This window comes from Ascaphus truei, chromosome 1, assembly GCF_040206685.1.
Source record: "Ascaphus truei isolate aAscTru1 chromosome 1, aAscTru1.hap1, whole genome shotgun sequence".
Lineage (NCBI taxonomy): Eukaryota > Metazoa > Chordata > Amphibia > Anura > Ascaphidae > Ascaphus > Ascaphus truei.
The window spans coordinates 536,668,890-536,808,270 of NC_134483.1; the positions used below are offsets into that span (position 1 = coordinate 536,668,890).

At 47.4% G+C, this 139,381-nt stretch overlaps 1 protein-coding gene across 2 annotated transcripts; it reads right to left on the reverse strand.

Moving 5' to 3' along the window:
- Positions 1-10,036: 10,036 nt before the first annotated feature.
- On the reverse strand, positions 10,037-115,822 carry HSPA12B (heat shock protein family A (Hsp70) member 12B). Of its 2 annotated transcripts, XM_075572834.1 has the most exons (13): positions 115,435-115,822; positions 84,054-84,099; positions 54,266-54,366; positions 53,092-53,216; positions 46,474-46,660; positions 45,712-45,816; positions 44,283-44,399; positions 41,594-41,765; positions 40,425-40,511; positions 29,735-29,839; positions 27,318-27,576; positions 24,949-25,052; positions 10,037-12,228 (listed from the first exon to the last, which is right to left on the reverse strand). In XM_075572834.1, exons 2-13 carry the CDS (start codon positions 84,094-84,096, stop codon positions 11,588-11,590), a joined length of 2,046 nt encoding a protein of 681 aa, XP_075428949.1. In that variant the 5' UTR covers positions 84,097-84,099; positions 115,435-115,822; the 3' UTR covers positions 10,037-11,587. The 2 variants fall into 2 exon arrangements, with proteins under 2 accessions (XP_075428949.1, XP_075428957.1); XM_075572842.1 differs by lacking the exon at positions 84,054-84,099.
- Between the last annotated feature and the right edge of the window lie 23,559 nt (positions 115,823-139,381).

Genomic DNA, 139,381 nt, shown 5'->3' on the forward strand with positions numbered 1-139,381 from the left:
CGCCGTCTGTCCGGGACTGTTAGAACACGGTCTTTTAGGGTAGGTTAAATGATGAGACGTCACGTACTGTTCCTTTAAACAGGCTATACCTGGTTTATTCAATCCCAGGCACTGGGACTGCTACAGTGTAAACAGAAAACAAAGCCAAACAAAAAGCTGCTCGTCTGAGCGATAACTTAAAAGTTAGATGTCCCTGACTCAGAGTTGGAAGTGGCTTGTCCACTTCCACCAACAAAATAAGTACCTTTGCAGTCTTTAGACAAACTAACAGAATGAATGAAGCGATTTGGGAAAGAGGCTTTCTCACCCCTCTGCAGTTCAGCAGCCTTCCAGGCTCTTGGGCGGGGCCCAGAGGAAACAGGAAACAGGTCTTATATACCTGAACTCTAATCAGCATGACAGGTGACAGAAAACAGGCAGCAGACAAACTGTGGAATGGAGTGCCTGTACTACGAGGCTGCCCTGTTCAGCTTAGACAGGACAGAAACTGTTCAGTATCCTGGGAGCCCTGTATATGGAGTTTATTACCAACCCCTGGTTTCTGTCACAGCTTCCACAATAATGAAAAAAAATTACATGGATCAGCAAAAACATCAGTGTACTGTAAGTATAAGAAAATCTTCATTTTATTGGAGAAGAACACCGCACAATACAACGTTTCTGAGCTATAATGCCTCTCATCAGGTAGCCGTAGCTAGTTTTGCTGGTCTGTGTAAGGAGATGTTCAGTAAGTAAGGTAGTTACTCCTGCCCCCACTCCCAATTGTCTTCCTCCTAACCTAGCACACTAGTTCAACCGTTTACCTCCAGAAATGCTGAACATTACCAGAGAAAATCATATTCTACAGCCCATTTCCTCCCTTATAAAGTAATACTCTTTTCCCACAATGCCTCTCTATTCCATGCCAAGCAATTTTTATCCTCGCTCTCCTCCAACCCCAACTTCTTTTTATTCACTTCTAGATCTCTTTTTCGCCAGCCCACACCAACTCATCTCCATGCCTTCACTGCCCAAGATTTCGCAATTAATTTAGAAAAACAAAATGATTGCGATTCAGCATAAAGTTATATTGGCCTCATCCAACGACCGAGGAATGACCGGTCTTCTCTCCTCGTTACTATAACATGCCCACTTGGCCCCATTTATTTGGATCTTCTTGACTACTTCTCGACAATAATTCCTACCTTAACCTACATCTTCAGCTTCTTTCCCGGCAGTGGTATATCCCCTCATCCTTGAAGCATTTCTCTGTTACACCTCTTTTGTAACACCTCTATCTCCCTTCTCCCATGTGCCTCCAAATTATTTGACCCGCTCATATATAACCCCATTTTAGTGTTTTTGCTTGCTAATTTCCTTGATATACTGTAGTGTGGATTCCTTCCTAATGAGATAATTTGCAAGTCAATGATTGGCTTTACAATGGCTTTACAATGTGTTGTTAGTCTCTGCTAATGCCTGACTTAGACAAGTAAAGGTTTACAACCGGGATAGCACTGCAATTGGTGCACTCCAGTGTTTTCAAATTAGAGACCTCCTACGCGTTTTCACCCTTGTGACAAAGCACCGATATCTGCGAAATGCGTAGGAGGTCTATGTGTGACTTGTTTCTGTTTCAATACATTTTAACCTTTTTTGCTGAACCTGGTCTCTTCAAGTTTCCACTGAAGCGCTATCCTGGTGGGAAACCTGTACCTGTCTGATTACCTTCAAGGCATGCATCAGGAAACTGCTGGCTGGAGACGCTCAGCTACACGACTGAGTCACAGAAGCATGGATACACAGGACACTGCTACATTACCAGTTAGAAAATGTCTCTGTTTATGTATTTGTATGTTATTCCTCCCTTAGGTGTCTGTTGCCCTAGCAACAAGACGTCATTACGTTTTTAGGTCGTGACGTCACGTGCGTCGTGACGTCACACCACGTGACGCCGTCAGTCACTGTGGGCAGACATCTTGGGGTTGTCTACAGGACTCTCCACTCTCTCATTCCTCTTGTGGGCCGTCACTGGGCCGAATGACATCATCGCGTTGTGACGTCACGTGCGTCATGACGCGGCGCCGCGCGGTGACGTCAGACGTCGGGGGCGTGCACAATTAGGCTGTGAGATTGGATGCAGCCCTGCACTTTTGGTTTTGACTGGGGAATGTAACTATTTTGACCTTTGGGGGTATATATAGATGTGCTAATGTTTATCACTTTTGAGGTGTTTGGTCTGAGGAAGGGACTGTATGTCCTGAAACGTTACCACTGTTAGCTCCAATGCATTAATGCATTTGGAAATCATTTGATTCCACTATATTTTGTGTGCCTCTTCCTTTCTCCTACCTTGCCAGGACTCGTGGTCTGAGCAGGCAGTCTGACACAGTTATATTTATGTACTAGAAGAGGTTAAAGACGGACCCTATGATACCTGATCGTTATTGGCACAGATATATATGCTCAGCGCCCAGCATCCATAATAGAACCTCAAACTACAAGATGATGTTTGAACTGACCCGTTAGCACGGATTTATTTATTCAGCTGTAGTGCCCGGGTTAAGCAGAGTTAGGATGTCTCCTCCTGTGTCATTGTTGCATTTTTTATGATGAAATGACTGGGAATGAATACCTTCTGTCACTCAGTTACCACACACTATAAAATGCATGTCTTTCAAGAAATCTGATATTATCCTAATCACGCTGAACAGTGTCCCTGGGGCGCACATTTGCTGCAGTGGCATGTCCTCATGCATTTATACATTAGAGACAATTAGGTGTAAAGCGTGTGCTCTTACCATTGAGTGTCTCTTAGCGTTTAGTGGGGGGTTATTCAATAAACTGCAATAATCCCAACCGGGGTACTATCACACATAACGAATAACACCCAATATATCCAAGTACTTGGTGAGAAATTTGTGGAGTTTTTACGTGTATGATTTTATTGCTGTCGCGCCAACTGTTTACATGGCGCTTTATAAAATTACAGGAACAATAAAGTAGAAACAATGAGGATAAGAGCAGTAATTAAATGTTAAAGAATGCACCTTTGATGGTAGGGGGTAGCCAGCCTCCCATAATAAAGGTGAAGCCCGGCTGGCCGCCCCTAATACCATTTGAATTTGGCCGCCTCTGTGGACTTATGTGGCCGGTACCTTTGTGTGGTGTAAACCCTTCCAGAAAAGAGCATAATCACTGTGTGATCTGGAAGGGGGAAATCTGTATGTAGTGTTGGGGAACAGGGACCAGGAAATGTATATCTTGTAAAGCACTTTATTCCCTGTAATTGTATTCCCCCAGCTAGCCAGACTGTAATGTATTTGTGCTTAAGCATTTCTATGGAGGCGGACTCAGTGATTCACTTAGCCGAGTTGCCTGCATAGAAATTCCAGATCCAGACAAAGGCTGGGAGTGGCAAAGGTGTTAGGACAAATGGTGAGCGGTGGAAGGGCTGTGTATCAGGTATGGGGATGGGCTCTCGACAGGGATAGCCTTTGTTCCCCACAGACACTGAGACGCCTACCAAGTGGGAGGTATAGCACTGGCCAGGGGAAGCCGTTTTCGGATCGGAGCCCCGTAGGCGCGGTTTCCATTGGCCAGTTTGAATTTCTCCGCTCGCCAGCAGCTCTGTCATCACGGGGCCTAAGCACGCCCCCTCCTTTGATTGGTGCAGCAGGGCGAGCCCCCGGCTGGGGATTGGCTGCATCATCTCGATCCGTACTCTGATTAGTCGGCGGCTCCTTCTCCATAGAAAAAATAGGCACGAGGCCCATGTAAGGAGCGCTGCCGATCAGAGGACCAAGAACATCTTGTGAGTTTGACAGTGATTCAACCAGCGGGATTTTCAAAGCTGGTATTGTGTGAACAGCACTATGAGGAACCAGGACGGGAAGCGGACAGGGTAAGCCTTCCTGAAGCAGGCCCCTGCACCTACCCGAGGCTAGAGTCTTCCCCTTAGCCCACCAGTTGGTGAGCGTATACCGCGATTGCGTACTTTGTTGTGTCTGCTTTCTTGCCAGAATAAACCCTGTTTATTCAACAACTGTGTCCCGTCTGGTGATAGTGATCCCAGTATTAAAAGTACTGGTCTCCCAGTATTAAAAGTACTGGTCTCCCAGTATTAAAAGTACTGGTCTCCCAGTACAGCACCGACTCCAAAATGTATTGAAGTTATTATTACTACAGTATGTCACATGTATTACTGCTGTAAAGTGCTATGTACATGGATGGCACTATACAAATAAAGATATACACACACAGTGTGTATGTATATGTATATATATATATATATATACTAGCTGAGAGACCCGGCGTTGCCCGGGATGTAATGTTCCCGTTCCTCTCTCTCTCCTCCCCCCTCTCTCTGTTTGTCCCCCATTCACATCAATCCAGTCCCCCCCCCTCCCTCCTTTACAGCTTCATGTAGCATGTGTGCGTCAGTCACTGTGCGTTTGCGCGCGCGTCAGTGAGTCTGAGGCAGAAACACAAACACACACAGACTGACTGACGCACACACAGTCAGTGTGTGCGTGTGTGTGTGCCTCAGTCAGTGTGTGCGTGCGTGCGTCAGTCAGGGTTTGTGTGCGCGTCAGTCAGTGTGTGCATGCGGTGCGGCAGTCAGTCAGTGTGTGTGTGCGCGTGCGGCAGTCAGTGTGTGTGTGTGCACGCGGCAGTCAGTGTGTGTAGGGGGGTGTGCGCGCGTCTGTCGGTGTGTGTGTGTCAGTCGTGTGTGTGTGTCAGTCGGTGTGTGTGTGTGTCAGTCGGTGTGTGTGTGTGTCAGTCGGTGTGTGTATGTGTGTCAGTCGGTGTGTGTGTGTCAGTCGGTGTGTGTGTGTCAGTCGGTGTGTGTGTGTGTCAGTCGGTGTGTGTGTGTCAGTCAGTGTGTGTGTCAGTCAGTGTGTGTGTGTGCGCGCGTCAGTTAGTGTGTGTGCGCGCGTCACTTAGTGTGTGTGTGTGAGCCAGTGTGTGTGTGTGAGCCAGTGTGTGTCTGTGAGTCAGTGTGTGTGCGCGCATCAGTTAGTGTGCGTGTGTGTGTGCGTCAGTCAGCGTGTGTGTGTCAGTAAGTTGTGTGTGTCAGTCAGTGTGTGGGAGGTGATGTGAGTGGAGCACCGGGGAGGGGAGCACCAGGGAGGGGAGTCAGGGGAGGGGAGGTGAGTCAGGGGAGGGGAGGTGGGTCAGCGCCAGGGAGGTGAATGAGCGGCGGGGAGGGAGGTGAGTGTGATGGGGGTGTTAGGAGGTGTGTGTGTGTATACCCGGCGTTGGCCGGAGGCAGGGAGGGGGGGCGTGAAAGGCAGGGGAGTGAGCGCCGGGGAGGGGAGGTGAGTCAGCGCCGGAGAGGGAGGTGAGTGTGATGGGGGGGGAGGAGAGGTGTGTGTATACCCGGCGTTGCCCGGAGGCAGGGGGGGGGCGTCAAGGCAGGGGGGGGGCGTCAAAGGCAGGGGGGGGAGCGTCAAAGGCAGGGGGGGAGGCGTCAAAGGGAGGGGGGGGCGTCAAAGGGAGGGGGGGGGGCGTCAAAGGGAGAGGGGGAGGGTGGCGTCAAAGGCAGGGGGCGTCAAAGGCAGGGGGGGGGCGCGTCAAAGGCAGGGGGGGGGCGCGTCAAAGGCATGGATTCCTCCCCCTGCATTTCCTGACCTAGCAGCATTAAGTCCCTGCCGCCCTCCTCCTGCTCCTCGGGGATGTTGAGCCGTAGAGCATGCTCTGTGAGGTGGGGGGGGGAGATGTGGGGGGGAGAAGTGGGGGGGTGGGGGGGGAGAAGTGGGGGGGTGGGGGGGGAGAAGTGGGGGGTGGGGGGGGAGAAGTGGGGGGGTGGGGAAGTGGGGGAGCGACACACGCGACACCTACCTGTACTTCCGGGCGCCGCCATCTTCTCACTGGGCGCCGCGAGGGAGGAAGGGGGGTCCTTCCGGGCACCGCCATCTGTTCCAGTTGGAGCGGCGGCGGGGAGGGAGAGAGGTGAGTTGTAGCGGCGAGGGGGAGAGAGACCTGGCGTTGGCCGTGAGTAAAATTTCCCGCTCCCTTCTCTCTCCCTCTTTCTCCGTGTTCCCCAGAGGGGAGGGGACGAACAGTAGACAGGAGGGGGGGGGGGACGGACAGTGGACAGGATGGGGGGACAGTGGACAGGAGGGACGGGGGGGGGACAGTGGACAGGAGGGACGGACAGTGGACAGGAGGGACGGACAGTGGACAGGAGGGACGGACAGTGGACAGGAGGGGGGGGGCATGGACAGGAGGGGGCAAGTGACAGGAGGGGGGGCAGGTGGACAGGAGAGGGGGGGAGGTGGACAGGAGGGGGGAGGTGGACAGGAGGGGGGGGAAGTGGACAGGGGGGGGAAGTGGACAGCAGGGGGGGGCGGTGGACAGGAGGGGGCAGTGGACAGGAGGGAGGCAGTGGACAGGAAGGGGGGCAGTGGACAGGAGGGGGGCAGTGGACAGGAGGGGGGGCAGTGGACAGGAGAGGGGGGGGGAGGTGGACAGGAGGGGAGGGGGGAGGTGGACAGGAAGGGGGCGGTGGACAGGAGGGGGGCGGTGGACAGGAGGGGGGCGGTGGACAGGAAGGGGGGGCGGTGGACAGGAAGGGGGGGCGGTGGACAGGAGGGGGGGCGGTGGACAGGAGGGGGGGGCGGTGGACAGGAGGGGGGGCGGTGGACAGGAGAGGGGGGCAGTGGACAGGAGAGGGGGGCAGTGGACAGGAGGGGGGGGCAGTGGACAGGAGGGGGGGGGCGGTGGACAGGAGGGGGGGGGGCGGTGGACAGGAGGGGGGGGCGGTGGACAGGAGGGGGGGGGGGCGGTGGACAGGAGGGGGGGGGGCAGTGACACACACACACACACACACACACACACACTCAGTTGATGCGCCCTTTCTCACTTCCGTTTGGCGCCGGAGGTGGGGGAGCGACACCTACCTGTACTTCCGGCCGCCGCCATCTTCTGACTCGGCGCCGCGAGGGAGGAAGGGGGTCCGCCATCTTACGCGCCGCGTGGCAGCCTGTTCCCCCGCCGGGGGGGGAGAGGTGATTTGGAGCGGGGAGGGGGGAGAGGTGATTTGGAGCGGGGAGGGAGGAGAGGTGATTTGGAGCGGGGAGGGGGGGAGAGGTGATGCCGCTGGGGAGAGGTGAATTTGAGCGCCGCTGGGGAGGGGGGAGAGGTGATGCCGCTGGGGAGGGGGAGAGGTGAGTTTGAGCGCCGCTGGGGAGGGGGGAGAGGTGATGCCGCTGGGGAGGGGAGAGGTGATTTGGAGCGGGGAGGGGTGATGCCGCTGGGGAGGGGGGAGAGGTGATTTGGAGCGGGGAGGGGGGAGAGGTGATGCCGCTGGGGAGGGGGAGAGGTGAGTTTGAGCGCCGCTGGGGAGGGGGGAGAGGTGATGCCGCTGGGGAGGGGGAGAGGTGATGCCGCTGGGGAGGGGGAGAGGTGATTTGGAGCGGGGAGAGGTGATTTGGAGCGGGGAGGGGGGAGAGGTGATTTGGAGCGGGGAGGGGTGATTTGGAGCGGGGAGGGGTGATTTGGAGCGGGGAGAGGTGATTTGGAGGGGAGAGGTGATGCCGCTGGGGAGGGGGAGAGGTGATGCCGCTGGGGGAGGGGGGAGAGGTGATGCCGCTGGGGAGGGGGGAGAGGTGATGCCGCTGGGGAGGGGGGAGAGGTGATGCGCTGGGGAGGGGGAGAGGTGATTTGGAGCGGGGAGGGGGAGAGGTGATGCCGCTGGGGAGGGGGGATAGGTGATTTGGAGCGGGGAGGGGGAGAGGTGATTTGGAGCGGGGAGGGGGAGAGGTGTGTGTGTGTGTGTGTGTGTGTGTGTGTGTGTGTGTATGTGTGTGTGTGTGTGTGTGTGTGTGTGTGTGTGTCGAGCCGAGGGGGAAGAGAGTGGCAGTTGGGTGACGTCACACACAGCAATCTGATTGGCCAGAGGCTGAGGACCAATCAGATTCACCGCAGATAGCACTAACCTCACTAACCATTCGATTTTATATATTAAGATATATGATATATATATATATATATATATATATATATATATATTATATAAGCTCTGCGGGGGCTGGAACTCCTTTCCCTAATATTTACTTTTATGTATGAAGCGCTTATTCGATTACATTATGTCCCGTTTGTTACTGCTGTAAGGCGCTATCTGCATGGATGGCGCTATATAAAGATATACATATGTAACACCCCTATCCCGAGCGGCTACATAGAGATAGGGTGTACATGAATAACTGTGTCTTTGGTGTTTCCTTGACAGGGTTTAGACCTGCTCAGTTGAGTGTTAGCTCAGTGGGTTACCTCTTATCTCAGGGTCTTCTCTCCGTGGGTCCAGGCCTTGGCTGTAGAGGGGTGGATAAGTGCAGGAAAAATAGAAAATGGCACCAGGAGCTTTTAAATAGTGGTGGTGTTTATTATGCACAATTCCTTAGAGTCCATACACAGATGTTAGTGTATCAACATACAGCAGCAGCATCAGGACAGGTTTTAGTGAACATAAGTGAACAGGGCATTCCGCCCTAGTAACCTTCACCTTCAGACAGGAGTTCCATGCAGGCAATAAAGAACTGGGACCTCACGCCTTTCATTGAACGTGGAGTATGGAGTCACCACCTCCCATGCAAGAGTAGCCTCTCTTGGTCCCTAGCTCAAGGACCCTGCATTTCAGGAAACTCATCCCTGTCTGTTACAATAAGGCAGGAGGGTTTCCCATTTCTCCTAACCTGCCTGGCCTGTCCAGCTGAAGCTGCTTGGGGTGCATTCCCTGGGGTCCCTCTATTATAGAAAGATCTCCTAGGCAGGGATCTCCTCTGGGGTCCCTCTCCCCCTCGAACAATATATTGGACGCTTCAAGACTGGGTTTCCCCCACAGGGGTCTCAACACCCCCCTGGGTAGGCCTAAGACTTACCCTCCTTGGGTAAGACAGGACTGAACATAATTTAGATAGATCACATATTTATACAGGAGGAGGAGTCAGCTATTCTGCCCCAGTAACTGAGCAGATTTAGATGTAGCAAGGCCCTCATCCTGTCGTGATTCCAGCATCTTCCAGACCCTAGCATGTGCTGGAAGCTGCAACATAATTGACACACAGGGTAAACTCTTTCACATGTACAACCCTGTGACTGATTAACCCTGGCACTGCCTGCTGTTACCAGGACTAACATGCAAGGCCAGAAAAATATTGTAGGGTGCTACACATACATATGTAACATGATATGCCCATAAGTACCTCTCTTTCCCCCACAGTGTACCTGTGATGTAAGTCCCTGGTAAGTTCAGGGCCTTCATGGGTTAATCTATGAGCCATTGATCCCCCTTGCCGCCCACTTGTAAGTGATGGAAGTAAGGTGGTGATTCATGGTCTGTGTAAGTCTATCAGTGATGGGTACAGTCCATGAGCCCGCCCCTTCCTGAAGCTAACCAGTGGGTGTTGCAAAGTTAGAGCAGTCTTGCTCTGCCTTCAAGTTGAGAGCATGGGCTGTCAGCCTCTCCCATTGCGTTGATGAGCTGGCCCACCATCAAGACTCAAGTCCCCATACTATCGGGGCAAGCACCATCCTGAAGTCCTGGGACGTGGACTTCAACAACTATGCTGTGTGAAGAGCTGATGCAGCAGGTCCAATAAATCTACTTGTTCATTATACCTCTGCCTGGGTGTCAGTTCCTGGGAAGGAGGGGGTAGGGAGTGCTGTGGTGGGAGCTGACATCCTGCATCCCAGGAGCCCATCACAGCTGGAGGCGCTGAACCAAGGAGCAAGAACCCAGAGACCACCCAATAGCCTGTCCTGTTGCCCCTTACCATCGCGACTTACTCAGCTCTCCTGAACCAGCAGGTATGCCTCAGCACCACACTCAGAAAGTAATTCAGTCCTTCTCCAGAGGGGGGAACATGGGTTACACATACATGATATCAGTGGTGGTCAAGATGTACAGTAAATAAAAAAGTAAGCTGTATTGAGTTTAAACTCACTCTTCCTTATTTTTACTTCCATACACTTTCATGTGCTTCAATGATTTTCAATTTGTCTGCTAAAATGTTAAATAGGTACTTCTTAAAAATGCAGTGCTTATAATAAAAATAATAATAATAATATGAGTTTATTATGATCAAGTTATACATTGTACTTAGTAAATATTATTAATACCATATCATGAACACAATATAGAGCAGAAATGTGGTTAAAAATACAAAAATAAAATTAAGGCCACAATTTTTTCTAAAAATATTTTTAACATGTAGGAGACGAAACACTGGCATCAATAAGACGTGGACGATTTCAGTGGATTGATTAAAATAAGAGCAACAATAGAATAGGAAGCACTAGGAAAGCAGTATTGTTAAGTGGGCATCGATATCATGGAAACTCATATCCTGAACAGCAATCGCTTAAAGATTTTAGACAGTACAGAGCACAGTATTAGTGCTTTATACAGAGGTTCTCAAATCCAGTACTCAAAACCCCCCTCACCCCCTCCAACACGTCAGGTTTTAAGGATATCCCAGCTTCAGCACGGGTGGCTCAATCACTGGCTCGGTCGAAGACTGAGCCACTGATTGAGCCACCTGTGCTGAAGCTGTGACTGATTGAGCCACTGTGCTGAAGCAGGGATGGTCTTAAAACCTGACCGGTTCGGGGGTCTTGAGGACTAAAGTTGAGCACCCCTGGCTTTATAACTCGAAATATAATCATTGGAAACGTCTTCCAGCTTCTGTCCAGTGATATTTATCTGTCTTCCGTAGTCCAATAAGTCATACATTTACCATGCTAACTTCTTTCCAATGGAAAGGACTGGGAAGGGCCTGGCACCGTTACCCGTTTTCACGAAGCTCGACCAAACAACGTTTAAAAAAAAGAGTAAAGAGTAAAGAATGATCTCATCTTTTCAGTTTCTTCAACTTTCACGGCAAAGAAAAACTTCCCGGAGAGGAACCTAATCCCGCTTTTTATAATGCCAGTGGAATTAAGCTGTCAACTCCTTTTTTGATTTCCAACGCAGGAGGATTGAAATATTTTAACCGTTGCCATAGTTTCCACTTTACATAATCACACAGCACTTCTCCCACTTCTGCAACAGTTACTGCAATTGGGGCGTTCTTAACTAACGGTGAAACGTCACAGATGCTGCCTGAAGGGTGCGAGTGGTCATGATATGACCTCACTTGATAAGACTCCTTGTTACCGGCTTTTTATACCGGCCAACAGGAGTAGTAACTACTGGGAATTCATTGCTAACAAGATTGCTCATTTTATTCTTATATATAGATGTGACCTATGCCACAGTACGCAATATCGCCACTGCACGTGGCTCAATCTGTGAGACTTGCCAATAACAACGGTGCCCAGTACATTCTGCATACGCCGGATTACACAATGTGCTTGGACTCATTAATGGCCACACATTATAAAGAGTGACACACTGCGAGTGCTCATTTGCATGTCATTACCCAGAATCCCTGGCTGCAGTGGAAGCATTGTATGCCAAGAGATGATGGGGAGAAGCAGAGATTTGCAGACCTGTCGGAGACGTGAATGTTTTCACACGTGGGATATTTATTTGCTATATGCTTAAGGAATTGTACCCTGCAGCCAACACACGCGTTGTCCATGTGGGATGGAAAGTTTGTACTCAGTTGGAAAGGAAATCTATGGCAGCTCTGACGGTCTTGGAGGTTTTAACGTCCATTGCAGTCACTTTGATTTCTGTATCCCCGAACTGCATGCTGGCTTTGATCTCCCGGCGACCCATCTTTGTGCTGCACTCATTTACGTCGGGCAATTCCAGGTTGATGGCTCCACACTTTCTGACTCCAGGATCAGTAATGTATACCACGTCATCGGTAGAAGAGCAATAGATGTTGATAATGATTTTGCGTTGCCCAAGTCGAGCAGGGCAGTAGCTACGCTGAACGATGTCTCCAAGAGCCACCGACTGGTCCACCGAGACAAACTTGTCAAAGATATCTGTGCACCAGTTCTTTCCCTCTTTAACAAGGAGTTTTTCTTTCGGATGCTTCCCTTCGACAAACTTGTTGAGCACACCAACTCCGTAGGTCAGAGGGGAGCGCCTCACTCTCACTATGGTGGGATCCAGGCCGAAGAGGACTGCGCCTTTGAGTATGGTGAGGCCAACGTCTTGAGGGATGATGACCCTGCAGGTCTCACTGAAAGCTGACTGGACAGCATTCTGAAGCATGGGAGACTCGGCAAAGCCGCCGACTAAAAACAGGTACTTGATACCTTTCACCTCTGGTTTTCTTATGAGATCATCTAGAAGAGAAAAGGTGAACAGATGTGAAGGTTACATAGTGCACTTCTCTTCTCTAAGCAGGAGAAATCTAACCATTCAGTAGCTTACAATTTTTTCCTAGTCTCCATGGTTGTGATTTGGATTAAAATAACTAATAGGATGCGATGGACCAAACATAGTATAGTGGTTAAAGGCCCCTGAAGTCTGAGATCATGCTCCACTGTAAGATACAGTAATACTGGATATCGGCAAACACCTGTCCTCCTACAGCTATTAAATTAAATCCAAGCTCACTACTTGCTCTTGCTGGGTCTGTTATATTGATTGTCTGTTTGTTTCTTCCAGTAACAACAGCCAACAGGAGAGTTAGCCCTTAAAAAAGGTAATTGCATCTTCACTATGTTTATTTTTTTGGTTTATGATAGTCTCACAAATACCTCAAGACAGGAGGAGACTAGCAGAAATCTGAGAAAGTGAAACATGTTATGTCGATTCAGATATTAGATGTTATATCTGGGACGGGCAAACCAGAATCGGAATCCTCATACAAGGGAATAGAAAAGCCCAGATCTGGCCTCCAGTTTGCGAGTCTCTGTATTTCTGTTAGGTGGAGGGCAGAGAGAGGAAGCAGGTGTTATTAATGGCAAGCTCTGACACTGTTTCTTGGTTCTTCATCCAGCTTTAGGATGCTAGAAGTGTGTAGTCATACCCAGCATTATGTAATATTGTAGCAGGATAATTGTCTGTGGAGAGACTTGAACATGCATTTCTAAAGTAAGCTGTTAAATGCTACATTGTACTGCATTGTATTTAGCTGCAAAATTAAAGATTGTACTTATGGCCATGTTTTCTAAGTGGTGATAATCCATATAGCAATTTATGGTCTATTTAACTGAAACATAAACATAAAACCACTTTGTTGACATGGCCCTTAATCTACTGGAGAAACTTAAGCCCAGCCTCCTTCCAACTGCTGTAATTACATACTCTGTTGATTCATCGAACATCCTACCATCTAAAATGTTATTCAATCTGGATCCCTCACCATAATAGGCTATCAATTGGCAAATGCCATCATTTTTTATGGATGTCTGGGGGACCTGTCTGAGCTCTATAAATCCTGCAGAATTTGCTAGCCTTGTACACTCCCTGCTGGGGGTTTCAATAACTTTTTAATGTCCCCAAGTCAACTGCTCTCACAGACTACATGTTTTGTCCCCGCAGTGAATATATCCATTACGTCTCCCACGGGGAGTTACTGTATGTCAGAGTTATGAATCATTTTGTGATCTTCAACCAAGGAAAATTCAGTGTGTCAACCCCTTCTTTGATGAAGTGTTTTAATAAAGTTATGTAATACACATTACCGCAGAATACAATTAGTTTAAAAAAACCTCATTACAGGAGGGGCCTCGATCCTTGTCCCTTTCCTTATCCGCACCTCAACCCTAAATAAATCTCTGACACTAATCATGGAGGTAAAGGACCCCCAGGGCCTGCCATCGTCTTCCCCACCGTATAACCCCCCAAATTCATGCTGCATTAAGCCAAGGTGCAATCTGATCAAGCCCAACATTGTTAGCTGTGACAAACGATATATCCTTTGCATGCCACTGAAATAAATCATACCCCACCAGATCTGGGAAGGTGGGCAGGAATTTTCCAGCTTCTGGAACAGTTAAGTGCTACCTTCACCTGATCCTCTTTTAGTCCCCTGAGCTACAGTAGAAGTATCCTATGTGTATGATATAGGGAAAGGCCTTAAGATAGGGACGCTTTCCACTATAGCAATAGAGAGAGAGATATGCTGTAGGACATTGCCTGAATGCCAGTGCAGCTTGATAGCAGAAAGCAGAGTTGGACTCCATAGTAGAGACTGCTCCCAACGGATCATCCGGCTGGGGGTCCCTCCCCAGAGGAGTCAGATGGTGGAATCATCCACGCAAGAAGCAGCGCGCCGTGCAGCAGGACCACATTGCGGAGCCGCTGATTGTCAGATGGTGGTTTGCACCATGGCTGATTATCCTGGTCTGGACTATGACCAGGGAGGTATTATAAGTGCACCACCGGGCCCCAACACAGGGAAGCGCTATCCTTCACACACACTATTGCTTGTGGACACTCAGGCGTTAAGTGCCCAGGCACATTGATACTGAAAGGACAAAGGGGGATGCAATGAGTTACATGTGGGGTGATGCAATGAGACATATGTAAAGGAGTTATATTCTTTGCTTAGTAAATACTGTTCTTATTCAACTGTGTGTATTTACTGTGTATGTCGGTTCCGGTGAGGGAACACTCCCACCACTCTGGGATCCCTCATCGGTGGAGGCGCTGCACCGTGTATAAGTATACCCCAGGCTCCCAGTGGCGGAGGTTCAGGCCTCCTGTTAGCCACACAGGTGACCGCAGCACGCGTAGTACCCCGGGGGTCCAAGGGCTACATTTGTATATAGTTATCATATCCCCTCTTAGCCGCCTCTTTTCTAATGTAAATAAATCTAATTTAGCTAGCCTCTCCTCATAAGTTAGATTGTCCATCCCCTTTGTTAATTTGGTGGCTCTTCTCTGCACTCTCTCTAGTTCCATAATGTCTTTTCTAAGGAGTGCTGCCCGAAACTGCACTCCATATTCAAGTTAAAGTTTCTTAAATTACAAGTCGATAAGTTCGCCATAGTTCGCGGCAGCTATAGAGGTCCCGTGCTTTCCCCCAGGGGAATACCCTTGAAACAATGGGGCCCACCATTTCCCACTGTGATCATCTGCACCCGACACACATACAGAGTCCCCCAATTTTTTCCGGAGCTTTCTGCATAGGCCCCTGTGTCTCCACATTATTAGTGGCAGCTTTTGCCTCTCCGCATTTTATTTATCTCTCTGATGAACGCAAAAATAACCAACTGTAGGCGTATATCTCAGCTTATCTAAAGTCTTGGGGCCAGTAATGTGCTTCTGGCTACTTCCAGCACTATGTTAAAATAATACGGTGTTTAAACATATTATTGGGAAACATATTGTGCTTTGCAATTGAGACACTTTTTGGAATGCAATTTGACAAACGTAATTGGTCCTTTCTAAGCCGGTCTCCAAATCCAGCAATGGAATCCCCCCCCCCCCCCCCCCTCGTAAATCTGCAGCTTTAAGGTCCTAAATCAATGTGATTTGAATAGAAAATCACTGGGTTTAATCAGTAAGATCAGTTATACTACACATCAATTTGACCAGCTCTAAATCAGGCTCACAGAAAATCACTCAGAGCACAAATCGTTGTTGTTTTACGCACTAAATTACTCGCTGGGATACATTCAAACTCACCCAGCGGTATATTTTTTTTACCCCTTCCAGAGTTTCTTAATAGATTTTTCAGGAGCCACAAAAAAAGCCATATTATCCCACCTTATACAGGCATACCCCGCATTAACGTACGCAATGGGACCGGAGCATGTATGTAAAGCACTACCTTTTTTCTACTTATCGATGCATGTTCTGTACTGCAATTGTCATATACGTGCATAACTGATGTAAATAACGCATTTGTAACAGGCTCTATAGTCTCCCCGCTTGCGCACAGCTTCGGTACAGGTAGGGAGCCGGTATTGCTGTTCAGGACGTGCTGACAGGCGCATGCGCGAGCTGGCGTTTGCCTATTGGGCGATATGTCATTACTCGCGAGAGTACTTAAAGTGAGTGTCCTTAAACCGGGGTATGCCTGTATATGTTTTTCTTCAGTCGTTGTAACGCGTAATTAAGGATGCCATGTCATTGTATGGGGTATGATTCAGAAACACAATGGGGTCAATGTAGCAAGAGAAATATTTTTAGGGTTAATGCCAAGAGTTGTGTCACAATAGAGGTGGGTGAATGTGTACAAATGTGCATATATATAATATTTGTGGATGAATATTCGCATGCAAAGATGTTGTTGAAATATTAGAGCGAATATATGCAATTCTGTCGCCGGCCACCACGAGAGAGACATCTGTGAACAAAATAAACGGGCACCCTGAGATACCTGGGAAATATGATAACCGGATATGCTAATGAATCATATGAGCACATTTGCCAGGTATCTTAGGGGCGCCCATTTTCTGTACATAGGTCCATGTGTTGTTTGAAGGTGATATATATATATATCACTTTGGACTCTAACTAAGAACCATCTCTCTCCCATCCCTCACCTCCCCTTCTATCCCTCTCCCATCCCTCACCTCCCCCTCTATCCCTCTCCCATCCCTCACCTCCCCCTCTATCCCTCTCCCATCCCTCACCTCCCCCTCTATCCCTCTCCCATCCCTCACCTCCCCCTCTATCCCTCTCCCATCCCTCACCTCCCCCTCTATCCCTGTCCCATCCCTCACCTCCCCCTCTATCCCTCTCCCATCCCTCACCTCGCCCTCTATCACTCTCCCATCCCTCACCTCCCCCTCTATCACTCTCCCATCCCTCACCTCCTCTATCCCTGTCCCATCCCCCACCTTCCCCTCTATCCCTCTCCCATCCCTCACCTCCCCATTTATCCCTCTCCCATCCCTCACCTCCCCCTCTATCACTCTCCCATCCCTCACCACCCCCTCTATCCCTCTCCCATCCCTCACCTCCCCCTCTATCCCTCTCCCATCCCTCACCTCCCCCTCTATCACTCTCCCATCCCTCACCTCCCCCTCTATCCCTCTCCCATCCCTCACCTCCCCCTCTATCCCTCTCCCATCCCTCACCTCCCCCTCTATCCCTCTCCCATCCCTCACCTCCCCCTCTATCCCTCTCCCATCCCTCACCTCCCCCTCTATCCCTCTCCCATCCCTCACCTCCCCCTCTATTCCTCTCCCATCCCTCACCTCCCCCTCTATCTCTCTCCATCCCTCACCTCCCCCTCTATCCCTCTCCCATCCCTCACCTCCCCCTCTATCCCTCTCCCATCCCTCACCTCCCCCTCTATCCCTCTCAAATCCCTCACCTCCCCCTCTATTCCTCTCACCTCCCCCTCTATCCCTCTCCCATCCCTCACCTCCCCCTCTATAACTCTCCCAACACTCACCTCCCCCTCTATCCCTCTCCCATCCCTCACCTCCCCCTCAATCCCTCTCCCATCCCTCACCTCCCCCTCTATCCCTCTCCCATCCCTCACCTCCCCCTCTATCCCTCTCCAATCCCTCACCTCCCCCTCTATCCCTCACCTCCCCCTCTATCCCTCTCCCATCTCTCACCTCACCCTCGATCACTCTCCCATCCCTCACCTCCCCCTCTATCCCTCTCCCATCCCTCACCTCCCCCTCTATCCCTCTCCCATTCCTCACCTCCCCCTCTATCCCTCTCCGATCCCTCACCTCCCCCTCTATCCCTCTCCCATCCCTCACCTCCCCCTCTATCCCTCTCCCATCCCTCACCTCCCCCTCTATCCCTCTCCCATCCCTCACCTCCCCCTCTATCCCTCTCCCATCCCTCACCTCCCCCTCTATCCCTCTCCCATCCCTCACCTCCCCCTCTATCACTCTCCCATCCCTCACCTCCCCCTCTATCCCTCTCCCATCCCTCACCTCCCCCTCTATCCCTCTCCCATCCCTCACCTCCCCCTCTATCCCTCTCCCATCCCTCCCCTCCCCCTCTATCCCTCTCCCATCCCTCACCTCCCCCTCTATCCCTCTCCCATCCCTCCCCTCCCCCTCTATCCCTCTCCCATCCCTCACCTCCCCCTCTATCCCTCTCCCATCCCTCACCTCCCCCTCTATCCCTCTCCCATCCCTCACCTCCCCCTCTATCCCTCTCCCATCCCTCACCTCCCCCTCTATCCCTCTCCCATCCCTCACCTCCCCCTCTATCACTCTCCCATCCCTCCCTCCCCCTCTATCCCTCTCCCATCCCTCACCTCCCCCTCTATCACTCTCCCGTCCCTCCCCCTCTATCCCTCTCCCATCCCTCACCTCCCCCTCTATCACTCTCCCATCCCTCACCTCCCCCTCTATCACTCTCCCATCCCTCCCCCTCTTATCCCTCTCCCATCCCTCACCTCCCCCTCTATCCCTCTCCCATCCCTCACCTCCCCCTCTATCCCTCTCCCATCCCTCACCTCCCCCTCTATCCCTCTCCCATCCCTCACCTCCCCCTCTATCACTCTCCCATCCCTCACCTCCCCCTCTATCCCTCTCCCATCCCTCACCTCCCCCTCTATCTCTCTCCCATCCCTCACCTCCCCCTCTATCACTCTCCCATCCCTCACCTCCCCCTCTATCCCTCTCCCATCCCTCACCTCCCCCTCTATCCCTCTCCCATCCCTCACCTCCCCCTCTATCCCTGTCCCATCCCTCACCTCCCCCTCTATCCCTCTCCCATCCCTCACCTCGCCCTCTATCACTCTCCCATCCCTCACCTCCCCCTCTATCACTCTCCCATCCCTCACCTCCTCTATCCCTGTCCCATCCCCCACCTTCCCCTCTATCCCTCTCCCATCCCTCACCTCCCCATTTATCCCTCTCCCATCCCTCACCTCCCCCTCTATCACTCTCCCATCCCTCACCACCCCCTCTATCCCTCTCCCATCCCTCACCTCCCCCTCTATCCCTCTCCCATCCCTCACCTCCCCCTCTATCACTCTCCCATCCCTCACCTCCCCCTCTATCCCTCTCCCATCCCTCACCTCCCCCTCTATCCCTCTCCCATCCCTCACCTCCCCCTCTATCCCTCTCCCATCCCTCACCTCCCCCTCTATCCCTCTCCCATCCCTCACCTCCCCCTCTATCCCTCTCCCATCCCTCACCTCCCCCTCTATTCCTCTCCCATCCCTCACCTCCCCCTCTATCTCTCTCCCATCCCTCACCTCCCCCTCTATCCCTCTCCCATCCCTCACCTCCCCCTCTATCCCTCTCCCATCCCTCACCTCCCCCTCTATCCCTCTCAAATCCCTCACCTCCCCCTCTATTCCTCTCACCTCCCCCTCTATCCCTCTCCCATCCTTCACCTCCCCCTCTATAACTCTCCCAACACTCACCTCCCCCTCTATCCCTCTCCCATCCCTCACCTCCCCCTCAATCCCTCTCCCATCCCTCACCTCCCACTCTATCCCTCTCCCATCCCTCACCTCCCCCTCTATCCCTCTCCAATCCCTCACCTCCCCCTCTATCCCTCACCTCCCCCTCTATCCCTCTCCCATCTCTCACCTCACCCTCGATCACTCTCCCATCCCTCACCTCCCCCTCTATCCCTCTCCCATCCCTCACCTCCCCCTCTATCCCTCTCCCATTCCTCACCTCCCCCTCTATCCCTCTCCGATCCCTCACCTCCCCCTCTATCCCTCTCCCATCCCTCACCTCCCCCTCTATCCCTCTCCCATCCCTCACCTCCCCCTCTATCACTCTCCCATCCCTCCCTCCCCCTCTATCCCTCTCCCATCCCTCACCTCCCCCTCTATCACTCACCCGTCCCTCCCCCTCTATCCCTCTCCCATCCCTCACCTCCCCCTCTATCACTCTCCCATCCCTCACCTCCCCCTCTATCACTCTCCCATCCCTCCCCCTCTATCCCTCTCCCATCCCTCACCTCCCCCTCTATCCCTCTCCCATCCCTCACCTCCCCCTCTATCCCTCTCCCATCCCTCACCTCCCCCTCTATCCCTCTCCCATCCCTCACCTCCCCCTCTATCACTCTCCCATCCCTCACCTCCCCCTCTATCCCTCTCCCATCCCTCACCTCCCCCTCTATCTCTCTCCCATCCCTCACCTCCCCCTCTATCCCTCTCCCATCCCTCACCTCCCCCTCTATCACTCTCCCATCCCTCACCTCCCCCTCTATCACTCTCCCGTCCCTCCCCCTCCTATCCCTCTCCCATCCCTCACCTCCCCCTCTATCCCTCCCATCCCTCAACCTCTCTATCCCTCTCCCATCCCTCCCCCTCTATCACCCTCCCGTCCCTCCCCCTCTATCACTCTCCCGTCCCTCCCCTCCCCCTCTATCACTCTCCCATCCCTCACCTCCTCCTCTATCACTCTCCCGTCCCTCCCCCTCTATCCCTCTCCCATCCCTCACCCTCTCTATCCCTCTCCCATCCCTCCCACTCTATCACCCTCCCATCCCTCACCCTCTCTATCCCTCTCCCGTCCCTCCCCCTCTATCACCCTCCCATCCCTCACCCTCTCTATCCCTCTCCTGTCCCTCCCCCTCTATCACCCTCCCGTTCCTCCCCCTCTATTACTCTCCCGTCCCTCCCCTCCCCTTCTATCACTCTCCCGTCCCTCCCCCTCTACCACTCTCCTTTTTGCTCCCTCTCTACCAAAACCTATATTTCAAAGTCAGGAACGTCTGGGTGATTCGAATGTGCAAAATCCTTCATTTTTTTGCACTTTAGAATAAATCTTTGCGGCAAATTCAAATCTCAGCGAATAATTTGCCCATCTGTAGCACTAAGACTCCGGGCTTCATTTCCCTTTGTGTATCTGCTTACAATGTGGCCTTATTTATGGATGAAGTTTGTGGTGAAGTTACGTGACATACTGTTACGTGACATGCTGTTACGTGACATGCTGTTACGTGACATGCTGTTACGTGACATGCTATTACGTGACATGCTGTTACGTGACATGCTGTTACGTGACATATTGTTACATGACATACTGTTACATGACATATTGTTACATGCCATACTGTTACATGACATATTGTTACATGACAGACTGTTACACGGAAATGGACCAAACTGAATGCTTTAGGCATTTTCATTCTTTTGTTTTACCTAAAAAGAATCCTTCACCAAGTATTGTTATACTCGACACAGCTCCCGTACAAGCACAGAGGGGTTGTGTCAAAATAAACTTTTACTTGTATCCTTACATACACCCCACTGATCTTATTCAAGTTAATTTACACCACTGATCCATTGGAAACATTTCACACCAGTAGCGATTTGGCTGAAGGCGCTGAAACAATATTTAATACAAAATAAGGATTTCTGCCTTTTGGCCGACAATGTTTACCCACACAGCTAATAGCCAGACTCAGAAACACTCTGTCACACTGAATTAGTGATGAAGATTTCCTGTAACAAGCTGTTATCAAAGAGCCCCCATCAGCATACCAATAAACAGAGCTTCATGCGATCACTCGGAATGTAGAATATCCTGCGGGAACGCAGAATATTAAAGGGTTTCCATAGGATTAAATGGCAGTGATAACGCAGAATATCAGAAAATACCTCACTATAACGCCCCAGCCAGAGCAGTGACCTCTGCTACGTCTGGAAGGTTATTTTAATTATTCAGACAATCTGGTTGTAGAGGGGATTAATATCATTCTACTCCACCGTCCTAACAAAACCGGCCCAAATAACTGCTTGTCAGGGGTTCTCAACTCCAGTCCCCCAAGATCCCCCCCAACAGGCTGGGTTTTCAGGATATCCCTGCTTCAGCACAGGTGGTGCTGTCAAAGACTGAGCCACTGATTGAGCATGCTGTGCTTCAGCAGGGATATCCTTAACACCTGACCTGTTAGGGGGTTTTGAGGACAGGAGTTCAGAACCTCTGGCTTGTGTAAAAACACTTCATTCTTTTAAAATCTGTTTTTGATGTGTAACCCCCCTCCTAAAGGTTACTAACATGGCTGTTGTAAGCTTGGCTCCACCCAGGGTTGCTATGGAGATCCAGGGGTATTTAAGGGTGAGGGACTAGTCTAGAAAATTAGGTTCCAGGAGGACACGAGGAGAGGAGCCTCGGGGAGAGTGGATAAGTAATGTTTATAAAGAAATAGACCCCCCTGTTTATTATGCTGTAGATAGGGACAGTGCCCGTTACGTTAGGATCCCTGAAAGAAAGAATAGAATCCAGAATACAGTAAGTAATAAAGAAGAATACGGCATGCCACAGAGGGCCTCAGGAAAGATGGCTCCCGGGTGCCGGCGGATCATCTCTATCCACCGATCGGCACTAATATTCCTCATTGGTCTGTATAGAAGTGGCAGTTCCCAAACAGGCAAAGGGTATTGGGTCAAGTAAAGGCCCACCAGAATAATACCGAGGATGGTTCTGAAGTAACAGGGGGGGCAGGGTCCCACACTTACTCTGCAACTAAGTCCAAGTACCTTCATTGAAGGGTTAAGAGTCAGCGCTGATGGAAAAACTGTATTCATGTCTGTCTGTTATACAATACAGTACAACGTCATTAATAAGTGTATGAGCGGTCCCTGTCCATGGGAACCCGAATAAATGACAGTTGTACTACAAATGTTCCCGGCGCCCATTATTCTACAACCTTGCTACCTCATTATCCAGCCCCTGTGTCACGGTAACCCATGCGGAGTAGCCATATAATGCACCCCAATGTAATCTCCCTATGAGCCGGCAGGGAGGGTTGCAGATGACCATGTCTCGCTCCCTGGAATATATGAATGGGCTTGCGAGGCTCCAGTAAGGGAAGTGAATGCACAATTCTAGAGGAATGGAAAGCAGACAGAAGCTATTTGGTGCATATACAGTAGTATTTAGGCGAAGATCGGTGCGTTTTGCCTTTTGTACTGAATATTACTGAAGACTAATTATTATAGAGTGGATCACTCCATTTTGAAAAGGATGTAACTTGCCTTTAAAATGCTGCTGAAGTATACAGGGCAATATTTACTGAGCGACGCCACACCATAAGTGAATGAAAATGAACAGGCCTCTTACAATGCCGGCAGGCGTTTTATGGTGTAGCTGCGCTTAGTAAATATGGGCCTTAGCATCTGGGCCATACAGAAATTCAGACTTCAGAGAAGTCATCTTCACAGTATATGGGACAGTGATCTATACATCATGTTCAGGCACCAAAAACATAAATTGTAAGCTCCTCGGGGCAGGGGCTGTGTCTGTAACATTGCTATGCGCTGCGTACCGCACGTTATACTGTAATAGTGACGCGCTGTGAGTCCCACTGGGAGAAAAGTGCTATATGAAATAAAGTTATTATCATCATCAAACATACCATTAGCATAGGCTTAATGTCCCGTTACTGTATCTCTCAATAGAAGAAGTGAAGATCATCAGGAAGCGCAATGTCATGTAAAAAAACAGAAGAAAATTCCCTGATGGTGCAGTATTGTGATTGATATGTGATAAATATCAAGGTGCAGTGTGCTGGATACTCACAAGTGTAGAGTGAGCAATGTTCCCATAAAGGTTTCTTTATGTGTGTCAGCCCGTTGGACCGTCAGACAGGTAAGTGGAATGATAAGTGCTGGAGACCTTAAGTGAATAATAAAACGGACATAGTGCAGACTGTACAAAATATCTTTAAAAGTAAGTATATGTGTAATACACTCACATGGTTTTAAAAGGTAACAAGCGTTTAGATCACACAGGTTGGATCTCAGCAATGAATGAGCTGTTCTCTGTCCCCCCTCTGCCTCGGCAGGCGTGCGTGTCACCGGTGCGTCTCACCCTAACCGGAAACCGGAAGTGACGTCATCTGCTCCGGGGGACGCCGATCCTGTGGGAGTTTTTCTCATCAGCCTCACTCTACGCGTTTCTCCGTATTGCGGTTTCTCCTGAAGAAACCGCAATACGGAGAAACGCGTAGAGTGAGGCTGATGAGAAAAACTCCCACAGGATCGGCGTCCCCCGGAGCAGATGACGTCACTTCCGGTTTCCGGTTAGGGTGAGACGCACCGGTGACACGCACGCCTGCCGAGGCAGAGGGGGGACAGAGAACAGCTCATTCATTGCTGAGATCCAACCTGTGTGATCTAAACGCTTGTTACCTTTTAAAACCATGTGAGTGTATTACACATATACTTACTTTTAAAGATATTTTGTACAGTCTGCACTATGTCCGTTTTATTATTCACTTAAGGTCTCCAGCACTTATCATTCCACTTACCTGTCTGACGGTCCAACGGGCTGACACACATAAAGAAACCTTTATGGGAACATTGCTCACTCTACACTTGTGAGTATCCAGCACACTGCACCTTGATATTTATCACATATCAATCACAATACTGCACCATCAGGGAATTTTCTTCTGTTTTTTTACATGACATTGCGCTTCCTGATGATCTTCACTTCTTCACTGTCCACGGGATCGAGAGAACGACCCCACACTGGGTTAAGCAGCATTAATTCATGTTTGTATAAGTATCACATTTTTTCACATCTGTGTTTATAATTTTGGAGCGCCACTTTTTGATATATTTGCCTGCCACTTGTATCTCTCAATAACCTGATGCTAAGCCTGTCCTGGCGTCACTCCTATCCAGACAGCTAAATAGGTGGTTTAACTCCAGTTTAAGAGTACAGGAGAGGGAAATAATACCAGAAACATAAGGCTGCTCATTAAATCCCACAGAACGGTGGGAAAAAGGTGTATTTCAGTGTCTAAAGAGGAGCCCCAACTAATGTAACATTCAGCCCCTGTGTTGACAATAACACACTTTTTGTGGCTATGCGATGTTATGATAACGCCTCACTTGCCTATCATTTGCTTGTCATCACTAATGGCTGTTATAGTTAATGCCAATGCCCTTTATGGGACAACACACGGTATAATGTTGTGCTAATTGTACTTTGAAGATACGGGGTTAGGCTTAACGTGGCGTTAAATTGGGATCTTTGTGGATCTGGGCCACAGATTCGCAGCACACATTGCCCTCAGTGACTGCAGCGCCCTGTTGCCGTACTCTGTGCTACTTTCATCCGGAGCAGAGTCAAATACAAAATATAATTATGAAGGGTAATGACCATGAACACGCTAAGGGGTAAATAATAAAGCGCTTCCTTGGTCAGTACCTATGTGCTGGACTATCTGCTGGATTGTTGGTTGAAACAGTTCATTCATGGCCTCAGAAGACATCCTCAGCATGCCCTGGGACGACCACTTCACAAAGTTGACGCTGCAAAAAACAAACGGAGATAGAGAAAAAGGACGAAAACACGGTGAGTTCTTTTATTCTATTTGAGTATTTGCACCAACTGTACCTAACCTGCACTTAAACTGCACATTCACCTGCGCGCTTAAACCATGGAAATTATTATTTGGTCTCCAGTTGTCTTCACTTGCGTCGAGTTCCCAGGTATCTATGTCCCACAGTTTTTATTTCCAGTCAAGTTATACGTTTAATTATTTAGCAGCATACACTTGCTTGTTAAACACGTTCTTTTGGTATTTTATAGGTATTCTTGATATATTTTAACGTCGCTTTCCTATTCCGTTTGTTTAACCAGAATGCACATGTTGATTTAATGAACCAGGCCCCATTTTAATAACCCCCTTCTAATATTCATATCCTTCTGGAACTGTAGTTGACAGACAATTGACATGTTCCTCTTGGCACTCATTCCTTCTCCCTGCAACATACCCGCCCCCTCCCCACTGCCATAGAAACATGAAATGACCACCAGGCCTCGCCTAATGTAGCCAATTTCCCAACCTGCCTACAAAGCCTGTAGTCCCATTTCATGCTTCTGAATGGGACCCCCCCACAGAGGTTATTCTCTTAGAGGCACTGTGGCGTGATCGAAGACAATAAGGCTGAGGCCCCACTGCTCGCGCCTTGTAAGCTGGCGGCGCGTGCAGAGCGTTATACCGCGATCTGCAGGCGGCGTTCAGAGGTGCGGGGGGGGGGGGCGTGGCCAATCCGGGCTGTGTGGGCGCAGCCATGATGAGGAGGCGGGGCCATGACGCCGGCCAAACTAAAAAAAAAACATGCCCCACATACACACAAACACCGCAGACGTCCCCCCCACCTCTCACTCTCCCCCCCCCCCTCGCTCCCGCTCACCCACCTCTCAGATTGGCTCCCTGCCACACCACATGACGCGTCGCAGCTCGGGATCACAAACTGGTTTTAGCCCCTGCCGGCTGACGCATCACAGTGCGCAGTGAGCCTGGGAGCGAGGAGGGACTGGGACAGCCAGGGAGCAGGTAAGGGGCTGGTGAGAGGCGCACACACAGCCGCACGCCGCCGGCTGCGCTGGGGACATAGCCTAAGGCTTACTACAGCTGTATAGAGTTTCCTTGTGCCCATGTCAAGTCCTATATTGTATTTTCCTCTAACACATTTTTGTGAGAGGCTGTTCTATGCACCCATAACCTTTTCAGTGACAACAATGTCTCATGTCTTCAATTACCAGCCCTCTTAGGAGTATTGTATTAGCTCTAAAAAGGTGCTTATTTCCTGTATCTTGCCTTTGAAATATTTGGAAGTCTCTGTTCTAATCCCCCCTTCCCTACTTTCTTCTAGAGCGGGGGTGCGCGATCTTCCCCTGCTGTGCCCCCTTGCCTGCTTCCCTCCCTCTCTTACCTTGTCTCCGGATCTCGGCGTCAAATGACACCGCGTTGCCGAAGACAAGGTAAGTGAAGTTGCAGAGGCTTCACGCGATCCCCCGGCATTCATTTAAATGCCTTGGGGGAAGAGCGCGGGGCCGCTACAACCGCCGCGCTCCCCTGAAAAATCTTGCGCCCCCCAGTTTGCGCACTAGTTCTAGAATATAGATGTTCTTGTCCTACAGTCCTTTCTGTTGAGCTTTATGGTGCAAACCATAAACCATTTTTGTAGGTCTCCTTTTTCAAAGCCTCCATTTTGTTTGTCCTTCTGAATATAGGTGTGCTAAACATGGTACTTTGGGTGGCGTCTTGCCCATGATCTAAAAAGGAGCTTTAACACTTTCTTTTTACTGTGGATTCCCTTCCTCAGCACTCTCCTGACTTCTCACTGCCATGTACAGGTAAGAATATCCATGAGTGTATCAGCAGGTCTTGCACAGATTCATAAACCTGTCACTCCACTGTCGCACATCATACAGTGGTTAAGCTGCAGAAAAGGATTCTGGGAAGTGACATGCATATGAGCACCCAGTTAGCATGGTCACTTTTAACTTCCTATCAACTTTATGATATGAAATCCCTGAGCATTTGCCTGCTGCATTGCACCGCTTATGAAATTAAGCCAAAGGCAAGGTTTTCGTGAACTCCCTGCAAGACCGCTGTTTCGTCCTTATTGGAATCATCGGTTTGAGCTTAGTCACGGATTCTGCATGTGAAGCGACAGTAGTAGCTGTTGCAAACCAGGCCATTGTGAATTGTTTTGTTGTGTGTTGAGCATGTTACATGATAACCCCCTGCTGACTAAATGGTCCAATACCCTGAGTGTTATTACCTGCTTTTTCTTAGAGCCGTCTCCACACTTTGCCCCTTGTGTCTTCTATAGAAGTCGATGAAGGAGAACGGCAAGGAGATGTTCAGATGGTTTGACCTCTGTGGGGCGGCTGTTCTCTTTCTGGCCTCAAAGGCAATCGTCAGATCAACCCAGGCTGCCGGGCGCTTCACTTTGAATGTCCGGATGAAGTCTTCTCCAAAAATCTTGCACAGCATCTTCTCAAAGGCGAGGTCCACTCCCACAGCTCCGTAGGGACCACCTTCCATAAGACAAGGGGGCTAGTCAGATACCAGACAAATTGCAGCGTTGCTTCAATGCTATCATTTCTTTTTCTTTTTTTATATATAACATGAAATATTTAATTAAGCCAAATCAATATCTGATACACTGACAGATAAACATCTATATCTGATATAAGGTCAGAGTATAAATACAAAGTACCCAAGAGAAATTCATCAGAAGAAATTACACAATCAGTGTCAGTTAGAGGTCCCCTTATCTGTACTTTATAAAAGACTTTGGTGCCTGAAACTTGATTTTAATAATAATTGAAAGGTTATCACAACTTGGAATAAACTTCCATCTTAATCAGGAAAATCCCATTGGTTGTGATTAATGGGAATGGCATACAGTACAGTACTACGCATTATGAATTGTTTTGTTTTGCTGCCTGGTGGATCAGCCTTTCATATTGTGATTCCTTGCTGGCCTCCTGAGCAGAGAAGAGATTAAGGGGCTTGCTCTAGCTGTAGCATCCGATCCGGACGTTTTCAGCCACAAATCCCTATTGACGTCAGTGGTGAAGTCGGGACGAGAACTGCTCTTTCGACCGCTTCGGCTGGTGTAGAATAAGCGCCTAAAACTGTGTAGGTGTATGATAGTCTGATGTGGGTTAGAACAGAGAGTAAGGAGACAGTCATTCATTTTTAGCCAGGTTTTTAGGGGGAGTCGAGCATGGCTCCTTCTCTTCCCACCCTTAGGTCAAAAATAAAAAATGTTTTCTGACGAGTCATTTCTATAGCTCGTACCCAACACTATGGCAGCCAACTTGGATAGTTATACTAACCATAACCAACCATTATGGTCAGACACGGCTAGCCACTTAATTTACACATCCAAAGCAACCAACCACACCGCATTCCACTCAAAGGGCGCTATCCTGATTGGCTGCTTCGGAGTATATTGAATGACACGCTTGGATTTTTAAACTCTCTATGGCAGGGATTATTTCTCGGTTGTATGCTTGCATGTTTTGTACATTTTTTTAATGTTATCATTTCCTGCTTTCTCAGGTCTATTTATTTATACACCGCTTTTCTCCCAATGTGATTTAATGTTACAAAAAAAAAGAGAACACATTTAAAAGCTAAAAATAAAATAAATAAAAAGCCGAGCACAATATAAAAATGTATTTAAAAAAAATGCATACTGTACCTACTGTTTCTTCTATGGAATAGAAGTCAGTATAGAGTCCTGCGGGTATCATGCCAGCTTGTGCTAGGTTTAAATACTGAAAGATGCAGTGCACTGTATACAGTAACTGACAATACCCCTGACCCTTGAAGAATCAAAGGGCATATTAACCTGGCCCAGCATGGAAGAATTTACAGCTCACAAACGACTCACTATAGCAGGGGAGGCCAACTCTGGTCGTCAAGGGCCACCAACAGGTCAGGCTTTCAGGCTATCCCTGCTTCAGCACAGGTGGTTCAATCAGTGGCTCGTCGACTGAGCCACCTGTGCTGAAGCAGGGATATCCTGAAAACCTGACCTGTTGATGGCCCTTGAGGACCGGAGTTGGCCACCCCTGCCCTAGAGCCCGTATTCAATGTGCTGTGAAGCCACGTCCTCATCGCCATTCAAATAAATCAGACGAAGGGCCGTATTAACTAAGGAGTGCTATTCCATTAGACACCTTACAGCCCCATTCAAGTGAATGGGAATTGAGGGCCAGATTCACCAAGCAGTGCTACTCCATACGTCCCCTTCCGCGCAGGAAGACACCTTACAGCTTATTCGTTCAAATAGGCAGTAAAATGCCATTTTTACCGAGCCGTGCTGCCAGGTGCCCTACGCAGTAACCCCGGCTCAGCAGATATCGCCTTACCTGTACATTTTCTCCAGCTAAGGCGAGTGGCCCCCCAGCATGCGGAATAAGGGTCCGAGACTTCAAAAACTTGCTCCCCTTCGGCACGAAACCTCAGTGTTTGTAAAAGAGTTCCAGCAAAAACGAATGCGCAACACCCAGACTTACACAGGCGCGTTTATCTTGGTGAGTCTGAGCATTGCAATGGTTGTTGTTCGCTACCGAAGTTGTATTTGCAGAATTGTACGAGGATGTGCTGGCGTAATGTGCGTGAAGATAACAATCTAACACTAAGAGAAAGATGAAGGGAACCCAATGACTGATGACCTACCTGATGCTTTGTAGAGCTCCTTGAGGGTACCCTGCGCCTGTTCGATCTGATGAACCGTTAGATCCACTGTCCCACCGCCACAGTCTGCTACAATGTAACGATCCCCTGAAACACATAGAGAACATCTGTCCAGCAGAGACCGCAACCAGCTACCTCCTACAGGCATCGTATCATGTCTCTTCCGCTGTGTGATTGGCTAGACGTAGACTGTTTTTATAATAGGATCCTGGATATATAGCTGCAAATTTGGACCTTCGGGAATAATAGAAGTAAAGCAGGGCACGTATAGCTGACAACAATGGTATATATATGAGCGACATAAGGGTATTGTGATCAGCCATGGGCAGCATTGGAAAACTAAAGAGGGTTTTGCGTACAGTACATTGTCTGGTGCTCAGTATAGAGCCTATATGAACATACTGCCAGCATATGTTGACCAACAAGATTTGTGTTGGATTTAAAAGTTATTGAGATACAGTATTCATACGCAGTGAGATATTGTTAATTACTGATATACACCTTTGAGAACCCGAAATAAGTGTATGCAGAGGAAGCATAACACGATGTATGCGAATGGTCTACATACAAACCCTACTATGTATATTTGTATGTACAGATGCAGTCTTTTCCATGCTGCAGTGGGCATGGGACGGAGCACAGTGTTCAAAGCGTGACCCTCCGTGGGACAGTCCATAGCAGGCTGTAATGGCCCATCGGGATTAACACAGCGGGGGTCCCTGAGTCTGAATCACCTGTCTGTAAGGGACGCGCAGTAAGAGTGAGACTGAATCAGTCACTCTCCCTGCCCACCTTTTACTGGCGACCGCGGGCTTTCATTTTAATAACACAGTATTGATGCAGGGAGTTTCAGGTGCTGAACTGCATTAAATTCAGCCTCGGGAACCCCCAGCTTCCCGACTTACAGGCCCCGGTATCCCCATCATGTTTAATTTCTCCCGCGTCATGGCCCTTGTGACCGGGACATTTAAACAACGCAGGAGGATACCAGCACCCCATAATGGGGCCTGTAACTCGGGAAGCAGGGGGTCCCCAGGGCTGAAATGAATGCGGTTCAGCTCCGGAGACCTCCTGCATCAATACTGTGTTATTAAAATAAATGCCGCGTGATCGCCTGTTAGCGACGCGCAGGGAGAGTGACTCAGCCTATTCTTACTGCGCGTCTCTTACAGACAGGCGCAGCCCGGTAGGATTCACACAGCGCGAGTCCCACTCAGACGCAGGGACCCCCGCTGTGTTAATCCCGATGGGCCATTAGTCTCCTTACTCGCACTCCGCAGGCACAGGTGACAAAAAAATGGAGCCGCTGCAAATTTCGTCAGGAGAGTGCGACCGACCATAGGGGTACATCGGTATATACAACGTATGTATGTACTGTATATATCTTTATTTATATAGTGCCCACAGCTGTACTTGGCGCTTTACAAGAGAGACAATACGGTACAGGGAATAAGTACACAATAAGTGCAACAAATAAGATGAGACAATAGGAAAGGAAATCCCTGCCCCGGAGAGCTTACAATCTAAGTGGTATGTTGGTATAGTTACAGAGACAGCAGGTGAGGGAATAGGTGCAGTAGATAGCAGTCGTTAGTAGGAGTGACTGTGGGTGTGGAACAGGAGTCACGAGTCCAGGCTAATGGAATACTTTGCTGTATAGAATGGTAGCCTATCAACATATCACTTCAATATAAGAGACGTTGCGAGGGTTTATTATCCACACGCAAGCCCATTTTTCATACAGTAAGTGAAATAGCAAGTTACCATTTAGACCACTAACGTCAGTTTTAATGTCTGCGAATGGCTATATTATTGTCACATCAATGAGTAATTCTAAGTGCAGATCAGGAACTTCTTGTCCACTAGTCTTTTTTTTCTGAGTGACTCCAGTAAATTAATTGTCAGAAATAATAAAATAATAAAAAAAAAAAAACAGAAATAATCTGCCCATGTTATAGTCCGCTTGTAATTTCCTTCCTTGGCAGATTTTCAATCTTTTTAGAAATATACTGCACCCACTACTGTATGTCACAATAGCATCCTAGACAGGATAGTAAATCCCCCATTGTCACTATAATTAACCCTTTGATTTATGCTTGGGGTATCTCCTTTTACTGTAGTGTGGATGGATGGCTTTATGGGGTGTCCCAACATCTCCCACCAGGACATGGGCTCTTTATTCTGTGCAGTGTAGGGGTAGCTCAGAGTTCTTGTTCCTAGTCTTGCCGGTTTTGTAGGTCTTCTGTTCGGAGGGTTGCACGATTTCTAGTTATCTTGCAATGTATCACTGATAAACAGGTTGGGGGAGGCTCAGAGGTTGTGTGTTGTTCATTCCCAAAGGATGAGCTGCATGAGCTCTCGAAAACACAGTATCCTGTTTCCACCCAGTCTGAAGGAAGACGGACACAGGTGGAAAAACTTCAACAATGACCTCAGAAGCTTTAATGCACGAGGGTGTCTTAAAGAATATTTACTGCATTGCATCTCCAGTTCTTCCTTTTGTCTCCATCCAAATATAATATTGGCAACCTCTGTCAGAACTAGATTGTCTGTGCAGACAAATTTAAGGAGGACAACAGAGTTTAATGAATGTGTTTGTGATGATAGAAAAATATATTGTATTAACATATCATGTCAATGTATATGCAATATCCTACATGTATATTTTTATTGAGATTTTTCAGATATAAATGGGGAGGGGTACAGAAGGAAAACAAAAGGTGGGGGGGGGGGGACAGTCACATTACATCACATACAACATTTTATAAACCACGTGTCCTATTCTCCTCACTCCCAAATCCACCTTTCTATTACAATCATATCCTTATCCCACTGTCAGGACCACGCGTCCGGTCCCTACGTTCCCCCGCACCTCCTTACCATGGCGGTCCGCGCGGCCGCATCCTCTGTCGGCCCCCCTCCTGGCGGCGTGTCGTCCCCGCCTCCCGGGGGCGCGCGGCGGGTCCCGTCCGTGCGCGCACCTCAGCGCGTCACACTCCCGTCGCGCGCACGTGTCTTAAAGAGACAAACACCTACAAGAATGCCTGGACTAATCTCAGGGTGGCTTCACCTGAGTTTCACCCTGCCTCAGCCTATCACAGGTCTACCTATATCTGGGCCCCTCCTCCCTGTTCTGCCTGATTGGTTCCCTTCGGTATATATGCTTCAGTCACCCTCTGGTCGTTGCTGTGCATAGACCTTTCTATGCACCGCGCTCACTTGCAGCCTGAGTACCTGTCTACGTTTATTCCGAATACCTATTGTGACCCGGCTTGTACCTGACCTGTCTCTTCTTGTTCCCCCTGAACCTTGGCTTGGCTAAGGGACTTCTACGCTCTCTACTCCACGAACTCGGCGTACGGACATCTACTACTCTACGCTCTCCAATGCTCGACTATGGCTTACGGATCTCGACCATTCTACGCTCTCCAATCCCGGACCATAGGCAAGCACCCGCTACCCTCTCCACTCTCCTGTCCTGACCCGGCTACCAGGGCCGCCAACAGGGGGGACAAAGGATACTGGCGTCCCAGGCCCCGTGAGTCAGGGGGGCCCGGGCCCCCTGCTCAGCCGGGCGCCAGTTAATTACATAAAAAAATAAAAATAAATGGTGGTGATTCTCCTGGTCCCCGCGCATGCGCAGGGCAAGCGGGGTGTCCTGCCTGCTGCCTGTGGGCCTGCTCCCCACGTGGGATGGAGGGGGAAGCGCCAAGACAGGCCCCGCGCACGCAACCCAGCCCACCCCCACTCCCCACGTGGGATGGTGTGGGAAGCGCCAAGACAGGCCCCGCGCGTGCAACCAGCCCCCCCCCACTCCCCACATGGGACGTGGGGGAAGCGCCAAGACAGGCCCCGCGCACGCAACCCAGCCCACCCCCACTCCCCACGTGGGACGGTGTGGGAAGCGCCAAGACAGGCCCCGCGCACGCAACCCAGCCCACCCCCACTCCCCACGTGGGACGGTGTGGGAAGTGCCAAGACAGGCCCCGCGCGCGCAACCAGCCCCCCCCCCCACTCCCCACATGGGACGTGGGGGAAGCGCCAAGACAGGCCCCGCGCGTGCGCAACCCAGCCTCCCCGCTGCCCAAGTGGGACGGAGGGGGAATCGCCGCACACGCAAGCCAGCCTCCCCCCCGCTCCCAACTTGATACGGAGGGGGAAGCGCCAACTCAGCTTCCCCCTCGCACGCCTCCTGCCCGAGTCCGCTTCGCGCCGCCCACCTCCCGCGCCCCTGGCAGCTGCCGGTGATATCGGGGGCAATAGGAGGAAGAGTCTGGCGGCAAGGAAGCAGCACCCACCGGTCAAGGTAAGTAACCCACCCACCCACTGTCAGCTACCCCGTCACTCACTTACTCACCCACCTAGTCAGTCACTCACCCAGTCACTCACCCACCCAGTCAGTCACTCACCCACCTAGTCAGTCACTCACCCATTCACTCACCCACCCAGTCACTCACCCACCCAGTCACTCAGCCACTCAGTCACTCACCCAGTCACTCACCCAGTCACTCACCCACCCACCCAGTCACTCACCCACCCACCCAGTCACTCACCCACCCACGCAGTCACTCACTCACCCACCCAGTCACTCACCCAGTCACTCACCCACCCAGTCACTCACTCACCCACCCAGTCACTCACCCAGTCACTCCCCCATTCACTTACACACCCACACAGTCACTCACCCAGTCACTCAACCAGTGACTCACCCAGTCACTCACACAGTCACTCACACAGTCACTCACCCACCCAGTCACTCACTCACCCACCCAGTCACTCGCTCACCCACCCAGTCACTCACTCACTCACCCACCCAGTCACGCACTCACCCACCCAGTCACGCACTCACCCACCCAGGCACTCCAGTACTTTGGGGGTTCCTCTTGGGAGGTGTTATTGTGGGGCGAGGCCTTGCATGGCTGGGGTATGTTGAGGGTGTATCATTTGTCTTAGTAAATACTGTTATCAAATACCTGTGTGTGAATACTGTGTACATTGGTTCCGGTGAGGGGCTCCTCCCACCAGGGCCGCCAACAGCGGGGGAGAAAGGGCACTGGCGTCCCGGCTTTCCCTTTTGGCAGCGCCGGTAGTAGGCTGGGCTATGCTTCCGGAACACCGGCATGAGAGGGAGACCCGGCGCGCATGGGAGCAGCATGCAGGAGACAGGTGCAGCGGGGCCGGCGGCAACTGCTGTGCCCAACCGCTACATTAACATCTTACTGGTATGAACTGAATAGGCAGACCCCTCCCTTAATTGTTAGTCAAGTGAGTGTGTTTAACTATATAAGGCAGGCTCTCTTGGCTGTGAAACATTTTAAAGTGTAATATTGAAAGTGTCTGGAGTTAATTTTGGAGATGAAATTGGAGGTGAAGATTAGAGGAAGATCTGGACTCTGCACAACCACAACAACCACAACAACTCTGTAGCTGTGAGAACTTGACTTTGTAAACGCTGTGATTCTTTGTACTCTTCCTATCCTCCAATACCTGGGAAGTCTCTCCTCCTGCATCTCACTATGCCCTCCTTATTGCTTTGTCTGTTTACTGTTTCCACACTCCTTTGTGAACGTCTTTGTTCTCTACAACTTCCCCACTCCCCACTGCACCATTATTAATACACCTATCTCCCAACGACTTCTTTACCCCTCAATAAAAAACACCCACACAAATCCTCTATTCACACCCTCTATCTACTCCATCCTGCTACTGGGGATCTCCCCAAAGCCTGAACCCAGACAAATGGTGTTAACCTTCTGATTTAATACTGACTAACCTTAAAACTCACCCCACAAGTTAAGCAACAGCCTGCTCTCATGGTTACTGTCCCACACTCAGTCACTCCTACCACCCATTGTGGCCAAACACTGCAATCTACAGCACCCTCACCTGCTGTCTCTGTAACTCTCCCATCATACCACTTAGATTGTAAGCTCTTCGGGCAGGGATTTCCTTTCCTATTGTCTGATTTTGCTGCGCTTAATGTATTTTAATTCCCTGTACTGTATTCTTTGTGAAGCGCTGAGTACACTTTTGGCGCTATATAAATAAATACATACTATACAATATCTCACCTCTGGTTTGTCAGGTCAGGTCAGGTGTCAGATAATGCAACAGAAGTTGTGTTATTAAATAACTAGTACAGTATGTGCATGTGCTAAGACAACACCCATATATCCAACTATTGAACTCAAAGATGCATCATAAAAGCAGTGTCTGCAGTCAGCCAATTGCTCTAGAGAACTTGCTTTGTCTGTTTAATATGTTGTCCTTGGACAATGACCTGGCAGATGTACAGTTCGCACCTAATCATACTCAGCAGAAAGAGACCATCTCCTAGCTACAATAACATTTTTAATGCACCCATCTGTCTTATTACAGAAATTGAAGTTGAGATCATGTTCTTGTAACTGGCTTATGGCTGCTTTGGGTAGGAGATATTAGTTTAACCTTCCAATGCGGCAATGTTATGTGCATTTAATAGACTCGACACTAGGTGGCACCACCGGGCTAATGTAGCATTGAAGTGGCCATATTGGTGTAACATTGAACTGGTTTCCCTACAAGTTATCTCTTGTGTTTTAATGGGGCAGCCCCTCTCATGAACCAATGGGAGGGGCCTGTTTAATTTGGGAGACTGTTTTCTTTTACAAAATAGCTTTGGTCCCACAATGGAGGGGTTTGATTTCCTACCTCATCTGTGTGATATCACTGTGTGTTAAGCAGTACCTTGCATCTTGATTTGACCTCTAGACACGGAGGAGGTTGAATAGTGATGGAGGAACACTTAACTGACAACATATACCCACTGTTCCCAAACTGGAGTGGCCACAAGGGGAACCCAAAGAGAAATGAAGGACACACAGGCAGAACATAGAGAGAGATCAGGGAGGATTACAGATAAAATATCACTTGTTTTCCCGCATAAAAATCCCAATAAATATATATATGTAGCACCCTTGCTAAAACCAGACCCTTTAATAAGCATGCAGGCTATGGCAGCACTCTGGGAGTGCCGAGGGTTAAACTCCTAATGCCCGGGCCATGGTGCCTTCGTCCGTGCGAAGGTGTGCGGAGGCTGTGGGAAACCGTGTGCTTTCCCTGGCCATTATGGACGGGCCATGGGGGGCGTTCCTAGGGGCGTCACAGAGCTGGTTCTCCCTCATTGGGCGAACCGCTCACGTGACCCGCGTGTCGCGTCAAGAAATCCGTTTCAACCGATTTCTTGCGCAACGCACGCCACCTCCTGCCTCCGCCCGCACGGTCTATGGGCGTGATCACTGCCTTAAGGCAATCTGGTTGCACCCTGTGCGGACGCCTCCGCGCGGTCTCCCACACCATGGACCCAGCCTTACACTTGGTCCTGCATGAGAGCTAGCTCAGAGCTTGGCTACAATTTTGCAGCTTCCTGGCACAGGAGGCGTGACTCAGAGCTAGGAACATTCTAGTAGCTCCTGTGACCAGTGAGGTGATGCTGTGCAACACTGTGTTTTGCCCAGAGACTTGGGAAGGAAAGGTTCACACCCCTAGGGTATATAAATTGGGGGACTGCCCTTTAGGATGAGGTGTGTCCTGGGGTCCTGAGTTCCTGAGTGAAGAGAGGCCTGAGAAGGTGAGCTGGGTGAAGTTGGGCCCAGTTGTGCTAGAGTGAAGACCCCAGGGAAGGCCAGCAGAGCAGCACGCAATATCATCAGGCAGGAGAAAACAGGGGAAGCCTTTCTCCTTACACAGAGCATAGAGGGGGGGGGGAGATTCCTAACTGTGGGGTCCAGGAGCTAGGAGACCAAGAGCAGCAACCCTAACGTGGGAGGGGGTGAAGCCAGCCTACACGTGGAAGGGGTAGTGTGAGGTGCTAGTTCTGATGACCTACAGGGAGCTAAAACCTGTCCTGATTGTTGCTGTTTGTTCATGCAGATCCTGCTGACAATAAACCTCATATAAACACATAAACTCTAATAAACCCTAATATATACTGTATATTCATTATATTATATAGCAAATGGAAATATTACTGTATGCTCATTTGCATGTCTTAGACAGGTCTGCAACCCCCGCCTTTCACCATTATCACCCAGCACACAGCACTTCCACTGCAGCAAGGGATTCTGGGAAATAACATGCAAATGAGCACACAGTGCCACCTTTTGCTTCAAAACCATAAAAATGGTTCCCTATGGGCTTAAGCTTGCTGCATGGTCACAGCTTTGAGCACAGCCAGGGTTAAGATGCATAGCCAGCAAACCCACCCACATTATAATATACATACACATGTATAGCTATATATTTGTATATATAAATGCATATACAGTAGTTCTGTTCATTACATATATGTATATACAGTAATTAGTATGTATTTCGGAAATGGCTGCACACTCAGTATGAAGTACCCTATAGAGGGTGTCTGTGCAAGAAACAAATATCCAATTTAAAGAAAAGACCAGAATGGTCTAATTATCTGCACAAGACAAGATGAATGCAAAATAGAGGATGTTTATTGACATATAATACCCTCTATTTTGCATTCATTTTGTCTGGTGCCGATAATTAGATCGTTCAAGTTACATATATATATATATATATATATATATATATATATATATATATATATATATATATAGACACACACACACACACACACACACACACACACACACACACACACACACACACACACACACACACACACACACACACACACACACACACACACACACTGACACACACACTGACACACACACTGACACACACACACACACACACTGACACACACACAATTATATATTTAGCTCTCGGATCAAAAAATATATTTCCCTTTTGTCACGTATACCAAGAGAGAGGAGGATGTGAAAGAGGAAGGGGTGACAAACAGTATTAATAATAATAACTTTATTGCACATAGCTCTTTTCTTCCAACGGGACTCAAAGCGCGTCACCGTTACAGTATAGCGCGCGGTACGCAGCACATAGGAATGTTACAGACACAGTCCCTGATCCGCAGAGCTTACAATCTGATTTATGGGTCTCTCTTCTAACTCAGTTGCTATCTTACCTGTGTTGGAAAATAATGTCGCTACACCCGAGCTACTCAAATGCATGAGACTAAAGTATTTTCCAGCTCAGGGACGTGGCTGCAAAAGCACATTGAATAAGGGCCCGAGTCAGATATTTCCCGTTTCCGTATCTTTGAGACTTATTCGGCCTGCCACAAATGACCAACATTTCCCACTGGCTGAAACCTGCACAAGGGTTTCAACAAGCGCACGCAATATTGAACTCTGGAAGATCCGTGGCACTTGTTTTACAGTCCGTGTTAATGGGGAACAGACAAACGGCCGTCAAAAATCATTGCGAGGAATTTGCTGTTCGTGCTAACCTAGTTTTTACATGCTGAATGAAAGGCTGAAGTTCGGCACTTGGCTAGCTTTCCAGTTCAGGCCGCCCTGCTTCATGCGTTCTATGTTGCTTACTGTTTAATAATAATTCCAGTTATTATTTCTTATTTAGAAAGATTCCAATACTTCAGAGGATTGTTGAACAGCAGACAAAGTTAGTTTATTCTTAGGCCGCGCTTATAGTGACGGCGACGCTGACGTCACGCTGCGGTTGCTGGAAAAATCAAATTGAAGTGACTTCCAGCGATCACGACCAAGCCGTCGCATCGCACTTACTATAAGCGCACGCGACAGTGGCAATACATTTGTTTTGACGCAACGTCGCTGTCGCCGGCAGTATAAGCGCGACCTTACAGTGTTAGGCTGCGGACACAGTGTGCGCACGACAGAGCTCAAGGAGGCGGTCGCCTGAGCGTTCTGTGTCTTCCGTTGACGCGCGCGACGGAGAGGCGTGCCCGTGACGTCACCAGGCTGGTTCACCCTCTTTGGTTGAAACGCTCACGTGACGCAACCGTCGCGCAAAAAATCTAATGGATTTGTCACCCCGTCACAGCGAGATTTGGAGGAGACAAATCCATTAGATTTTTTTCGTGCGACGGCCGCGTCACATGAGCAGTTGAACCAATGAGGACGCCCCAGCCTGGTGACATCACGGCCACGCCTCTCCATCGTGCGCGTCAACGGAGGACACAGAACGCTCAGGCGACAGGCGCCGTGACGCACGCAGTATGGCCGGACTGCTTCACATAATGTTTTTGTTCGTCCCGCGCTCACATTGGCCGCAGCCTAACTTACAGAAAGCTCAATCAATGATGACCAACATGGGCTCACAGCCAATGGATGGAGAAAACTTTGCTCACACACATGCTGCTGGTGTTATTTGCAGAGTGTGGTCTTGGAGGGAGCAAGGGGTCTTGGAAAGAGAGAGAGAGTGAGCACGACTGTAGTTATTGATCACCGACTCCGCCACCTTTCTCCTCGTGGCTACTTGAGGCAAAGAAACTCCAAACGACCTCACTCACATTTCATACTAGGCCTTTAAATCCTATACTTCAGTAACCCAGTTACTATGTAACGACTGTGTAACTATGTAGCCTCCAACATCTGTTATGAATTAAGCCTTCACTAGAATTCACATTTTTCTGGCTTACACATGCATTCTAAATCTTACAACATATTCTCGTGCCATTGTCTTGATACACGTTCTCATTCATACATTGTGATACAATAAACAGGGTTTCTAACACTCACTGCACGCTACGATCGCAAGAAGCAGCTCTTACCCGCCTGCATTTCCGACCAGAGCTCTCCCATGCCAGTCTCCACTAAAAATGTCCTGCTGTGTCGGGATCGTCGGAGCTGCTCTCTCGCTGGCAAAACAATGGAAAAGGAGACCCAACAGACAATGTCATTACAATGACCTCTATTAGTTCATTTTGCAGATAAAAGAACAAGGGGCTATGTACTAAGGCGGGGGTGCACAAACTTTTCTCCGTGCGCCCCCCGGCCTGTTCGCGCCCCCTCCCCCTCCACCCCCCCGCTTGGCCCCTGGCGTCAAATGACGTCGTGGGGTCATATGGTGTAGCGTTTCCATGACAATGCGATGTCAGGTGATCCCGCTGCGTCATTTGACACTGGGTTATCATGGCGACGCGTCGCCTAAGACCAGGTAGAAGATACAGAGGCCTTGCGTGGTCTCCCGGCATTTAATTTAAATGCCTTGGGGAAAGCGCAGGATCTCTGTAACTGCAGCACCCCCCCACCCCACAGTTTTGCGCACCGCTGTACTAAGGCAACACTGACGCAATACTACCGGTAGAGCCTTGTACCCTGCCCGTATGTTATTATTTACCGGTTGCACTTATCCCCAGCGTCTGTAGTTTATTCACCTCGTATTGTATTGTTGTAAAGCGCTGCGTATGTTGTTGGCGCTATATAAATACAATGATGCATACTGTACATCTGCAAAATGAACTGATTTGTCATTGCAACGGGATCTAATTTGTTCTTGATATACAGATGTAGCCAGCGCCATTATTCCCCCAGACACCGCAGCGTACCCAGGCATGCTTCAGAAACGTACTGTTGGATTGAATAGTAATGTTGCCGCAGAATATTGCAGCATTTCCGGGCATACAGTACCTCACGAGGTAAAGGGCCACCTACAGGTCAGGCTTCAAGGATAACCCTGCTTCAGCACAGGTGGCTCAATCAATATCTCTAGTTATTCTGACTAAGCCACTGATTGAGCCACCTGTGCTGAAGCAGGGATCTGCATAAAACCAGGTCTGTTGGTGGCCCGTGAAGACTGAGTTTGAGACCCCTGAGTTATATCATATGTACATCTGCATGCGCTTGGGGTTTTAGAAGGTTACCCTAGGGTCAGAGCATCACCAATGAACCGAAGGCGACGCTATAACTGTGGCTTGCTGATGAGGCTACCGGTACTCACCCTGTCTGAAGCTGGAGTCTACCGAATGGTCGGAGGTGAAGCCATTGAAAAACGCCTTGCAGCTGAGATCAATGAGCTGATGGAGTCGAAGCTTTCTGCAGTATATCGAGGCAGCTTCTGGCTCCAGGGCGATCAACAGCTGCTCAGGGTTTTCAGGAGACACCAAACCAGCCTGAGAATGGTAAAGAGGGACACAGGTTGGGCACATTAGTATGAGACCAGCAATGAAACAGAAGATGACGGCAGATAAGGACCACTCTTCAAACCGAATCTGCCCATTTCTCCTAGATTGCATTTGAATGAGGCACAGGGTCCTTATGGTTTAGCCCTTCTTAGTAAATACCGCCCTGAATCTCCGACTTTGGCTAAATGTTGTCATTATTTCAGTACCTCTCTTACACGGGAGAGGGTGGTGACACGCATGCGCTGTGACACACGTACCACTGTGCAAAGAGATGGAAGCGGCGGTGTTTATTTATTTTAATAGATGTTACACCCATGTCACAATCCTGGGGTGCCCGGATTTTCTTTTTATGTTGCTTATAATATATCAGGTAGAAACTCTATACACAGGGAGAGCATGCTACATATTTGTACATCGAAGCTTAAAGTGACAGCAGGTCCAATAAACCCAAGGACTGGATTTGAATGATCACAGGCAGGGGTGGCCAACTCCAGTCCTCAAGGGCCACCAACAGGTTAGGTATGAGGGATAGCCCTGCTTCAGCACAGGCGACGCAGTCAGTGGCTCAGAATGACCGAGCCACCCGTGTTGATGCATGGATATTCCTAATACCTGTCTTGTTAGTGGCCCTTGAGGACTGGAGTTGGCCTGTGATCATACACACACACACACACACACACACACACACACACACACACACACACACACACACACACACACACACACAGTGACACACACACAATAAGCCCACCTCTGCAAACACACACAAAAATAAGGCCTCTCCCCCCCTTGGGGTGGGTAAGGTGACTGGGAGGGGGGTAAAAGGGGGCATGTGGGTTACCTGGGGTCCGTGGATGGGCTGCTGGAGCAGCATAGGTAGCCATTGCAGATGAGAGACTGGCAGGCCCGCGTAGCCTAAAGGGAGGGGCGGAGCCTAAGGAAGGGGAGGGCCCGGTAGTACTGGAGAAGGGAGGGGGGCAGTGCTGAGGGAAGGGGAGGTCCAGCTTGCAGCACCTCGTCAAAACTCTGCCCCCCCCCCACATCCTCTAATCACAGCCGGCTTTCTCCTGCTATCTCCGCACCTCCCCTTCGCCCGCTTGGGAGGACAGCCAGCATCCTCCACTCCCCACAGCCCCAAAAGCCGGTCCCCAAGTAAAAACCGGGACAATTTGAGAATTCATTGGAAACCGGGACAGCACATGAAAAACCGGGACAGCACATGAAAAACCGGGACTGTCCCGGCTAAACCGGGACATATGGTTACCCTAGAGGAGGAGGGAGTATGAGAAGGGGAGGGTTGTGTGAGGAGGAGGTAGTATGAGAAGGAGGAGGGGTGTATGAGGAGGAGGGAGTATGAGGAGGAGGGAGTATGAGAAGGGGGAAGGGTGTGTGAGGAGGAGGGTATATGAGGAGGGGTGTGTGAGGAGGAGGGAGTATGAGAAGGGGTGTATGAGGAGGAGGAGGAGGGAGTATGAGAAGGGGAGGGGTGTGAGGAGGAGGAGGGAGTATGAGGAGGAGGAGGGGTGTATGAGGAGGAAGAGGGGTGTATGCAGAGGAGGAGGGAGTGTGAGAAGGAGGAGGGGTGTATGAGGAGGAGGGAGTATGAGAAGGGGGACGGGTGTGTGAGGAGGAGGGTGTATGAGGAAGAGGAGGTAGTATGAGAAGGAGGAGGAGGGGTGTATGAGGAGGAGGGAGTATGAGAAGGAAGACGAGGTAGTGTAAGGAGGAGGAGGAGGAGGGCTTTGTGAGGAGGAGGGGTGTGTGAGGAGGAGGAGGGAGTATGAGGAGGAGGAGGGGTGTGTGAGGAGGAGGGAGTATGAGAAGGAGGAGGGGTGTGTGAGGAGGAGGGAGTATGAGGAGGAGGAGGGGTGTGTGAGGAGGAGGAAGTATGAGGAGGGGTGTGTGAGGAGGAGGATGTATGAGAAGGGGTGTGTGAGGAGGAGAAGGGAGTATGAGGAGGAGGAGGGGTGTATGAGGAGGATTCCGATTTTACTGGTGGCATTAGAGACTGGGAAAGTGTCTGATAATTGAAGGCATAGCTCGGCTGCGACTGAAAGCTAGGACTGGAGTATAAATAGATATACACTGTAGATAATTACAAGGATAGCCTTCCACTTATGTCTGTACATAGGTAATGAATTCATAACGAATTGGTAATCACTGATAATGTTTCTAATTCTAACACCACAAACGTCCACATTGGGTTACAAAAAAAAAAAAGAGATGTGTTTCTAAGAAGAGAGAGGGGAATAACACAGCCTCCGTAACCTGAATGGAATGGTAACTGGTTTCCAGTGCCATGGGATGTGGTTTCCAACCAAGTCGAAGATACCATAGAGTGTTTTTAGCTCATGAGAGATGTACGAGTCTGCTAAACACTGCAGTTCCCACAAACACCAAATACATTAGTGGCTGTCTCCTTAAATATTCAGTGGCTGCAATGCTGACACTTTTCATGCACATAATGCTTATATGCCCAGGATTACAGAAACTGGTAGCTCTCACCAGGTACGCAGCTTCTCTCATAAACTGCTTGGCTGGTTGCTTCCAGATGGCAGGCACGGTTATGACCCATCTAATTGCTTCTTTCTCATTCAGAGCTGGGCATTGGTCCTTGAGTTCCTTTTCAAAAGAGAGCACTGGTTAGAGAGCACTGATCAATTATCATCAAGATATATTGATAACATGATTTCCTCCAGCAGAGTAGCAGTTTGTGAGAGCAAAGAGAGCCGATGGCCTGGTTCCACCTACACAGAGGGCATCATTTGGGTTTAATTAATTGATAAATAATCACATAAAGTGACCCGTCACTTAGCTGCGCTGTTGACCCATTTAGCACTGAAGGGGTTGATCGTGTGTTGAAAGGTGGGAGAGGAGAGTGACCCTCAGACGTAAAAGGATTCCCGTCCAATATGCAATTATTTGTAATGGCCAAAGCAACATAAAGTGAGGATTTTCCACAGATGATGGAGCTAAATGAATAAACCAACTTTGTAATACTATTATGTGGGCGCCAATCCAGTTACTTCTCTGTAAGCACAGCGGCTGCAACCAGGCAAGAACATTCCCACAATGAATGGCAAGACTGCTGTAGTAATAATTGATGCTATTACAGTATGTTAAATAGCACTGAAATGCCATCTGACAACACGTAAAGAAGGATTCAATTTTCAGGGACTTCTGTGTCAGCTCATCTGCATTCTCTGAGCTCCCCTCAGCAGGGTCCGTCTTTGCCCGTTGCACCTTCACATACTAGAATTGGATTACGCTATTCATAATAAGGTTAATAACATTATGGGGCCTAAAGGAGTAGGTGAATGGTAAACTACCTGCTAACGATAGGTACTCCAAATTAACAGTGTGATAATGATCCAGGACAGACCCGTTACCAGACCAGGAAATGGGAGTACGAATAACCAGGACGGAATAGTTACCCCAGTCTTGAATTTATTAGCAGGTATGTGGGAAGGACACTGCCTTTCATGTGGGTGGTAGGGTTGCCAGGTGGCTTCTCCAAAAATACTGGACTCAATGGTGAAAGGTGCATCAGGTCACTATGTCCAGGGAGGTAATACCGGACACATACATGTCCAGTATTACAGTACTTCTCATTTTTTACTGGACAGTGTTCAAATACAGGACAGTTCGATTCAATACTGGACACCTGGCAACCCTAGTGGGTGGATATGGTTCCAATCCTAATATAAGCTCCTAGTTACATTGGTCAGTGTTCGTTTGGTCACATTTACCAAGTAATGATATTGTATATCTGATGGCGTCATAAGCAACCTTATGATTTAATACCATTCAGTCGATCTAGGTCATTATCTTCCTGTATGTCAGGCCCCACAATGAGATTGTAAACTCTTGGGGATAGCACGGTGTACATTGTCATCACTCTAAAAGAAAACATTGGTAAAGGATAGTGCACTACCTGCACTGCGTGCTCCTTGAAGAATCTGAGGGCATGTGCAAACACCACCAAAGCTTGGACTTTCTTCCCGTTGACCGCTTCCAGTTCTGTTTTCATGGTGAGGTCCTACAAAACACGCACGATCAATCTCATACTGCCATGAAGAACCATTTCTGGGTATGTGAAATACCCAACGCATTTCCATCCATTATGGTTATTCAATATACATTTAATAAAGCATTTTTTCCCCCATTCTATGGATCATGCGTATATATAATCTTTATCCTTGAAAATACAGTATATGCTCCATGCATGAAATGTTTTTCCCTTAGAAAACCTGCACTTTATATCACTGTACTGTACATGAGATGCTGATTTCCTGTCAGCCCTATTTAAAGATGCTGCAAAGTTGTTAATGCCTCTTAGATTGCAAATAGTTAAGTTCCATGTATTGAAGCCAAGTGTATGCTTCACTAATAAGGCGTTCACACCTCCACAACACATTGAATAACGGCCTAAGGTAAGATCAAACCATAAGAAGGTAGTGACAGGTCACAGAAAAATACAATTGGACCTTCATAAGGGGAACAAAACTAAATGTGTGGCCACACCAGGTCCTGTTTTGGACCGGAACCGTTGTGTGCTCCGATGTTTCCACAATAAATAACACCAATCAAACAGTAAGTGCAATTCTACCTTTTTTTGCAAGTAAATTGACCCCCCCCTTTTTTTTAATTTTTAACTCTAGTAACATATCCCGGGAAATAGGAGGACTTTTCTCACACTGGTGCTGTGTATTTTCATCTTAAACTTCTCAAAGTATAGCCAGTCCCTCGCTTCTTCGGGGTCCAGGTCATGGTAGAAGTCCCGGGCGGTGTATCCCAAGCTGTGGAAGCTCTTGTCCGGCGTTAGTAGCAAACTCGTGGGAGTTTTCTGATTGGCAACTCCAGGATCTCCTCCTTCCCATTTCCTAAACAAGAACAACGAGACCAAAATAATCAGGAGTGTTGTTCATCCGTATGGACGAACGGTGTAATGTACAGATGCAGCCACCGGTATCCGATCACTTGCCTGGGTAAAAACGAAGGCATCTCACAGTGAATGCCTCAACATCTCTGTGAGATTCCTAATGGCCCATCGGATTAACACAGCGGGGGCTCCCTGCAGTCCCATTCAGTTTGACTGCAGGGACCCCCCCACTGTGTTAATCCGATGGGCCAATAGGAATCTCACAGAAATGTTGAGGCATTTACTGTGAGATTGCCCCAGATTTTCCAAGGCAAGTGATCTGATACTGGTGGCTGCATCTGTACTGTAACGGCAAAGTAGAGTGCTTTCCTGTTAAAGTGGCTTTAAAAGTGTTATTTCCAAGGTCCAATTTGCACTTCGCAAATTTTCCGTTCTTGTGATTTTTTGTCGAAATTTTCAAATTGATATAACATTCAAGTGAAGGATTTTTGTTACATTTCAGGCTCAAAAAATGCATACAGTTCTTCTCGATCTTTATTGAAAAACGCCCCCAAAAAAACTTGACAATTTCTAAATTGTGGCCAAATGTGCTCTCTGTATATAACCTATAGGATGCCCTAAAGACACCCCCCATTGGATGTCACAAGCCCTAACCTGCTGCCGACCCTTTGGGATATCCAGTGGATGACATCAATGTGTTGCTTATTTCCTTTTTCTTTCTTATATAGTGCTGAACATGTTCTCAGCAATGTACAAACTGAATATACAGCAAAAAAGAAAATACGAGGTCAAGGTAACAGGGGGGTGCCTGCCCCGTAGAGCTTACAACCGGAACAGTGTAGCTGAAGGCTGGCAGGTACAGATGTACCGAGCGTCACTGCCCCACTTGACGCGACGCATCGGGTCACAGCTGCGGCGATGTTTCCAGATGTGACACAGTTCCGTTGAAAGAAATGGTAACTCGTGTTACCGAGACGACACGGCCGCGTTTTTTCACTGTGACGTGCTGGCGTGTGCAATAATGGGACCTACGTTTGTACATTAGGATAACATGGGCATGCTAATGGTGTACCACTCTAAGGGCATGTAATCAAGGGCAGGCTGCTGTCGTAGGATAAGTTAGTATGTGGTAATGAAAGAAGACCTGGAGAATGCAAAGATGGACACAGACTTGTTGGGAGGTGGATAGGGAGCGGGATTTTAGTTAGATTTTGAAGGTGTGGGAGCCATGCAAATATGGAGGAACAGAACGGGAGGACTTCCTCTTCTGCGGTATATTGCGTCGAGAGGTGGGAGCGTCACAACCATGTGACTGTTACACAAGCAATCACAAGGTGGCGATGCCAGAAGGTCTCAGAGTGGGAGGGTTTTTGGGGAGACGCGGTTGACAGTTTTTGTTTTTTTACCAGTCGCAAGACTAGCAAATATCCTAAATTTGCCACGCAAATGTCATCCATGTGTATGATGGGATATTCATCAAGCAGCTACCACACTTCCGAAGACTGGAGGATAGGATTGTGTCAATCTGTTTTTAGCTCAATTTCCAAACGTTCTTTTGAGTTTTAGGATATTTGAAAACAACGTAAAAAATGTGTGCAAATGCAACTTGATCATTTGCGAGGCAAAGCGTGTACAGGCATACCCCGGTTTAAGGACACTCACTTTAAGTACACTCGCGAGTAAGTACATCTCGCTCAATAGGCAAACGGCAACTCACGCATGCGCCAGTCAGCACGTCCTGAACAGCAATACCGGCTCCCTACCTGTACCGAAGCTGTGCGCAAGTGGGGAGACTATAGAGCCTGTTACAAATGCCTTATTTACATCAGTTCTGCACGTGTATGCCGATTGCAGTACAGTACATGCATCGATAAGTGAAGAAAAGGTCGTGCTTCACTTTAAGTACATTTTCGCTTTACATACATGCTCCGGTCCCATTGCGTACGTTAATGTGGGGTATGCCTGTACTGCTCATTGTGTATGCATATACAGATGCAGCCACCAGTATTAGATCACTTGCCTTGGAATATCTGGGGCAATCTTCCAATAAACTGTAACATTTCTGTGAGATTTCTATCCTCCCTCTCCGCCCAATCCTCACCCCCCCATCCACTCTCCTCCTCTCCCCCCTCCCGTTTCTTCCCTCTTCCCCCCTCCCGTCTCTTCCCTCTCCCCGATCCGCTATCCTCCCTCCCCCAGCCATCCTCTCTTCTCCCTTTCCCCCCCATCCTCTCCTCCCTTTCCCCCCCACCCTCTCCTCCCTTTCCCCCCCACCCTCTCCTCCCTTTCCCCCCATCCTCTCTCCCCCCCCTTCCCCCCCATCCTCTCTCCTCCCTCCCCAATCCTCTCTCCTCCCTTCCCCGCATCCTCTCTCCTCCCTTCCCCCCATCCTCTCTCCCCTTCCCCCCCATCCTCTATCCTCCCCCATCCTCTCTCCGACCCTTCCCCCCTCATCCTCCCTTCCCCCATCCTCTCTTCTCCCTTCCCCCCCATTCCTCTATTCTCTATTCCCCCTCATCCTCTCTCTCTACTCCCTTCCCCATCCTCTTTCCTCCCTCCCCCATCCTCTCTCTCTCCTCCCTCCCCCCCCCATTCTCTCTCTTTTCTCCCTCCCGATCCATATATACACACACAAACACTACACCATATACACACATACCAAACATGCAACATTAGTGTAACTAACACACACACACACACACACACACACACACACACACACACACACACACACACACACACACACACACACACACACACACACACACACACACACACACACACACACACACACACACACACTCAATTTATAAAAAAACCTACATACTGTACAACATATATATGCACATAATGCCTGAAACACACATATGCATTACGAATACACACACACACACACACACACACACACACACACACACACACACACACACACACAGAATAGACACACACACACACACACACACACACACACACACACACACACACACACACACACACACACACGGAATAGGGAAATGCAGAGGAGCAGCTATAGAGAGCTCTGCTGCGCCACCTGCTGCCCGGGAGTGGTTTAGCAGCCCTGTTCTCCTCCCTCCTCCTGGCTACAGCTGTTCTGTGATCAGCTCCACACTCGCAGCGGCATCCTCCGCTCTCCTCCTACCCGCCCAAGCCTGTCTCTATCTGAAGGGGGGGGGGGGGGGGGGGGGGATTTGTAAGCCCCAGGTTCTGCAGGTTTTTTGAGGGGGGGGGAGGGCCAAGTCAAAAAAGGGATTTTTAGTGATATAAGCGCTCCGCGCTGGATCCGTAGATGTAAATACACTTGATATTACACATAACTAGAGACACAAGGCATGAGGCTAGTTTTATGTATTGTGAAGATAACAATAGTGACTCTTAGAAAGTATAAGGTCCATGAAGAGACATATATACCATGAAGGTAACAATTAATGGGAGTGAAACCCACTCCTCAATACCTCGTTGGGATAGTCCCAGGACCACTAATACAACCAGAGATTGTCACGGGAGACCAGGCATTGACACCTTTTATACCGGGATCCTATCACGGAGCAAAAACAAATAGTAAAACAAATTGTCATTTATTCCATAGAAACAGCCGTACACACCGTGGATTACACAATACAGGAGCACACACACTTACTGGGGGTCTGGGCTGCAACACTAGCCTATCCTAGGTGAAACAGTCCATCAAACAAAGTCTTTAGGTTGACCAGGACTTAGCCCGAAAAGTCCTGGAACTCAAATCGGTATGAAGTTCCTGACACCACCGCTGTATCTACTCCGGAGATGCCGAAATCCCTTGACCGGGAGATAGTACCAAACGTCCTGGAACTCTTTTCGGTTTGCAATCCCAGCCGTGACCTCTACGTTCTCTTCTCAGAACTTGCCCCCGAAAAGTGGGACTTAGAAAATTTCCTGTCTTGAAATGTCTGAAGTCGCTGCTATTGCTCCGAGAGCATCTTTTGGTGACTTTGAATTTGCCGCTGCCAATCAGAGCTTTGCCAGTCTATCTAAGCCGGGCAAGCACGGATTCGGATTCCGACAAAGGCACGCACCAAGCTTGGTAGCCTCGTGGCCTCTCGGCTTCCCGGGCTTGGAAGTCCCCAGCTCATAATACCGTACACAAGCATATGTACTATTAAAACATAATGAAACAAAAAAAAATGTTCCCGTATTTTTTCCCTAAGCCCCAAGCTAGAATGAAAAACCGCTTAGGTTCATTACAAGGGCTGTATCTCAATCCCTATTGAAAACCGGACTTATGTTTCATAAAAACCCTCGCAACCTCATATATGGTTGGAGTACCCCTCAGAACCTCTATACTGGTTCTGGGTAACCGGGCATGGAACTGGGGATCCCTTTGTTACTGGGGGGGGACCCCGGTACAGTTCTGGGGATACTTTACACCCCTATGCCCCGCTTACCTTTCTGGTCTGTGCTGAAGCAGGGAGTCCTAGCGGTGAGTCGCAAAAGCGTTTCCAGAGCAGGATTTTGACTGGAGCCTTGTGCCTACATGTATCGGGGCTGCCTGACCTGACTTCCGGGTACATTATTGGGGTGCCCAGCAACTCTGGGCTCTGACTATCTAGGCAGACTTTCTCCGCAAAATCCCCCCTGAAACTCATAGCCCAGCAATCTCTGCTTGCTGGCACCCATGGAAAGGTTAAACACATAAATTGTTTATTGTTGCACAATTGCATACATTGCAGATACAAAAAGCAGGTTCAAGAGCTGACACTCTAAAACCCCAAATATGGATCAGAGGTCACCGGCCGGGCATAATACCTTAATTGATGGCCTGGTTACCCCCTCGCCGTCACAGGGACCACTTAATAATATATAGAAATTATATACTCACAAGATGATGTGCCTCTGTCCTGTGCCTGTTTTGAGTTGAGCGTGCTGCCAGTAGGAGAAACCCGTAGGAGGGGGGTTGCTACACCTCCGTTTTTTTTAATATGGATTAATAAAGCATTATTTTTATATTCACTCTCTTGGCTGCACGCCATATTCCTCCTTTTTTTGCTCTTTTTGGAGGGGGGCGCAGCGGTTGCCGAGACCCCATGCTCTTCCCCAGGGGATTTAAATGAAACGCCGGAGGGATCGCGTGAGGCCTCTACGACTTCCCTTACCTTGTCTACGGCGCTACGTCGCCATGGCAACGCGGAGTCAAATGATGCCGAAGACGAAGTAATGAGGGGAGCGCGAGCAGGGAGGGGGAGCACAGCGGGGAAGGTTTGCGCGCCTCTGCTCGCATCTTTTGCTAGTAGAAATGCCAGCAAAGAAATGAAGTGAAGAAACAGAGAACTTCCCAAATGCCAAGTGCGGAGGTTCTGGCCCACTGCCAGAACCGATCGGGTCTTTAAATACCCGGAACCACGCGGGGGGCTACGTAACATTAAAGTACAGTACACTCCTCATGATAATAAAACGTAATGGATCCGTCCCAGGCTCCTCCATTTCATACACATGATTAGCGTGGTTCCTTCACAGTTGGCAGTGTGTCACAGAACCATGAAAACACATCCTGTGTAGCACTGCAGCGGGAGGAACCGGAGCCAAGACACATTCTCAGTACAGTCCCCAGCCAAAAACACCGAGCTGCTAGGAGGCCATCTCAACTTGTATCTCTACTTATTACACTGCACGCACACGCATGTAATGTACTGTACTGTACAGTAGTAATGTAATAGCTGTGTGTAGCTCATCACCTAAACATTGCATCAGGGGTGCGCAATCCTTCTCCCCTGTGCCCCCCTGTCGGCTCTTCCCCCCCCCCCCTTACCTTGACCCCGGCGTTCTGACGTCATGACATCATGTTGATGTCACTCCGCCATAGCAACGTGATGCTGCGTCGCCAGAAGCCAGCCTGAGAGAAGCTAAGAGGCCTTCGCCGCACCCCCGACATTTAATTTAAATGCCTTCGGGAACAACACGGAGCCTCTGTAAGCGCCACACCCCTCGCTCACCCCCCCCCGAAATCTTGAGTCCCCCAGTTTGCGCACCCCTGATCTACATCATCAAGGGGGCTGGACAGTGTTCCATGCCTCCCCCTAGCCATCCAGGGGGTTGTAAAACCCGGCGTCATACCTTCAGCGCTGCGGGAAGACGCTGCAGACAGAGACAGGCTGCTGCAGACAGAGATGACTGCACAGCTCATCTATAGGCTTAGTATCATTTATCTCTCCACAGCTTATATCCCATCAAGTGAAGGCTTAATGCTGTGGGGTCCCATTTAGAAGCATGGACCCCACAGTGTTAACCCTCCAAAACCTCCCCCCAAAAATGTTCATGCTAGAAAAGGGTTGGGAAGCACCAACTCCTGTGCTCGTGCCTCTGAGTAACGCTGTTACAATGCGGGTAAGGAGACCTCGCTCGGACTACACATCTCAGCAGTAAGGATTCAGGTCGCACCTCATCATGTGTATGGCTTCTGGGTCTTTCGAGAAACTGAAGGCGTAGCCACTGGAAGTGGTTCCAAAATCGATCGCCACCACCACGAAGAAGCGAGGGCTTCTTATCGTCGTGCGCTCACTCCTCTGAAATACACAGCACACGCGAAGAGCCATTAAACATGCAGTCCCACAGGGCAATGTATATATATATTGTAGTGAAAGTGCTCCATCAAGAGAAAAGAAAGAAAATAATGCCAGAGACAGAGAGACAGACAGACAGAGACAGAGAGAGACAGACAGAGGCAGACAGACAGACGACAGACAGAGACAGACAGACAGAGAAACAGAAAAACAGAGAGACAGAAAACAGAGAGACAGAAAAACAGAGAGAGAAAAACAGAGAGACAGAAAAACAGAGACAGAAAAATAGAGAGACAGGCAGAAAAATAGAGAGAGAGACAGACAGAAAAATAGAGAGAGAGACAGACAGAAAAATAGAGAGAGAGACAGACAGAAAAACAGAGAGAGAGACAGACAGAAAAACATAGAGACAGACAGAGAGATACACAGAGACAGACAGATATACAACAGCACAAAAGCTAATTAGTAATACGTAAATAACTTAAATTAAAATGAGTTTGAAAAAAATTAATTGAATAAATATTCTAAGAATTGCCACCAATAATTAACCACATTAATGTATTATTTTGCGTGTCCTTATTTTTGCTTCCAATAAATCACATTTTATTATTAATTTAGTTGAATAGATTTTAAATGACATCAAAACTAAAGTAGGAAGCAAATCTAGTGCAGGATCTACATGATATTAATCACATGTGAAATCCCCCCCCGCGTGCCAGTGATCCTCTATCGCGAGTGGTACGATGGGAATATACAGTAGCCTACGTCATGGCCAACCCCTTATATTTACCAGTGTCAGAGTTCATGCCCCAAAGTCCTTGGCTACAGACCCAATTTGAGCTTTTTATCAGTCAGTAGCCAATGTTTGTGATATACTGTATGTTGACAAACGTAACAATTCTCAATGGGCCGAGTATCTGAACTGCAGAAGGGATAGCACCGCTGTGTTTAACGCCTGTTAGTATTACACTGGACATCATTAATATCCCCTGCTGTACGAGTACAATTCAACGTAAAGCTTCTCTCTCTGAGACGGGGTGACGCTTGCTTACCGGTGACTGGGACGGGGTGAGAGGTGCAATGTTACAACTCTCATTCTGGAGGCTTGGCGAGTTTGGTGGCGAGGGAGTGCAGGAACGGTCCATATTGGTACCTGGGAGAAATAAATAGGACAGCGTCACTGCCTGCGGTAACACTATATAGATATGCTTTCATGAATTATATATACAGTATATGGCTTTTCCACGCAGCACCCCTAAAGTAGTCATTACAAATCTCACTCACATGTAGTGTTCACACATTGTAGGATATGCTTATCTACTCATAGCTTTAACCACTGGGAAAACCAACATCCCACCATATGTGTATGAAGTAGTCTTTGGGCCTCCCAGTAATATTCACTGATTGTCAACTTAAACCAGGGAGGGCCAACTCCTGTCCTCAAGGGCCACCAGAAGGGCAGGTTTTAAGGATATCCCTGCTTCTGCACAGGTGGCTCAATCAGTGGCTCAATGTATGACTAAGCCACCTGTGCTGAAGCAAGAATATCCTTTAAACCTGACCTGTTGGTGGCCCTTGAGGACTGGAGTTGCCAACCCCAGACTTGAACCATGCCTCTTGCTCATGCAAAATGGTAAACAGATGCCCAGCAGTTAATACGCAGTCAGTTTAAAGCATGGCTTCAACAGCTCAATAAGTACCTGCGCCGACTAAAGCCGCGTCCATTGTGAGCATGCGCGCGCCTGTAGCTGGAGCGATTTGTGTTCTAGGGGTAGTCGCGACGGGGAGGCGTGTTGGGGGACGCGGCCGTGACATCACGGAGCTGGTTCGCCCTCATTGGGTGAACCAGCTCACGTGACCCGGCCGTCGTGCGACAGAAACACATTTACTTGTCTGCTCATGGATTGCGAGCGTCGGCGCTTCTCGTCGCGCGTGCTCTATGGCCGGCCTCATGGAGTCACAGCATTTTGATCGCGGTAACCATGGACGCGGCATAAGACTGTAAGGCCGGCTGACACAAAGAACAAACTTCCAAAAACGACCAATTTGTCACTTGATGTTGGAGCCACTTTCCGATTATTAAATGGCCACGAGACGTGGCTCTCGGAGACCCCCATCCCTCATTCCTATTCATCCTCTTGTAACCACTTTATTGGCGTGAAGTTGCAGAAACACATCAATGTTTGCTTTTGCCGCAGTGATGAGGGAGTTACTTGTAATTGTACAATTATTATACTGTTCCGGCCTGGACAAGTTACCCAATGGCCACGTATCAGCTGCCTCACTCCAAGTCAGTTTAACATTTCCATTCATCCATAAATATGTCTACTCTATGCAGGACTTATAAAGATAAATGTTCCACGAGTGTCACAAAAAAAAAAATGCAGATCCTCTGCATTTTATTCACGGGTTTTTATTGAGCTATATTTCTCGAGTCCTCATTTTACAACTATCATATCAGTGGGAGGAAATGACAGTCATATTTCCCTAACCCTGTTCATTTAATGTAACCATGTATTTGTCATCATCATAACTCTGTGCCCAGGACATACTGGAAAACGAGACGTAACTCTCAATGCAATAAATAAATATCCCGAAGTGCTGCATCATTAAAAAAGTAGGTTAATTATATATGTATATATATATTTACTTTCAGAGGTTTATTCACCAAGATTCAAAGCTTTAACATATCATTAATGATTGTTACCTCTCACTGTGCTCAATTAAATAACCATGACTGATTTATTGATGATGTTGCATCTTAGAGAATAGATACCAAAACAATAATATACCTTTATTGATTAGTTTATCTTGCCCTTTCATTGTTTTTCCCTCAACGCCTCGAGACATGAAAGTCTTGAGAGTGAATATACAAAGTTGAACCACATACCAAAGGTATAAAGTATTAGCTCATTGTCATGCTCATTCTTTATGTATATGGTAGTATGCTCAGGAGCTGGAGATCTCTAAAATGAAATGCTGCTTTAAGTTGAACCATTGGCTTCATGTCCCAGATGTGTGTGTGTGTGTGTGTGTGTGTGTGTGTGTGTGTGGGGGGGGGGGGGGGGTAAAGCTATGCTGATGGTTTTACTGGCACAGAAAATACCAACTAATTGTACAAAGTCCAGTGATTTCTTTCCTGGGACATGTTTATTTTTAAGTGCATTCACATTAGAGCCTGAACCATTGGGTTATCGACCATCAGATAAAAACAGATTCATGCTTTAAACCCCCCACCCCCCACTCATTCAACTGATTGATCACCCCTAAAGTGCCTTTCTGATGCATCACCCATAAACAAATAAATTAAGCTGCAATCGCCTCGCTGCAAATGTGAAATATGAACTGTGCCAGAGTATCATTTGTCAGGAGATTTGAAGGCAAGCCACAGCCTTTTAAACACACGCAAAAGTGCATCCGCCTTCCTGACACAGGTCTCCCAAGCCTGCTCCAATCTCTGGTACATCATGCAGCGATGTGTATCATCCTACAAGTATGTCGCACAAAGAAAAAGGCGCTCTGCTTCTATACCAAGCTTGTTAATCCTGGTTTTAAAACTGGATGCCAATCATGGTCCGTGAATACTGGTTAAAGTGGTACTGGGAGGGATGGAGTTCTTTTATTTTACAAACCCATGGTACCACAGATTTTTTTTACATTTTTATTTCCATGTATACAGTCCCACTTCTTTTCCTTTAGAGTTGAGAGAATTTTCTGCCGCTGGAAAAGGGAGAAGATGGGTGGGTTCAAGAATCAATATTGTGTCTGGTAATTTGTCGGCCAAACCCCTCCAATAAACAGCACACAAATCACTCATTGACACAAGACACTGAAACAGTCCAAAGGGAAATGCCTTGAACTGTTCAGAACGCATTTGTAAGTATCAAGTTAATAACAAAATGTGCTGTTTTTGAGCTAGATACTGTACTTTGTGTAAACAGCACATAGTAAGAGAGTCTGGGGTAGGTCACATATAAAGGAGACCCTGACCAAATTAGGGGGACGGAGCATAACCCTTGGGTTGAGGGGTCATGGAGTGATGCGCTGGGGAGGGGAGGGGAGGACTTGGATATTTAAGAGATAAAAGAAGGTGCAGTATGGTTAAAGGTGTTGGTATTACATTTGTCAGTTGGAGAGGTGCGGACTGGTAAGTTTTGCCCTGGTGGTTGATATGAAGAAATGGGAGGGGCCAAAGAAGTGGTGTAGCTAGACATGGGCGGGCCCCGTCCAAATTTTTTTTTCAGGGTCCCATTAATATTAATACGGACTGTAATTTTTTTCTCCCTCCCCCATCCTCTCCCTGATCCTCTCTCTCATCATCCCTCTTCATCGTCAGCTCCCCGCCAATGGCTCCCCACCCCCCTCTCTCTCTCCCCCCCTCAGCTCTCTCCCCCAGCACTCTCTCCCACTAACCTCTCTCTCTCCCCCTCAGCTCTCCCTCAGCTCTCTCTCTCTCCCCCCCACTCAGCTCTCTCTCTCTCCCATGCCTACCTTTGGCAGGAGGAGATGATCAGAGGAGCAGGCGGCATAGCAGCTGTGGCAGCAGACACCGGAAGTAAGAAATACTTCTGGATCAGACTGCTGGAGGGCGCTCCTCCCCTGCCTTGCTGATTCCTCTACCGGCTTGTTTTTCCTTTAACATGGGGGCAGCCGCATACCATCTCTTCCCGCCTGTTTCTACAGGGGTGGAGAGGATCGGGCCCCCCAAGAGAGCGGGCCCCCAGCTTTGCCCAGGCTACAGCTATGCCCCATGTCCAAAGCATGTGCTCCTGGTGGGACTACTTGCTGATAAAGTCAAGGAGATTGAGGTTTACTGTATGTGTAATCCCCTTTAGGGATTACCGTAGGGTGTAAGGGTTTAAAGGATTTGAAGGAGTTAGATATTGAACACCTACCCCCTAAGATAGTTTGTTGCAAAGTCACCAGACAAGGGGACTGGCCACACCCTGCTTCTTGAACATGCTGGATGGGTCACCTGGTCTAGGGTGCTCAGCAGAAGCCTAACCCCACCCTTTTTCTGCCTAGAGACAGGGAGTGAGAGAGAGAGAGGTTATAAATAGGAGGGGAGAGTAACTCCACCCTCAGATCCCTGGAGGAGTGACAGTGGAGGGTCTCACCTGCATATATAACAATGTAAATAAGTAGCATAGGGTAGGCATCCCCTTCTTTGTTTTACAGATAGGGAAGTGCCCTTCGAAGTAAGACTCCTTAGAATGAGAGAAGCAGAGCAGTAAAGGCTAGTCAGAGGGGAGAACTGTGTCCCTGGGGGGTTACCCACATAGTAGACCTGGGACAGCATGGACAATGTAAGGAATCCACATCTCAGTTTACTTACAGACCTGTGCAGTCCTGGAACACTCCCCCTGAAATCTACTGCAGCTGTGCAAGCTATTACTGCAGCCCCAGCCTGGGTTCAGTCATTAGAGCAATGCTATCACACGCCCCTTCTGCTATTGTTTCGCTGACCTTTAAATACAGCATTCCCCACAATGCTTCTCTGCCGAGCATAATCCTTCTTGGATGTTACCAAGTGTTCTGCCACAAGCCCCTGGCTTGTTCTCTCTCGTTACTAACTCTGTTATTGTCCTTGTTCATGTTCCTGGTTCCTGGTTCCTGGGCCTGCTGCTTTCTCTCCATTGCAGAGGCCGTGTCCTGGTTCCTGTGCTGAAGAGGTGGATCCCCAGCGTTTCCTTCAGCTCCCTGTTTTCTAAGGCCTGCTACCTTTCCCATAGCAGAGGCCTGCCGACTAAGTCCTGAAGCCTGCTGCTCTCTCTCCTTGCAGAGGCCTGCCTTGCACTTCTGTGCTGAAGAACTGGTTTACCAGTGCTGCCAGGCGGTGTGCCCACTCCGGTCAACCTTCTCCTTGCTGAGACTGGTACCATGGGCCACGGTCGCCACCCGCGCAGAACCCGCTCCTGCCCTGCAGCTATTACGCTGAAGCGGGACCTACTTGACTACCTGTTGCCGAAACTCCACCTGGATAACGTTCTCCCTGATGTCTCCAATCCTGACCCTGGCTCGTCCACTGACTATGCTGCCTTCTCCAGTCCCGACCCTGCTACGTACGACTACAAACTGTGCATTTCAGATCTGACTACGTGGTCTCAGGTCAGTGATTATATAACCCACCTCAGCCCTGTGGTCCGGTCCTGGTTTGTGGCGAGCACAACCATGACAGACAAGCAGTAACTTGGAGCGAACATCCCCAGGGAATAATGAGTGGGGCACACTTAAAAGGATCTACCCCTGGCACCCCAGCACTGAGGCATTCATATGGGATGGAGAGGGCACAGAGCAGAAATAAAGTCCTCTTTAGTCAAAAGAAGGGAGAGTAGCCCAAGGCATAGGGTGACCATTCGTCCCGTTTTGCCGGGACAGCCCCGTTTTTTTGTGCCCTGTCCCAGTTGCTGGTCCGTCCCAGAAATATCCCGTTTTTTGGCCCAGGTCCCGGTATGCGGCGAGGCGGCGGCGGTGAGGAGATGCGGGAGCAGGTACATTTTTTCTATGGAAAATGAATGCAGAGCCAGTAGAATGAATGGATGCCAGGGGCGGGGCTTAGCATGCCGCCCGGGCCGCTGGGGATTGGCTGCAGGTCAGCGAAAGCGGGGGCGGGGCTTCCACTTCTTTCTACAGAGGCGAGCACACAGTGAGTGGTGTGTGTTTCACTTCCCGCTCCTCTGTCGGCTGCGCGGTGTCCCGCCCCCCCCCCTCTGCCCCGGCCATCTGCCTAGGGTGATAGGAGGTGGTAGCGTGGGTGCACCCGCCGGGTGTGGGGGGGAGTGGTGTTGTCCCTTTGCCCCCTTTGCCTCCTGTCTCCCTTTGCCTCCTGTCCCCCCTTTGCGGCTTTGCCTCCTGGCACTCCCTTCCCCCCTCCGGGCCCTCCCCTTGGCGCGTGGGTGGTCAGTTGTGGTGCGCGGTCGCTGCCGCTGGCTAGCGGGCGGTGAGTGCAGGGGGAGGCGGGAAGCTGCCTACTCGAATCGCTGGCCTTCCCTCCCCCCCGCCCCCCAGTCACTCACATCTGTTTCTGCCTCTGCTCTCCAACTCCTGTGTGTGTATGTGTGTATCTATCAGTGTGTGTGTGTATGTGTGTATCTATCAGTGTGTGTATGTGTGTATCTATCAGTGTGTGTGTGTGTGTGTGTGTCAATAGCTGTGTGTGTGTCACCGTCTCTCTCAGTCTCTGTCTCTCTCTCTCTCTCTCTCTCTGTCTGTCTGTCCCTCTCTCTCTCTGTCTGTCTGTCCCTCTCTCTCTCTGTCTGTCTGTCCCTCTCTCTCTCTGTCTGTCTGTCGGTCCCTCTCTCTCTGTCTGTCCCTCTCTCTGTCTGTCTGTCCATCTCTCTCTCTGTCTGTCTGTCCCTCTCTCTCTCTGTCTGTCCCTCTCTCTCTCTGTCTGTCTTTCTGTCCCTCTCTCTCTGTCTGTCTTTCTGTCCCTCTCTCTGTCTGTCTGTCCCTCTCTCTGTCTGTCTGTCTGTCTGTCCCTCTCTCTGTCTGTCTGTCTCTCTCTCTCTGTCTCTCTCTCTGTCTGTCTGTCCCTCTCTCTGTCCCTCTCTCTCTCTGTCTGTCTGTCCCTCTCTCTCTCTGTCTGTCTTTCCCTCTCTCTCTGTCTGTCTGTCTGACTGTCCCTCTCTCTCTCTGTCTGTCTGTCCGTCTCTGCCTGTCTGTCTGTCTGTCTGTCTCTCTCTCTCTCTCTCATCTTAACTGCCCTATACCTATACTGCTTTCTTCTAGATCTGACTCTCAAGTTTCACACGTAAGACCTCGGAAGACAGGAAGGGAACATTTCCCCTCTTGTATAGTACCTTGAGGGACTGCGGATTAGGTAAGATCCCAGACGGGATTGCTGCTTTAGAAATTGTGAAGAGGGGGCATCCTGACACTGGTTAATGGGTTCAGAATCATTCACATCTGGGTTTTTCCCCCCGATTAGTGTGGTGTACACACACACACACACACACTGTAGTACAATAAATAAACTTTGATGTAAAAAACTAATCCTGTTATTAGTTCTTACTAGAAATGTATTCAATTTCTTTTTTAAGGGGGATTTTTTGGTTGGGCGAGTAGATTTTTTTTTTTTTGGGAGGGGGGGTGGGGGGTGGGGGGTTGGGGGGAGCATGATTTCTGTTGGCAGCCCTGCTGTGGGAGAAGGTAGAGGAGAGAATGGGAAGAGGTATAATGAATAATACAGCATCAATGGTGATTCTATTAGATGAATATCATTATAATATTCATTTTTAGTAATGTAATTTGTTGTATTAATTAAAAAAAAATTGTGTCCCGGTTTTTCATTTTCAAAATCTGGTCACCCTACCAATGCAGGAACCCTGGAAGTAGTAGAATAAGAATGCCATGGGATGATGTACAAGTCAAGCAACTGTTCAAGAAATGTGTCTCTCCAGGAATGCCGTAATACATCTGGAGAAGAAGCTGCATTACCATGGGATATAAATAAAGACCACCCTGTTCATCACTGTAAAGTTCAAGGCACCCATCCTTTTTCCCATCAGCTGCATCACCAACTGCACGGACCCAGCACCCTGATAACACAATACACTCAGGAAGCCGAATACATAGACTATCCGATGTAAAGTCCCTAGGAGCCAGGCAGGGAGGGTTACATATGTTTAATAATAGGCAGCGGCCATTTGTACCCAACCAAGGCGCCTGTATTTATTTCGGTGGGTTGGAAAATGGAAGAGGCGAGTCAAGGGTACAAGGTTCATGCACGAGGAAACGTTAACAAAAGCCTGAACTTGATGAGTATAGTCCTCTTTCAACCCCAGATAATGTGTTACTACAGAAGTAAAGTCCTGTCGCAAAGGAGGGAGGATGAGTAGGTAGTGTCATACCCTTAATTGGACCAACAGGTAATTGATAAATTACAAGATTTTTAATCACACATGTTTCTTCATTAGATCTGATGGTACACTATCTTATTACCTACTCCATCTCGCTTATTTGCTACTTTACGGTCATATACATGTCTCCACAAACCTGCCTTTCCCTATTATCTCTTATTTATTTATAAAATGTTTTACCAGGAAGTAATACATTGAGAGTTACATCTCGTTTTCAAGTATGTCCTGGGCACAGAGTTATGATGACAGATACATGGTTACAAATACATAGTTACATTAAGTGAACAGTGTACAATGCTTCCACTGCAGCCAGGGATTCTGGGTAAGGACATACAAATGAGCACTCACAGGGTGTCACGGTTTGCTTCTTACCCATTTTAACATGGATCCCTTTGCATGTCATTACCCAGAATACCTTCCTGCAGTGGAAGAACTGTATGCAAAAAGACAAATCAGGAGAGGCAGGTGTGTGGACCTGTCTGGGACATGAGAATGTGCTCACAAGTGGTATTTTTATATGCTGCACACTGGTGGGGCGCTTTTGTCACTTTTTTTACTCACCAGAACTTACTTTGTGTCCGATAAAGGAACTAGAGCCATCTAGTCTCTAATAGAATAATAGCATCAAAAACGGCTTGTTTTTCAACAGAGAGAGATGGAAAAAAATATTTGTCCATAGCTGAATATGACACTATATGTTTTGCATTAAAGCTGGTCTCCTGCTGTTAATTATTATTAATGTGGTTGTGTTGAATTTTATAGTGTTTGGCTATATCAGAGGTGTAGCCATGTGTACAATTGGTGTACATATCTCCTTCATACTGGCAGTAATCCTGGTAAGAATGCAGGGTTGCCAGTAACAATCATGGAGGTTTGCCCTCACACCCTGGTGAGGTGTCATATGTACACAAGGGAAGTGACAACATGCTCTGTGTCCACTATTAGTGACACAAGAGGTGTGACTGTTTTCTGAGTCTATATAAGACACTGCACGGCCTAAAGTTAGTGGTTCAGTTCAGTCTGTGTTCTGACTGTTCAGGAGAGTCATGTGGAGGTCTGCAATAGTGTTACAGTGTCTGATGCAAGGGCTGTGAGTCTGTGCAGCTCAAAGCAGAGAGACAAGCTGGTGAATCTCCCTTAGGGGAGGGGTGGAGAGTAACTCTATTAGAGGAGAAGGAACCTTCCTAATGGAGTGCAGCAGAGAGATGAGCGGCTAAGCACGACCGCTGTGAGGGGCAGTCTGCGTGATGATGTCAATAAAGATGCCCAGTTTCACCAAACCCTTGCTGTGTATGTGTGGAGTCATTACAGAAGGAGGCACCACAGAGGAGTTCCTCATCAGACACCCCCCTGCGGCCGCAGAGATCCTGATGAGGTGGAGGCGCTGCATCAGATGTGAGTAGGACTCAATCCCACCACCTCAGATGCCTGTCATGCTGATATCCCCATACCAACCCAGTGGGAGACGCAGGAGTCCTGTAAGCCAGCAGGTGCACCACACACTATACCTACATGTAATGGGGCCAGTAGACCACAGGGGCCAATGTGAGATTGGGTGGGTTAGGAAAAAACGTTACAATTGGAGGCGCTGCTGAGATACCTATCAACAGGACAGGCTTTTGCTAGGCACACTAGGAAACAGGGAGAGTGTATGCTGCCAGTCAGTGCTGTGTATGGGATGGAGCCTAGGGGTAGTCAGGGGCCTGATGGATTTGTCAGCTCGCAAAGGACAACCTAGGATCCTGAGTGAGGTTAAGTGGGTCTGGAGACAGGGCTATAGCTGTTCTAGTCACCTTGAGGCAGCTAGTTGGTAGGATGCCTGAAGGAACAGCCTGTTAACGTGGTCAGGAATTCTGGAGAGGGTCTGCGCTAGGCTGGCCAACAGTAGGTAGATGCCCTAGTACTGCATGGGAGAAGCCAGAGTATTCTAGCCAGGAGCCAGGATACTTACCACAGAGCACAGACTGGAAGAAGGTGGACACAGCATACACAGAGAGAGTGAGCCTAGCCTGAGGTAGTGGAACATGAGTCAGACGTACATTAGATACACGTAGGTGGTGCACCATGGCATTCTTTATTGCATCGGAATGGCAGCTGCCCCGCAGAGAGGAGCTCCATGTGCGATAACAGTAACTACAAAGTAAAAATGGCGACCGGAAGAAGGGAAGATTCTCGCGGTGCGGAGAGTCCAAGATGGCGGACCGCGGCTGATGAAGGGAGCGCACGTGGTGTGCGTACCAAGGAAGAACAAGCTGCAGAAGGAACTTTTGCTAGCATGTTATGGAATGGCGCTAAGGCGGTGGCCGCGCCATTTTGGTCCTGCCTAGGACCTTGGGGTGCTACCCTGGAGGACATTGTTGGGGACATTGTGGTTGTGTGCGGAGAAAACGGAGAATCTGCTTGCCAGACGGTGAGCTACAACCAAAAATCTACCTCAGTTGCTTATGTGAATTGCCGTGTAAACCAAGATGGCGGCTCCCGCTGCCCTGGGAGACCGCGTGGGCCGAGTGCAGAAAATTCTGCAAATGCTAGAATTGCAAGAATTTGGCCGGGACTGGCGCCAAGCAGAGAACCCAACCCTGCTGGGGGGTATGGCACGAAAGCTGTGGCCACGCCCTCATGGACTGTGACAGGCTCAGAGCCAGTGCTGGGGCACCCAGTGAATCTGTGGGACCCTCCCCTAATATCCACCAGGGGGAGTGGTTTCCAATTGTGCCAAATGAGAGTGGAGCTGGCTGAGGGAGGAGTTAACAAACCGACCCCTGCCCTTCAGTTGCAAGGAGCTGGTGAACAGGCAAGGCCACTACAGAAAGTGTCCCCTGTAACCAGCGCTATTGGCAGAAAGGAAAAAGAGATGGACATCTCAGCTCACCCCTACTCGTTACCAGGAGGCTTCCTGGTAATCAAGGCGGGTGACACCGAAACGATAAGGTGCCTGTGCATGCAGTGCCGACTGCATGGTGGTGTAGCCAGCACAACGGCTAGGTGCCCCCAATGTGGCATCCACTGCCTATGGGCCGTGCAGCCCTTTGTGCCGGGACAGACCGTAGAGGTGGGAGCGGAAACAGCCAAGCTGACGGCTGAAGCCTCACCTAAAGTCAAGGAGGAGTAAGCTGATCCCGGAGAATGGGGATCGCTCCTGATGATAGCGACGGAGCCTAGAGAGAAAGGGTTCTGCAACCGCGGTGAGAACCTGTAACCTCACCGTCGGTCCCCTATGGGAGTGCCACTTCCCGAGTCGGAGTTCGGATCCTCGGATGAGGAGCAAGCGACCCCGACATCGGTGGTGATGCGCCTACCGTCAGACCACTACAGCGGTGCTGCAAAAGAACCAGCACTTACCTGTGTCGCTGCGGAGCTGAGTCTCGAGGCGCCGAGGTCGCCTGTGTGGAAACAACCGGAGCGGCAGAGTCCCACGGCCGAAGTGACTTCCAACGCGGGCAGCGGAGAAGATCCCATCCCGAGCCGAAGGAGCAGTGAGACACACCCTTACCCTCCACAGGCGCCGGTGGTGGCAACGGCGGAGGAAGACCTAGCCCAGGCCCGAGCAGAGCGGAGAGCTGAACCTTCACTTCCGGCGGCGGATGTCATTCTGGAGGAAGAAGTTCCGGTGGGGAGCCCAACCCAAGATGGCGGCGGTGAGTCCCGTGAGATAGATGACATCACATCCGGCGGACACAGCAGAGCGGGGTGGAAGATGGCCGCGTCCTGGCGACCGCCGTGCTGTGCCAGGTCGCCTGGGTCCGAGAAGAGCTTGCAGGCCCTGCAGAAGCCTGGGAATCATGAGACGGGTGAACCGGAATGCCAGTCCGATGGTACCGGTCAAGGTAGCGAGAAGCTGCGGGTCGTAGCCTCACGTCTGCCGACAGCGTTTCCCTATGCCCAACCCCCGGCCATAGTTAAGACACCTGTCCCTGTCACTTCCTCATCTGGGTCGCAGTCTAGACATGGGTTGTCTGGGGAATCACGGGCCACTTCCGAGGAACGGACTGGGGAGAACCTGGACTGGGGTGATTGCTTTACCTCCGATGAGGGATCGGGGAGGGAAATGCATAGGAGAAAGGAGTCGTCTTGTACTAGTGGGAGCAACATTATGATGGATGTAAAATGTAGGCCCAAACGTTTTGGGTCGAATTCTAGATCTACCGGTACTTCAGGGGTATCGTCTGGGGGGGGAGCCAGAAGACAGTGAGGGTACGGTAGCGGTACAAGAGAGTGTCAGGGAGAGAGAAACCAGGTGGTGGGCGCCCATGTTTGAGGGGTATGAGGCCTGGCTGGACCGTACGCGGTTCATACTACAATGAGATGGCATAGTGGGTTCCACTGATGACGATAGGGGATATAGTTCTGATGATGAGGAAAGATCAGACGAGGAGAATTGGGATACTGATAGTTCCATAGAGAATTGGGATCGTGAAGTATCCGATGAGAATTGGTATGATGATAGTTTACATCTCCAGGAGATGCCTTAAGGAAGTATATGGGCATGATCCTCTCAGTCCACTAGCATCCAGGCAGGAATTATGGGCTTATTGTGGGTGTCCAGTATGTCACCCAGAGTGTTATAGCATTGCTGCTCTAAACCCAGTGGACCATGCTGTGCGCAGTCCACCTTAAGAGGGTATGGTAGTACCAGTAATGGATACTCCAACAAGGAGTAATCCTGGTTGTTATACATCATCTAAAGTTAGGATGTTTTCTGATGATGTATGGTATGATAATGTATTTCTATAACTAATGTGTATTGTTGTGTTTTGCAGTGCTACTTGAAGGAAGGTTTCGCAAATTTAGATCCCAGCCGGGTCGTTGGGTTCCACCAGGGGGAGAATGTAGCCATGTGTAAAATTGGTGTACATATCTCCTTCATACTGGCAGTAATCCTGTAAGTATGCAGGGTTGTCAGTAACAATCATGGAGGTTTGCCCTCACACCCTGGTGAGGTGTCATATGTACACAAGGGAAGTGACAACATGCTCTGTGTCCACTGTTAGTGACAGGTGTGGCTGTTTTCTGAGTCTATATAAGACACTGCACGGCCTAAAGTTAGTTGTTCAGTTCAGTCTGTGTTCTGACTGTGTTCAGGAGAGTCATGTGGAGGTCTGCAACAGTGTTGTAGTGTCTGATGCAAGGGCTGTGAGTCTGTGCAGCTCAAAGCAGAAAGACAAGCTGGTGAATCTCCTTTAGGGGAGGGGTGGAGAGCAACTCTATTAGAGGAGAAGGAACCTTCCTAATGGAGTGCAGCAGAGAGATGAGCGGCTAAGCACGACCGCTGTGAGGGGCAGTCTGCGTGATGATGTCCATAAAGATGTGTGGAGTCATTACACAGAAGGAGGCACCACAGAGGAGGTCCTCATCAGACACATCCCACTGTGGCCGCAGAGATCCTGATGAGCCTGATGAGGTGGAGGCGCTGCATCAGATGTGAGTAGGACTCAATCCCACTACATCAGATGCCTGTCATGCTGATATCCCCATACCAACCCAGTGGGAGACTCAGGAGTCCTGTAAGCCAGCAGGTGCACCACACACTATACCTACATGTAATGGGGCCAGTAGACCACAGGGGCCAATGTGAGATTGGGTGGGCTAGGAAAAACTGGGAGCCCCGGCAGGTACCCAACGTATCATGTGCACCAACAAACACTATAGTGGGCAGCGCTGTACCACACATTGGATGGGGCATTGACTTTGTGGACACCGGGTTGTTGGGTGCCCAAGAGCCCCTAGGTACTGTGGGGACGGTCATCCCAGCGTGCAGGTACGGCTGTGGTGGCCCAGGTGGGTGGGCTGTATATCATATTCCACTGCACATAGTAAAACTGTTCTGTTATACCACATGTGCATTTCTTATGTGTCCTGTAACGGGGTCATTCTACACCATAGAATCCTGCTACAGGTGGAGGCGCTACCGAACATCACTCAGGTACACCCCAGGTTCCCAGCAGCGGAGGCTCAGATCTCCTTGGCACCAGCAGGAATTGCACCACACCCACACACTGTAGCCATACATCTCCCAGGGGGTGGGGGAAAGTGCGCTACAGGTACTATTGACTTGGGTTTCATTTTGGTGAGAGGGCTCATTATTTCAGTTGCTAGCCTTTTGCCCAACAAGCTCATGGTCCATTTTCTCTTCACCTCCTGACCCTGCAAGCAGCTACAGATGTATTCCGGCATATTCCCTGTGAGTGGGGATTTGGCGGGAAAATATGACCGTGGCGAACCAGTGCAGCACGGCTCACTAACTTCCAATAACTTAACTCTGCCAGATTCATATACAGGAGTCATTTCTACATCCACAGATTAACCTATGTTTGCTCTGTTAGTATGAAGCAATAGTACAATTAAACAATAACAAATTCTCATCCTTAGAAAATACTTATCAAAAAGTCTGGGCACAAAAACTATCACCTTGATGGGCTCCATTTTGTACCCAAAATGTTCTAAAAACAATTCACTTGTTTTAACATTCCTACAAAATCAGCTGTTTTCCTTAAGTTGGGGTTTCTCCCATTCCACAATCCTTCTCCCAATTCAAATGTTCACTCTGAATGACATTACAAAAGAGAGTCTGGGGAAACAAAATGGATACTGAATGACATAAATCCCAGTTGCAAAGAAGATGGGGCTTATAGGCCCTTTTAAATTTAACCACCATAAACTCATTCTGATTCCTACATATATGACAACTTCAATTAAAGTTAAATGTTGAATGTTTGGATTGGCCGCAGAGAAAGGAATTTGAAGAGTGGAATAGCTTTCGGCCTTGTGGTATTATTTGATCTGAAGGCCCCTTACTCAGTAATAGGATCCTTGAAAATTCACTTTGATTAACAACATCTGTACGGATAGATTCTGCCTCACATTCAGGACTGAAAAAGGCATACATGGCATTCAACAGTAAGAAGAAAAAACAACCCCGTGCCTGCTGTGAGGTACACTTCGTTTTAGCAATATTCCCTGTAGACTCCAATGAAAACACACAAATCTCAATATATTTCTTGCATTACTGCATGTATTTGCATACAATATTTGCAAATAAAGCACGCTTCTGCTGGAAGCCTCCCCAATAGCCGTCATCAGTCTCCAGTCTAGAAGCATATCAACAAAGGCTGTTACTCCGTGTATTATATTCTTCGCCTGGCTTTCAGAGACGCCTTGAGAAATGTGTCCCAGCTGGGGTTAAAAGCAGTTCGTGTTTGATATGCAGATTAACTTGACAGATGAAATGGCTTTTTGGCTAAACTTTAAAGGATTGTTGCCTATTTTGACTCTCCCAGTAAAAAAACATCACGCTTCGGTTTAGGTTTAAAGCTTAACATGAAAAGTATGAAACGCGCTTTTCCAGACCGTCATTATTTAATATACGTTATTGGGATTCTCCAGCAATGATGGCTGCTGAGCCCCGTTGCCGATACTTAATGTCCTCTAAGACATTTCCATATCGAGCTGCTCCCAGTCCAAGAAAAATCCCGGCTGCTCTCCAATTACCGTCCACAGAGGCACTTGTTTAAAATCAACTCGTATCACAGGCACATAATGGGTTACATAGCGACAATAAGCATGCTAGCTACAAACTCAATGGGACAACGTTAGGTTAGTCCTTGATGGAGAAGGATTTGGGAGTGCTTGTAGACATCAGGCTTAACAATAGTTCTCAATGTCAGGCAGTAGTTGCAAAAGCTAGAAGGATATTATCATGCATAAAACACGGTATAGGTGAAAGGTAAGACGGCATAGTGTAATTGTGCCCCCTGTTTAAATCCCCTTGAATATGGAGTACAGTTTTGTGCACCTCGCCATAAAAAATAAAAAAGACAACTGGAAAAATAGAGAAGAGCCACCAAATTAGGAAAAGGGGTAGATGGTGTGAGATGAAAGACTATCAAAATTAGAATTGCGAACATCAGAAAAGCAGCATTCAGAAGTGAATATGATTACCATTTACAAATATATTCCAGTTCAATAACATTTTAAAGAGGACTTTTCATTTTAAGGACAGTAGAAATGAAGCAGGATTATTCCTTGAGATCAGAGGAAAGGAGATTTCACCACCATCATGGAGACTGGGTTGGCAGATACAGTAGATATCTTTTAAGGAAAGGTTAGATATATTGTTAGAAATGAAAGTTTACAGTGATAAGTTAATGTAAACTGGAGTCTGGAAGGAATTTTGTTCCCCTTAATTAGAAAATGCTTCACATTTGGTTTTGTTTGCCTGACTCTTCATTAATAGAGCTAGGAACACAGGATGAGAATTGCAAATGGAATTCAAGTGATTCAGAATCCATGTTGTCTGTTAAAATCCATTTTGTTTCCTCAAATTCTATTCAGATTGAACGGAGAAAGATTGTGTAATATAAGAAAAACATATTTAAAGGTAAATAATTGATTTGTAGGAAAGTTAGAACAAGTGAATTGTTAATAGTACATTTTGGGTATGTAACGGATTTTCTGGACTGGCCTGACCCACCCAATCTCATATTGGACCATGTGGTCTAACCAGTCCCCATTACAGTGTGATGTCTGGTGGTGCACCTGTTGGCAACAGGACTCCCGAGTCTCCCGCATGATGTTGTGTTGGGGATTGCCAACCCAGACAGGCAGCTGAGGTAGTGTGCTTGAGTCCTACCTAGATCCAGTGCAGCGCCTCCACCTCATCAGGATCCCAGCGTCCGCTTGTGGATGGTCCTGGTGAGGAACTCCTCTGTGGTGCAGCCCCCTGCGTAATCACTCCACACTTACACATGAGGGTATCTTTTAACAGGAACATCTTTATTTGCACGGTGGGCCAGCTGCCCTTCACAATGGGTGAATTTAGCCCTCCATTGTTCACCGTACTTCCCTTTGAAAGGTATAGTCCTCCTAATGTAGGGATTCCCTATCCCCACAGGGATATCTCCCTGTGACCAGGTCCCTGGTCACAGTTCCAACACTGTCCTTTTAACAGCTTCTTAACTCCATAACTCAGCAACGCACTCTTACTCTCTACTTCCAACTCCTACAACACTAACTTTTGATCAGTGCTGTGCCTTATGTATCCTCTGGGGGCTGACACAACTCTGACATCACTAACCGTGGAGTCAGGGCCTGTGACCACTCCCATCCATACATAGGGCACCTCACCAGGGTGTGAGGGCAAACCTCCATAATTACTGCTGGCATGCCCATAACTTACCAGGCCTTACTGTCAGCAGGAGAGATGACTGCAGCCATTTTACAGCATGGCTACAGGTACAAGATGAAGTCTATCCAAGGCCAAGATAAGAGTATAGGCCTTGTGTCCAGACTTTTCCAAAGATTGTTTCATTGTATTATTATTTCATGCTAACAAGCCATGCACAGGTTAAATTAAAAGCTTGGATCTACTATATCAATCTGTTTTTAGAATAGATACATCAGAACGTCAAGAATGAATGAACCAACAATACCATCAAGCAATCAAGAATACTCCGTTCTCCTTCCATAGTATGTGTCAGTCGAGCCTATACCTGTAGCTGATATTTTGCCTTATGATAAATAAATGAACTCTTAAGACATCTGTTTTCGGATATTTCATTTGATATTGGATAAGAGGAAACGCACGATTACAAACATAAGGAACTTTCTTATTCACGAGGATATCATCATCTTTGATCAATCTTTCATCATATTATTTTCAACGGACTACGGATATTTTCAAGAATCTCACCCAATTTGAATGTAACAAAGGTTGAACTTGATGGACATACATGTGTGTCTTATTTCAAACAAAAAATACTATATTACTATGCAGTCAGGTATGTAATCAGCAGCACTTTGTGAAGGATTTACTAACCTCTGTTAAAATACTTAAGGTGACATTGCCCTTATTTAACTCCATGTTAATAATAACACTGTATTCACCAAAGGAAATAACATAATGGTATGTCCTGTTTTGTCCCCGTAAAGAGCATCGTGTTAACTAATTTAAAAAAAAAGGAGCTTAATTATAGCTGGTATTTTTACATACAGACTCCTGACGAAGACCACGGGGCGAAACGCGTTGAGTTTGGAGCCCCCACGAGGATACAGAGGAGAGGGAAACAGGTTGAAGTCCATTCAGATGTTCCAACCCCAGCCGACCGAAATCTCGCAAGACCTCGTAACGTCACACACCAGGAAGTGAACGCCGGGGTGAGTGTGCCTGCGTTTCCCTAATTCACGAGGAGGGAAAAAGGCACTGCAACAGTATGGACTGGAACGGGGGACCCTCGGAACCCCCAAAGAGCCTTGTACATCGTCCTTTCAGTATATACCGAATGTGATTCCAACTGTTGTGTACTCATTCCAATATAAATCCTTGTCTACATTCTACACCATTGGGTTTGTCTCCTAATCTGTGAGAAACTGAAGAAAGGCCCCCATCCCGTTACAAGAGAATAGACCATCCCACAACTCATGGTTGAATATTCTCATTTATTATCACAATCCACATTTAATATTGGCCACATTTTTACACCCTGCGCTCCCCTGTTTTCACTTTAATGTATCACTAGAACATAGAGGTTGTTTGTTTTATTGGGTTAGAGGTGCACTTTCATTCACTTACAGTATGTTATAAAGCGGCGGGATATTTTTTCACCTAATCATTGACATATATTAGCTTAGTGGATAGGCCGTTAATGCACAAAGCATACAGTAATGTTCGTTCTTGTCTTAGGTAATGTCACTTTATATGCCCCAATTTAACAAGGTTTAGTGAATCCTCCCTCAGAATATGTACAGTATGCAACACACAATGATGAGAAAGAACCAACAAACCTTCTGTGCAGGGCCGTCAACAGAAATCATGGGGCCAAGGACAAATGAAAGGAGTAGCCCCCCCCCCCAACCCATAGTGCACCTACCACGGAAAACATTTCCAGAAACTCACACTCCAGGCAAGGAAACAGTTCAACCATTTATTGGTGGATCAGCTCACATCCTTCCATCTCATGCAAAAGAGGTACTCATCACACAGCATTATTCATAGGACGTTCCCCTCGCAGCTTGCATCTTCCCCTTGACTAGGCCCCCAGGAGCTTGAGGCCCCTGGGCTAGTCTCAACCCCTTTACCCCCTAATGGGGTTAAGGTAGAAACATTACCCACTCCCTAAGGGGCAGGCTAAACTGGAGCACACTGAATTTGATAGGGAGCCATCTTTTATACCAGGGGAGGGTCCCAACCCCCCAACCCTAAGCTACGGTAACTGGGCAGCTCCACTCCAGTGAGCCCCCCCTCAACCCCCCACCCCCCCATGGCACGTGCTCCAACGGTTTCCAGACTAGCACCTGGAAACCGATACAAATGAACACCTTGCTGAGAATACTCCCATGCTGGCCCATGTGAGAGGGACTTAACCCTCAGGACGCGCTTATAGTGCCGGCGACGCGACGGTGACGTCAGGCTGCGGTCGCTGGAAAAAACAAATTGAGATGACTTTCAGCGAATCGCAATGCATTTGTTTTGGCGCGACGTTGCTGTCGCCGTCGCCGGCACTATAAGCGCAGCCTAACACTGCCTGCTCCCTACCAGGACTTACAGTGCTAGGGCCAGGAAACACATAGCCAGGGGCACTGGGCTACACATATATTTTGTATTTTTAGGGGTGAGACCAGCAATCTCGCCCCTTTCGTTTGAATACTCTTGAGCCCCAGAATTCCTAAATTGACTTCTCTACCTAATTTTACAGGACGCCTATTGACTTCTATACCTATATTTGCATTTTCAAATAAGGTTATTTCCCAGGAATCGCCGGTGTGGTCACCGATATCTCTCCATGTGTTGTATAGAGGAGGGTTAAGGGAGGTATACAAGTCAATGGATACTCTACAACAGCGGCGCGCAAACATTTCCCAAAGGCACTTAAATTAAGCTGCAGGGCCTCTGTAAACCTTTACTTACCTTGCCTCCACACGTGTCGCCATGGCAACACGTAGGTCATGTGACGTTCCGTTGTCATGACGCCAGAGCCAACGCCAGTGGGGGTGAGGTGACCGCCAGCAAGGGGGGCGCAGGGAATAAAGTTTGCGCCCCCCTGCTCTACAAAGCCCTGTTTCAGGGTTTAGCCGTCAATGTGCAGTTGGCAAAACTGTAAATGCCTGCTGGAAATGTGTGATAAATGCAAAATGTTTCACCAGGAATTAAATTAGAAAAAACAAAAAAATGCCAACAAATTAGCAACTGCATTTGTCTTTGCACCTCTCTAATTACACCTTTCTCTCTTTTTTTTTTGTTTTCTATTTTTATACATCTCAGAATCTCCAGCAAAATAATAAACAACAAAAAGCCCCAAACTAACCAAATCTGGTTCTCTGGGCCAAATCGGATTCTCAGGCCGTCATATTACCTAAAACAGTACCAGACTTTATTATCTCTGAGGTAAACGCGTATCCACGAAGCTAATTAGGCGCAAAAAGCCACAGCCGCTGTATATCTCGTTAGCATCAGCTTGCCGTCACGTTACTGTAGCATTGCTTTGACTTATCTTCCGCTAACGTGATGGGGAAAAAAAAACTGGGGCAGGTGACTGAAACCTAGGGAGCGAATGTAAGAGAGAGACCTGCTTCCCCTTGCGGCCCACCCTTACACTCCTCCCCCCCTGCTTCCAACACACACCATGGGAGGTTTCCTCAGCCGAAGGTCAGGCCCACCTCCCCTTAACGGTGGGTGGCTCCCTCACATTTCAAAAGCTTCAAAGCAGGACCAGTTACGCTTATTTTTTTGATCTGTAAGATGTTTACCTCCTATATCCTACTTATGACTTGAAGATAGTTGACATCCGATATGCCCCCCTTCTCCTCTTCCATGGTGTACACATTGATGAGAAGGTTTTTTTTTTTTTACTGAATCTTTATAAAGCTTAAATTGCAAATGTTAAGATTTTTTGTTGCCCTTTTTGAACCATCCCTGGCTGGCCTATGCCCTCCTCCTTTCTGTTGGTAACTCTTAGGCCGCGTCCAGAGTCCGTGCGGCGCAAACAAAAGGGCGTACCTCAATGAGGTCATAGAGCGCGCCACCGCACGCAGACAAAATAATTTGATTTTGTCTCGCGACAGCTGGGTCACGTGAGCAGTTCAACCAATGAGGGCGAACCGCTCAGGTGACGCTCCGGCACACCTCCTCCACGCCATCCCACTGGCCATGGATCGCCTCTGCAGCTCCGTTGCGCGCCTGCACTTAGGCCTTGGCCTTATCCCAATGCAGGCTGACAGCCAAGGCACAGCCCCACTGCCTTGTCAGTCTATTAATACCCTTAACGTCGCCTTTTTGCTTTAAATTAGAATGCTATCTTAATGACATTATGGACATGCTCAACCCAGCCTATGTCTGGGAAAACTAGAACCTCACTAAACTAAAACCCTTGATTTTACAGTACAGGAACTATTTGTTTAGGAGATAAGCAACAGACTAGGCTGCACATTTCCTGGAGAGAGCAGACGCCTGTTCTTATTCTATGAGGACAGTAGTTGTTATGTCGTCTGCACAGCTGTAACAGTGTTTAGCATCTGCCAGGACCCCCCAATCCCACGGCTTTCAGCTCTCGGAGGTTGCCGTCTCTGTATACACCTTTTTAAGATGTTTTTTTTTATTTTTTTAAACGTGACCTAATATTTAACAAATGTATAATTCCTTGAAATCAGGTACAGTACCGCTACTTTATTATTAGAACACTACAACCCCTGGTGACCCCTCTTCCCCCCCTGCATATAACAGCACTGTGTGCACTCTCTTCTCTTCTATCTCTACCATGCTTATGTCTCTGTCCTCTGCTCTTTTTCTCTCTCAGGGACCAGGTAAGATCTGTTTGAAACGAAGCACAGCTGCAGCAGGACAAAAAGAAAACTGAAGGCTCATCCAGGGTAACTCCTATCAAAATTTAAAACCAGAGACAGAACATGAAACACAGACAGAGCTCAGTGCACATCCCGTGAAACTTATACACGGTACAGTGCCTAAATATATATGTATAGATATCTATTAAATAAAATGGTCTTTTAGTTTAACATTTTGGCCAAAGTGTTGTAAGCCCTTGAGCCACTATACGGCAGACCACATCTTTAGGCACTGTACTGTGTATAAGTTTAACTGGATGTGCACTGAGCTCTGTTTGTGTTTCATGTTCTGTCTCTGGTTTTAAATATATATTGCCATGCCCAGTAGCACTCCTCTGTGACACTTATATGCTTATATATATGTTGTGGTTATTTTGGGGGTTCAATATGAGCTTGTAGGTGTCCTGTATGTTTTACAATTCTTGTTCATCTGGTCTTAGATGATTGGAGGGTGGCTCCTCCTACCTAATTGAAGCTCACCCCCTCCCACATTAAATGGTTAAAAGCTCACTCCATTGCATCTCCCACTCTCAGGGGAACTTGCCTGCTTGCAGTTTGATTGCGACAAATCTAATACAGAGTGCTTTTCCTGGTAATGTACAGGTTAATAAGAGCTTCAATCAGACTTAGAACTATGCAACTAATTTTGACAGATTTATTATAAATCATTCTTCCTGGTAATGCACAGGTTATTAAGAATTTATATTAGTGTTAGGTACCCTTGTATTCTGGATCCAGGGTCATGTCTAGGGTATGAATGAACCCAGCTAGCTTCAACTCAGCCCTCTTTCCAAAGCACAACAAGTCCTGTATATTTTCTTCACTTTATTTAGGAAAGCAGCAATAAAAACAGGCACTTGTGGATAAGATGTTTGTGTTGGAAAGGTGTATCTCTGTGGATGCTTTGTAGTAAGGGCAGGTGAAAAGAATTGGCTTTGCCATAGGGGTGTAACATGAATGTACTCACTCTGTCAATGTCAGGAAGTAAAGACAGTGGTTACTGCTTGTGACACAGGGATAGGGGTCAGGCCATACTAACTGTCAGCAGGGACAGGGGGGAATGGGAAAGTCCATTAACTTGGAGGACTGGAGATGTTGCCAGGGCAACCAGGGGTGTGACAGACTAGAAGGAAAAAAGGCAACATAATGTATCCATTCCATCTGCACTGGGAGTGAAACTGCAAGGAAAGTAACATCCAAATACAGCTAGCAGGCAGAACTGCCAAGGAAAGGGGGGGGGGGTGAAACAGAGAAGGCAGAAATGGGTACTTCTGTTCCCTGACACCATGAGATGTGGTCTGCCGTGTAGTGGTACAAGGGCTTACAACACTTTGGCCAAATTGTTAAACTAAGGCCGTGCTTATAGTGCCGGCGACGCGAATTCGCCCGAAAACAAACGCATTGCCGCCGCGTGCACAAGCGACAGAGTGATGGCGACGTTGCGAAAACCCGCCGCCGGCAAAATTAGACGCGACGGCCCTTGAACAAATCAAATTGTGGGAATCCCGCGATGCGGCTGACCGGCAAAAGATAACTTTCGCTGGTGGCGACGGGTGACATCACCCATCGTATCGCCGTCGCCATCGGCAGCACTATAAGCGCAGCCTAAAAGACCATTTTATTTAATAGATATCTATACATATATATTTAGAACTGTACCGTGTATAAGTTTCACTGGATGTGCACTGAGCTCTGTCTGTGTTTCATGTTCTGTCTCTGGTTTTAAATATATATTGCCATGCTCAGTAGCACTCCTCTGTGACACATACGCTTATATATATGTTGTGATTATTTTGGGGGTTTAATATGAGCTTGTAGGTGTCCTGTATGTTTTAACTCCCATCAAAAATAGAAATGTATTAAGCTCACATGGACAGCTTACAGGTAAAAAGCAACACCTACGCGTTTCACGCCCCTGCATTCTCAGTGACACCTATTTCATTTGGTGTAGAAACAGGAGAAGGTGAATGGAAGATAATGCATCATTAGCTGCGCTTTACTTAGCTTCTCACCAAAATTAATAGGATAGAGCAGGCGTGCGTAAACTTCTTGAATTTCGCCCCCCTGCCAGCTCTCCCCCCCCTGCGTGCGCCCCCCGTTCTTAAACCTTAAATGACGCCGTGGGGTCATGTGATGTCACGTGACCCTGCAGCGTCTTTTGACGCCACCTTGCCATGGCGACGGAGCAGATGCCATGTGACGTCACGGCACGTGGCCCCGCCACGTCATTTGACGCCGCGTTGCCACGTCGCCGAATCCGACTGAATCATGGTAAGTGAAAGTTGCAGAGGCCTCGCGTGGTCCCCCGGCAATTTAAATGCCTCGGAGAAGATACCCGGGGGTCTCGGCAACCGCCGCGCCCCGTCAGTTTGCGGACCCCTGGGATAGAGTTTATCTACATGTAGTAGAATAAGAAACCTTCAATCGTACCGTGCAAAGATGTGTCTATTTTCTTTCTCTGAGGGAGAGAGATTATCTATTGACTTATATACAGTATACCACCCAAAACTTCATCTAGACCAGGTGTGCGCAAACCGGGGGGGGGGGGGCGAAAAATTTTCTGGGGGGAGGGGGGGCATGGCGTTTACAGAGGCTCCGCGCTCTTCCCCAAAGCATTTCAATTAAATGCCGGGGGATCGCGCGAGACCTCTGTAAGTCCCTTACCTTGTCTCCGACGGCTTCAGACGATGCATCGCCATGGCAAAATGGCATCAAATTACCCCGCAGCATCATTTGAAGCCGGAGACAAGGTAAGGGGGGAGGGGTGGGGCGCGAGCAGGGGAGAGAGTAGGCAGGGGGGCGCAGGGGAAAAAAAAGTTTGCGCACCCCTGATCTAGACAACACATGGAGAGAAACCAATGAACACACCTGAGACACCTGGGAAATACAGTCTATTTGCATATTTAATGTAGTTCATTTACATATTCAGATGACCATATTTCCCAGGCATCTCTCCCTCACATATAAAGGATTGGCGAAATTGCTACTTCTCTATAGAAATGCACGTTCTGGCGAAATTTTCAAGGATAGTAAAAATTGTGCAATGACTTTGGCGAAGATTACAGAAAATATATGTTTAAAAAAAAAAAAAAACTTTGCAAAATACTTTTGGACACATTCTCATATCTCTACGCAGGAAAGACTGGGGAATCATTCTGGATTTTGTGGCGTCTCCTTAAAGTTTAGAAGCTTCAACCCAGCCTGGCCTCTCTATTAAGGTTTTAAGGTCAATTTCTCTTTATTTACATACAATAAGGTACTAAATCACCCGGCTGCATTGTGACAAATGGATTTTTTATAGGGCTTTGTGTAAAGCTGTCAACTCCAACCACTAATGAACTCCTCCTGCTCCGAGAGACAAACAGTCACAGTTAAACATCACGTCGTGCCCTGAAATCAATCACACGTGCAAACCATCTCTTGTTTTTCTTTTTTTCAGTCTGCAAACTGGGCAATTTTCCCAGATTTGTACAGAGCGGTGGCCTGGCTGTATTAAATATATCAGATGGATGTGTTAGCGTAGCAATGCACACACGGTACCGCTCATGTTTCTTTTTTTTTAAATTGTTATTATTATTACAGTTTCACTTCCTTTTGAAACAAAAAATCTGTTCCCATTAATTTGATGTATTTGCTGTTTCATTTTCATGTTCCACGGGGCAGGTAATGGGCATCAGCCCTTCTTTACTTACCTTTGGACCTACTATTGGGAATGTTTGCAAACAAAGGCCATTGGCTGCGGTAAGCGAGCGGACTGACCGCTAGGTCATTTGTTCCCCTGTACTTGTTTATGGACATTAAGCGTTATGGAGGAGTTACAGTGTGTTAACTGATGCCTTAATGAATCGGCCATCTCTAGTGAATTCCACAATTTAATGAGCATAATAATAATAATAACATGTTCTTGTATAGCGCTGCTAGTTTTACGTAGCGCTTTACAGAGATATTTTGCAGGCACAGGTCCCTGCCGCGCAGAGCTTACAATCTGTTTTTGGTGCCTGAGGCACAGGGAGATAAAGTGGCTTGCCCAAGGTCACAAGGAGTCGACACCAGGAATTGAACCAAGTTCCCCTGCTTCAAACTCAGTGCCAGTCACTGTCTTTACTCACTGAGTCGCTCCTTCTCTTCTTACTGTAAAGAACCTTTCCCTAACTGCAGGTGAATTCTCCTTTCCTCCAATCACAAGGGATGACCCTTTCCCTGTGTCATTGGGATGACTTAGGATGAAAAGATTCCTTGAAAGTTCCTTTTATTGACCTTCAATGTACTGTATAAGTAAATCGTTAACCTAATTTGGATAGCCTACCTTAATAATTCAAATCTTTTATACCCTTTATTAATTTGGTGGCTATTATCTTTTCTCGTTCCATAATGTATTTTTTTAGTGGAGCAGTGCCCAAAACTGTACTCTATTGAAGGTGGGGTCTTATTTATACAGTGACAACATTATGCTCCCTTCCCTTCCATCTATTCTATCTATACCACGCTATGTGCATGATAACATCATATTAGCCTGCATAGCTACTGTCTGACATTGAGCACTATTGCTTAGCCTGCTGTGGTTATGGTGGGCAAGAGAGTGTCTAATGTTGGAAATGCTTGGGATTAAAACCAGGGAATTCTAAATATGCAATAAACCAAGGATCCTACTAAGTCATGACGTATCACAGAGAGGTAGAATGGTCAGAACCGGTGGCATATCAGGTTCTATATCTTGTGTCCATTTCTATGTAATTGTTGTTAGGGAGTTTTAAAACTCACCCTCACACTTACTGTCCTTTATACGCCACAACACAACCACATACTATAAGACTTTATCACCTGCGGCCAAACAGAGGGATCAGGCAGTGAAGCTGTAAGTTTCACACGACACAACATACAGTATCCCATTATAACGCCAAAGGATTTCATGACAATGGCAGCATGTACATCCTCAAATAGCACCAACAAGAACAAGGAAGCATGCTTCATCTGTATGCAGGGATCCCTTTAAGTTTGCTTTACATGTGAACATCATAATGTTGAGTTAGGTTCATGTCACATTAAACCACTTAACAGAACCTTGTGGCTTTGCTCCCATGAGTTTTTCAAGCCAGGCGTGAAAATAGAACAGAATCTTTTTTTGTTTTCTAGTTTGTAAAAAAAAAAAAATCTAATAGTAATTTTATTTTTTTTAAACAACAAAACTGCAAGCTGAAGTCAGCACAAAATACCCGTAGCCTATTCTCTATTTTAGATGACGGGCACATAGCGAGGTGTTGTCTCATTTGATTTCTCTCCAAAACAGTCCTTTGGAGAGAAAGGGGGAAGGAAATATCTTTACAAAGGTTTCCTCTCAAACAGCTGCATGCAGAGTCCTGAATGGTCTCCGTTCCTTTTTAGGTGACCCTCTTTATTGATCTTTCACCGCTTGGAGATTAGCCGTTTTGCTCCCCTAGGATTTTCATGTTCTAGGGATTGACAACTTTGCATGGCACAAATATTCATATCTGGCTCCATCAATATGAGAAGTTGGCGTCATCGAGTTCATAAGACGCAATGAAAATTAAAGCAGCTTGATATACAGAATCCTTCTTATTGTTTTTACATTTCCTCTCCCGGAGCAAAGCTTTCCCAGTCTACAGGACCCTTTGTTAAGATTATGCTCTCTATTCTACCAGTGTAACAGGGAGGATAATATGGTCACAGTTTATTTCTGGCTAATCAGTGGATAAAGAGGATGTCCCTAAATAGAAAAATGTCCAGTGACTGGTCACTGGTAACTTAATGCAACTACTTGTAGCCCTCTTTCTTACGCTCTAGAGTGACTACTGGTTACTGCACACACCTGTGGCTCCAGGACATCTGAGCCTCCGCTAGCTGGGAGCCTGGGGTAACAATTATCTTATTGGCAGCGCCTCCACTTACCCAGGATCCCCATCGTGTAAGATTCCCCTGGGCAAGAACAATAGCAACACACATATGATGGAAACTGTTTACTGTAACGCATAAAGGAACCCTTATAACACTATCATAGCAATAACACATTCACTAACTTATACTATCCTTAACTCTAGTGGCTCGGCCACTCTCCTAATGAGTAATGTCACTGTCCCGTCACTGCGTGCCCCCACACCGTGTCCATGTACTGTATTTGTATATAGGCTCAGTCCTTTGGCCACTCCACTTAGTGTCCCCAATGAGTGTTCCCTAAGGCGGGATCAGCGCCTGTTGACCGGTGTTGGTGCACTTTATTAAATACCTTCCGGTCACTGCGGTGACCGGTGACAACTTCAAAAAGGATCCGCCAATCCAGTGCAGTGTGTCCAATGTCACGATGCTCAACAACCTGGTCCCAGATGACCAGCAGCAACCGCAACTCTGCACACTTTGTCCCTGGCTGTTTATTCAGTAAGGGGATGATGACGCTAGCACTACAGGGCGTCCCTGCAGCACCACAACCTACGGTGACTCAGGGAATCTCTTAGGGCCCTCAGGGAAGATCTAACCTATGCAGGTGGGTCACGGACCCCCTACACCCACACTACCTCTTCCCTTGCTCCTCCGGTGCCCTCTGGCTAGCGTGGTCTCTCCCCCACACTTCCCTTTCCTGCCTCCCGCGAATCCAGCACTCCCATTGGCTCCCTGGCGTCAGGTGACTTTGCAAAGGCTCCTGGGAGTTGTAGTTACTGGCTGAGCCTATACCTTATTGGCCAGCCATTCGCGCGCTTCCACTGCGCATGCGCGACCTCTCTCTGCTCTGACAGTGCCCCCTCACTATGGCGCAACAACATGGCGACACCCTGTACTGTCGGGCAGCCGCGGAACCGTACCACACTCCCTCTGGAGACACACGGCAGCAAAGGGAAGACAAACTAACACATCCCTACATACTTAATGCTAGTTCATAAATAATAATGCTAATTTGCCGGAACAAATGTTAAAAAATGGGACCTATTGAATAGTATTTTTCCAAGTTGTGTATATGAGGAGTGCTGGAGACCCCACATTTTGATACATCTCTGGGTGACCAGGATGTCCCTTATTATTATGCTGCACTATGACATGCTCATCATATTGCATGACCAGAAGTGCTGCTCCTGTGCCTCTTTCTATAAAGGCCGAGGTGAGGGCTGGAAAACCCTCCATTCTGTCTCTGGACAATGTGCGTGGAGACAAAAGAAGATAGGGTGCAAGGCCTTTGTAGATGGACAGATATACATAAAAGTGTCTCTGGGCCATAAGGTGTCATCTGGAGTCGGAAGGTGTTTCATCCAGTAGACCACTAACTACTTATGGTCTTAAATATCTTTTATAGATTAAATTCCGCAATCCCCCCAACTAATTTATTATTTATTTTTACAGAATTGAGACTGGAGAGACAATTATATAGTCCGATATATTTTATTTCCGGGCACCCACCCTCCCAGTTACTAAGATATTTACCTTTTTATGTGCCAGTGTTTCTAGTCCCTTCTAGGGAACAATAATAACATTCACATGTATCAGACAGGCCCCGCAAGCCTCCTTACCCCCATAATCACACAGCATGCATTATTCCCACAGCAGCCAGGGATTCTGGGTAAAGACATGCAAATGAGCACTCACAGTGTGTCACTTTGTGTTTCTTATCCTTCTTAACATGGACCCTTTTAAGCTTATGCCTGCCACATTACACAGCTTTTACAGCAAAGACTTCTGGGAAATCAATATGCTACCATCTGTGCCTCACTCACGGGCCAAAAGTAAGCTGCATCAAAGCATGAAACCGCAGCTCCCTACGGGTTGACCCTGGTAGCCATCTTGATTTTACTGGTACATAAAAATGTCATATCTCAGGGAATCCCCGGAACTAGGAACAGCGACGTTCAACTCTTGACAACCCCACCCAATTATGTATAAAAATAAACTCCAAAAATGGGAGGTTGCTGCTATAAAATAAATACAAACAAATGAAATGGTGAACTTGTAAAATGAGTATCGAGTAAAGTTTTCATTGTACTTCTGTCAAAAAGGTACATATATGAACGCTTGTATGTAATCCTTGGTTAAGCCCAAAAGTTCTAAAAACCTTCCTGGCTCCATTCAAATGATGTTAGTAATCCAGATATTTTCTATACGTTCTCTCACACACCCTACATTCTTGTATCTCCAGGTTTTCAGATCTTACCTATTTGGAGAGTTCCCATTCTGCCATCCAGCACCGTCGACATCTCCTGAAAGTCCAAAAACACGAGAACATGCAATGTTTACAACGATGACCTGTATTTACATACTAGTGAGTCTATCCATTACACTGCAGTAGTAATGGTCAGGACGCTATCACACGGAAACTTCCTTAGCAGTCAATTGGAGTTTCCGTGTGATGGTGTCCCGATTTGGCATTATCACAGTTTAATTAACAAGTTGCTTCCCTGTGTCAAAGAAGGTTTAGGTTCCATTTATTTGAATAGAGATGATCTTTTCTCCAGCCACGTCACAGATTATTGAATAAGGATAATGACTTGAGATGGGCAGATCCGCCCAAATCCGTGTCCCAAATTTCCACTGATGTAACCCCCAAAATCCGTTTCACGGAGTAAAATCAGCAAACAGAATTGGACGGTTTCAATCCGCGCCGATCAAAAACCGTCATTGGATACAATCCGTTGATGGATTTGTAGAATTCAATCTGCAGATTCAGCAATCCGTTGGCGGATTCTCAAATCCGTCCACGGGTGGCGGAATCCGTGGAGTGTATTGGTAATAATTATAAAAAATCCGCAAAACGCAAATCGCCCCTTTTGGAGATTGATCTGCTGAAAACCACGGACAAAAGCATGCCCCATCCCCCTTCTCCCATAAACCAATATAAGACATCAACAGAATTAAACACAACACTTTCTGGGATTAAACGGCCACCACTTTATTTATATAACAACCATCCTAACGCAGCTATTTAACACCAACGTGTGCCAGGCTGCCCGGTGCTATGCCTTGAGCCCACGGATCCACGTGACTCTTGACTCGTGACCCCGGGCTGGTCAGATAACCGGCTCATCCCCGATGATATATATTACCTTGTGAGAGCATCCATTCCATTAACCATGCTGGTCATTACACCACTTCCACCAAGCTCACAGAGGCATCAACCCACAAGCTGCCCCAGGCCCCTGTCTGGCAACCACTAACGCTGTCATAATAATTACACCATCAGTCCATATTCCACACTTATATTGTTTGTTTTTTTTATAAAACATTAACAGCAGTTATTACAACACATACAATAAAATACGCAACTGGGAATGCCAACACCCGATCCAAGGATGAACACACCATGTTTATTATTCCTAAAGCCAAGTGACTTGTAAGACCTACTGTATATAGCTAGAGACACTGGGGACTAGCAGCCTACATTTAAAGCAGCCCATCTTTAAAGTAGCCGGTTATTAAGTAGCATTTAGTGTGAAGCTTTAAAGGGGGTTGAACAGGAGTGGAACAAGAAGTGGACAACACAACACCTACTGAATCCTGGATTTTTAACTAGGACATTATCTATCCCAGACTGCACATCTCAGCACTTAAATATTGGTGCCACGCCACAATACTATTTATATTTGCTTTGACCTAATTTATTTTCAAAATACGTGCTTCTTTCTATCAATCAGTCTCATTATGTCTTTAACTCTATTCATATATCTCCATCACTCCTTCCTTCACAACTCTCAGTTCACATGAATTCCTTTCTTACCTGCGCCCTCTGTCACTGCACAGCTATACCGCCTGCACCAAAACGCACCCCTACAAATCTTCCTCACACATTCTATTTCTGTCCATGCTTCTCCTCTTTTCTACCGGAGTATCTCTCCCAATCCTGGTCACTGCTTTATTTCTACGTGCTCTCGTCCTCCCCTCCCACATACTGCACCGACACACTTTATTCGAGCAAATACCCAGTTTGTACCTAGCAGATACCTGGAATGCGCCGCTCCTCACCTCTGACAAGCCCCGTTGCGTTTGCCTTCCCAGCCATGGTTCATGCCTGGCTGACGGGCGGCTGATCTGTTAAATGATAATGATTAGGATTTAATAGGCTGCAATGCTTCGCGTGTCTACCAGATGGCATAAATTCATGAATTGTAATGCAGTATATAAATATATACTGTGCAGTATTGCAGCCAGCGGGAATAAAATGCTTCAATCCCTGCCTGGAAAATACCTCAATGCACTCGGGCAGAAAACAGTCACAAACCTCAATACACCCGGGTATACCCGAATTCGTGGGACTAGCCGAGCTCGAATAAAGTGTGTCGCCAGTGTATAACTTCTACTCCTTCTGGCGTCAACCCCGCTAACCTCATACCCATCCCCTGCCACCCTCCCTCCTCTCTACCTTTGTCTTGTGCCCTTTTGAATGATCGCTCCCTTTCCAACAAGTGCCTCTCTGTGCACGACTTCTTGTTCTCTCACTCTCTGCTCCTCTTAGCTATAACTGAGACTTTGCTCACAGTCTGACCCTGCTCTGGAAGCCGTCTTCTCTTATGGTGGCCTTTCTTTCTCCCACACTGCATGCCCTGATGGCAGGAGTGGAGGCGTGGGGCTCCTCTCTCTGCCGTTACCAAACCCTTCGTATTCCTCCCTCTCTTGCTTTTCCCTCCTTTGAGGCTCGCACTGTCCACCTTTTCTCTCCTCCCCTCTCCACGTGGCGGTCATCTATCGCCCACCTACCTCTACTCATCCTCTTACTGTCTCTCTCTCACTTTGAATCCTGGCTCTTTTGCTTTCTCTCCTCAGACTCACCTGTTCTTCTCCTTGGGGACTTCAAATGCCACATGGATGACCCCTCTCTCCCTTGGACTTCCCGCTTTCTCTCTCTAACCTTTTCTTTTGGCCTTCAACAGTGGACTGCAGCCAGCACCCACAAGGATGGCCACTACCTAGATCTGGTTAACAACTTTTCTCTCTCTGATTTCAACTAAAATGTGGACTGACTGCTCAATCCCACGTGCCAAAATGAAATGGTATTAGTTTTACTTTGGTGCAAAGGGACAGATTAATAGATATATGAACCGGTTAGTGAGATAAGTTTCTTACTCAAGAGTCCCTCTAGCTTGCACTCTTAAGTACATAGAGAATGTAGGATATATAGTAATCTCAGAGAATACTGTATATATATTTCTGCATAGAGAATATCATTGTCATATAATAATTCTCTTATGTACCACTGATTTATTAGTAAAAACAATAAAGTTTTATTTCACGTGAATATCGACGCTAAGTGAACTGGTATTTACAGTGTTATTTAAAAGTCCACAGTGGAGAAGCTATTGTGCGGATATGGATCCGAGCCAGATATTGGTCAAAGTAGCCCTTATAATGGTCCAACGGAACAGTATTCCTATCTTGGTAAATCTCCTCAGGGATAGGTAGTGTCCGTGAAACTCTAATATAAGGTAAGTGTTAACAGAGCAGCGATGAGCTATGAGTTTGGGATCATAAAGTATCCCTGTAGTCAACTAATTAGCTAATTAGCTATAGGTAAATATAGTACTAGATGCAACTGAAGGCAAACATAGAGCAGTGACTAGTAAAAACACCAGTAATGCGTATGCCTAATGTAGTAATCTCACAATAGTCTTGTGAAAAGTGGCTAAGACTGAATCAGTAGCAGTATGGAAAGCTGAACAGCTGCCTGCCATCAATGGTGATCCGCCTGATCAGTTAACTCAGCTACTGCTGAGAGAGTAACTAGCCGAGGTACGTGGCTGGTTAAATGGGCGACAGAATGGCTAATAAAACCTGCTACTATTTAGTCAATCTATAAGAGTATACAATATACTTCAGTAGCATGCAAATCGCTGCTAGTAGATCAGTGTGTCAGCAAATGTATCAACCAAAGCTACTATATTCTTACCCATGGAGACCAATGTCTCCGATACAGCACATTTGAGACTTGATAATTACAATGTGCATAGTTGTAACACTGCCCACGCCTCCTGCTGCCAATAAGACTGAGGCCGAGTCCATAGAAGGACAGGCCGTGCTGAGGCATGTGGATGAGGATGCCTTGAGAGGGGGCTCGCGCGTGCTCAGGCTTTTAAGTTTTCAGCCGAGCGCCAAGCTGTTTTTCAGTGCGCGGTCGGTTGAAAACCTCCAATGAGAGCGGGGCTGCGTCAACGTCACGGCGCCGTGACGTCGACGTCAATGCGTCGCGGGCGATTGGCCCAGCGACCTCACTGCCCCGCCTCCCTCAGTCTCCCCCCACCTCCGATCGCGGACGCTGGCTCGCCTGTATGTGCATGGAATCGCACAGCTTCTGCAGGCGAGCCTCAGCGTCAGCGCGGTGCAGCACGGCTCCCCCCCTCTATGGCCCGGGCCTGACACTCCATGTGCTCGACTGCACCACCCTGGCTACAGCTGTATCATAATACACTGCAACCTACATTCACGGCAGCACCAGACATAACTAGGTCATATGGAACAAGAAAAAACCCGGGCGCTCCCTGATGCAATTCTAGAACAGGGGAAATGTATCAATGGATGTTACAACCTTATAGACAAAGGTTCCCTCTGGTTCGTCTTCTTGTCCTATGGCTCTGACCCCAATAGGATCCTTATCCAGGATCCTTGTTTGTACAGGGATATAGAGAAAAAGAGGGGGAGCACAGGTTGAAGACTTTGGGATATATATAGTATCTTATTAGATATTTGTAGGTGTGTTTAAAAAGATATATAGAATCACTTACACGGCCTTGTGTAAATGCTCTCACAGCAAGGTTTACTTTTCTTTGTGTTCCCTTGGTTGTTTTCCTTCTTCCTTTCAGGGCTTGTTTTTCTTCCTGGATTTCTTCAAAAGTCTTCGGCTTGCAGTGAGGATGTCTCCCTCGGAGTGAATAGATTGAAAGATAGTTGTTTAGAGAAGAATACAATATTTAAATACTCCAAAACTTTTAACTCTAAACAAATGTATATATATATAAAGGCAGTAAATACTGCCAGCACTCACACGGGCAAGTGTGGGTATAATCCTTGGGGAAGGTATCTTTATATTCGAACTGATCTTCACAAGTGGTGATCTGTAGGTGTAATTAGGGTCTGGTGTGTAATAATAGATGTAAGTCAAATAATACTCACACGGCCTTGTGTGAGTAAATACACAACAAGGTATCTTTAGACTTGAATATTTTCTTTCTTTTATTCAGGTTCCTGATCTTCTTCCTGGATTTCTTCTATGGTATTCAGCTCCCAGTTAGGAAATCTGCTGTCTTGTAGGGGTAATGGTGTTCTGATACATAGGGATCTATAGAACTAAAAATAGTACTCACACGGCCTTGTGTGAGTGAATGTACATCATGGTATCTTTAAATCCTTTGCAGTGCTGTTAAGGTTAAGTTCCAAGTGGGCAAGTGTACAGTATATAGATGGTCCCTCCTTGGTGTGGATATGAAAAGGAACAATGTCACGATTCTAATGGGCTACAATAAATTTTATTCTCAAAAACTCTAAAAACAAAACATGTATAAAAACAATTGAAAAAAATGCATAAAAAGAAGAAACCGCCCGTCAGTAGGAAATCGCTCGTGGGTCTCGTGGAGCTCAGCTAACTTGCTCCGCGTCCGGATATAGTGCTGCCTCCTCTCTGATCCACCTGGATCAGAGAGGAGGCAGCACTATATCCGGACGCGGAGCAAGTTAGCTGAGCTCCACGAGACCCACGAGCGATTTCCTACTGACGGGCGGTTTCTTCTTTATATGCATTTTTTTCAATTGTTTTTATACATGTTTTGTTTTTAGAGTTTTTGAGAATAAAATTTATTGTAGCCCATTAGAATCGTGACATTGTTCCTTTTCATATCCACACCAAGGAGGGACCATCTATATACTGTACACTTGCCCACTTGGAACTTAACCTTAACAGCACTGCAAAGGATTTAAAGATACCATGATGTACATTCACTCACACAAGGCCGTGTGAGTACTATTTTTAGTTCTATAGATCCCTATGTATCAGAACACCATTACCCCTACAAGACAGCAGATTTCCTAACTGGGAGCTGAATACCATAGAAGAAATCCAGGAAGAAGATCAGGAACCTGAATAAAAGAAAGAAAATATTCAAGTCTAAAGATACCTTGTTGTGTATTTACTCACACAAGGCCGTGTGAGTATTATTTGACTTACATCTATTATTACACACCAGACCCTAATTACACCTACAGATCACCACTTGTGAAGATCAGTTCGAATATAAAGATACCTTCCCCAAGGATTATACCCACACTTGCCCGTGTGAGTGCTGGCAGTATTTACTGCCTTTATATATATACATTTGTTTAGAGTTAAAAGTTTTGGAGTATTTAAATATTGTATTCTTCTCTAAACAACTATCTTTCAATCTATTCACTCCGAGGGAGACATCCTCACTGCAAGCCGAAGACTTTTGAAGAAATCCAGGAAGAAAAACAAGCCCTGAAAGGAAGAAGGAAAACAACCAAGGGAACACAAAGAAAAGTAAACCTTGCTGTGAGAGCATTTACACAAGGCCGTGTAAGTGATTCTATATATCTTTTTAAACACACCTACAAATATCTAATAAGATACTATATATATCCCAAAGTCTTCAACCTGTGCTCCCCCTCTTTTTCTCTATATAACTAGGTCATAGGCACCTTTGGTATGGCAGTATTAACAGTGCTATATTAAAAAAAAACTGGGTAACACCATACGACCTTGTCCCTGGTAATGGTATAACTTCTCGGACATCCGCAGCCTCTCACACGCGTGACACGTTCTGCTCAAGGATGTCTTCTCTCTACCCCTCTTGTATCCAAAGCCCTCTCCTGCCTTAAACCTCTCTCACTGACAGCCCCACACCTCTGGAATGCCCTTCCCCTCAATATCCGACTAGCACCCTCTCCATCCACCTTCAAGACCCACCTTAAAACTCACCTGCTTAACGAAGCATATGAGTAGCTCCGTGGCTGCTATTTTACACGTCATACATAAACCTTGGTCCCTTGTAGATGCCTTACCAAAACGCCCATCCTACTGTCTCTGTACATTCTTCCTACAAACCAATTAGATTGTAAGCTCTTCAGAGCAGGGCCTCCTTTTCCTAAATGTCACTTTTATGTCTGAAGCGCTTCTTCCCATTGTGTGTAATTTATATGATTATCACGTGTATTACTGCTGTGAAGCGCTATGTACATTAATGGCGCTACGGTATATAAATAAAGACATACATACATACAACAACAACAACGGGTGGGCGGGAGTACTTTTAAGGCTGCCAGAGGCAAGATGAAGGGGAAACCCCTAACTCCTGTCTATATAGCCTCCTGAATTCTTCCGTCCTGAATCTCCTATCCTTAACCCCATATAGACACATACTCAGGGTCTAAAAGTGCGGAGTATGAGGGGTACCGTAGTCATGGGCACCCTACGCCGATCGCTCCTGCTTACTACAAAGTGGTTTCCAACCCTATGAGAAAAAACACAACCAGTTCCTTTGAAAAGAGCAGTTCCTCCTTCTTTTTTTTTTTAGTCCCCAGAGTGGGAACCAGGCATCCCCTTGAGCCAAATGCCACTATTTTCTCTGGGTACCCCTCTGGTTCCTGAGATACTTACTAATGAAGCTACTGGGTTTAAATCTCCCTCAGGACAAACAAAATGGCTGCCACATATTAGGCGAATACGAAGCTACAACATCATTGGTTGTGGCTTCCTGTTGGATGGCCATTTAAATCCCCTTCAGAAAACAGGAAGTAAAACCAGTGACGTCACCAGTACGTATCTCCGGGACCTGGGGGTCCCCAGAGTGGAAAATAGCGGGGTTCAACTCTGGAGGATCACGGTTCTAATCCCGTAACAATAAAAGGCTGAGGTTAGTTAGGGTAGACTTCTCCTTTTTGTATAACCAAGGAAATAACGAACCTGAGTAAGCACTCACGGTAGATATAAGATGCTTGATTATTCCCAAAATCTAATGTACCACAACGAAATTTATAATACAGCTCAACCCCATTATAACGCGACCCGTTACAACGCGAATCCGCTTATAACGCGATGCCAGAGTGGCTCCCAGTTTTCGTATTTATGAATACTTTACAACGCGATTATTGGTATCTTAAATACTTTATTGTACAATGCATACAATTGTACATTATTTCTAATGCGATCCACTTATAACGCAATGTGAATCTTTGGACCCCAAGCACAGTGTTATAAGGGGGTGTTGAGCTGTATATTTGTGATTGGAGATATCTTTCATTTTATTCTCAGAAGTCAGACCATTGAATAATGGTGAGCACAATCATGTTCAGACTCTTGCGTTCTGCTCAAGCATGTCTTCTCTCTACCCCTTTGTATCTAAAGCCCTCTCCCGCGTTAAACCTCTCTCACTGACTGCCACACACCTCTGGAATGCCCTTCCCCTCAGTACCCGACTAGCACCCTCTCTATCCACCTTTAAGACCCACCTTTAGACACACTTGCGTAACAAAGCATATGAATAGCACTGTGGCTGATACTATACACCTGGAAAAAAAGGTGTATTAAAGGCGCCAAAATGATAAAGGATATATCACACCAAATGCAGGGCCAAGGTAAGGCTCAGGATGGATGAGTTGTACTTGAAAGAAAAGAAGACAAAAACACAAAACATAGCGTAATACTGTAAATAAATAGGACAAACAACATTCAAGACTAAAAACTAGCAGCTGAGATCAAGGTGAAAAATTATTAAAAAAACATTTAATGAAACATGTAATAGAATACTATGACAATGGACATAGGAAAAATTATAAAAAATACACAGAATAATAAAATGACCAAATGGTTAATGATCAATGGTTAGGACCAACACACTGCGACACCAGGTGAACTGCCCACTCACCGGACAAAAGATTGTAACAGGCGGTGGATAATTTGGAGAGTATCCCCTCTCTGCTGCTCAAACAGCTACTGCACCGGAACGGATCTGCAGAGGAGGCGCTGCACACGCCAGCCGGCGTGTGTGTGTGTACTCTCAGTCTCTGCTCGCGGGAAGGATGCCGTGCAGGTGATGACGATTCCCCAGCAGCAGATTCGTCTGTGGTGAATACCAGCTGATTCGCCTCCGGATCGGCTCGCAAGAGAGGCGGCAAGCTCGGCGTCACTGTGGGGGTCCTTAAAAGCCACCCTACGCGTTTCGAAAGCGTGCTGCTTTCTTCCGTTCCAGTGCAGTAGCTGTTTGAGCAGCAGAGAGGAGATACTCTCCAAATTATCCATCGCCTGTTACAATCTTTTGTCCGGTGAGTGGGCAGTTCACCTGGTGTCGCAGTGTGTTGGTCCTAACCATTGATCATTAACCATTTGGTCATTTTATTATTCTGTGTATTTTTTATAATTTTTCCTATGTCCATTGTCATAGTATTCTATTACATGTTTCATTAAATGTTTTTTAATAATTTTTCACCTTGATCTCAGCTGCTAGTTTTTACTCTTGAATGTTGTTTGTCCTATTTATTTACAGTATTACGCTATGTTTTGTGTTTTTGTCTTCTTTTCTTTCAAGTACAACTCATCCATCCTGAGCCTTACCTTGGCCCTGCATTTGGTGTGATATATCCTTTATCATTTTGGCGCCTTTAATACACCTTTTTTTCCAGGTGTATAGTATCAGCCACAGTGCTATTCATATGCTTTGTTACGCAAGTGTATCTAAAGGTGGGTCTTAAAGGTGGATAGAGAGGGTGCTAGTCAGGTACTGAGGGGAAGGGCATTCCAGAGGTGTGGGGCAGTCAGTGAGAGAGGTTTAACGCGGGAGAGGGCTTTAGATATATTTGGTGTGATATATCCTTTTGGTGTGCATTTGGTGTGATATATCCTTTATCATTTTGGCGCCTTTAATACACCTTTTTTTCCTTGTATTTCAATGTGACCAGGGGGTCAGTTTTAGTATTTAGGCAGCCCCTGCAAAGAGTCTAATCCACTTTGCAAGGTTTTACTTTGTATTGACATATTGTGTACTAATTATCTAGTTAGCGCTCACCTGCTCTGTGTCTCCAATGATACTATACACCTGATATATAAACCTTGGCCCCTTGCAGACATACTTACCAGAACGCCCTCCTACTGTATCTTCCTCCTACTAATTAGATTGTAAGCTCTTCGGTGCCGGGACTCCTCTTCCGAAATTTTACTTTTACGTCTGAAGCGCTTATCCCCACGATCTGTTATTTGTTTTATTTATTATTTATATGATTGTCACGTGAATTACTACTGTGAAGCGCTGTGCACATTAATGGCGCTATATAAATAAAGACATACGTACATACATTTATTTTAAATGCCATTACGGATGTCTAGGACCACTGGTTGCAGTGATATGCAAAAACTCTACGGTGGAGGTATTTACAGTACAGTATTAAAAAGAAAAAGAGAATGATAAAAAGTGAACATAAACATAGAACTAGCTTAGTGAGGCTTGTCACTTTTCCATGTGGTCCTCTGATAAGGCCTACAACCTACTGTACAACCAGTCTGCACTCCAGGACCATATATAGATAGGATAACGTTGAAATACAGATGTTGAAAGACTCACGGTCCCGGGCGCCACAGACAAAAAAGCAAAAAATGGCGGCTGCGATTGCACAGCAGGGGGTCCATGCTTCTTTTTGGGACCCCCCCCTCAGTTTTAATCCTCCGAGCAGCCCACAATAACCAACCGCACCAACCCACTCCCCCCATCCCCCACTCAAAACAGGGCTCCAGTTAGTGCCCAACATGTCACGAGAGATGTCATTTAAATTTAACATAGGTTAAACATGTCTTTTTTCAAGCTCATCTACTATGTAACAACGCAGCGCGATTGCGCCAAAAACACCCTTCAATAACGGGAGTGGTGATGTCGGCTACATCTATAGCGGTTTTCTTTTTGAAGGTAAGGTCTTTGGATCTGAACACTCCTTACACATTGTAGTAATCTATGTAAATCTTAGGATATTTCCGTCATATTTATTCTGTGGTTCTCTCATTTTCTTTTTTTCGTCACAGTTTAGACAGACGTCTTGGTGTGTAATCACCAGTAATGTCTTTCTTGTTTACACTACGGAACAGACGCTTGAGCCCGAAAGAACTTTACACGTTGCTTTAACCGCAAGCCACAGATTACCAGAAGAACAAGGACTCCCACATGGAACCCCAGCTGGCGGCAGTCATGGCAAAGTCATCTTCACTGTGCAACCGTTCCCACAGGAAACTTTAAGAACCCAGAAAACTGAAGCGCTCTTAACCCTCTCAGGGCGGAAGGGGCCACAGCACCACAGTGCCATGCCCCCACCCTCCTGCTGGCGCTCGCGATCGGATGACAGAACGGAAGGGGATGAGTCCTTCCTTTTGGTTCCACTTTAGTGACACACTGCGTTCTGCACTCCACAGAAGCGCAGAACGCGATTTCCCCCGAGTAAAAGAAGCATGGTCTTTAGGATGTCGCTACTAGATGGTGGGACATCGGGAGTGCCCGACCGTATGACATTGTAGCTACAGGTCCGCCAACGAGTATTCTAAAACTTGCCTTAAACTTGCCTTGGAAAATCTGGGGCTATCACCAACAAGACCCAGGTACATGCTGGGTACATGCTGCAACATTTCAGTGACATTTCTGCATAAAGACTAATGGCCCATCGAATTAACACAGCAGGGGTCCCTGGCAGTCCCATTCAGTTTGAATGGGACTGCCAGGGACCCCCGCTGTTAATCTGATGGGCCATTAATCTGCAGAAATGTCACTGAAATGATGCAGCATGTACCCAGCATACCCAGCATGTACCCAGGTCTTGTTGGTGATTGCCCCGGGTTTGTTTTAGAATACTCGTCGGCGCTACACTACATGAATAAGGCACACAAAGAGTTTTAAAAAAAAGTCTTCACATTTTTCAATTGTCCTTGAAATATGTCAGAAAAAAAAAAACACTAAGGGCCAGATACACAAAACGGTGCTAAGCTTCAACACCTTTATTCCCATTCACATAAAGGCTTTATACAGGGCTCGACAAATGCGCTCGCCTGGGGCGAGTGCATTTTGGCCGCTGTCGAGTGCTTACCTGAGGCGGCGTCTCCCGGCATTCTCTGTCTTCACCTGCAAGTTGTACTGTTTGCCCTGCAGCTCCTGTTAAAATGGCCGCACGTCATCAAATGACACCACGTTGCCATGGCAACACGACGCTACGTGATGCCGCGACATCACAGCGTCCCGTTGCCATTGCAATGTGGCGTCATTTGACGCAGCGCGCCCATTTTAACTGGTCCTGCAGGGGAAACAGTACAACTTGAAGGGGAGAAGACGGAGATCATCACACCGCTGCAAGTAAGACTTGTGAGGGGATTTTTTTGGGGCGGAGAGTGGCTTTTTACCTACTTTGTCAAATATATATATATAATGCTTTGCCAGATTTATAATGACAAATACATAGTTACAAATACATAGTTACAAATACATAGTTAAAGATAATATATTATAGGCGTATATTACAGTTTGATCTATATATCATATATCTATATATATATAGTACAGAAGAGGCATGGCTGCCATAGGAGGAGCTACTCCCCACCCCCTCAAGTCGGCTTCTTAATGCAACACACAGATGTATACTGTCCCGCTCCTCTCCTTACACTGGGAACTAGCGATTAGCTCAGTCTTTAGCAACTCACGGAGTGGGAAGAAGCTACAATCCACACAGCAACATCTCCCCTCCATCTGCACTGGAGAGAGAGGGAGAGTGGGCTGCTGGGGCATGGAGAACGACCAGGTAGTTGACCCAATCGAAATGGAAGAGGAGGCCCCATCCACATTTGTTTCAGTCAAACGGAGGGAGGGGACAGGTCATGTGTTCGCTGCTGAAGCGATCACATGACTTGAAATGCCGGTGGTCTGGTTTCCCTCCGGCCCCACCAGATCTCCATCATGGTAAAGGTTAATATAGTTAACAGTGCAAAAATAGCTCATTGTTGAGCGCCATGTGAGCGTGGAACGCGTTTGGAGGATATTACCACCTCCTTTTAACGGCTAATCAATAAATACATGCTTTCTATATGCATTCCGCATTCTAGCCCGCTCTGTTTTTCAGAACACCGTTTTTCTTCTTTCTATCTAAAAGTTTATTATTGGTCCAGCAAGTTCGGTTCTTCATCTTTATTCCTCCAAACTAGAAATCCTCTGAAGAATTTTGAAATGATGTATGTGATTAGAACAAGGCTGGCCAACTCCAGTCCTCAAGGGCCACACATAGGTAATGGTTTCAGGATATCCCAGCCCGGCACAGCTGACTATCAGTGGCTCAGTCTCTGACCGAAACACTGATTGAGCAGACAAATAGAAGTACTGTCCCGGCCAGCTTTATTCTAACGCTTGCCGGGTGCATAGCGGGCTAGCCGCGGGTCTGTTCTCCGTTTAAAAACGGAGTTTCCCGCGCGGCGGCCGCTTCAATAGATAAGCGCTAATGGCGCTTACTATTGAAAGCGCCCGAGGCGCGGGAAAACCGTCCGAAAACGGCCGAAGACAGCCCGCGCGCCGCCCGCAGCTATTTTTAAACTGCGGGGGCAGTCGCATTAGCTTTAAGCCGACCGCGTGTGTATAGCAGACAAATAGAAGTATAGAAAAGATCGGGGCACTCACATGCTATCCATGGATTGAATGTAGAAAAAATAGGGTAACCAGGTATTCAGGAACTAAAAAAGGTTTTATTGGAACATGAATAAAGGGTGTTCTATAGGGATCAGTCCTCCCACGCGTTTCTCGCAAGTGTTGCGCTTTCTCCTTGAGAAAAGCGCAACCCTTGCGTGAAACGCGTGGGAGGACTTGTTCCCTATTGAACACCCTTTATTCATGTTCTTCATTCAATCCAGGGATAGCATGTGAGTGCCTCCGATCTTTTCTATCGTTCTATTTGTCATTCCCTATTGTCGGCGGCACCCTGATGGGGGAGAGGGCGAGGGTCCTCTGAGGCCCCAGATGTGCGGGGTGGATTGAGACTGCCAGCAGTGGGACTTCGGGTCGGACGTGAGGTTGCACACAGGAGGTAAGAAGATTTCCCCTACCTCCATTACCCCATACCTTGTCCAGTAACGGAGCTACATACATTGGCGTGATCCTGTTTAGGTCCTCACAAAGAGGATAGCCGCATGCCACAGTTTCCAGGACATACATTTCTCCCGATGAACCATGTACCATCTCTCCCCCCCGATCCACATATAGCAAGATAAGCTATCAAGTATGCACCCCGGAGCGCAGGACAGCGCCTTTCTACACTGATTGAGCCACCTGTGCTGAAGCAGGGATATCTTAAAAACCTTATCTGTTTGTTAATTATTTCGCCGATTTACAATGCATTTCAGGCCATTCTGGCAGCAAAAGGTTTTAATTTTTCTTTTATTTGGACCAAAAATACGTGGCCGGGTTTTAGCATAGAAGGTGACCCAAGGGTGCAGATTTAAGTCTTCGCGCACTTTATGGATTTCATGTGCAGATCCTAAAGAGCAACTTACAGGCATTATATATAAAAAAAAAACCATACATTTGCCAATCTTCTGGTTCTATCCGCTAAAATCACGCAGATACCTCTGGATGAATCCATCGTAAAAATCAACATGAACAATTACTGTACATCAATAAAGTTTTAGTGACAAGTCCCGACAATATATCTGAAGCTGGAATACCGGAGACTGTGCCCTTATGGGGGGATAAGGCTTAGCAATGTCTAATAAATCTGTGCCTACTTTGTTTCATAAACAGAAAGCCTTCTGCAAGTGCCTTGTTATCTTATCTTGAGGTATTCCAGCTGTATTTTGGCAAGTCATGTCTGACAGCTCAAAGAACGTAAGGAAAGGAAACATAACTTAGGCTTCCGAGGTCTGCGGAGAGAGATGCAAGAGAGATAACATTTCAGATAAGCAGAGGAGGGGGATAAATGAATGCCAAGCTTGGGAAATCGGTTCAGTCAGAAGGGGGGGGGGGGACTTCATATACAATGGGTCATCTGTGATGATTATCACCATTATCCACACCTCTGGAATGCCCTTCCCCTCAATACTCGACAAGCACCCTCTCTATCCACCTTTAAGACCCACCTAAAGACACATTTGCTTAAAGAAGCATATGAATAGCACTGTGGATATCCTGAACACATGATACATAAAGCTTGGCCCCCTGCAGACGCACTTACCAGAACTCCCTCCTACTGTCTCTGTACGTTCTCCCTACCTACCAATTAGACTGTAAGCTCCTCGGAGCAGGGACTCCTCTTCCTTAATGTTACTTTTATGTCTGAAGCACTTATTCCCATGACCTGTTATTTATATACTATTTGTTATTTATATGATTACAACATGTATCACTACTGTGAAGCGCTACTGTGTGTACATTTATGGCGCTATATAAATAAAGCCATACAATACAATACAGAACTTTTGGGGGTCTGGAAACCTAAACTCACACTTATTTTTCAGTTCTTTATATGAACTCCTTTTTGCAAGGGGGTTATTTGCCACCCTAGTGGTGAGCTGAAGGCCCCCCCCCCCCCCCCCCCCTGGTGTTCAAGGCTCCTTCCTTCCCTTCTGTTGTTATAGTATAACCAATAGCAGAGGTCTCCGTGCAGAGGTGCTGAAACATACCAACATGTGCTTCTTTCAACAGCGGGACCTTTCTTAGGCCTGGGACCCGCTGCGCTCGTTGGCGCGGGCGGCAATGTAGCGAGTTCCCCACCAGCAGGGGAATCCTCGCGAGCCGGTCCCGGTCCCCCCTGGCGGCACAGCTGACTACACGCTGTGGCGCGTCAGCCGCTAGGAGACACAAGAGAATGGTGTTTCCTAGCGTTGACGCGTCACGTGGTGTGGCTGTGAGCCAATGGGGAGGGGAGGCTGCGGGAGGAGGAGAGGCTTCGGGGAGCGGGGAGGAGTGTGGAGTGAAAGCAGCGTGAGTGCCTCTCTGTGTGTGTGTCTGAGTGCGTGAGTGCCTGCCTGTGTGTGTGTATGTGTGTGCCTGCCTGTCTCTGTCTGTGTGTGTGTGTGTGTGTGTGTATGAGTGCGTGAGTGCCTGCCTGCGTGTGTGTGTTTTTTTTACTTACCTGCAGCCCGTGGAGGGAGGGGGGGGAAGAGTAGCGGGTCCCTCTGCTCAAGCCACGCCCCCCCTCCCTGTCAATCCTCCCACTCCCGCCCACCTCCCGCTCCGGCCCCTCACGTCATGGCCGCGCCCCCTCACGTCATGGCCGCGCCCCCCCCGACCCGTTAGGCCACGCCCCCCCGCTCCGAGAAAAGTATCCTGTAGACCGCAGATCGCGGTACAGCGAGTTGCACGCGCCGCCGGCAAGCAAGCCAGCCGTGCGGACGCGTGCAACGGGACCTTAGCCTTAGTGATGCTGGAGATAACCAGTGCAGGAGGAACCAGTCTACAGCCGTTTGTTATTGTCTATCTCTCCTAAAAATGACATGTCAAAATATAATCACCTCTTCCCATGTGTAACCTCATTTGAATCCATCACTACTGTATATTAAGGGCATGGCGTATTGTTCAAACCTTTTGTGAACTCATGTGCATTTTAAAGCAGCAGTCCAAGCTGCATTTTTGTTCCCCCCCCCCCTTTAATATGTGCATCAATACAATCCACACAATGATAAGTGATTAGCTAAGTTGCCCATCGATTCGAGAGGGCCGGGCTCAAAATGGGGTGTGACAGAGTCTGTTTCAGAAGAGGAGGGGGGTGTGACTTTGTAAATGTTTGCTATAGAAACAAAAAAATGCTTGTTACATTAGAACACATTAAAAATATAATTCAAAGTTTTTTTTTTAAAGTGCTACAATTATTTTCTCATAGTACAGAACTGATTTATTAAAATAAATTAAAAACGTAGGATATTGCTTGGTCTGCAGCTTTAACACAGAAGAATACATTTACTGAAAGGAAGATGGTCTGCAATAAGATCCTCTGGGGATTTGACACATAGAAGTCTCGAGATTGTTATACAGTATTTGTTGGAGAGATATGGAGTGAGTCCTACCTATATCCTGTTTGAGCATTGAATTGCCCCGTCCGGGGGCAGCTAATTGTTGCAAAGGTTTTTCCTGAAACTTGAATACTTTTGTGTCCTGGCAGATGGATGCATCATTTTTATTTTAGATCACTGGGACAATTTGTAGTTTCACATTTTATTTAAAAATCAAGGTACCGTGTACTATTTTTTCACCAATGAATGTAGATAGCTTTGCTTTACCCAATAATGTTATGTGTGTAGGATTTGTTAGTACATATATGCAGCCCCGGTAAGAAATGGGGGGCTATATATCTTTCTCCTACTGGTGTAAGTCCTGCTAAGGGCAGGCCGCCAGTGGTTATCATGGGTTTTCCCCCCTTCAAGCCCTGCCTTGATTGATGGAGGTAGGCCCCTGCCTCTGTGTGGAAGGCCTGAGACACAGGGGAGGGGCCTGCTGACATCAGGAGGGGTGGGGCTTGCCGGTTCCTGTAAGAAACAAGCAGTTCTGTCATGGGAGCAGAAGTGTTGGAGCGACTGACCTGAGAGGTCATGATTAGAGTGACACCTGTGCTTGGAGGAGAAGCAAAAGACCAGCCTGTTTAGAGCTGATAACACTATAGGCGGTGGACCAATGCCCCTCACCCTGCTCAGGGGGTGACGGGGGATCTTGCCTCACCCAGAGGGTATACCCTTGGGGTGGGTGTCGGGGGTATTGAAGCCCCATACAGCCCATCCTGCAGGAGTACAGCCTGGAGGAGAAGGAGAGGAGGACAAGACCCTGTACATTGTACATGCTGCTATGAACTGCTGCTGTGTGCTGTTACAAGGACAATAAAGAGACATTGCTGCTTTTATCAAAGACTGTGTGTGAGACTGAAATCTTTCGCCCTGAGACCAGGGCTTCTCTGGGAGGATTTCACCCTACCCCTATAGGGCTCGCCAGAGATGGAGGCGCTGCACCGTTACTGCTAAGAAGTTGGAGGCATATACCCCAGAGGCCTGTCCCTGTTATCCCCTATACCACCGCGGGAGACTCAGGCCCTCCTGTTCCTCACAGGTACGCACCACCATAGTACACGTAGCCAGCTCTCGTTACACCCTAGGGGTCCAGTCTGCGACCGGGGGGGGGGGGGGGAACATGGGTTACATTTGGAGGCGAGCTGCGCTGAGATCCAGAACAGGACAGGCTTTCAGCGCAGCAGAGCTGGAAGAGTAAAGTGCACCTTCCATGCAAGTACTATAGAGAGTAGGGCATGTATGCATACCAGGGGTAGTCAGGGGAGCGTGGATTCCCGCAGAGTACACCCTGGGTGCCCTAAGAGGGTGATGTAAGATGGGTGTGTGGCTATAGCTGTCCTAGTCCCTTGAGGCAGGTAGTGTGAAGCAACTGGGAGGGTTAGCCTGTTAACTTGTCCAGGGACCATGGCCTAGGGCCCGCACTATGAGTGGCCAAAAGTAGGAGACGCCCGTACTTAGGGAGATGCCCGGTACACTAGCCAGCACCCACATAAAACACACCACAGAGTACTTGCAGGAACCGTCAGCGAGTGCGGTGCACAGAGAAAGAGTTCTGCCTAGCCTGGGGTATGCCACATCATATCAGTGGGTAAAGCATCAGTGAGAGTATGGAAAGAGCGTTCAGTGAGCAGTCTGAGAGCAGTCAGTGTCTAGGAACGAGCTATGCACTAGACACTGAGAATAGTGCACATATACATTTGGAGGCTCATCAAAGATGGCGGCCGTCACTACATGTGCTCCGCGGAGCAAGAAAGAGTTAAAAATGGCGACCGCAGCGCCATCCGTGGCCCAGCAGCCGTCCCAAAATGGTGACTCCCGCCAATCCTGGATCGCGCACGTGAAGAGAGCAAAGAGACTGTTGGAGACATGTGGCGGGAGATGTGCAGGGGTTTGGCACCAAACCCAGATCCCCTGCAAAAGGAGCGGAGCGGCGCGAAGGCCGAAAGCCCACCCACCTGTGCTGTGACTTGCCGACAGACAAGGCCATGTCACACTGAGCGAAGGAGTGCCCCTCCTCTTGTTTCCACCAGAGGGAGGGGGCACAAAGAGAGCCAATCAGAAGTGTCCTCTCCAGAGAAGGGACATCAAGTGAGAGCGAGGAACTCCACTTCTGTCTGGCATTCGAAGAGCAAGGAGCTGAAACATTGAACTGTTCCACCTCATAGCAAATAATGTCAGAGCTAAGCACGACAATCTTCCAGCACCCAGGAGGCTCCCTGGTGGTGGAGATCGATGGCCGAGAGTACCTCCGGTGCCTGTGCATACACTGCAGGACACCCGGACCGGTACCAAGCACCAAAGCACGATGCCCTCAATGTGGCACGTTCTACCTATGGACTAACGAATCATGGCCCATGATAAAGACCCCTCGGGGTGCCTCTCCGGGAACACTAACGGAGGTGGCGGAGACAGCGGACGAGGCTGCCCTAGTTCCCTGCATCACCACTGAGGTGGGAACCAAGGCCCAGACAACTACAGAGCCGAGCGATGTTCCGGCGGAGAAAAGCGCGACCGCAGTGGAGGTACCGGAGCGGGCCCATTTCATACCAATACCCACTGGCGGTCCGGCGAAAGACCCAGGTGACTCCCTAGCGGAGGATCTGATCAAGTCATCTTCGGAGGAAGAAGATGGCGTGTCATCGGTGGCGATGCGCCTACCGGCGAACCACCCCAGCTGTAAGAAAGATGGCGGTCCACTTACCAGAGAGAGGGATCAGACGAGTCCGAGCACCCCCCGACAGCGAGCGCTGGTGCGGCCTGAGGCCCGTAGCAGTCCCACTGCCGTGGTGACTCCCAGTGCGGCGGAGACGGGATCCGAGACGGCTCCGGAGGAACCAGAGATCATAAGCAGACAGCAGAGCGGTAAGGAGACACCCCCACCCCCTTAGTCCCGCCAGGCGAAGACGGAACCTGCAGAGGAAGAGAGAGAGAGAGGCTTGCGGCCTACCTGCCCGTCCGCAGACCGGATGATCCACCACCGCCCCTTCCGGTTCTCGACGCACTTCCGGTGCGAGACCACGGAGCAGATGGAGAATCCGCGGGCACCAGTGATGACGTCACATCCAGGTCCGACTGGAAAAGAGGGAGCGTTGTTCTCCCCGCGGAGAGCAGCCATGGCAGCTGCACTTGCCACACTGAAAAGCCAAGGCGTTTCCCGAGGAGCACGAAGCACGCCGGAAAGGGCAAGCAGGAAGGTGCCTGTTGGTCGCGGCATTACCCGCTTGCTGGACATTGATACGGACATTGCCGATGCCCCAGTCCCAACCCCTAGCGCCATTGCCCCAGCCACTACCCCTGCCCCATCATGAGTCATGACACCGGGACCCAGCATGGATAAATTAAGCAAGAACCCCAAATATTCCAAAGATTGGAGGGATTGGGAATTGAGTGACGAGGGATCTGATGGGGAAGTACCATATGCCAATGTGATACGTGTGCCTAACCCTATATCATTTTCTCCTGTGTCTAGAGGGAGGGCCCGAGGGTCCCAGAGTACTGCGGAGGCAGGGCCTGTTAGCAAAGTGGTCCACAAAATGAACCCCACCATCTACACCGATACCAGAGGTAGACGCAGGGGCTCGCACTCTACTGAGGCGGTCACGTCAGGTGTGTCATCACAAACCGAGTCAGAGACAGGTACTTCCAGTGCAGTGTCAGAGTACGTGCACCGTGACAAGTGGTGGGCACCCCTGTTCACAGGCTACCACAAGGGGATGGACCGTACCAGGTTCCTGTTAATCAGGAACAACATAGTTGACCATTGGTGGGCGGTAGGTGCCTTTACTCCACAGGAGGTCGCCGATTGAGTTAGAGCACCGATACCAGGAGATAGAGCAGAAGAACATCCTTCCTAAAGGGGCTGCCATATTATACGATGATATTGCCCCAGCGGAACCTGAGTTTTGGGTACTGCCAAGCAGGGCAGGTAACCGGAAACTTACAAAGTTGAGCTGAGCAGACAGGGCCATAGTGGCTAGGTATAGGCAATCCCACGGGTATGATTTCCCTTATGTGCCTGAGCCGATAATGAGTGAGATAGAGGAGCACAGAGATAGCTGGCTCAGGGAGGCAGTGATGGAGTACTTGCGAACAAGGTTCGGGAAGGCAGGCTATCACAACGAGGACAAGATCAGTGATGTAGTCCGGGCCTGGAGTGTGGGGAGGTGCATATACATGCACAGTGTGGTTTATCGGCCGGAGTCTAGGTCGGTACAGCCATACAACATCACTGTGACTGATCATAATGTGCAGGAGGTACGAAAGCCTGACCCAAGACATTATTACTAGTTGGTTCTCCCCGTTGGGAGTAACCGTGTGCTGTTAATTTACGCCATCTGGTGGATAGTTTTATGCATATCCTAACCTGCAATGTGTTTGTTTCCCAGATGTTCATCTGCAGGATGGTGCTGCTAAAGTTAGGTCCAAGTGGGGACCTTTGGATTCCACCTGAGGCAGAGTGTAGCCCCGGTAAGAAATGGGGGCTATATATCTTTCTTCTACTGGTGTAAGCCCTGTCAAGGGCAGGCCGCCAGTAGTTATCATGGGTTATCCCCCCTTCAAGCCCTGCCTTGATTGATGGAGGTAGGCCCCCTGCCTCTGTGTGGAAGGCCTGAGACACAGGGGAGGGGCCTGCTGACATCAGGAGGGGTGGGGCTGACTAAACTTAGGCTTGCCTGTTCCTGTAAGAGACAAGCAGTTCTGTCCTGGGAGCAGAGAGTGTTGGAGTGACTGACCTAAGAGGTCATGATTAGAGTGACACCTGTGCTTGGAGGAGAAGCAAAAGACCAGCCTGTTTAGAGCTGATAACACTATAGGCGGTGGACCAATGCCCCTCACCCTGCTCAGGGGGTGAGGGGGGGATCTTGCCTCACCCAGCGGGTATACCCTTGTGGTGGGTGTCGGCGGTATTGAAGCCCCATACAGCCCATCCTACAGGAGTAGGAGAGGAGGACAAGACCCTCTACATTGTACATGCTGCTATGAACTGCTGCTGTGTGCTGTTACAAGGACAATAAAGAGACATTGCTGCTTTTATCAAAGACTGTGTGTGAGACTGAAATCTCTCGCCCTGAGACCAGGGCTTCTCTGGGAGGATTTCACCCTACCCCTATAGGGCTCGCCAGAGATGGAGGCGCTGCACCGTTACTGCTAAGAAGATGGAGGCATATACCCCAGAATCCTGTCCCTGTTATCCCTATACCACCGCGGGAGACTCAGGCCCTCCTGTTCCTCACAGGTACGCACCACCATAGTACACGTAGCCAGCCCTCATTACACCCTAGGGGTCCAGTCTGCGACCGGGGAGGGGGGGGGGGGGGACATGGGTTACATATATAACGGAGTAAACGTTATCTGATGAAATAATGGAGTCAATATATATATATAATTCAGGTTTTCTTTTAAGTTTTAGCTTTGGGGACTCACTCAATAAGTAAGAAGGGCAAGCGTCAGTTTCCATTCATTTGAATGGGAGGAAAGGTGTGCTAAATTTTAGGATCTGGCCTTACAGAGAACTGTGTAGGTAATCTACAACTTGATGGGAAACCAGGAGAGGGATTCATGGAGGAGATGAGGACAGGGCAGGTGTGATGGTGGTGCAGTCGGTGCCACTGGAAAGAGCCCCGTGGTTACAGAGGGCTCAGGCTCTCCTCCACAACAATTAAACTGATTGCCGGGAGGGGGGGGGAGCACAAGGCCTCTGTAACTCTTACCTTCTCCTCCCGGCATCTCCCCCCATCATTATGTCTCCGCGATGAGCCATACAACGTGACGTCACATGGCGCCAAGAAGCCATCCCGCTGTCATGGCCAAGCAACGCCTTTGATGTCGTGGAAACATAATGACATGAGCATACAGGAAGGGATGCCGGGAGGAGATCCCGTCGGAGAAGGGAAGAGCCGAGACCATGCAAATGTAAATACACCGAGCCTCGCAAACATCCCAGCCGGCCATGGGCAGACACTGTGCTGGGAGGAAGTGTAATGATTCTTGCTATAGAATTTGGGATAGAAGGCAAAGGAGAAATTTGCAAGGCCTGCTAGTAATATTGCAGGTTACAATAATTCTAATAACGGGAGAGAATAAGGGCATGCATTAGAGCAGATCTCTTCAACAGATGGCCCTTGAACTCTCGGCTCCTTCTAATTTTGTACTAGTTGCTTAGGCAGCTATGCAAAGTTTTTCACACAAATACATTGGTAAATTAAGCCAATGTAAATATATATGGCACAGATGTTGGAAACACATGCAACATGCAGAAAAATAATAGGAGAGAAGGAGCAGCTCAGTGAGTAAAGTCACTGACTGGCACTGAGTTTGAAGAAGGGGAACCTGGTTCAATTCCCGGTGTTGGCTCCTTGTGACCTTGGCCAAGTTACTTTATCTCCCTGTGCCTCAGGCACCAAAAACATAGATTGTAAGCTCCACGAGGCAGGGACCTGTGCCTGCAAAATGTCTCTGTAAAACTAGCAGCGCTATAAAGAACATGCTATTATTATTATAATAATTTGTAGGTCTTTAAATGTGTAAATGCGAGAAATGACCTTATAATAAGCTAATGGCCCGTCTACTACTAGATATTTTCTGATCTGGCTTCTTAGAAGAACTAGTTGAAGATCCCTGTAGTTTTAGTAGTAGAGTGACAGAGGAAAGGGCGGAGCTTAGCCATGTTATGGAGAAAGAAGACACCGTACAAGTTTTGGCCAGAGCCTGAATGTGAATGAAGAAGGAGAGGGGGGATTTGAATGTTGCATTTAGGTAACGTGCTTTGGTAAAAGGACAGATGACGGTTCTGTTTTCGGCGATGGAAATAGGGGATATCGAACCAGGTTTTGGAGGAAATGTGAGGAAGCATTATAAGCTTTAGGTGCTGGAGCTCCATTCATGAAGAAATAGCCAAAAGCCAGTCAACGGCTTGGGCTGCATTACAGGTATAAGCTTAGGACTGAATAGATATATCTGCGTGTCACCTGCATAGCGGTGACACCTAGAGTCAAAGAAGTTTATGAGGTCCCCAGAACAGCCCCGAGGTCCGTGAACATTAGCAAAAGAGACAGAAAAAGAAATATGGGAGATCTATGAGGAGAGCAAGGATCGAGGTTTATTATGGATGTCAAGAGAATATAGAATAGAGTGGTCAACAGTATCGAAGGAAACAGAGAGAACAGGCCGGTAAGGGGGTGGGGGGAATTACCTGGGTGGTGGGGGGAATTACCTGGGATTAAAAGGATACATATGAATCAACTCGTAAACACAACTAATCCGAAAATATACTTTGTGCCATTTAATAACTTGCCTGCCGATTTAGTGCAGGTCAGTGGTATGATGATGATTTTAGTCCTGGTTTAATATTCCCACTTGTTGGAGTGTTTCAAATCTGGTATAGTAGACGAAGACCTTAAGAGAAACTTGCTTGGATCATTAACACACTGTTAGTTTAATTGGAAAACGTGCAATAATGCATCCTTTTTATAATGATCCACATAGTATAACTATACAGTCTCAATAAGACCCTGCCCTGAGGAGCTTACAATCTATCTTGGAGAAAGAGAGCTTTAACAAGCGATGCTATTCTGTAAGACACCTGGCTGCCCAGGAAGGCACCTTGGGGTCAATTTACTAAAGTCGCTCGGCTGCAAAGGTCGGATAAAATCAGTGCACAAAACAGAGCCATATTCATCAGAGAAAATGAGAGCGATGGGGTGTTTTATTCCTTTGATAAATATGGTGCAATTCACCAGTTTTGGAGCTGGGAGACCAGTAAATAACCCCCTTAATGGCCTATTCATTCTTCCCTCTCTGGAAAGTGTCTTATGGCCAAAACGCCTTAATAAGTTTAAACCAGAACCCTTTTTTTTGTCAGGCGCCTCCTCCATGCGGCAGAAATTACTATTAACCCCTTTGCTTCCAGATAGACTTGAAAACACATTGCCATGAGTTTTACGGCACCCATCCAGCAGTGAAGAGGTTAAACAGCCAGCTTTACATTGCAGGTGTTGTTATGATGAACGGATTATCAGCAGAACCTTTGGATCGTTACCGGACTCATTTCATACCATTAGGAATGTAGAGGAGTGCCAAGTATGACACCGGCATTTAATGGCCTCATCAGTATTCCCATAGACTAGGGTGGGAAGAGACACAATGTATCGGGCAGTCAGTACAATCACACAGTGGGGGATACGTATAAAGATAGCAACGTATGCTGCTAATGATGTGACAATGTCCTTATTCATGTCCTTACATCTGGTGCAGGCATATCAATGCATTAAAGGTTGTGTGCATTTGCATTTGTCTTTTCCGCCGAGAAAAACGTGACCATTTTGGAGTTGTTATGGTGCGCAGAAGTGGCGCAAATGTGAAGGATAATATTACTTATCATTTACACGCGCGTCACGAGCTACATCCAAACTCCGCCTCTTACTCCACCCCTCAGGTCAGGGCTGCGCAATCTTTCTCCCCTGCGCCCCCCTGCCGGCTCTCCCCTCCCTGCTCGCGCCCCTCCTCCTGACCTTGGCTCCGGTGTTCTGATGACGTCACGTTTCCGCGGCGACGCGGCGTCACGTGACCCGCGGCGTCATTTGAAGCTGCGTTGCCATGGTGACGCAGTGCCAGAAGCCGTTTAAGCCAAGGTAAGGGACCTTACAGAGGCCTTCGCCTCTCCCCCGGCATTTCATTTAAATGCCTTCGAGATGAGCACCGCGCACACCCCGCACACCCCGCACACCCCAGAAAAAGTCCTTTCAAACTCAGTCCTCAAGAACCACCAACAAGTCAGGGCTGAAGGAGATCTCAGCTTCAGCATCCATCGGGGCTCTGTTATCTTGACTGAACCACCTGTGCTGAAGCAGGGATATCCGTAATACAGGGCCTTTTGGTGGTTCTTGAGGACTGAGTTTGACACCACTGCCTTAGGGGTCATTTTTTTATTTGTGCAGAAGAAGTTGGCACACACCGCACAACACATAACATACTCCTCCTCATCGCACTGTACAAGTCCTTTATTCCTGATGCATTCTGTAGACAAATAGAAGCATTGAGCACCACTTCCATTTTGATTGGGCTGCAGCCCGATCTTCTCCCCCCCAAAAAACGAGCACGTGGACATGATGTACCTGTTACATCATAAGGGACCCTGCGTACCAAGTTTCAGGTACGTCAACAGAAGACTAAAATAGGTTAAAGCAGTAATCCAAGCTGCAGTTTAAAAAACAAACAAAAAAATCCCCTTTAATATGTGCATCAATACAAACTGCACAATGATAAGTAATTAGCTATGTTGCCGATCGATCTGTGAAGATTCGCCTTAGGGATTCACTAAATGGCTGTCAGTGCAGCAGAAGAGGACCAAAGATGCAAAGTTCTGTGGGGAAGATCATGTGACCAGGCAGTCACTAGATACATCAACCAATTGTATGTATGTATGTATGTATGTATGTATGTATGTATGTATGTATATATACTGTATGTACATATATACACACACACACACACGTACAAATGGAGAGCGCACACACAATGCGTGTAGAGAGTAAATAATAATACCAATTTAATAAAATATGGACAACATATGTCCGCTAGCAATATAAAATACGTACAATAAAATAAACAGATAAAAAGGTGAACCAGTGGAAGCTGTAATCTCTATGTGAGATTGGTGATAGAGCCGTGTGAATAAGTATCTGAAATGTTCATGCTATTCATGAATAGATAGGTGTCAGCAAGCAATCAGATGATATATATGAAAGGAACGCTCCTGTTTCCCAGCTCCGGTCCCCGGGGAACGCTAACAGTCCGGGTTTTAAGGATATCCCTGCTTGAGCACAGATGGTCAAATGTGCTAATGTGAGGATATCCCTAAAACCCGGACTGCTCGGGGCCCTGGAGGAATGGGGCTGGGAGCCTCTGCCAGTACACCCAGGGGTGCCACCTCCTATTGAAGGCTAACCCGGAGACTTTTTGCGATTACATTTTTTACATTTATTTATTTTATTATGTATTGATTTGTCTTCCACCTTCAGTGGTACGGCATCTCCCCCTGTGAGGTCCAGTCAGCGCGGCTCTGTGACGTCAAGTGGCACCCGTTGCCCTGACAACCTGATGTCACGGCGCCACACAGTGTCAAGTTGCCATGACGACGGGACGCCTTATGGCGCCGAGGCGTCACGTCGCGTCCCGTTGTCATGGCAACGCGGCACCATTTGTCATCGCGGAGCAATGTGAACAGGACTTGCAGAGGGAGATGTTGGTGCCACCGCGGCTGCTGCCGCTAGCCAGAGATTTTCTAGGTAAAACCGTAGCCTGGAGATACGCGGCCGTAACCCGGGTCAAACCAGGAGCGGTGGCGACCCAGAGTACGCCTCCTAGTACCGGGTCTGTCACACCTGAATTACAGCAAGTATGTTATGCGCAGAATTCAGCCGCCAATATTTTTACTCTACACAAGTCCCTGTGACAGCCAGCGGAGAATGACCTGCAGTATGCTGGGGGCGCATTACTGCCAGCGGAGAATGACCTGCAGTATGCTGGGGGCGCATTACTGCCAGCGGAGAAGGACCTGCAGTATGCTGGGGGCGCATTACTGCCAGCGCACCCTGCAGGGTTACAAGGTCACTGACGTTATCCCGGAACCCCACAACTGCTGCTATCACCTTTGGTCGATAGTAAATGTACTGTAGTCAAAAAAGGCATAATGGTTACACAGAAGGCGGGGTTACAAGTTAGGGAGCCTGATGGAGGGGATTAATTGATCATCACCATTTCTTTTTTTAAGTAAATACAGGCCCCCACTGAAGGAGGCATCGCAAAACTTTACAGTCAGTTTGAGAACTACAATTAAATGTAAATTATTTTTGTTACATAGGAGCAGGGACGTGGCTATAGCCCGGGCATACAGTACTGATTGGATGATCGGGGTGGGGGGGGGGGGGAGGGAGGGAAGCCACATCATGTTCCAATGTTTGGTGACTTCCTATTGGTTCACGGGAGTGAGGCTGAATTGTCTGCCATATTTTTTTCCCGCAGACAGGAAATAAAGAAACAAAAATTGAGGGTTTCATTGTAGGTAACTCTGTGGGGATTCTCAGAGCCGCAAATAGCACACATTGTGTCTCTATCCTCTCACTGCTGCAATGCATGGATGCTGCTCGGACCCTTTGTAAGATTGCAGCTTAAAAAATGTTTAGCTAAATTGCCACACACAGACACCCCCAAACGGTGTCAGACTGGGGATTTAATTGAAGGACCCCCCACCCTTCTAACAATCCCTCACCACCACAGTAGTCAAATGGGGAGTGGAAGGGGACTCTGTCGGTGTTCATGGTCTATTGGGGCGGCCATTAAGATCAGTTTGACCCATCCTCGAAAGCTAGAAGATCCTCTGTTACTGATAATCAGGTGTATTATATTGGTAATTAGACAGCACTGTATAGTAGTGAGTGCATTGGTGGATAACAATGCACTGGTGGATGTTACAGTGACCATATAGAAATAATGCACTTTTGTTGTTGTGCAGCCTTCCAATCCACCTCGGTGTCTCCTCCAGGTACAAAACATCTGCATTAATGTGATGTAAAGTACTGTACTTGCAGCGGAGTCCGCAGTCAGATTCCAAACTCGCTACAATGTTATCAATGTAACAAGCAGACTCAATGCTGTAATTGTTCTATATTATAGATGTACAGACGTAATAGGGTTCTGTGTTCCTGATGTCCGGCTACAAGATGGGAAATGCTACCAGGAGGAGTACAATGGGACCATGGCATCACGCTACATCTGTAGAAAACACCATGAAGTTTGTTTTAAACCCAACAGGGTTATTTTTTGGGGGGGTGGGGGGTTGCTCCGGGTGAGGTAATTTCCGACACCTTTTTTTTAATTCCTTCACCTTTTTGTTAGGCTCAACAAGAAACTCCACATGGTGATTATGTAATTATTAGGCAGGAGCCTGCGATACTGAAAGAAAATAATAGCTTTTTTTTTTTTTTAACCATATTTCTTTATTTACAGCTGAATTATTTATTGTACCTAGAAAAGTACCATTCTGTGCTGGTTCAGACTTGAAGCAGTTGTTTGACTGGTGTATAAAAAGTTGAGAACAATGTTAAGAAGCGTGAAAATGAATAAATCCTATTACAGTACACGCATCGAGTGGTTCCTACCATAATCCCTCATGTCGCTGTATGTACAGTATATCTTTATATAGCGCCGTTCATGTTCATAGCACTTCACAGCAGTAATACTGTACACGGGACATAATCTAAATAACAAATAATACAAATAACACGTAATGGGAAGAAGTGCTTCAGATGTAAAAGTGACATTTAGGAGTCCCTGCCCCGAAGAGCTTACAATCTAATTGGTAGGTAGGGAGAACGTACAGAGACAGTCGGAGGGCGTTCTGGTAAGTGCGTCTGCAGGGGGCCAAGCTTTATGTATGAGGTGTATAGTATCAGCCACGGAGCTACTCATATGCTTCGTTAAGGAGGTGGGTTTTAAAATGGGTCTTAAATGTGGAGAGAGAGGGTGCTAGTCGGGTATTGAGGGGAAGGGCATTCCAGAGGTGTGGGGCAGTTAGTGAGAAGGGTTTAAGGCAGGAGAGGGCTTTAGATACAAAAGGGGTAGATAAAAGACATAGGTATATACTGTATATAATCACTCCCCATTTATTTGCTGGTGCAGGTCGATATAAAGAATATTAACACATACTGTATACAGGACTCAAACCCTGCAACACTTTGCACATACAAATAGGTAATGATGTACTGTAGTTTCTCTACTTGTGCTGGATGGAGTTTCTTCCAAGCAGTTGCTCTGCACGTCCCCTGTGCAGCTTAACACACACACACAAAAGGTTCTGTTTAAAGCAGCAATCTGAGCTGATCGCAACGTACTTATTTCACTTCTTCCCTTTCCATCACCGCTTTCATTTTTAAAATCTGATGCTACGTTCAGGAGATATAAGCTTATGAAATAGGAAGTGTCCAGGAGTTAAAAAAAATAATGCTCTCCCCAGTTCAGTCTAAGGCTGCGTCCATAGAAGGACAAGCAGCGCTGAGGCGTGCGGACGCTCCGCGCTGAGCCCCTGCATCCTCAATGAGGATGCCTTGAGAGGGGGCTCACGCGAGCGTCCACAGGCGTGCGGAGGCTTTGGAGTTTTCAGCCGAGCGCCAAGCTGTTTTTCAGCGCGCTGTCGGCTGAAAACATCCAATCAGCCTTAAGCAGCGTCAACGTCACGGCGCCGTGACGTCGGCGCCGTGACATTGACGTCAGTGCGTCGCGGGCAATTGGCCCAGCGATGTCACTGCCCCGCCTCCAACCACCTCCCCCCGGCTCCCTTCGCGCACGCTGGCTCGCCCTGCAAGTCCGTGGAATCGCGCTGACTGAAGCAGGCGAGCCTCAGCGTTAGCGCGCATCCGCTCTCCTCACCCCTCTATGGCCCAGGCCTTAAGCAGGGGTGAGCAACTTCAGTCCTTAGGGGCCACCAACAGGTCCAGTTTTCAGGATATCCCTGCTTCAGCACAGGCGACTCAATCAGTCCCTGCTTCAGCACAGGTGGCTCAGTCTTTGACTGTTCCCTCTACGCTGAAGCAGGGATACCCTGATCTGTTGGTGGCCCTTGAGCACCCCTGGTCTAAAGGTTACCATGGTAACCTCAGAAGTGAAGGATTAAGAAAATCATGATTTTTTTAACATAAAAAAAAAAAAAAGCTACAGGCTTCTGGAGGAGGTTGCCGGTTTAATAAAGGTACAGCTGCTTTTATGGGGCTCAAAACTGTGCCTGCTCTAGGTACTGTACAGTCGGAGGGCAGAATAAACACTGGCTTTGATGCTGCATCCTCACCTAGAACACTGATATTTGGGTTGATTTCTTAAAGAGTAGAAATGTCACTAAACAATTGGCCAGTGGGAAGAGCTTGGTCCTACGGGCTCCCTCAGAGCAAACATCTATATATCATTGTTCACATTGCAAAGGAGAAGGTATTAGGTATAATTCCAGGCTGCAATTCTTCTCAATCTAATAAGGTTCCCAAATAAGTTTTCATTGTGATTGGGTGGCTAAGCCAGTCCAATCATTATTTCCCATGTGGAACATATTAAATATTATTTTGCTGCAGCTTTAAGTGGACTAACATCTGCAATTGCAGTGCCAGGGGGGGGGGGGGAGGTCTCTCTCTTAACCCCCTTTGCTGCCAGACAGGGCAGTGCAATGGGGCACTACTTCTTTAGCCCCTTTTCGGAGGAGCTAAGCAATGCTACCCAGCAGAGAAAGAGTTACTGGCCTCTGTGGCAGAATAACGGTTAACATTCTGCCCACCACACACACACACACACACACACACACACACACACACACACACACACAATGAAATTGGATAAAGAAAGACATATGTCCATCGAGTTCCAACATACTTGTAAACGAGAGGTAAGTCTCAATGTATTACTTCCTGGTAAAATATTTTATATAAATAAATACATTTTGAATCTACGACTCCCAAGACTCGGCTGCAGAATGGGACACTTCTGCAAATTCCCAAGCCCATCACAGTACCTTGGCAGTCAGGGTTGTCCTTGTGCAGTAGAAGCTCCTTGCAGACCAGGTGTAGAACAGCAGCTCCCAGCTGCTCCCCAGAAAAGATGTAGCCCCTTCCTTCTGAAAAATTCCCACCCAGCCTTCCCGGAGCGCAGAAGGAATCCCTCTTCCCAAACCGCCTTTTCCCTTCTCTCTCGCAGTGTTCCTGGAAGTCAGTCTCCTTTCTTCACCGCTTCCTTTTGGGTAATCCAGCCCAGCACTGGTTTAAATTGCCATCCCAGATGGATGTGAGAAGAGGCAGGGCTAGCAATCCTGAGGGAGTGTAACACTAACTCAGCTCTTTGGCTGCAATCAATAAGCATTCTCAGCCACAGCATTTCACTGGGGTTCTCATTCCCCTGCTTTCTTTCCTAAATATTGCTCTTTTTTTTGTCTTGTCCATTTTTTTTTGTTCCAGGATTCATTCTTCTCTCATTATTCTGTCTTTCACTATTTCCTGCTCCGGGCTTCCTAATCCCTACGCCTGTTTCCTCTTTTCATTTTTTTTTAACTCTTCCCCACTTTTTTATCGCTGGTTTCCTTGTTCCTACCTTTTTGTTTTCTCCCCCCCCCCCTCCTCCTGTATCTTATCGTACATTTATCTTTTATTATTTTATCATCCGTTTTTGGATCTTGCTTGTTCATCCTGTCTTTCTTTTAGTCGCTTCCACAAATAACAAACAGGGGAGTTGCATATTTCATGTGTTTGGACTTGATCTCCTTTTCGGGTCCCCCTGCTTTTCTTTCTCCTCATAGCTTTAGATGGGTGTCACTCATAGATATGGACTGAGCAATGAAATGCACAATTAACAATGCAGTATCTTCCACTGAAGTGAGCATTAGTTACTGCGCCGTGTACTGTGCACCTCAGTATATTACTTAGGACAGGGGGTCCAGTCCTCAAGACCCCCCAGTTTTTAAGGATATCCCAGCTTCAGCACAGGTGGCTCAATCAGTGGCTCAGCCTTCGATTGAGCCACTGATTTAGCCACCTGTGCTGAAGCAGGGATTGATTGAGCCACCTTTGCTGAAGCTGGTGTAGCCAGGACTGGTTCTTGGCTACGAGTCTGCCCTCACTGGCAGTAAGCCCTGTAATAGCAGATCTGCCAGTAGTAATCATGGGTTTTCCCCACTCACTGCAGTGCCCTTGAGTGACAGAGGGAGGAGGTGGAACTAGACCTGAAAATACCCAATCGTGGGTCAAACCTGGGGCCCTCCTCCTGGCTGTACTTAAGGGGGATTGCCGTCTAAATGTAGTAGTGCCTCTCCCCACTTGAGAGAGGCAGGTCACACATCAGAGTGTCTGAGCATTGGGCCTTCTCTGTTTCTCTTCCTTTCTGGGGAACGTGAGTGTGGACCTTTCCTCTGCCTCTGCTAGAGGGGCAGGGAAGAGCAATGGGGGCCCTTGACCCATAGTGGTTGTCCAGGGACCATCCTACAGCTGGGTAGCCGATCCAGAGACTGTATTGAGCAGACTACGGCCGTGACTGTGAGTGTGGACCCAATAAAACCATTCCTGTTCATATACCTCCTGCCTGGTGTGTGATCTTACTGGGGAAGGTTAGGAAGTATTTCTATCGTAGGGGATCGCCTCTATTCATCTGGAGCCTATAGCAGATGGACTGTGAGAGATCCATGTACAGCATGTACCCCCAAAAACCTGTCATGTGTCTCCACAACCATTGGCGGACAACTCAGCCCTCCTGCTTACCAACAAGTCGCATGCACCACACACGCTGTAATGGCAGAATCTCCCATCGGGTGGGGGAAACACCGTTACACTGGGATATCTTTAAACGTGAAAAAAACCTAAATCTTTTGTGGGCTCAAAACGCGGTCGCGCTTCATCGCGCGCACTACGGCCGGCCTAATAGAAATGCTGCATGTTGTTTGCGCCGTCGCCGCGCAGCAGAAAAAAAAACCAACAATGTACTTGATGCTTTGAGGACTGGCAGTCTTATGAAGAACACAAAAATAAATTAGGTAAAATACATTCGGTAAAGATTGTAAAAACCCATCATTTTATTTTTGTTTACTATAGCAGTGTTAAAACTTTAAAATATTATTTGAAAATAATTATACTTGTCTGATTTTTTTGAATTTACCAAAAAAAGGCTCCATTTAACTATTTAAACACGGCACTGCCCTTATTGTGCACTTTTGTCCTAGCCGTTTAAGGCCAGCCAGCACGGGCTTGTGTTCCCTGTTGGAAGTATCGCTCACCGATTGTCGTCTGTGCAGTAACCAAGGTTTCCAGCGGTCTGACTGATTCCTAGTGATCTAGTAGTAATTACTGTGCTGGGATCTCAGCTCAATCCTGTCTGCATTCAGTCAACTGCAGGGGCAGGAAGAGAAGAGCCGGGTATACAAGGGAAGAAATTCCAGGGAGTAACCCATTCACTGCAAGAAACTCCCAGGACCTCTCTGGCAGCTAAAAGGTTAACCGGTGCTCATTTGGAAATGACAGCCTGTGGATCTGGTTTTTACGGCCCGTCTCTTCTAAGTGTACAGGTGTAGCTGATTGTACCTATTTCTGATGGTTGTAGTTCAAAGCCTTCAATTTATTACAGCAGCTTGGAGTTTGAAGATTGATTTGATGCGTACACTATAGATTTAGCTGTGGAATAGTACATTGTAATAATAATTGTTTGTTCTTGTATAGCACCGCTAGTTTTACGTAGTGCTTTACAGACACAGGTCCCTGCCCCGTGGAGCTTACAATCTATGTTTTTTGGTGCCTGAGGCACAGGGAGATAAAGTGACCTGCCCAAGGTCACAAGGAGTCGACACTGGGAATTAAACCAGGTTCCACTCAATCTGTGGAATTGTACACTATAGAATTATATGTGGAATTGTACACTATAGAATTATCTGTGTGTAACATATATTCCCCCCCCCCCCTATGGGAGATGTTGCTGCTACATGGAGTGTGGTGGTGCATACCTGCTGGCTCACAGTAGATCTGAGTCTCCCGCATGGTGGTAGGGGATGTCAGAACAGGCTTCTGGTGTAATAACTGATTCATACTCACGATGACAGCGCCTCCATCTCTTACAGGCCCCAGGGATGTCGGGAGCAATGCCTGCTGGAGTGTTTCTTTAGACTTCCCCTGATAGATTGCAGTCTCAGGCAGGAAGGTGTAGTAAAACAGGAACACTTTATCGCACACTGCAGATGGCACAGCATACACAACAACAGGAACTTCTTAGGGCCTTCACCCTCAGGATGTATCCCTGGACATTCACTCCAGGCCTAGGGCACCAGAGGTAGTCCTAGCTCTTCTCTTACTCCCTGGTGGAGTAAGAGGCACAGTCTCCCACTCCACTCCCTTAAGGGAGGGAGTCCAAACTAGCAGAGCCCTGCACAGTTATTCGGGTAGACCAGCCTCTCTCAAGGGTAGAGGTAACACTCCTGAATTTGGGTAGTGCAGCCCCTTAAGTACAGGAAAAGCAGGAACCAGTCCTGAGTCCCTGATTGGACACAAGGCCTGGTTGCACCGCCTCCCCTGTGACTCAATGAAGCTGCAGGAGGTGGGGAAAACCCATGATTACTCCTGGCAGGCCTGCTCATCCCAGGGCTTATTGCCAGGAGGAGGGCAGACTGGTAGCCAGAAAACCAACCATGGCTACATGTGAAATTGTACACTATAGAATTATCTGTGGAATAGTCATTAGTTAGAAGCTTAAGCTCAGTTAACAAGTTTTGCTCCAATGAGACTGAAAGTGGCTCACTAATACTAACCATATATTCAACTGTTCTTACAGTATGTGGCAGATACGGTATCTATTTATTACATCCTGTACTTATTAAAAGCAGATGTCCCTATTGTACCTGTTTTAGCATGAGAGGGAGGCAGAGATCCCGAGAGATAGAGAGGAGGGCTCTGCTGCCGCTCTCCTATTGGTCGAAGCTCAGAACTAATTGCAGCAGTTGGAAGAACAATGATTGATTTGATACATGATCAGTGTGTTATTTGGACGGGATCACCGCTTTATTAATATATTAGTGTGTAAATATCCTGAAATACAAATGTTTTATTTACCAAATGATCTTTCCATGCATTAAATGGTGTTATGGAGCCTTCCTAGGAGGTGATCACTTGCTTCTGAGCTTCTGTACCCCACATTGAAAGAGGAACTATATTATGTTCATGTTCCCAAGGTTGGAAGGTCTGTACTATCTGAAAAATATATCAGTTTCTATTTTTCCCCCTGATGATTTTCTCATCTCTGAGGCAATAGAAATGAGTGTATTCTTCATAATGTTCACACTGAGTGCTCATTTGCATGTCATTTCCCAGAATCCCTAGCTGCAGCGGAAATGCTGTATGCTAAGAGAGAATGGGGAAGGGCGGGGTTGTGGACCTGTTTGAGATGTGAATTTTTATTTACTGTCATTTTCTTCCCAAATTTTCACATCTTGGTCAGAGTGGTTTAACATGCTACTGATTCCCCAGGTGGAGCAAGCAGGGGATGAGTTACAGTGTACAGCATGTTCCCCCCCCCCCCCCTAAAGATAATTCCCCCCAAAATGTCACCTAAATATAAAACGATGAAAATATTACGTTACATTAAACCGAATAACAATGTGTTACACGAAAAGATATTTGTTAATTTTACAATCAACAATGCCAAATGAGAAACGAAAAGGAGAATCAGAAATGAATTAATACATCACTTCTGGATTAAGAAACCAAGACTTGCACCTTTGACCTCTCTATTACCTAAGAATAGGGGTGCACAAACTTTCCTCCCTGTGACCCCTGCCTGCTCTCCTCCCCTGTTCGCACCCCCCTCCTTACCTTGTCTTCGGCGTCAAATGACCCTGTGGGGTCACATGACCCCACGGCGTCATTTGACGCCACGTTGCCATGGCGACGCGTCACTGAAGACAAGGCAAGGGAAGTTGCAGAGCCACAAGCGATCTCCCGGCATTTCATTTAAATGCCTTGGGGAATAGCGCGGGGCCTCTGCAACCGCCGCGCCCCTCCGGGAAAATCTTGCGCACCCATCAGTTTGCGCACCCCTGCCTTAGAACAGCAGTTCCTAAACTTTTTACATTGTGCACCCCCTGCTAGAATATATTTGGTCCACAAACTCCTAATTAATAAGTAACATTGCCTTCTCATCAGACTATCGCTAACAAACTGTGTGACAGGTCCCAGGCAGTACAGTGTCCTGAGCTTGTATGGGGAACACGCTTATTAAGGCCCCAAACTGCACCTCAGTGTGTGCAGACAACGTGGGAGGTATAGCGGTCACTCGGTGCTGGAGCTTCAAAGTCACGCCCCACAATGCCTTGCTGCTCTGAATGCCAATTGTGAGGAGTGGCTTTGGAAGCTCCTGCTGTAATTGACAACTATACCTCCCACGCTAAGGTTCATTTTGGGGCATGAGACACATGTCCCAAACTGGTTTAGAAACCCACTACACATCCTGGGATCCACCATTACATATTTTTGGGGGCAAACCCTTTGGAGACACCTCACTAACTCCTCGGGGTTCACTTCCCTCCTGTTGGGAATCACTGCATAAGAGGCCAACAGAGAAGAGAAGGGAAAGCTCTTGCCGTATGAAGACAATGTGCATTTTATTCAATAATACATCTCCGTAACACCCTTTCCTCCCCTGCTTACTTCCAGGCATTGTTAGCAGAGGTACACCTCACAGAGCATCCTTTCTGGCAGCGAGAGGTTGAATAGGTTCAATCTACACAACTCTTTCAGTAAGGCAAGGTAACAGTAAAAGGTCCGGTCACACTTGGCAGCATATACTGGAGTTATCATTCCTATTTAATTTAATGTAATTTAGCAAAACAACAGAACATTATGAAGCCACAGATGTTAATACTCCACAGGGAAGCAACTAATGCATTACAATCATTATACGTGATCAGAGGAGGCCTCCCGCAAACCTCAAAACGCACCCGTCTGATCGGTGGGAAAATATGTACGGCTTCTCTTCCTTACTGTTTGATAGATACAATTATAAATAAACGTGTGTGTGTGTATTTATACAAAGATCTATTTATATAAATGTATAGCTATTTCCAGACAGTAAAGCAGCAAATGATTGGTGGGACAGCAAGCCCATAAAAACATGACATTCTCACCGGGTTAGTAGAAAAAAAAAAAAAAGATTTATTGCTACATACTAAAAAAACACGTAACAAAAATACAAACGAGACAAAATCTCTCCTCCCCACGCGTTTCACGCCCGTAAGGCGCTTTCTCAAGGAGTACAATGGGGTAAATGATAAAATTAGTTTTTATACCCCATCTTAACAATCAGAAACATCTGATAGAAATGAACAATTACAATTAAAAAAAGGGCATAGACAGGTGATTTGAATGCCTGTGTTAGCCGATCAAAAATTGATATGTAGATTGCTCATAATATCCAAATTAAATCTCAAAATAGATTTGATAATGCTTCATCGGAATCATAATAAAAAAAAAACACCAAATCGGACATGTGTTCAGAAAATATAAAGCGAAAAATTAAACAAGAGAAAGAAAAAATGGGGAAAAATAAAGTCTCATAGCATAAACGAAGCCTCAACAGGCATAAAACAAAGATAAAACAAAAACAGTGTTTCATCAAGAGGTAATCATAAGGTCATAAGGTCAATAACCGTAGTGGTTAACCCTTCACAAATCAGAACTGCCCAGTACTGTGCACTTATCCATATTGAACATATGATGGGAAACATATGATTCACAAATCGTAATAGATACATGGAAACACTAAGAAGCAATAAACATGCCAAGAGAACGAGTCACATGTAGCCAGATAGTTAATGTAACAGAAAAGGTTCTAATGTTATCAGAATCTGTCACTGTGACATGTCAAAAATATATATAACAAGCTCATAGTAATAGCAACATACTGTATACAATTCCTAGTGTGTATTTTATTGGAAGGTATGTTAAGCTGTTTGTCATATAGAATTGCTTCCCGTGTCCCCATACAGTGATGGGATCACTGAATAATGGGATCAGGGGTCTGAGAAAAGTATACATGAACATATATATGCAAACATACTGTAACCACAGAAAATAATATTATAGCGGCATATTTCAGGGACAACGCAATAGGGAATTACTGGTGGTTGATAGAAAAAGGGATCACAATTGTCTATATCATATGTGACAAAACGATAATATAATTGGCCACTAGGTATATAGACTAATATGCACTAAATTAGATGTATATTAACACAGAGTTAAATTTAAAACATAGTGTATATATCAGCAGTGCGCAATGTGGGGGGCGCGAGACTCACTGCGTGGGGGCGCGGGGATTACAGGCCCCCCCCGCACGCTTCCCGAAGGCATTTAAATTAATGCCGGGGAGCTGCAGGGCCTCTGTAAATCTTACTTACCTTGATTCAGACGCTCCTGGTGACGCATCGCCATGGCAACGTGGCATCAAACGATGCAGCGGGGTCATGTGATGTCACGTTGCCATGACAACATGTCATGATGCCAGGATGTCTGAATCAAGGTTAGAGGGGGAGGGGGGGGGGCGCCAGGAGAGGTGAAAAGCCAGCAGGGGGCACAGGGGGAAAAGATTGCGCCCCCCTGGTATATATAATGTATAATTCATCAAGAAGTCAGTATGAAATTATAAAAAAAAAATAACATTCTGTAAATGAATATATTACTTATCACAAAGTATTTGAGATCCCATTCAGAATTTAACCCCTTCGGTGTAAAAGTATCTAATGTAAAGATCCAAAAAGCTTCTCTTTTGTGCAGAGCATTAGTTCTATCACCACCTCTCTTGTGTATTTTAACGTGCTCAATAGCAATACATTTGAAATTTGTGAGTGTCTCTGATTGACACCCAGTAAAGTGCTTAGAAACCGCGTGAATGTCATCCTTCTTCAGAATGCATCGCATACGCTCCATAATACAAAGCTTGAATGGTCTGGTGGTCCGACCCACATAACGTTATTGCACTCACAAATCAACATATAGATTATAAAGTCAGTATTGCGTGTGATGAAAGACAGTATATTAAAAAATGTTGTGCCCTCATGTTATCAAAAACCTTGGTTTTCATTACGTTTACAGATTTTGCAATGGCCACAAGGCTATCCACCAATGAAAGTTGGACAGAGGTCTCTTGTTTTTCGGTTTATCTGTTTTCAGCATACTTGGAGAAATAATATTTCCAAGTGTTGGATATTTTTTTAAACACAAATTTGGGGTCTGTTGCTACAATTCCTCGTAGAAGTGGCTCTATGGAGAGGATACTCCAATGTTTTTTTTGTTTTTTTTACAATTTGTTTAATGGCATTTGCCTGGTTGCTAAAATCGGGTTATGAAATATGGAGGGTGACTACCAGACGTGAAGTTATTTTAAAGGAACTCCCCTATGTCTTGTGCCAATTCCACCTGGAAGTGTGGCACATTCTGGATCAATCAAGTCCTCTCTATTTTTAGCCAATGCGTTAAGAGGCCTCTTCAAGAGTTTTTTTTCTCATAACCCCTAGAAATAAATCTTTGGAACAATTCTTCAGATCTAGACTCAAAGTCCTTCAAATTAGAACAATTGCAACGTAGTCGTAAGAATTTCCCATAAGGTATGCCTTTAAATAGGCTATGACTGTGACAACTCGTAGTATGTAATAGAATGTTTCTAGAATTTTCTTTCCGAAATATATCTGTATATATTTTCTGATCAACACCAACGTAAAGTAATAGATCAAGGAAGTGGATATGTTGTACATGATATTGCGATGTGAATGAAAGGTTAAATGAATTGGTATTAATGCACTGAATAAACGGCTATAACTTGTCAGATTTCCCCTTCTACTACTATTTCCAGACAGTGGTGGATTTATGTATAAGCTAAATGAGCTACAGTACAGTTTAGGGCCTCGCAATTTGAGGGGCCTCCAAATGCTAAGAATTCCCCCCCAACATACCTATGTAGCCCCCTTGCAAAAATTAGGCCCCTTTTAGCTTGTAGGCTATGGCAGCTGCTGGCAGTGTTGGGGTTAAACCCTTTGCACATGGCCCTGCATGTGAGCAGTCCCAGACACAAGTTATAAAGCTGCAATTCCAGGCACCTGACTGCCTGGAAAGTGCTAGTAAGGCATGTGACCAGTGGGATGACTTGTTGGCAACATCCAGTTTTGCCCAGAGACTGGGAGGGGGAAAGGTTTACACCCCCTGGGGATATAAGGTGGGGACCCACCCTAGAGAGGTTCTGTTCTATTCTGTACTGGTGGAATGAGTCCTAGTGCTAGGGCAGACACAGAGGTTCCCTTGCTGCAGGGAGCAGGGCTATAGCCCAGATTTAAGTAGGGATCTGGGGCTGAGCTTGCTCCAATCCTATCCAGGGTTAAGTTGGGTTCTGGTAGGAACTGCAGGGAAAGGGGAAACGGCTGTCTGAGAGAAATGCCGAGAACCAGTCCTGTCTATGCTGTTGTCTACTGTTCAATAAAGCAAGCATACTGTTAAATGTTCCTGAAGCCCTGGTCTGCTTATTCTACTTCTCACTACAAGCCTGGCCTGGATCCACTAGAGAAGCCTGAGGCTAGAGGTATGTAACCTTGTCCCTCCCATTCCCCCAATCTCAGATAGGGTCTGTTGTGGGAAATAATACACTTGTTACTCAACGTAGTGTGGTGCATACCTGCTGATAAACAGTGGCCTTTAGTCTCCCGCCTGGTGTTATAGGGGAGGTCAGGACAGGCTTCTGGGGTATTACCCAACTCGTACTCACGGTGACAGCGCCTCCATCTCTTGCAGCCCCCAGAGATGTGGGGCGAAATCTCTGCAGGAGAACTAATCTCTTCTCCTTCATGATAAATTTCAGACTCAGCCAAGGAGTATGTGAAAACAGGTGTTCTTTATTCTTGATAAGACAGTGTTCAGCTACACCGAAATCAGTTCTCAGCAGCAGGGTCTTCACCCTCAAGATGTCCCTGGACATTCACTACCAGCCACTGGCCACCAGGAGCAGTCCTTGCTCTCCCCTTACCCTCTGGTAGGGTAAGGGGAATAGTCTTCCACCACTCCCTGCAGGGAGGGCCTCAGTAAGCAGAGCCCTGCACTACTGGGTTGGATAGACTAGCCTCTCTCAGGGGTAAAGGCAACTGGCTAAATTGAGGAAGTGCAGCTCCTTAAGTCAGTTCCAGTAAGAACCAACCCCTTGCCCCTGATTGGACACCAGGCCTGATTGCATTACCTTCTCTAATGCACTGAGCTGCAAGGTGTGGGGAAAACCCATGATTACTCCTGGCAACCCTACCCTTACTAGGGTTTACTGCCAGGAGGAGGGCATACTTGTAGCCCAAAACCAGACACGGCTCCAGGTAAAAACTGACTGAGCTACGCTACACTGAAGCAGGTAGAAACCCTGTAAGCAGTGTAAAGAGAGACTAATGTGTGTATACCCTATCTTCTGCAGCCAGGGGGGGAGGGGGTGGGGAGGATTGGGGTGTTACATTGGCTCTGCAAACTTGGGGCTTGAGGAGTAGATTACTTTTGGTGCACTGGCCAGAAGAGTGAAGAGTGAGGGAGCTATGTTTAGGGGTCCACGTTTGGAACTTTGGAACCCCAATAATTGATTTACCATGCTTAACTTTATCTACTGAGATTCAAATTGGGTTACTGGACTCTAACTATTACATTGGAGCTGCCAGTGAATTGGACTATTGGACGGATCACAAACAACAAACATGTTCCTACCTTCTAGATAGAGCGTCCGTTTGTGGGCCCTGAAATGCCAGGCATCCATTGGGCACCCGTCGCCATTGGGCATGTTCCATTAACCTCCTCATACAATGTGTGTCTAGCCTTGAGGCAGTTCCCGGGGTTAGCTAGAGCACGACTCTTAGACCGAGAATGGGACCCTGTATCTCTATGGAGCATGGTTCTAGTTAACGGCAACTGCAAACTACGGGAGGATGAAGGCCCTCAAGCCCTGTATCTCCCTGGTGCCCTGCCCAGCGGGTGTCCCCTCATATATCCTGTGACGCCAGTAACCAACGAGGAAAATTTGCCCGTCGGTGATGCCGGGGAAAAGGCGCTGCTACCAACGCCGTCCATGCCCCTATGGAACCTGCAAGAGGACAAGGTACCGGCCGTTCCTAATCCTTTTCATCTAGAGGCAGCTGTGGTGGGTTCGTCCGTCGCAGAGTGCAGCGCAGCGCAGAGGAGGACGCCGTGCCGCTGCTGTCGTCTCATCTGTCGGAGGATCCTCGCGGGGAGACAATGATGCCTCCTCCCAGACGGAAGAGCGGCATGGGAGCGGCAGCTACAGAGGTACCGGCCGGTACTTCCACCACTCCCAATCTGGAGGTCTCCACATCGTCAACGACGGTTCTGGAGAGTGATTCATCCGCGAGGTGTATACATGTTGCATCTTCTGATCAAAACATGATACAAGCCTGCCAACCTCGTCAAGGTAACCTCCGTTTATCAGGTACCTACACTGAATATAATGTAATTTCTTATTGTCCTATGGACTAAGCTTTTAACTGCACTAAATCACAAATAAGCATATGCTTCATTTATTAAACCCCTTCAGGGCACTTTCACATATTTCACAAAGTTTAATCCATAGAGTAATAAGAAATTGCATATATTCAGTGTAGGTACCTGCTAAACAGAGTCTACCTTGCCGAGGTTATCAGGCTTGAATCATGTTTTGATCAAAAGATGCAACCAAATGACTCCTTTGTTACACAGACTTAGGCTGTAAGTGTAAAAATCTCCCTAGTATATTTTAGCCCAATTGGTAGGAACGCAGGAATTGTCATTTGTTTTTCACATTTAAATAAGTGTAGCAAAAACTCCCTTACGGCTGCTTTGCGGTTCATACTGTATAACCGCCTCTGAATCCCAGAGGAAGGGGATATGTGAGCCATTAAACGAGCAGTCAGAGTGTTTACTGAGCCTTGCCAATAAATCTAACTGCACAGCTTCTCCAAGGACACACAACCTGCCTCCCGGGGAACACGTCGCTTTTCAGTGAGAATAATAAACGGGGGGATATTATAGATGCGATTCTTATGTCTTACAGACCTGTGAATTGTCATTGATTTCCAATACGCCTCAGTGATTTGGCCAAACGCTCACTAATTTTAAACATTGGAGTTTTAAAGCAGCAATACATGCAGCACAGCGTAATACATTTCATCTTTATGTCAGGATTGAAGCAGGGGGTCTCCGGAGGAGTTTACCAGTGTGAGCAGTGTTCCTTTTGGCTTGAAGGACCGTCTGCTTCCAGAGATACTTACCTCCGTAGGTGCTGCCGGTATCTCCTGGGAGTTTAAATGTCCAGGTCAAGTGGGCCAATAGGAAGCCATAAGAGGTAACGTCAAGGTTTCCTATTGGCCAGCGGGACGCTACCATTTCGTTAGGCTCACAAGTTCCCTGGCTGCAAATACCTGCACCCCTACGGGGGTCCCTGAAGCGGAAATTCATGCATTTTCTTTTTTAAATCGCCCAGCACCACTTGTTCCGTAGTTTTAATAGACTTCAATTTAGTCTCACCCTTTGAAGACTCTTCTCCTGCATCAAATGCTATTTTTTTTCTATCTATTAACCCTAAATGCTTCTTTTTTTGTTCCTTGGAGTTGAAGAATGAAGAAAGACTGTAGGGGCGTATGCCTTTTGCAGTTAACAGTAACCAAAACTTAGCTTTTGGAAAAAAAATATATGATGTAGTTATTGATTTTATTAAGTTGCAGGCATTCAGGTAAATATAGATATAAATATAAATGGCGTTGATTTACTGTAACCTCAAATATTAGCCCCATTGCTTTGCTGGCATCTTTGGCAATTAAGGGGTTACCTGTGCCTTTTCTGCCATTAATGGTTTTTTAACCCAATACACAAATTCATAAATGCACACTGACACACATAGACACATAGACACACTGACACACATATACACACTGGCACACATAGACACACTGACACACTGGCACACATAGACACACTGACACACATAGACACATAGACACACTGACACACATAGACACACTGATGCACGTACAGTATAGTACACACACATTGAGACTCTGAAATACACACAAAGGCCTAATACACAGACACTCGTATATGCAATGATGTACACAGATTTTCACTTTTAAGAGGTAGAGCCTTAATTCACACATGTGTAACCCCTCCTTATTCTCCTGGATACCTTAGTGTGTTGTTACAGTACCAGGATAGGGGCCCGAGTCCACCTCCCGTTGGGTGTGTTCGATAATGAGCCGTGAGCACCAAGCCTGGCTCAGGTCAGACCACTATAGAGAGACACTTGCTTTGATTAACAAGGCTTTGTAATGGCATGTGCATAGATAAATATAGATATGAACACAATGATCGGTATCAGGGCTCTTCTCCTTGCAGGACCCTACATACCCTTGGTATACACTTATGTATCGCTGCGCTGGTGTCCCCACAATGTCATCGCTCGGTTCCGGTGCCGGTACAGTGTTGGAGCTTGTTGACTTTACTCTGATTAAAGGTGCAGGCCTGTTGCTTCGCAAAGGTCAAGGTGAGGTCCTGTGTATTTGCAAAAGGGTACTGCGGGGTGATTCACTGAACACTTGTCCTCGCAGGTAACTCACGGACCCAAACCTTCTGCTTGGAGTGACAGTACTGCTGCACTCTCTTTAAGTTAAAATAATTGTTTTAAAACAATTAAATTATTTATTTATTTTTTATATATATATATATATATATATCTACATTCATGTATTTTAATTTTATTGTAATATGTGATATTATCAGATGGATGTTTATGTTGTGTTTAGTTTACGATTAGCTAGTCATTGTGGTGGTTTATATTATGTGTAATCATACACCTGAGTAGCTAACATCTTCAATTGCATTTTTTAAGATTTGTATTGTGTATCAGATTTGTTGTCTCTGTTTGTTTTGTAAGTGTTAGTGAGGCTGATTGTTCATATGGGCATGACTGACAGTAGCTTAAACCAATTATACACTTGTTTTAGATTATCCAATAGAAATCGCTTTGCCACGCTTTGCCAGTATATAAGTAATTCATGTCCATTATCCCATACCCCTGAAGAAGTGCGCATGCGCACGAAATGCGTTGGGCTGATTTGTTAGTACATGTTGAACGTGCCAGAGGACTTGCAGTAGCTGTTCAGTTCAGTGAGAGGGAATTTGGCGAGCCATCCCGCCCTCTGAGAGTGTGTTTCCGGAGGCAGCTTGACGGACAGTTCCAGGAGAGCCAACGAGTCGTTCGGTGTGACGCACTTCCGGTTACGGAGCAGAGGAGAGCCGTGGATGTCAGAAGTTTGAACGGAGCTGCAGCCGGACACAAATCAACTTTAAACCCCTGCTCGTGATCTGTGGCAGTTCTGTAAGTAGGATTCCGGTTTTACTCACCGGATCCCACGTTTGCCACGTTATTGTTATTGTGATTAATAAATTTATCTTTTTAGTAATAGTCAGCCTTGCTTGTTATATGTAGTGCTTGTCCTGCTTGTTTGGTATTTACATATTGCACTATGATGTGTTCCTTTTGTTTATTTTCCCTCTCTGCATTATGTTGACGGAGTCCACCTATTGAAGCCAAGCAGGAAGGACACTTCTACAGCATTCTGCTAATTTGAGACTCTATCATTGTTGGACATTTAATTTCAGCTTTGGACTAATCGGCGCCGGTCTGTATTTTTTTAATACTCTCTGAGTGGGGCTACTTGCTTTGCTTGGTGCTGGGGATGGAATGGTTCTGCCACCATGCTGCTCTGTCTCGGCTCGGCTCCGCTCGGGATAAGGAATTCTAACTAGGCTGACCATACGTCCCGTTTTTTCACTATTTTCCCACCGTCCTGTCTTTTTAATCTAAATGTCTATTTTGTCCCGTTTTCGGCCCCCTTCCACCTCCCCCCCCCTGAAGGAGCGTTCCGAACTGTAACGCGCCCGCCCCCCCAGCAGTTGGATGACGTGGATTCACTAGCACGCGCCCTCCCTCCCTAACCCCCCCCCCCCCCCGAGAGGTAACATGCGCGCCCTCCCTCCACAGAGTAAATCCTCCTATGCCACCCGCTCAGGACATCTCCCTGCATGCTCCTGTACCCACACTGCCTCCAAGACTGTGAGCACCTTCTCGGGGCGGATGTTCGACGGGGAGTGATGGTCTCGGGTCATGGGGGTTACGGGCTTTGGGTGCAGGGAGGGGGCTCCGGTGGCCGCGCGCGCAGCAGTTGGTGCGTTCCGGAAAGGTACGGCTTGCCGCCACGGGCGGCCGAACGCTTGGCGGAAGGCTGAGGAGGGGGGGAATGGAAGGGGGGAAAGTGATGGCGCCGGGTCATGGCAGGCTGGCTTGGGCCCACTTGGGGGATATTAGTCAGCCTCCAGTGGGGTTTCCCCCCACCCATCCCCACGTGGTGCTCCTGGGGGGTTTCCCTGGGGGAAGGCAGCAGCTGGGTCTGGGGGAGATCATGAAGGGGGGGTCCATCTGCTCAATGCGACTGGTGGAGATCAGGAACAATAAAAAACAGTAAACAGTAGAAACAATGAGAACACACCTCATTGTTGTATTGGCATTCTAAACACTATAGAAAGGAAAGTGGATATAAATGACTTATCTCATTACAGCATATAGCAGTAATGCTGAACCACCAGTGACAAGACACACAAGACAAGAACTTCCTGCAGTCATCACCGCCGCCGCCCCCTCTTCTGCCGCTGCATGGTACAATCGTGGTGAAATACAGTCCCCCTCTATGTCTACCTAAATTTTTGTATGAGTTCTGTCACTGAAGAATAATTATTAGCTCAATATATTCATGTAATAAAACTTTTGTTATCGTCTTACTTTTTCATGAATACGGAATATTACATAACCCCGTCCCGTTTTTGCCATCCCAATGTCCCGTTTTGGTCTCAAGGAAATATTTTCAGCCTACTTCTAACAGCTCTCTCTCTCCTCTGCAGCTCTTGACTCCTCAACGCACATCCTGCCCCCTGTGTAGTAGATGAGGTTGAAAAGAGACATATGTCCATTGAGTTTAACCTACAGTATGTCACATTTAGAGGGCATATATGCATCCTATATTTGTATGTACAGTAAATACTGTACATATGTAACCCCCCTTTCACGGATACCAAAGATAATATTGGACAGGCCCTCCGGCCAATGACTGTGAACCAATTCATTTGATTGGGTATCAGGAAGGACGATGCATGGGAGGCGGAGCCAGGAGAGACAGGGGGCAGGATGTGCAGCAAAGTGGAGAAACAGTGACTATTAAGATGTAATATTATTGATAGTAGATTGCAATCTTTTATGCTGCATTACATCAAAAAGAGATGGTTGTTGGTATGGGGTTCTTTTGATTTACTATCCTGCAAAAAATACTGTAAGACACAAAGCAAAATACTTTTTACAACATTTATCAGCAGACTTGATCGTTTATTTCACTTAGAATTACTACTATTATACGCATTGAATGATTAAGAAGGAGAACTATTATTTCCCATCAAGACAATGGCAGCCATTTTGTTTTATCTTTCCCGGAAAAATAAAGGGGCACATGTATCAAGGCAAAAGTGCTACAATTCTGGGGCAAAGAATATGCCCCCGATGTATCAAAGAACAAAATCCCATTGAAATAGGTAGGATTATTTATTTATCGGGTGCAGTTCATTTGCCCCAAAATTGCTCAACTCTTGCCGTGATACATATACCCCAAAGGGTTATATAAATCAAGGCAAATATGGTGCAAATCTAGGGCAATTTTGCCCCTAATTTATCAAAGAAAAAATCCCATTGAAAGCGAAAGGCTTTTTTCTTTAAAACATGTCGTGCAATTTGTTGTCCCAGATTTCCCCCCCTTTGACTACAAAGAGATAACTCTGGAGTGCTAATATTTCTAAACATGGAAGGTAATTGTTACAGCCAGGGCCACCGACACAGGGGGAGGGCCGTAGACGCAGGGGGAGGGCTGCTGACGCAGGGGGAGGGCCGCCGACGCAGGGGGAGGGCCGCCGATGCAGAGGGAGGGCCGCCGACGCAGTCGGAGGGCCGCCGACGCACTGGGAGGGCTGCCGACACAGGGAGAGGGCCACCAACGCACGGCGACAGCCTCCGACACTGGGGGAGGGTCATCGACACTGGGGGAGGTCCACCGATGCAGGGGGAGGGCCGCCGATGCAGGGGGAGGGCTGCCGACGCAGGGGGAGAGCCGCTGACGCAGGGGGAGAGCCGCTGATGCAGGGGGAGGGCTGCCGATGCAGGGGGAGAGCCTCCGACGCAGGGGGAGGGCCGAACGATGCAGGGGGAGAGCTGCCGATACAGGGGGAGAGCTGCCGATGCAGGGGGAGGGCCGCTGATGCAGGGGGAGGGCCGTCCGATGCAGGGGGAGAGCTGCTTATTCAGGGGGAGGGCCGTCCGATGCAGGGGGAGAGCTGCCGATACAGGGGGAGGGCCGCCGATGCAGGGGGAGGGCCGTCCGATGCAGTGGGAGAGCTGCCGATGCAGGGGGAGGGCCGCCTATGCTGGGGGAGGACAGCCATTGCAGGGGGGTGGGGGCGCCAACAGGGGAAGGGACACCACCATGACAAGTGCCTCGGGCCCGACGGCTCCAAGGAGTCCAGCTGATGCTGAAAGTACGTCCCTCCCGTAGAATGGGTCCAACTTGCTTGTCGGTCTGGGAGGAAAAAAAACCTATATAACCTCTAGGGAGACAGTCCAATGATAGTAAAACACAGAACATTTCCTTGCCGGCTCCCCGGGCCTCTGTGTGTGACACACGGCCCCCGCTGTCCCCAGTTCAATGAAAAAAATATCTGATTGATTTCAATGGGACTATTTTCTTTGACGCAATACGGTGTAGATAATTTACCCCAGAATTGCATCACATTTGCCATGAGACATATGCCCTATAGCAGGAGTGCACAAACTGGGGGGCGCGGCCAAGGCGTTTAAATTAAATGCCGGGGGAATCGCATGAGGCCTCTGCAAACTTCCCTTACCTTGTCTTCGGCAACCGCTGTGGCAACGCGGCGTCAAATGATCCCGCGGTGTCATGGGACACAGACAACAAGTTAAGGAGGGGGAGGAAAGGAGAGCAGGCGGGTGGGGGGGGGCACAGCGGGGAAAGTTTGCGCACCCCTGACCTATAGTGTCAGGGAATGCCCTGTTTAGTAGGGGTTTGAGCAGTCCGAAATTTGAATGAAACCCCATTTAGTGTTGTAATCCGTATAAGCAGCCGGGTTACCCCTGATCTGTCCGCCACGGACTGCTCCTGATGGAGATTATTCATTTAGTCTATGTGTATCGTTTTTCATGAAGCGCCCGCAATGTATTCAGCACTTGCCAAAAGAGACAACACAGTACAGGAAATTATAATACAAGTGCAAACAAAATCAGACAATGGGAAAGGAAATCCCTGCCCCGCAGAGCTTACAATCTAAATGAGTGACCCTGGGCATTTTTCAAGGAAACAACAAAAATCGTCATGTATTATCGCAGGCGGTTTCACATGTAGCGATCAATGTGTACTGGTCATATTATGCTCATTTGCTAATCTGATACTGGTGTTGCCTTCATTATTCTTCAGAGAATAGGAACACAGGTAGTCCTCGCGATCCAACGTCTCACTTTACCACGAATGGCATATACAAAGATTTACAATGCAACCCTAAGGGCCGTTTGTCAACGCCGAAATGCGATATCCAACGCCTGAATGCGTTATCCAACGCTCACCGCCACTGATTAACATGGGACTCACTTTACAACGGTTTCACTATCCAACGCTACTTCCAGAACGGATTCCGTTGGATAACCGAGGACTGCCTGTAGAGCCATATCCGGCAGGTTCCTTCAGCGCTGGAATACTTCCCATGGCAGTTACGCTGTACACGGCGGCCTCGCTGTGCCTTGATTTAATGGGTTGTAGACACAGAAAGCATTTCCAAATCCAGGTCCCCGCATTCATTTCCTCCCCAGGTGTGATTGGTTGGTTCTGATGTTATTACTTAAACCATGCAGCCTGTGTATAATGTTACAAGGCTTCAGATTACATGTTCCCTGGCTCATGACCCGCAGACCAAATAATTACATAATCTGCCAAAAATCCATCCAGAAATCACTTGCAGCTGAAGTAGTTGTTTTTTTTTTGTGCTAAACATATTGTAGAGGAAAAGGTCTGGAAAAGGAGTCTCAATCGAGGCAGAAAGAGTCAGAACACAGAATATACAAACACAGCTCTCTCAGCTCTCTGAGCTCTCTCAGCTCTCGGAGCTCTCTCAGCTCTCTCACCTCTCGGAGCTCTTTCATCTCTGAGTTTTACCAGCTCTCGGAGCTGTCTCAGCTCTCATCTCTCACCTCTCGGAGCTCTTTCATCTCTGAGCACTCTCAGCTCTCGGAGCTGTCTCAGCTCTCATCTCTCACCTCTCGGAGCTCTTTCATCTCTGAGCTCTCTCAGCTCTCGGAGCTGTCTCAGCTCTCATCTCTCACCTCTCGGAGCTCTTTCATCTCTGAGCTCTCTCAGCTCTCGGAGCTGTGTAAGCTCTCATCTCTCACCTCTCGGAGCTCTTTCATCTCTGAGCTCTCTCAGCTCTCGGAGCTGTGTAAGCTCTCATCTCTCACCTCTCGGAGCTCTCAGTGAGTAAAGACACTGAATGTGTAAACAATGACACTGAGTTTGAATCAGAGATACCTGGTTCAATTCCTGGTGTCGGCTCCTTGTGACCTTGGGCAAGTCACTTTATCTCCCTGTTCCTCAAGCAGTAAAATCATTGATTGTAAACTCACCAGGGCAGGGACTGTATCTGTAAAACATATCTCTGTACTCTCTGTACTCTCTGTACTCGTGTAGCAGGGAGATGTAACGATAATGCCCACACTTACCTGGAGACTGGGCTGCTCTCTGAGACAGAGGAAGAGAAATTCGCAAATGCCAGGAGAATTAATGCTTGAATAAAACTATTTCCAAAGCATAAATAACTGTGAAAACCTGTTACAATAATTGAACCCTATTGTGCATTAGAGCGGAAGTACGCAAACTTTTCCCTGTGCGCACCCCTGCCTGCTCTCCTCGGCGCCTCTCGACCCCGGCGTCAAATGACTAGCGGGGTCATGTGTCGTCATGTCACCATGGTAACGTGACGTCACGTGACCCAGCGGCGTCATTTGACGCCGGGTTACCAGGACGACACGTCGCTGGAAGGGAAGGTAAGTGTATTATAGAGGCCTCGCGCGGTCCCCCGGCATTTAATTTAAATGCCTGGGGGGAGAGCGCAGGAACTCTTTAACTGCCACACCCCCCTGAAAATCTAGCGGCCCCCAGTTTGCGCACCGCTGCATTAGAGGCAGCAAGAAATTGAAGAGCGAGCGAAGTGAAGACTTTAACTTGACTGGATGACCTCTTTGGTTGTGTGTTATCTCTCCACAGGCCAAGCGCCTCGACCGATTCTAATGAAACGTTGGCATCCTAACTTAGATCTGGCAGAAGCTTCAACTGAATCGGCACAGCCCCCATCTTGGAATTATTTTTTTTGAAGTGCGAAAAAATAAATTCAACAGTACATCTTACCGGATTCTCGATTACTAAACATTACATGTATTAATTTGCACCTTGCACTCAATTTTCGGACCGTTTGCTTGAACTGTTTCAGAGAAATTGAATATTTCAAATGACAATAAATTGGTAATCGTGGTAACAAACACCACTGCGCAACAACCACCTGTCGCTTTACTCGGGCATCGGGGTGACAGTGATAATCAATCACTGCGCAACAGGGTTTTGATTGGGTCTTCTGCGGTATCCAGGGTCAGTATAACTGGTCATACATCACGGTCTTCTTGGGAATAATGAGTTTCGTGTCTTTCTTTTTGTTTTTCAACTTTCGGACGGTTCATTGCGAATGAGATTATTACATGGAAGTGTTTTACACTTTGCGATATTTAATTAAACGTATTTCTTTTTCCAGTCGCAATAATGCGAGTTGAAGTGGTGTTCAGTATTTACATTGTTGTTTCACTAAAGGACCGTGTCTGATTGTTGTGACAGACAATAGCCGCCGGTGCCCCGACTGTCTTGGGTTATTTATTGGTTGGTGTAATACCACACAATAATGTTAGAATTTAATTGGCCAGACATGAGTTTTTAACTGAAGTTTGAGAAGACCAGGACAATTTGATGATAAAGTCCACAAATGAATGGTGCTTTGTTTTGCCCGTGTTTCATTCCATGCTACAGTATGAATCTTTGTCCTATTAGGTTTACTCGCTCATCCCACAATGCGGTATACAATATAGCACTTCTGTCATCCTCTCAGTCACCCCAGGGCCGTCTTAACATATCGGCACGCTGCGCAGTTGCCCGGGGGCCCCGCAGCATAGGGGGGCCCCCATGCGCCTGGCCCATGCGTGCCCACCATAGGGTTGCCAGGTTGCTGGGCAGAGCAAGGAGGACTGGTGTGCTGTCCCTGATTGGAGGAGAGGACAGCAGGGGCGGAGCCCACACCCCGGCGGACCAGAGACATGTTCTGTGCTGTCTGCCATGCAGGAGATAAGGTAAAGTACAATGTGGGTTGGAGGTGAGGGGATATTTAATATGTATTGGGGTGGTAGGAGTATATTTAATACTTTATATATATATCGGGGTGGTGGGGGTATATATATTTAATATATGGTGGTGGGGGTATATTTAATATGTATGGGGGTGGTGGGGGTATATATATATTTAATATATTGGGGTGGTGGGGGTATATTTAATATATATATGGGGGTGGTGGGGGTATATATTTAATATATGGGGGTGGTGGGGGTATATTTATTATGTATGGGGGTGGTGGGGGTATATTTAATATATGTGGGGGTAGTGGGGGTATATTTAATATATATAGGGGTGGTGGGGGTATATTTAATATGTATGGGGGTGGTAGGAGTATATTTTATATGTATGGGGGTGGTGGGGGTATATATATATATTTTATATATGGGGGTGCTGGGGGTATATATTTAATATTTGGGGGTGGTGGGGATATATTTAATATGTATGGGGGTGGTGGGGTATATTTAATATATATGGGGATGGTGGGGGTATATTTAATATATATATTGGGGTGGTGGGGGTATATTTAATATGTATGGTGGTGGTAGGAATATATTTTATATGTATGGGGGTGGTGGGGGTATATTTAATATATATATATATATATATATATATATATATATATATATATATATATGGGGGTGGTGGTATATTTGATATGTATGGGGGTGGTGGGGGTATATTTAATATGTATTGGGGTGGTAGGAGTATATTTAATATGTGGGGGTGGTGGGGGTATATTTTATATGTATGGGGGTGGTGGGGGCATATTTTTATATGTATGGGGGTGGTGGGGGTATATTTTATATGTATTGTGGAGGTGGGAGTATATTTAATATATATGGGGATGGTGGGGGTATATTTAATATATATGGGCGTGGTGGGGGTATATTTAATATGTATTGTGGAGGTGTGGGTATATTTAATATATATGGGGGTGGTGGGGGTATATTTAATATATATGGGGTTGGTGGGGGTAGATTTAATATATATGGGGTGGTGGGGGTATATTTAATATATGGGGCTGGTGGGGGTATATTTACTATATGGGGGTTGTGGGGGTATATTTTATATGTATTGGGGTGGTGGGAGTATATATTATATGTATGGGGGTGGGGGGGTTATATTTAATATATATGGGGATGGTGGGGATATATTTAATATATATGGGGGTGGTGGGGGTATATTTAATATATATGGGTGAAGGGGTATATTTAATATATATGGGTGGTAGGAGTATATTTAATATATGGGGGTTGTGGGTTATATTTTATATGTATTGGGCTAGTGGTGGGATATTTAATATATATGGGGGTGATATATATATATAATATCCCCCATCACCCCCATATATATTAAATATCCCACCACTAGCCCAATACATATAAAATGTGATGATTTATGATTTTATTCTGATTTTATTCTACCTGTTGTAAGTGCATATCTTACCATCGAATAGACCAATTGTTTGAACGTATTACCCTATGTTTGTCTTCTTCTTGTTTTTACTTGCGCCTAGGTCATTTTTGTTTGGATTTTCCTTTATACCAGCCCGTGGAGCGGTAGACCTTTTGGCTGCAGACTTAATCAGGGAAAGCTAGATTGTGAGGTAGTATACCCTCCTATATATGTGGTTAAATATCATTATTTATCTAATTGTGATTGCGCTTATTGTAGTTTTCCATTTTTATATATATATATATATAAGAAAAAAACAAGAAAACAGGCGCACTCATGGTGTAGTACAAGCATGTCAAACTCAAATGCTAACAAGGGCCAAATAAACAAGGTTTAAGATTAGGTGGGCCGCAAAAAAAAACAAACTTACATTTTCATAGAAACGTAGGTTTATTTAGAAAAGTACTGTGTGTGTGTGTGTGTGCGTGTGTGTGTTGACCTCACTAACCGAACCAAAAAAAAAGCCAGACGTGAATGACTTCTGAACCCATTAACCAGTGTCAGGATGCCCCCTCTTAACAATTTCCAAAGCAGCAATCCGCCTGGGATCTTACCTGATCCGGAGTCCCTCAAGGTACTATACTGGAGGGGAGGTGTTCCCTACCTGTCTTCAGATGTCTCCCGTGTGAAACTTGAGTCAGATCTGGAAGAAAGCAGAATAGGTTATTTCGTGTAGGTATAGTGCAGTTAAGATAAAACAGAGAGAGTGGGTGAGGGTGACAGACAGAGGGTGGGAGAGAGAGAGGGTGGGAGAGAGAGAGAGAAAGAGGGTGGGAGAGAGAGAGAGAGAGAGGGTGGGAGAGAGAGGGTGGGAGAGAGAGAGAGAGAGAGAGAGGGTGGGGGGAGAGAGAGAGAGTGGGGGAAAGAGAGAGAGGGTGGGAGAGAGAGAGAGGGTGGGAGA

What these genes read in the sequence shown, in the direction of transcription:
- HSPA12B (XM_075572834.1), bottom strand. Translation starts at nt 84,096, where the DNA reads ATGTCGACGGTGCTGGATGGCAGAATGGGAACTCTCCAAATAG. An exon ending in GAAGCCATACACATGATGAG is followed by an intron (nt 46,661 to 53,091) that starts GTGCGACCTGAA and finishes GTTCTTGTTTAG; the next exon opens with GAAATGGGAAGGAGGAGATC. An exon ending in ACGGCTCTAAGAAAAAGCAG is followed by an intron (nt 25,053 to 27,317) that starts GTAATAACACTC and finishes TGTTTTTTGCAG; the next exon opens with CGTCAACTTTGTGAAGTGGT.